At 39.0% G+C, this 144,179-nt stretch overlaps 2 protein-coding genes across 2 annotated transcripts; both read right to left on the reverse strand.

The window, feature by feature from the left end:
- Window positions 1-8,565: 8,565 nt before the first annotated feature.
- Window positions 8,566-108,870, reverse strand: SCAI (suppressor of cancer cell invasion; the record flags this gene model as incomplete). Its single annotated transcript, XM_080927020.1, has 18 exons — window positions 108,783-108,870; window positions 108,135-108,179; window positions 50,758-50,889; window positions 42,095-42,190; window positions 39,844-39,930; window positions 38,193-38,291; window positions 33,737-33,833; window positions 32,735-32,833; window positions 32,448-32,600; window positions 29,394-29,495; window positions 28,946-29,047; window positions 28,017-28,095; window positions 25,319-25,418; window positions 23,429-23,510; window positions 15,633-15,705; window positions 12,526-12,699; window positions 12,236-12,336; window positions 8,566-8,712 (listed from the first exon to the last, which is right to left on the reverse strand). Exons 1-18 carry the CDS (start codon window positions 108,833-108,835, stop codon window positions 8,566-8,568), a joined length of 1,821 nt encoding a protein of 606 aa, XP_080783146.1. The 5' UTR covers window positions 108,836-108,870.
- A 6,126-nt stretch (window positions 108,871-114,996) lies between these two features.
- Window positions 114,997-139,398, reverse strand: PPP6C (protein phosphatase 6 catalytic subunit). The gene is made up of 7 exons (XM_080927199.1): window positions 139,181-139,398; window positions 124,386-124,481; window positions 121,177-121,242; window positions 119,451-119,592; window positions 117,752-117,831; window positions 117,382-117,591; window positions 114,997-115,345 (listed from the first exon to the last, which is right to left on the reverse strand). Exons 1-7 carry the CDS (start codon window positions 139,253-139,255, stop codon window positions 115,097-115,099), a joined length of 918 nt encoding a protein of 305 aa, XP_080783325.1. The 5' UTR covers window positions 139,256-139,398; the 3' UTR covers window positions 114,997-115,096.
- Window positions 139,399-144,179: the final 4,781 nt, after the last annotated feature.

Raw genomic sequence — 144,179 nt, forward strand, 5'->3', positions numbered from 1 at the left:
TACAAGAGTTAAGTGATGAACTCAAGAAAATAAATGTTCAAGAATTTGACAATTTCTAAGGTATATAAAATGTTAACTGTAACAGAAAAAAGCAGAAAATGAGTGCTGGAAAAGAACAAAGCCAAATTAAAAAAAAATTCTTAAGAGAAGGTATGGTTTAAGCAATTTAGAAACACCACAGACAAGACTTTTACAATAAAAATGTTCAAGTCAAATGATAGAATAGAATTTTCCCCTTAGTCACTGTGGTAGTCTCTTCAAAATTGACCAGTAACACATAAAAATTGTGAATCTAAACAGTTTACTGCATAACAGAGCTGACCGACAGGTTTATTTTAAAGTATTAACTCACAAATACCCAAATTTTAATACAAATGAACAAGACTGTCTCAAGGATCATAGTGATCTGTGAACAACTAGATAGGCAATCGCTTTATTTGTATGACAGAGAGCACTTGGATAAGGATTGTTACATGAAAATTGTTGTGCTTCAATCTGTTGAGAGCTAATAAATATGACTCTATATCCCTACAGTGTTACAATTCTATAACATTTCAGTTACAGACAAGCACATTAAAAAAAAGTGTTTCACACTACTAGAAAGTCAAGTATAGTTTCTGCTATTTCAACAAGTGCATTTCTGCCTAACGTAGTGTAGACAACAGGTTCACCATTATTTTCAGGGTAAAAGAAGATCAACAGAACTTAACAACAAACAAAAACCTTGATTTAATTAACCTTTAGTGATACTTTGAATAAAGCTAACTGTCACTAAATCTTAAAATGGAAACTGCTTAGAAAATAACAAAGTTCTCTAGAATTAGTTACACTAATCTTTACAGCAAAGTAAAAATATATAACTTCTAACTACTTCATCTGATTCAGTGACAAATGCAACTACTACTACTTATATTGGTGCTATAAAATGAGGGTAACTTTTCTGGGGAAATTCCGTCTCTTGTAATCTCTATTAAGCATTTCTTACTATGTAAGACCTTCCTGCCTCAATTTTAAGAATCCCACAACATACATACACAGGACTCCAGTTGAAGAGCAAGGCTTATTTAAAACAAAATCTTGGAAAAGGAGTGATTATGGTCTATGTGGTAAAAAGAATGCTTCTATGAAACTACAAATGGCCTCATAAATCACGTTCTAAATTACTGTGCTGAACCATACAATGCAATTTAATGATGATATAATAATTCTTAAAAAAACAAACCCATTCCTCAGGAGACAGTGACAGAACTTATTATGTTACAACACTTTAAGTAATTTTTTTTCTCCCCTCCTGAAGACTTTAAAATGCACCACTGAATACTTTTAATTTTTGGGAAAAAAAAAAAAAAACCAGTAGCATGCAAGAGAGGATGGGAGTTAAGATTCTGTAAACACACAGTGCCATTTCTCTGTGATTTGGAAATGTTTATTAGGGAACAGAGTAACATTTGATATTTTATAATGGTTATTTTTGCTGGTTTCATGCTTGAAAATCCATGGTTCAAACTCTCACCACTTGAACTAGGGACCAATGGACATTCTCGACAGTTTTAAACAAGGAGTGGGAAGAACAGTGGAATATACAAAAGTATAAAAGTTTAGTTACCTTTCACTGCAGATTTATAAAAAGCTAGCCACAATTCCTCTCTTTAATTTGAAAGTGATGTAACTCAGTTCATTAATTTTCATAAGAATGAAAATTTAAAAAGTTAAATCTGAGAAAAGTAAAATCTGAAATTAGTGATATTGCCACAAACAATACTACATATAAAAAGAGGATTGTCTTAAAGTACAGACTAGAATTGTCCACTTAAAAGGAAAAATATTTGCAATTTGCAAATTGTTTTGTGACCAAATTTAGACTGAGTCTGTAAGCAAATCTGTCAAATGCAATGTAATGTATTTTAAACTGTTTTTAAAACTGAATCTACTGCCAAAATGATAAAACAACAATAATGATGACAAACCCCCAAACCACTGCTTTTAGTCTGCAAACTTAAAATTTGAAAACCACAAAAATAAAATATTACAAAATTATGGAATGGTGTTATAGTTATGAATAACAGTGTTGCGTAAAAATGAAAATCTAAACTGCTTTTCACTTAAGCATACAAAATTCCAACAAAAATATGGCATCAGAATAGTTATACTTAATGCATTTATCCTTACCTAATTTTATGTTCTACAACATTCATTTCCTGTAAGCAGATCCCATCTTCACAGAAATTATTCTCCATTAAATACAATGCATGTTGAAAATTACATTCTTGTGCTCAGAATTTAGTGAAGATGGGACTTAAGTATAGTTATATTTGGAAGGCCTAGTCTGAGGAAGACGAATCGTTCTACTTTTATTAAATTATGTGGTATCCAGTGTTCAGGAAAGGCTAAGAGTTGACTATGTGTGCCTAAGCATTCGGGAGAATATGGGAGAAAAGGCTTTGTTTTCCTAGTAATTCATATTTTACTGAACTGCAAAACGGCCAGCTTTGTTAGCTGTTTGGAACAGAAGTTACAGCACAGCATCAACTTTATCCTACTATATATATATTTTAAAAGAAAACAAACACTTAGGTGTATGAGTATTTTGTCTGCATATGTCTATGCCTCACATGCAGGTAGTGCATATGCATGTAGTGCCCAGAGGCCAGAAGAAGATATCAGATGCTCTGGAATTGAAGGTTGTGAGCAACTATGTGTGTGTTAGAAATTAAACCCAGGTCCCCTGGAAGAGTCCTCTTGTCCATGTGTGATGGTACATGACTTTAATCCCAGCACTCAGAAAGTAGAGGTAGGAGAATCTTTGTGAGTTCAAGATTATTAGACTGTTCTACACAGCAAGCTCCAGGATAGCCAAGGCTACAGAGAGACCCTGTCTCAAAAAAAGCAAAAACACAAAGCGCTGCTCTTATTAACTGCTTGCTCAGTTATTCTCTCCAGCCTGTTTTATAAATTTTAAACAATATATGATCTGCCACTTTCAAAAAGGTGTAGTTGTTAAAACCTTAGAGTATGTGAACATTTTTTGAAAGAATTTCTCAAAAAAAACTACATTAATGCATCTTAATGTATTTCAGTAAAACAGTAACTTTAAGAGTATAACTGAAAGTTATAAATAGCTGGCTGCTTTATTAACAATGGGGCAGGGCAAATGTAATAATTTTAGAAGTGGTAAAATAGACTCAAACTGATTTTTCTCTTTGAAACAAGTAGTAAGAGATTTGGTTTTTGGAAGAATACAGCAGAAAGTTGCCCTGGGGTTATATTTTACAATGCAGAAATAACTTATTCTTTTCAGTAAATGTATCAAAGTGTGTCTGAACATCCCTTACATTCATTCATGCAAATAAGCACATGAATTAAAAATATTGATATGCTGCAAAACCCCAGATATCCACAAATTGGCACCATATACATTTTCTGTAATTTTACTATCTCCAACACCATCATCCCAAGTGTGTTCCATGATTTTTGAGCCAGGGTTTCCTGTAGCCTATGCTGTTCCTGACCTTACTATGCACCTATGCACCAGAAGCTGGTTTCAAACTCTTGATTCTTCTACCTCCCCTTCATAAGAACTGGGATTACAGATACCTTCCCCGTCCCATACACTGTGCTCAGCTAGAAACCTCATAGCCTCTTAGGCATTTCATATTAAGAAATCTACTTTGTGTGTGAATGTATGGCTAAACTGTAGAGAAACTATTCTCAGAGGACTCAGCAATGAAAGTAAAGGCTCTGAATTTGCTGGAAGCATTTTTCAGATGAATGGACTTATGTTTGATATGTAACGCCATTAAGAAAAAGTTTACTTAACCAGGTTCCTGCTATAGACACACACATATCAACAACCCAGTTCCCCTCTATACACTGAGGTTCGGCCTTCTTTTGCTAATGTCCCTTCCTTTGCCTCACATATAGAATGACATACTGATGAAAAAAAATAACTCAGAAATTAAAATCAAGCATCAGATATTGTAATGATAGACATGGCTATTTCCTCAACTTAAAAGACATTTCCTATTTTCAAGTGAGAACAAGGTAATTTTTTTCAATAGCCCTCAAAGTCCTACTCAATACTAACACTCAAATATGGGCTAAGAAAAATAAAGAACTAATAGATTAAGACACTGCTGGTGTCTCAGTTTAACAAACATACTTTTTCAGGTTTCTAGCAAATATATCAATTTAAACGGAAGTTTGTAGATGACTTTAAAGCTGAGAATATGCAGCCTACTCTTAGCATCTTCATATCTTAATTTCAACTCCAAAGGAGCCCATTTCATCTCAGCACAAGCCCCTTAAAATTGAGGCTTGTGAAGGATATCCAGCCACAACCTAATTATAGTAGCATGAACAATGCCACTCTGATGTCCTCACAGAACTAAAATAAATCAGCCCATAATGGGTATGGGTATAATATACACATACTGCATCACTGCATACCAAGATATTTAAAAATATGTACACATATATACAAAAAGTTTACAGAGATTTCATATAGCATCACAAAAATATACACATGCCATTAAAAATAAGAATTTTAAATAAATAAGTTCTAAAAAGAGCCTTCAACCTAAACACTCTTTAAACTCTCCAAATAAACATGAGAACAGAAACACTCCCAAAATCTCTAGGAGACTCAAGGCATTCATAGTCATAGTAAGCCCTCCACTCACACAGAGTAGACAGGTGATTCTTTCTGGCAGTGGCCAGGTATGCAGACACTGGCACCTTAATGTCTCTCCAGTCCAGAACATTCTCTTCACGGATAACTGAGACTTTTCAACTAGGTTGAAACCCCTCAGACACAGACAAAGACTGAACTTGGAGAATGCTACAGAAGGATCTGTGTCTGATTCAGAAGTCTGATCTGGACTTCTTCCTTGACATTGATGAAATTCAATATCATTCCCTATTTAAGGGTATCCTATTGCATGATGGAGGAGAAAAAGCAAAACCAAACTCCAAACCCAGACTCTGAGTCAGGAAAACCTCAAATAACAAATTACACTTTAATTCCCAAACTGTGAAACATTTTAACTTTGTTAAAAAGTATAAAGGGCACAATAAATTCTGTGCTTTGAAAGTTTTAGAGAGCACCACTTCCTAGGAGGGAAACACATACAAAGAATGTATCCTGCCTAAAGTCAAAGAAAAAAAATCTGATTTTATAATTAATAAAAAATGCTAGTGGTGGCTGATTCACTGGCATGAATATTCATTCATAAACACAGAGCCTTGTAGATGTTAGGCAAGCACACCATGGCTGAGCCTTATCCTGACCGGTTTGAATATCCAAAAACAGAACAAAATCTTAATGTTAAGATTATACAGCTCTAAAAATTTCCCTCCTGTTTATTACAGAAAGAAGCCCGAGCAACTGGCTGGGCTGAGATCGTGTTTGTATGTGTATTACAAAATAACCAGCAGCTTCTGACATCTCAGCTTTCTTTCTATAAGACGGGAAAGGTGATGCATTAGTATCAGAAATACTAATCAGGATACAGAAGAAAATCCCATTGTGCTTCACTTTGCTTTGTGCATGATGAGTCTCTTACAGTCCGATCCTTCCTAGTCTGTTTATAATGATTCTTAAGCCACCCGAAACTTTACCAGAATCTAGAGACAAATTTGTGCAATTTGAGTATAAAAATGTTGCTCCCTTGGCTTTGATCTTTTTAGTTTCACTATTTAAGGTTTTAAAAATTCTAAGAGTAAATGGGACTTAAAATGGGCAAATCTATTTTTGTAAAAGGGCCTCATACTGTAGTGCATGCTGGTCTAGAGCTTATTCTATATACCTAAGGACGTCCTTGAACTCCCAATGCTCTTGCTGTACCTGTAAGTACCAGGAATAGAAACCAGGGCAGTATGCATGCTAGGGAAGGTGCTAATAGGAAGCTAGTCTTAATCCTCAAGGCAAGGACCTTTTAAGTCTCCTTTGCTTGCATTTCACATGCCATTTAAAAAATGCAGTACGTGTGACACACTTGTTTTTATTTTTAAAGGCATAGATTAAAAAAAAGTTTCAAATTTCCTAGTATAGTTTTGCTCTTAAAAATTTCAGATCTCTTAACAATTTTTTTTTTTGAGATGGACTTTTGCTATATAATCTAGGTTAGCTCTGACCTTGCAACCTTCCTTAGACTCCTATGCATTGGGATTAAAGGCATGTATCATCATGCCCAGCTCAAAATTGATCCTATTGTTTTTTCTTTAAAAATTTTTTTCCCCTAGTGATGGAGACCAAACACAGAATTTCTGAATACTAGTTAAATGATCTACCATGAAGCTACAGCCTCAGTTTTGGTCAATTTTATATCTTTAACCACTAGTTAGGAACTGCATTAGTTTAAGAACTATTGGTTCTTAACTATTATTAAATTATTAGTTTAAGAGCCCATGTTATAATCTAGTTTTACACTGGAATCTCTAACATACACATTTTTCTAACCATGGAAGGTCTAATTTCTCCAGGACAGTTATGTTAAGCAAGTCTCAAAACAGCTAAGTAGGACCTAGGGATTTTTTGTTTGTTTGTTTGTTTGTTTTGAACCATCTTAGTAAACATGATATAGAAAGGATGTTATGGTGCTACAACCACATAATTCAGCTAAAACCACATAATTCAGTTTTTCTGGAAGCAATGGGGAGGAAATCAAATTTTTGGAACCAAGGCTCCAAACTGTAGAATCACAGACAGGAAAAGGATCTTAGATGAGTTGCTCTATTTTATATGGAAGTGTACTAAAAAGCAGACCCATAAAGCTATTTGTCAAAGAACATCATGCTAGTTACTAGAGAAGCCAGGATTAGAACTCAGACTTCTTGCTTCTGAAACCAGTGGTCCTTATGCTTAGCAAAAAAGAATAAAACACAGGTCAGGGCCACGTTAGTTGTCAGGGAACAGGAAAGTGTATGTTGTTGGTCAGTACTTAAGGGAACTGGAACAGAGGCCAGACAGTTAATGACCGTTTACTGCTACATTCCAGGAGGATAGTTAAGAAAAGGAAAATCATGATTTGCAAACATATGGAAGTAGGTCTTTTAAAAAAAAGAAAACTCTCCGTCTTGAAGTGTTCTTTTCCAGATTAACCTTTTTCTAAGCTTTTCAAAATACTGTCTGAAAGAACACACAATTTTAAAAGCAAATGAACCTTCTTAAGTCCCTGACTGAACCATAACCTGGACTTCACAAAGCAAGTGCACTGGAGCAGATGTGGCCATAACTTACACCCCTGTGATGCTCTAGTGAGAGAAACCAGATTAAAATATCACATCAAAATTATTCTTAGGGACCCAGGAAAGAGATACTGAAAACAGCTACCTTATTTCTCCAGGAACTGTCAGGGGTAGACAGACCATGAACATAGGCAGAAGACCTTATAATTCACAGATTTCTAAGTTTAAATGCAATGTAACCCAAAGAGGCTGGGAAGGAAAAACCTTCACAGCTAGTACCTTTGAGATTATTGAGGAGATGGAGGGGAAGAATAAACAAAAATTTTTATATCACACAGAGTCCTATTTAAAATAAAAAAAAAACTTGTGATGAATGTATAAAATAACAAAGCACAGGGAGTTTTCATATCTTATTTCCAAACTGTCAAAGCAAAATTAACTCACAATTTACTTTCTTAACACCCAGTTATCCTCAGCTCACACAGTCTCTTTAACACCAGTGCCTGGGAAATTTGAATATAAAAGAAGGTAGAGACTGCAGTGAGCACACCAAGGAGTCGATGAAACAAACAGTTTAAAAACCATTAGTGAAGAGTCGGCACTGAAAGCCTACATCACAGGATTATGAAACCAATGACTTAATTTTTAGCTGAAATATTTAAAAGTATTTTCCTAAAAAAAAAAAAGTATTTTCCTTTGCATTTTTAGCATTCAAAGACCACAAAGAAAATAAATATACAAACAAATCTCATAATAGTACTCACACTCTAAATGATATCCGTCATCTTAAAGTTCCAACTTAAGATTCAATTTCTAGATGCAAACCAATTCTTAACAGGTTCTAAAAATTTAATCATTTAATAAAATTCAGAGATCAAGACGTCAGTTTGCACATCAGAAAGTAACTTATTTTTCTACCTATTAGGTGGAGTGAAAAGAAACTCCACAGAAGGGCTCTGCTCTTGATTTTCAACAGTCCATGTGGTCAGCTTCACCACTACGAACAATTAGGTATTTCCCAATCCAGACATTTAAAGGTTAAGTTTAAGTTATGGATTGTCCTCATTATGTAAAAATAAACAATATGTTCTTCTTAAGGTGGCAATAGTAACTATTTGAGTGTGGGGGTAGATGTTGGAGGTAAGTATCTAAGTCAAAACCAAAAAATAAAAATTTAAAGATTGAGACTTTAAAAGACTTGAAAGATTATATTTTAAAAGTTATCCTAAAAGTTTGAACTTTTTTTCAGTTTGCTTTTAAAATGGTGGTTCCTAAATCCAAAAATAAAAACTAAGTAACACACTATGTCTCTGTCACTACATTAAAAAACTGCACCATTTAAAATCTGTGGAAAATGATAAACTGTTAAACAAGAGGGTTTTAATAGTCATCCATAGAATTCTCAAAGAAGATGTTTCGAACATCCAGAATGGACGCCAATTCCAAAATGTGCTTCTGAAGGTGAGGATTCTCCACGGTTTCATCCCTTGGCAGTTGTGGATAGGATTCTGGGTAATTTCGAGTTTCCTGGTAAATAAGGAAAGTGATGTGTCATAGTCTGCTGGGAAGAAATTACTTGCTTAACAGTATTAAGGAGCAGCTAAATATTTGTTTTCTTCTCTTACCAGTTGTTTTTACTAGTGCATCTTTTTTTTTTTTTGATGACTTGGTAACATATTTTTTGACTTTTATGCAGGATCTTGTTATACCTCAAACATGTGGTAATGTTTCTTTGTCAGCCTCCCGAGAGCACAACCACATTTGGCTACTGTACTGAATTACTAACAAGTGACAAGTGACCTCTCAGTATAGCTTTATATGGACTAGCTTAATATATTAGCATACTGAATTATTTCACAAATATTTGCTAACCTCTATCTATATATAAATCCTCAGAGATCCACACATGAAACTAAACAACCCCCTTCAAAACTCATTGCATGAATGGAAAAAACTGTAATAGAAATCAAAATGAGTAAAATGACAAAATACAAAATAAAAACTTACAGAAGAAGAAAAAAAACCTTTGTAAACTTCAAATAGAAAAAATGTCTTAAGTACCCGAAGAAAACCAACCACAAAAGAAAACCTAATTAGTTGAATTTCTTCAACATTTAAAAACCTTAGTCTAAAAAAAATTAATTGTTAAGTGGAAAGATATTCACCAGCAATCCTGATGAGTGAAATGCAGATTGGATCCCATGCACCTGGATGGGATCAGACTGAATGTCTGACGGCAGCCAGGGCAGCCTGTACACACGCATCTTCATACCTTGCCAAGGGAGTGTGAATGACCTGTTCTGAAAAATGGTCTGGCAGCTTCCAGAAATGGAACATACAACTTTCTTCCAATAAAACTCAAAAAAGTGGGAAGGGGCGCATGGTCCTGATGGACAGTGGAAGACACACTCTACAAAGAGAACTCACACTGGATGTCAAACAATCACGAAAGAAAAGCAAACCAGTGATGAGGAAACACTGGGTCATGTCAGTGGAGAGAACAAGGAAGTAGGAACATAGGCAGAGCAGATGTCTGAGTTTCCTAATAATTATCTTCGAAGAGACTGAAAATAAAAAGATCTTGTGTTGCCATACAAATGAAAAAGTTAAAGTTTGTTGACCAAGCTGAAGCCTATCAGTGGAGGCATAAAAAAGCACATTTATTAAAGTCTTCTCTGTATGTGAGGAACATAACAAAAATTCAAAGTCAAAACTCAAAATATGTCTGCAAAGACTCACAGGAGGTCTTCTCCTTTGTATTGAAGCAGAGTTTGATTGACAGCTAATATTACAGCTGCCAGGTGATCAGTAACAACAGAACAATGGACTACTCAGAAACAGGATGGACTAAGTAGAGTTGGAGAGATAGCTTAGTGGACCAGAGCACTTGTTGCTCTTGCAGGGGATCTGGGCTTGGTTCCCAATACCCACATGGAGGCTCAAAACCACCCAAAACTCCAGTTCCAGGAGATCTGATGATATCTCCTTGCTATGTGGTACACATACGTATGCAAGCAAAACACACACACAAATAAATAAAAATGTCAAACAAGCTAGTGGTATATGAAACAAAAAATGCACTTAGTAACAGCTTTACACTAGATTTTATCCAATGTGATTCAGGTTCATGATATGACAGTGTAAAGACTATCATATGAGTGTGATCTATCATGTGATTCATAGACCCACCAGGAGGGTTAGAGAGGAAAATTCTGGAATGATGCTGTTACATGGTTTAGTAGAGGTTTGCATTCACAATAATACAATGTACACCAATGGTTCACTGTAAGCATACATACATATAGGGCATACCTATAATCCTGGTACTCAGGAGGCTGAGGCAGGTGGATAGAAAGTTCAAGGCCAGCCTGGACTACATGGTGAGACTGTATCAATTATACAAAGGCAAACTAGAAACAAGTTGGATGTGGCAAAATAATTTGAAACTACAAGTTATAAAACAAAAAAACAAAACCCCTAATGTTCTATACTGAAGTTAAAAAAAAAATCCAATGGGTAACATTAAAACCCATTAAAACTCTGAGTACCAACTTGGCCAGGTTGTGCATTCTCCCAAATCTTATCAGAGAAACTTATTGCAGTAGACAGTATAACATGAAGACCTGCAACTGGACAATGTGGAGAGAATGGGATTGTGCTGCATTCAATCCTTCATTACTCCATCTCACCAGATGTTGGGATGATCTTTCTTCACAATGTATGAAGGTGTTAATTCTTGGTAGAGAGTTAAATGCTGGCAGGATTTTGGTACTGTCATTTCTATGGCCCATTACCCAGTTTTTCATATGTAATGCTTGTCCTCACCTGCCCCAAAGATGAAGATCAGGCAACCCTCATTGCCTAAGGGCAACCCTAAGAGGCAGATCTGGAAACATCTTGCTGCTGAGTGGTTCAGACTGAAATATGGGTTTTGTGTAATAATAAGCTGGCATCTGGACCTGCAGTAGGGAGTATGATGGAAACAAGACTTCTGGAAGGAGGAGGGGGAGAGAAGAGGGAGAGGAGAAAAAAAGAGAAAATGAAGGGCAGGGGGAGGGAGATGAAGAGGGCAGACAGGGAAGAGAACGGAAAGGAGCAGGAAGGTAAAGAGCTAGCAGGGACATTTGTATGGAGGTTAAGTTAGAAGCTAGCCGAGAGTCTGCTCCAGTTAAAGAACAACAGCTTTAAGCAATATAAGAAGCTTCATGCTTAATTAAATAGAGAGCTGGTCCAAGAAAGCCCTGGGCTCAGGGACCTATGCAAAAGAAGAGGTGAAAAGACTTTCTAGACACATAGGGGTGATATACACATGAACTCACAAAGACTGATAGATGCAGAAGGACCAGCACAGATACAAACCAGACAAGATCCTAACTCCAACCAAGAAGCTATTTGTAATTGTTACCTTCTGGGAAAAGGAAAATGTGGTGTAGCACTAGGTTTATTAATCATATTCCAGAATAGGTCCCAGGCCCAAGAGTAGCTGGTCAACATAAAACACATGCCATGCATTTTGTGTACATTTTGTTTTGTTTATTATTATTCTTTGTCTTATTGGTCTTTTTATTTGTTGTTAGTTTTAAGATTTGTTTATTTATTTTATGTATGTGGTACACTGTAGCTGTCCTCAGACACACCAGAAGAGGGAATCAGATCCCATTACAGATGGTTGTGAGCCACCATGTTGCTGGAATTTGAATTTAGGACATCTGGAAGAGCAGTCAGTGCTCTTAACTGCTGAGCCATCTCTCCAGCCCATGAAAATGTTCCTAATGGGAATGTGTCACAGTGTTGCTAATCTTTTTCTACCTATTCATTTCAGCTTTTCTAGATATGCTTTTACTGTGAATTTCACACAGACCTTAAGTTCTGGGATTACAAGCATGCGCTACTATGCTTACTATACTATTCATATTAATGCTGCACATGCTTACTTCTAAATACTATTCCGGATTTAAGCTTTATTTAATGGAAGTAAAATATAATAAACAACAAACACTCAGTAACAAATTAAAATGATAAACTTGGTCTTTCATGGTTCTATGCCTACCCGAAAGGCCTTGTGCATCCTCATGGTGGCTGAACAGAAGACAAACCTTGTGAGAAGCAATCGAAGAAATTCATCTCCAAAAAACTGGAGAAAGGCCTGATCTGCAGAGAGGAAGGGACAGTGAAAGGAGGTGACATGAAAGTGACACTTCAATAGGAAACTAAGGAAAGGTTTCATGACTTTCCTGTCTGGGACAAGTACCTTTAAAAAACCTATACAATATATAGCAGTAAACCATTTAAGCCACTACAGTAAGTTCTGTTAAGTGTTCAGGTAGATTAGCAGGGTACCTATTGAACGTGAATGGGTCAGTAGCTGGGCAATATCACGGTTGATTTTTCGAAGATATTCTTGACACTTTTCCCACAGGCCTCTACGCATGCTTGACAATCCAGACACAAATAGGAAGGCCATTAGAGGATTGTTCAAAAAGAGCGTGAAGAGGCTACCTCGCTGAGACTGATCTGTAATAACAAACATGTTACATACAGACAAGAGTTTTACAAAGGGTTAGCAAACACATGAGGAAATTTTAATATATTGATAATGTGTAAAATTAAAGCTGGATCAGTAAATCACAATTCGACAAGCTAAATTCTTCATAAAGCGCATCCAGGGCATGTTGCCTTCTAAATAAACTAAAAATACCGAGTCTCCATTATGAATGATAAATAAACACATTTCTTATTATCTGAACAACTAGCCAACTTCATCTGAATGTGGCAAGTGTTGACCATGAATCATCTATGATTTAAGTATCTGATGAGCATCCAATCTGCCAACTTTCATCATTTGTTGTTCTTTCCCTGTAACCCAGGCACTTTTTGAGATAGGGTCTTACGGAGTCTAGGCTGGCCTTGAACTCATGAAGTAGCCAAGTATAACCTTGAACTCCTGATCCTCCTGTCTTTTTACCTCCCAAGTGTGGGGTGATAGGTATGTGCTACCATATCTGGCTCTCTAATGTTAACATTTTCTTTCTTTGGTCCTGCATACTGCCAGTGTCACCAACTCCTAAAAGATTAGTTGCTACACATGCTCACAGATGCCACATTTTCAAAGACTACAACTGAATTCTCTAGTTCTGGTTCTGTGCCATCTTGTGACCCAGTGCACACAAAGACTGCCTGCTCCAAACTAAGACTATTTATGAATGCATTCCAGATGTCAATGTCTTAGTACAAAAAGGCACACTGTTAATACTTGCTCTGTAACTCGTCCTACATTTCTACTGACTAGCACTGGGCTAACTGGGCTAGACTCAACTTCACTGTCAAAAAGGTCTTGAGTTTAACATATACTTCCCTACAGTTCTCTAGTGCAGGTTCTCATCAAGACTCAGGATTTCTACAATACCTGAGCCACAGACTCCTGTCTTCTTGCTGTCTCTCATCAAGTCCTACAGTATCTAAAGGCTCAATATTTAGTTCACTGTTGAGCTCCCAAGCACACCATCTGCTAATTCTCTCAGTGTTCCTCTAATTCATTCTCTATTGCATGATTTTTCATCTTTCCGTCAAATTTCTCCAGTTACATCACCAATCTTGAAAGGGCTTTTATCATTCAATCACACAGTACCTTCAGCCAGAGGTACGATTTTAACTTCTCTAAGTGTTTTTATGGGCTCTCATGACACATATAATTTCTTTGCTGGGACATTCCTGTCCAGTCATTTTTCATCCCCATCTACCATTCCCCCCCTTGCTTTACTCCTCTGTGTTAGTAACAGCTGCTTGTTTGTTTTCCCACGCTTCCTCCTCTTAGGTCATTTCTACTTTTTACTAGGCATTGGTTTTATAAGAAAGCAACTATATCATCAGGGGCAATGCTATTCCCCAGTGCCTAGTACAATGCCTGATAAATAAATCTTAAAAATGATTCTGAATGAATAAAGAATGTCTTGACTAATGATAAAACTACAAACATAAAAAATGTAGGAACCTTACCAAAAACATCTACAACTTTGTGGCTAGAGTACCCAAGCCCTTTTATAGATGTCAACAGTAACAATGTTATAAAAGAATATTCAATCTGTCTGGTGGCTGAATTTTACTTTTAAAAGTATTTGTAGTCTAAACTTTATAGTATAAAGATAGGATGCTAGGTAAAAGACCATTAAGGACATGAATTATTAACAGCATATACTGAATGCTTCTATATACCTAGCACTACGCTACAGGGTTAAGTACTATTATTATTTCCATTTGATAGATGAAGTAACTAAGGCACAAAATGGCTTAATAACATTTTAAAGTCACATGGCTAGTAAGAGGATAGGTTGGGACTCAAATTCATACTTAAGTATGTGTTTTCCTCCACCGTGCAATGAATGAATGTTCTAATTGAATTCTGGCATTAATACTTGACCATGTAGTTTTAAATAAAACTACATCAGAACAGGATGATGACAGCACTCTCTAGTAGTGGGAAGAGAAACAATAAGAAACAGGATGCAAAATCCTCAAAGCAGGAGAATTTTACCGTTGTTTGAAGGTAAGTTCTATCCCTTAGGATTTGTTTTTGGTTATGTGAACTTAGAACTGCTACGAGATTTTCCCTGTTAAATAGCAGAACTTACCTTAAAACAACGGTGTAAGTCTCCAGCTTCTCTCAGGCATTCAAGTGCTGACCATCACTTCCTGTGTCAAACTATGTCAGCAGACAGGACTTCGGGCTGGGAAGTAGCAGTGAAATGCCATCTCCCACAGAGAGACATCGGCACTATTCACAGTCAGGGAGACAGTGAAACAGTTCAAGTACTGCTAAGACAGTGTGAAGGTTCACTTAGCATTTGACCTAGGAAATGACTGGGAGTTAGAATTAGATCTTATGTGTAACCTGTTGAGGACAAAATGCTAAGGGCAAAAGGCTTCCCTTTGTAGCCATTGGCAAAATGGTCCAAACAAACTTGTTCTGGTGAATTCTGAAGAAATTTTTTTATTTTCAAAGTATAAGATAAAAATTCACAGAAAACAAAACAAGAAAAAAGCCTTTGAAGTTGTGCCAATTCAAGTATTGTAACTCTTACACATAGCCTGAGAAGTTTCCTAGGCCAGCATATGGACTTTGAAGATGCCTAAGGTATGTAATCAAAGATGTAGGAAAGTCATGCTATATGGGTATGACAAGAAAATCAGAACCAATCTTTAAGTCTAAAAAAACCAGGAGGTCTCCAATACCAAGGGATCAAACGACTTCTTTTTCAGATATGAATTATCTCAAGGCCTAATCATACGTAGCACATTAGGGAACCCTTGTCTGCAAGGATTCCAGGTATATTTCTGATTAACACTTGCTACAAGTACCACACATCCATGTCTAATCATGATGGGAGGTCATAATAAATACAGTCTTGATTCATTAAGACCTATTGGTGTAATAGGCACCAGGAACTTACCTTGCAAAGCTTTTGGATAAGCTGTGGGAGAAAGAAGGCAGACGAGTGGCTGTCCAAACAAATTTGTAAAATTCTGCAATATATAAAAATTAAAGACTTTTATTAAAGACTTGACAAGTTGTAGTTACCTAGTAATTTTTCAGTGTAACATCACTAGTGTATAAGTTTTTAAAGTTATAAGCAGATGTGGGAACAGCAGCAGTTGCAGACACACCGTTCATCATGTCTCAATACCAACTTGCTTTAGGGATTGCCACCAAACTGAAGTTTGCTACACAGACTACTTATTTTTAAAATAATAGTGGATAGTAACGCAGCTTTGCAGGTACAAGTCATCCGGGTCTCTAGAAAGTATTCTCACTGGATACACCAGGGTGAATTTTCAAGATGATATAGCTTTCTGCGTCAAAGGTACTTTTCTTCCTGAGACTCATGGCAACACCTCATACAGGATAATGCCAAGGTGCTTATTTAAGAAAGAACAAAGTGAATATTCAGATTGCAAGCAGGCTCTGCATAATTTAGAATATCATTTCTCTTAAGGCAGACCTATTATAACAAACAAAATTTTAATAACAAATCATTTGGTGAAGCAATAAAAAGATATATATATATATAAATATATATATATATATAAATTCCTAGGATGAAACTGAACAAGCCAGAGTTAGAAATTCTTAAGGGTAAAAACAAAGACAAATGAAAAGCTACACTACGAATGGCAGGTAAACACTCTACCAACTGATCTGCAACCTGAACCCTGCAATAAGCATCCCTGAAAGAAAGTACTTAGTCCACATAGTTGAAATTTGTTTCTTGGGAATGAAGTGAATCCTGTGTTACTACTGGGCCAGCACCCGGAAGTTCAGAACTGGTTTTCTCCAGGCTCCCCTGCATTTCTTATCCATTGCTGATTTTGCTGTTATCATCTTACTGTACTAAGTCTTCACATAATTATATGCTGAGTGCTGAGTCCTCTTTCAAATTATGTGCATTTGAGAATTATTGTAGGGTCCTCTGATAGACTGGGTTGTATATATTCTTTATTCACTTAGATACAGGATCTGGTGATATTGCTTAGGCTGGATTTGAATTCATAGGATCAAGTGAACCTCCTACCTCAACCTCCCAAGTATTTGAAATTATAGGCACAGGTGATCTTGTCTGACATAACTTATATTTAAATTTTAGGACTTGGTTGGTAAAATACTTGCCAAATAAGCATAAGAACCTGAGTTCAATGTCTAACAAATATGGAAAAAGAAAAATGCAATAACATGATTATAATGCTATCATTGGAAAGACAGCTGAACTTGGGGACTCATGGGCCAACTAACCTAGAGTGATAGCCAAATTCTAGGTTCTAGTGAAAGATTCTATCTAAAATAACAAGATATAGCTGGTAAAATGGCTCATCAGGTAAAGTTGCTTTCAGCCATCTCTGACAACTTGTTTGATCCCTAGAAACCAAATGGTAGAAGGAGAGAACTGACTTCAAGTTGTCCTGAACTCCACAATGCACAACCCACGCCGCAATGTGTGTGTATGTGTGCATGTGTTTAGGAGATAGAGAAATAGCTCAGCAGTTAAGAGTACCCCCAACTCTTCAGAGGACCCAAGTTTGGTTCCAGCCCTGATATGTCAGGCAGTTAACAAGTGCCTGTAACTCTAGCTCCAGGGGATATACAATACTCTTCTTCTGGTCTCTGGACAACCATACTTATCCCCCCACCCACACTCACTCACTTTCCTCTAAGTTAAAACTGAATGGAACTGCAAGGCCTGGTGGTTCATGTCTATTACTTGAGACTGGAGGATCTCAAGTTCAAGACCAAACTGAGCTATGAAACAGAACAGCAACGTCAGTAATAACTTACATCAATAGATAGTGTCCTTTAACAAGGTCCATTTTCAGTAAACATTTACTCATTGAGGAGATGGAGCAGACACCGTCTCAGGTGTTAGAGATAGGACAGTAAACAAAACAGAAAAAAAATCCCTGTTTCCCTGAAGATGACAATGTGGTCAGGGATGCAAGTGGCAGATCAGACAGGCCTCCAGTAAACAGGATGTGTAAGTTATATAAAGCCCTCAGAGATAATAAGAAGTTCAGATACAGAACATGAAATTCAAACAATTACATTAATAGCACAGGCTTATCTCATTATTTATTAATTTAGCTTTAAAATCTGACCAAATGTAATGTTTTAAAGTTTTATTTTTGTTTTTCAGATGATTTATTTTTATTTAATGTGTACTGATATTTGGCTCACATGTATGTATGTTTGTGTGAGTGTGTCAGATCCCTGAACTGAAGTTACAATTATGAGCAGACATGTGGGTGCTGGGAATTGAACCTGTGTCCTCTGGAAGAGCAGCCAATGCTCTGAGCCATCTCCCCACCCCCCTAGTACAGGTTTTACTATCAGACTGTTTGAACCCAGCTATGTTATCACTTAATTGGGTGTGTGACCTTGGATAAAAACCCTTCAACTCGGGCTGGAGAAATGGCTTCATGGTCAACAGTACTGGCTTTCCTTGCAGAAGACCTGGGTTTAATTCCTAGTACCTACACAGTGGCTTGTAATCTTCTATAAGTTAGGTTCCAAGGAATCTAGCACCCTCTTCTGGCCTCCATGAGCACTATATGCAGGTGGTATATAAACATGCATGTAGGCAAATATTAATACACATAACATAACAATAAAATATTTGCAAACTGCCCAAACTTTCTGTGTCTTGGTTTTCTTATAAGTCAAATGTAGATAATAAAAGTGGTAATGGTGGGCCCCAAGGTACAGTCTAGTAGTTTCTTAGGAGAAAGATTACTAGTTCAAGGCTGGTGTGAGCTATAAAGTAAGCTCAAAGCCAGAATAAGCAACTTAAGTGAGACACCACAATCTCCAAATAGAACAGGAAAAGGGGGCTGGGGATGAAGTGCAGTGGCATAGTGTTTACCTAGTATATGTGAGACTCTACATTCAACTTTAGTACAAAAATAAGTGACAAAGAGCTGTGTGAGAAGTAAATGTGCACAAATACAACACATATTTAGGAGAATATAGTACTAGTTGTCATAATACAACCATAAAGAACAATACTATGGTTATGAAGAACAATAAAGTCACAAGATGAAGAAGGCATGTATCTGAAACATGGCAATTAGTGAGGACACATGCAACTTCATTTGTTCAAACACCTGAAAAATATGAGGTACCTTTGAAAGCGCATTTAAGATAGAAAGAAGAGAATGTAAAGAGCCAGAGAAGAAGATTGCCTGGAATATTAAAAACTAGGTTAGAAATCAGTTTAGCTGAAGAGACTGGCAAGAAAGAAGGTCAAAGATGCCCGTGTGATCTGTCTTCTGAGTGAGATAAGAAGTCATAGGAGAGTTTGAGCAGAGAAGGAACATCCTGACACACAGGCACATGTGCAGAAGGAAGAGCAGGTAAGCCTCGATGGGAAGTTACTGCGACAGCTCAGGTAAGCAAGAACAGTAACACGAGCTGGGGGTGACAGTGAAATCCAGGAGATTTTGGACATTTAATTAGATCTTAACAGTTTTCATAATATAAGAGAGAAGGAGACTAACATCAAGAATAAAGGCGGCAAATATAAAAAGCAAAATAGGAACCAACCAAGATAGATAGACGTGATCTAGAAATGTCTTTGGTATAATTGTTTCTTTTAGTTTGCAATGGCCTAAAAATTTCACCTGGATATACAGAGTAGGTAGATATAATATTATATAGAGAGCTGTAGAGAGAGAGGTCTGATCTGGAGGTATCACAGTTGGAAGAAGACAGTAGGAAAACAGTAATGAAGTCATGAAACTAAGTATGAGAATAACGGGGTCAGCTATGGCTGAAAACTAAGAGGGATAGGATGAAACCCAGGGACACTCCAGAGATGGTTTCAGATAAGAAGAAAATCCACTAGAAGAGACTGGGAAAATAAGCTAAGGCTTGACCTTGGCTAACTTGAGGCAAACTAGTAACTTGAATTAAGTATGAATGCCACACCTAGAAAAGGACAGAAATGGCACGGGATTCATATGTGCCCACATTAGAGAAAAATCCTACAGGGAAATTCCATTAAATTAAGAAATGAAGTAAAATCAACACTCACATGTTCTCCCATTAGTATCATTTCTCACAGACCAGTAGGGTAATGTGTCCTGGTACTGAGTTTAAGACACACTATTCCCCTAAACTAGTTCGCGCAGGTCAGCTCTCCTACAAATCTTCAGCCCAAGTATCTACTGCCCAGGTAATCCCCTCAAAAGGGTCCTAAGCTGGTGGATCTTCTAGATGTTTTGTATAAACAAACACAAACCTCCTGCAACTGAAGGCCCCATCAAGTTCCTCCAATTTTAACGATATTAAGCGCTTGCATGTGCACAGGAGCACACACACACACACACACACACACACACACACACACACACACAAAATAAAAATTTAAACTTCAAAAATAACCAAACATGCACAAACACAAATACTGAAAAAGCCATCTTAAATAGCTAAGGCAGACTCAAGTATAGGCATTATGTGATAGACAGACCAATAATTGCTCATTGAGCTCAAAGAAGTAAAAGACTAAAAATAGTAAACTATAATGAGCCATGTAATATATAAAATGGATTAATTATGTGTTAGATACTTCTAAAGAGACAAAGAGAATTAAAGCAGTCTGGGGCCGGGGGAGAATACAGAATCCCCAACAGAGAAACATAATAATGGAAAATACTAAAGAGGCTATGAAATTTGGGAAGCCTGCAAAGGTCCCAGGAGAAGAAAAGACGGAGGCTCAAGAGTCAGTAAGTAAAAAGGTAATGGCTGATGACTGTCATTATCATGAATGAAAATTGTTAGGTTAAATAATTCAAATCATCCAACAGACCTTGACATGTTCAACCAAAATATTTACTCACAGAGTAAGTCCAGATTACTAGAAGCTAAGAGAAGTAATATTAAAGGAGAAAGGAAAAAAAAAAAGAAAGAAAAAAGAATTCTGGAATTTGAGGGGGGCTGGCAGGACACTAGGTGTAACCGACTATGTGGTTAAAAAGTCATACCAGAGTAAAGCAATATGCACACAGGAAACTCATTAGTCCCAGGTTGTTTTGGGATAACCTGATTTTGACAGCACTGGCAGAGACCCAGCACTTAAAAATTTCAATGGTCACAATGAATCATTTTTCCTCTCAAAGGAAAGAAAGTAGAACTAAAAAGAACTTTCTAAAGTTACTGGGAACTTTAAAAAATTTTTTTCCAGGTAATGCTACATTACCACAGAGAAAGCCAATCAGCACGTCCACTTTAACCCTAATGAAAACATGCTAGGCGAACTGTGGGTCGTAGCTATCACACAGAAATTGATGTATCGATCACTTCCTTCTGCCAGGAAGCTCATAGTAACATGCCAAGCTCCTTTTCTTTCAAGAGTGGAATAAACAGAAATTTGGAATGAGAAAGAAGAATTATACAGAGCACTTAATCTTTAGTATAAAAATTCCATATGGAGAAAGATACAGTATCATCATCTCACCATTCAACATGTATTTATTAAGAATCTTAAATGTGGGGGCAGGAGAGGTGGCTCAGCGGTTAAGAGCACTGACTGCTCTTTCAGAGGTCCTGAGTTCAATTCCCAGCAACCATGTGGTGGCTCACAACCATCTGTAATGGATCTGACACCCTCTTCTGGTGTGTCTGAAGACAATGACAGTGTGTACTCATATTAAAAAAAAAAGAATCTTGAATGTGAATCAGGGGAAGGACATCTAGGAAAGCATACATATGCTAATAGTTAGAACACAAAGGAAGACCTAAAGACCTGATGTAGAGTCATCCAACTAAAGGACACATCTCAATTAGGACAAGTCCTATCTACTCATTCAGTTTCTTGCCTCCATTCTAAAACAGAATCAGAAAAGTGAGGGCTATGATACTCTGAATGAATTTTCACATAAAAGAGGCAAAAAGAAACAGAGATAGCTCAGAACATAGGAAAGCAGAGAATATAAGATGGATTTCTGTGACTGATGTGTAGCTAGGTAAAGCACTCACCTAGCATGATGTAAGCCCTGGCTTACATCACACACACAATAAAATAACAATACACACAATAATCACTTATGTTCCTAAGGTTATGAGAAGACATTTCAATATGAGAAAAAGGCAATTATATATGTCTATTGTATGTGCATATATATATGTACATACACATTTATTTCTCTAGTTGTATCTTTATTAAAGGAAAGAGACAGGGCCTTGATCTGGGTGTATTTTCAACTTCTTGGTAAATTCTTTCAGTATGGAAAATGGCCATTTTCTTGATTTTTCTGTTTTCTGTACTACTCTTAAAGAACTTTTGTGAATATGTAATTTGTGTATTTATATGCTAGACCTTCTTGTCTAGTTTTTAGTTTGGGGGGGGGGCTCTCACTCTATAGCCCCAGATGCCCTGAACTCTCACCAATCCTGTTCTGACCTTTCTTTAGGGCCTTCCCACTCCTTCTTATATCCAGCAGATACATATGCAAACAAACTTAGAAAGTACAGATTAAGTTTCTTAAAAATCAAAAATTTTAACACTGAACTTAACAAAATAGGTACTAAGAAACATGCTAAAAAAATTAGGGTGGGTTAGATGTTCTTAGAATCTAGGCTATTTCATTCATTCATTCATTTTTTCAAGACCGGGTTTCTTTGTGTAAAGGCTCTTAGAATTCAGGCTTGTTTCTTTCTTTCTTTAATTAATTCATTTTTCTTTTTCTTCTTTCCTTCCTTCCTTCCTTCCTTTCTTTCTTAGACAGGGTTTTTCTGTGTAACAGCCTTGGCTGTTCTGGAACTTATTTGAAGATCAGGCTGGCCTTGAACTCACAGAGATCTGCTTTGGCATTGCCTCCTGAATACTGGGACTAAAGGTGTGAACCATCACACATCATGGGTGTGTGGTTTCATTTTTAAAATGGAAGTAAACATGAGGAGAAAACAAAAAACATGCATGTGGGATCGCCATCCTAGCTACTCTGTCATTTCCACTGCCATGCTAGAATCAAGTGAGTAATGTCTGCCTCTCCATTCATGTTGAAACCCACAGCAGAAGAAACTTTCAGGAGCAGAAAAAGCACCCAGTCCAAGGTGGACATGTTTCCCCCTAATTTACCTGTTTTGCTTTACTATAAATCATTACAGCCTGAATTCTGACGACTTCAAATGCTTTGCTGCTGCTGCTTTTGGAATCACTTAGGATTTGTTTCAAAAGCAAACATGGCAAAAGTACTTCGAGATCAAACCACATTCGGGCTCAATCGTGGACAAACAAAGAATATGTAAAACTGTTAATATTTAAGATCATTACTATATAACATGAGATGGGAGTTTCATTTAAACTATGTGTGCATTAAATTAGATGTGCAGAAAGGAAAAGTGTTTAAAAATTAGAAAATAAGCCACCCACATTATCTTTAGTTCTGTAAAGAAAAACAGTCTGGGTTATATAACAAAAATAAACCTCCCACCAGAGATCTTGGAAATCTTGAAAATTTTTTTCCTGCAGGAGGATTTATTATTTTCCACTGAGAGTCCATTCATGCGTTTCTTCTTGTTTCTATTCATAGCATCAGATCCTGACTAGCATGCACAACCTCAAAAGAAAAGAAACACTAAATACAAACTGTAAAATTAAAGAAGTAAAACAAAGCAAAATAAAAGGGCATATGTTAGAAGTGGGGACCCTGAGGTCACTGCTGTATACCCAGAGTGTACAGTAGCTCTCTAGGGACTCACCTTGTAGGCAACACTATTGGAGGAGTCCACGATGATGAACAGGGGTTTCCTTGTGAATGGATATAGATCTCCAGGATGAAGGCTGCAGAAAAAAAGTGAGGAATTATGTAACTTTATGGCCAACTCTCAGAAACAGCGTTCTAGTTTAGTTTTCTCAATATAGAATTACAAGGAAAACAAAAATTAAGGAGCAAACACACAGAGAAATAGATGTGTATTTACTGGGACATGTTGATTCTACCTGAAAAAAAAGTTCAAAGACAATTATGATTCAAGACTAAATAAATGGTGAAGTGGTGTGTTACCTACAGCTCCTGCATGTAGGAGACTTGAGTCCTGAAATTCAAGAGCAGTATGAGCAATATCAGTGAGACAAATGAATAAACCTGTCAGCTAAAAGGGACCCATATATAAACATGACTAACCTCAGAAGTAGGTTTCACACACACAACTGCTTTGTATTATTTAAAAGCTCTTTCCAAGAATGTGGTCTGAAATTAAGATAGACTAGTATAACTAACTGTAACCATATTTCATGGCTCTTAAAATGCATCAAATACTTTAAAGATGTTTTCTAATAGCTTTTAAGGGTTTATTTCTCACGTATGAGTACTTTGCCTGCAGGCATGTGCATCATGTGCACGCCTGGCCTCCTTAGACATCAAAAGAGGTGATCATATCCCCTGAAACTGAAATTAAGGATGGCTGTTAACCACTATGTGGGAGCCAAAACCCACACCCAGGACCACCATAAAAATATCAAGTGCTCCTATTGATCCAGCTCTCCATATCCTCAAACATTAAAAAAAAAAAATCAAGCTACTATAGTTTTTGACTTTATTTGAAGTAGGAAAATCATGTATATACTGTATAGTGATTATCACTCTAAATTAAGGAAATATCTGCTCCATATTAGGCTTTAAGTAGTTCTTATCAAATTTCAAAGAAACAACACTGTGATGGCTATCTTGATTGTCATTTTGACTATACATCTGGAATGAACTAAAACCCAAATGGCTAGGCACACCTGTGATAAATTATTTTCTCAATTAAATAACTCGAAGTGGAAGGACTCACTTCTAATCTCATCTTTGAGGTAGGAAGATCCACTTTTAATCTGGGCTATACCTTCTGCTAGGAGCCTACATAAGGACATAGAATAAGGAAGTTCTTTTTCTTTGCCTGCTTGTTCTTGCTAGCAAGTCCATTCCTTTACTGGCATTAGAGCCCACTTCTTTGCTAATCTGGTATATACTGATGACCAGCTGAGACATCCAGCTTTGTGGACTGAATCACTACTCAAGTCTCTACAGAGACTGCCTCACTTGGAGAACCACCCCATATACAGCCACCAAACCCAAGCACTACTGCTGACACCAAGAAGTGTTTATTGGCAGGAACCAGACATGGATGTCTCCCCAGAGGCTCTTCCAGAGTCGTATAGATACAGATGTGGATGCTTGCAGCTAAACATCAGACTGAACTTGGGGATCCCAATGAAAGAGCTAGAGAAAGGACTGAAATAGCTGAAAGATCTGCACCCTCATGGAAAGAACAACATCATCAACAGTCAAGGCACTGGGGTGGAGAGGGTGATTGGGAGAGGGAGCACCTTCATGGAAGCAAGTTGAGGGGGAGGATGGAGGGGACTGGGGGGAAGGGTATAACGTTTGAAATGTTAATACAGAGAATATCCAATAAAATTGAAAACAAAAAACAAACAAAAAAAAAAAAAAAAAAAGAAAAAGTTTTCACATAAAACACAAATACTTGCTATCAATAGTACTCTAAAGGAACCTACCTATGCAGCAGGAAATAAGGTTCCTATTTCTCCTAATATTTTAAGAGAATTTTGACCCCTAGAATGAAAACAGACAGTAGAACACATACCAGTGCATTTCCTTGTGAGACTGATTTCGTTTGTGGATCGCATCTCCATTGATAATGTCCCGGTTACTATTAGTAAGTACACCTCCAAAGTCATAAGGACCTAAGAGAACAAAGGGAAGAAACCTAGAATTCAACTGGAAGGTAACACCAAGTGATCTGATGCTCAGGTATAAAAGTATCAGTGAATCTCCCTTTGATAAGATCACAAAGCTTTTATTTTTAAATTTAACATTTTACTACAATGCAATAATTACATGACTTCAGCACGATGCCTAACTGAATGGTTTAAAAACCCACTAAATTATTTACTAGCTTTTCTTTTTTTAAAAATATTTGTTTATTTATTTTATGTATGTGAGTACACTGTAGCCGTCTTCAGACACACCAGAAGAGGGCACTGGATCCCATTACAGATGGTTGTGAGCCACCATGTGGTTGCTGGGAATTGACTACTGAATTAACCAGTGCTCTTAACCACTGAACCATCTCTCCAGCACATTTACTAGCTTCTCAAATATAATATAATAAGAAAGAGTAAGAATCTACAGCCAGGCATGGTGGCACACACCTCTAATTCCAGCACTCAGGAGGCAGAGGCAGGTGGATCTCTGTGAGTCAGAGGCCAGCCTGGTCTACAGTTAACTCCAGGATAGCTAGGGTTACATAGAAAGACTCTGTCTCAAAATTTTCCCCCAAACAAAAAACAGGAAACAAGCAAAACCTCCAGCAACAACAAAACCAAGCATCTACAGCATCCCATTAATTTGGGTTGTAAAAAGAGATGGAGACCTGGGATGTTTGAAATAACATTTACAGGATTATCTGAGAGGAGTTGTGGTGAGGACCCTGTATTGATGATCATGTATCCAGAAGCCAGAGGCCTCAAAACAGACCAAGGACTCATTGCAATGAACATTTACAAGTAAAGCTGCATGGACAAAGCGTACACTGTGTGCACTGACACACCACAGCTTCTAGAACAAAATTTTGTTTTGTTTTGGGGGAGAGGGTGCAAGGCTGGAGGGTAGATATGGACGGGGATATGAATGAGACTGGAGTACATGATGTGAAATTCATAAAGAATCAATATGTTAAACTAAACTAATGTTTAACCTTGCAAATAAGATTCCAACCTCTAGTTTAATATAAACATTTTATAAAGAAAGCTGATAACTGCAAACTGAAATCTCTATTTAAACATACACATTCAGTATATGGTATAGATATATCTTTCCCTATCTTCTCTCTCTCTCTCTCTCTCTCTCTCTCTCTCTCTCTCTCTCCTTCCCTCCCTTCCCACTCCCCCTTCCAGGTCTTATCATGTTGCTCAGGCTGGCCTTAAGTGATCCTTCTGCTTGAGCACTCTGAGTAGCTGGCACTATAGGGATACACTATAGTAACCGATCCAGTAAAGATCTAGTAAAGACATTAAATTAACTACTAAGTGAAAAATTTGAAGAAAAATCAGAATTAACTTGATTTGAATTCTGATGAACAAAACTTCATTTTATGAAACATTTTAGTACATAAAAATTCATTATTCTTCTACTATGTAAACCTTTAAAATTCTGATTTACATGTTGGCTTTTCCCAATTGGTCATAAGAGTTAGCTAACTCTTGTTTAAGTTGAACAGTGATTGTGGGATGATCAGATAATCTCTGAGAAAAGACCATTCAGTTTATTACCTATACTGATTACAAAAAGGAAAATAAGCCAAAAGTCTAATGTGAAAACCCCAAATAGTTGCCTTAATAACATGTTTTCACATAAGAAATACTTAAATATCAGTAAAGTCTCAGGCAGTTACTCACGTTGTCTTCTCCCTCCCTGTACATGCCTGTAAGTGCTCCACTACACCCCACCCCATCACGTCACAGACCTTAAAAACACACTGCAATGTAAAGTCTATAGCGATTTGCTTTGTTTTATTTTAACTGTAACATTTTACTACTTTGTAGGTCATGCAAGGAAGATGGTAGGTCATGCATTTTATAAAGGAATGCCAATTGCCACAGACAAATGAGGAGGAAAATGTTGAGAATGTTAAACTATTTTTCTCCAAAAATTTAAGCCCTTCATTTACATCTGAGTTGCTCATCTAGTCTGAACAATCTCTGGGCTTGTATATTCTAATAGCTAAAGGTTTTATTCTGAAGCAGCATCCCAATATTGCATGGACTAAATCTGTATTAACAAAATAAGAAGGATTGTAAATAAAATTGTAACAAGGACTTGAACTTTCATAGATAGAAAAGTACACTGATTTCTACAAAGACTTTCAGCCATAATGCTGCCTCTGACCAGATCCCCCAAAGTGTTAAAAGCTTACAGAGTGACTCAATGATGTTAAGTAAATACACTGGCAGATTCCATCATCTTTTGCAGTGTCAAACATCAAACTGCATATGTATAAATCTACAGATGATACATCTGACACATCTGATAGTGAAGTATGCATTTGACATAAGTATTGTGTCAAGATTTTTGGACTTCAAGGAAAAATAGATGAGCACAGAGAATTAACCAGGTTCTCTATAATAGTATTACTCAAAAAAAAAAAAAAAAAACAGACCAGGTTTTAAATTTAGATGCTTTTTAAGAAAGCTTGAGGTAGTCTTAGGGCTGTGGGCCATTGTCTTGTAGAAAACAGAGAGAATTCAAGCCCTGCTCACAGTGGGAGCATTCCTTTATTGTACCTTCACCATCAGAACGACCTGTGGGGAAAACGCCAGTGGCTGACAGGTAAATCAGAAGCACACTATTGGCAGGCAGCTCCTGAAATGAAAGAAAACCACGCACACAAAACCAGACAGGAAAAACAAGAGTTTTATTTAATGTTCAGCACAATTTAAGGCTGTGGGGAAAAACAATGCTTTTAACACACTGCTGTTATCATGTTTCCACTTGTTCCAACTTAAAATCACATGACAAAGATTCACTATAGTCTACACTGCAGAACTGTCCCCAAAGCTGTGAACACATTTTCTACTTACAACTCCCCATCTGTTAGAGAATGTTTTCTGGAAATATAAAATGGAGAGAAAAAGATCTCTATTGGTAATAAAGAAGGAAAACTCCTTCCACGTCTTCCTCTATGTACTCTATGGGAAGATAACCACCAAATTCTCATTAGTCCTTTCTTTTTTTCTCTGAGGCTGTATAAAGCTCACACTGGCCTCCACCTTGCTGTGTACTTAGATACCCAGGTTGTTGTTGAACTCCCTACTATGTGGCCCAAGAGGTCCTCTAACTCCTGTTCAAAGGCAGGATTATAGGCATTTATCATATCCTTCTATCAGGTAGTCACAATGTTTCAGAGCTGCCTGAGCACATGAATACTATATATCCTGTTCATTTTTCAGTTTTTCATTGAGTATTAAGCCCAAAGCTGTCTAATAAAAATCTAAAAAGAAAATAATTAACCAACAGCCTCTGAATGATATTAAATACAAATTATTCATATTGTAAGCAGCTACAATTACCAAAACTTCAAGGGTCAGAATGACTAGTAGAACAGCAATTGTATATGTTCATACATAAACGCTTTAAGTCAGGTATCTGAAGAATGACCAAGTCAGTCCACTCTGAGACCACTCTTCCCACTATAGCAAGAGGTCATACAAACCTTAAAAGATGCTGCTAAGAATGTATACAGTTGACTGAAGGTTGGTTTGTAGAGGAGATACTTGTGGGGGTTTTCTCGTCTGGTAGGTTTGTCAGCTGGCTCCTATGGTAACACACCAAAAATGACACATAAAATGACACATAAATGGTATATGACAGCCGAGAGTCCACATTTCCAACTCTTTCTATCAGATATCCTAATTTTCTTCAGTATCTGTGGTGACCGTGCTTATCAACTGTGTCTTATCAAGAGTTCTCTTTGTTTTGTTACAGGAATCGGTCATGTAGCTCAGGTAGGCCTCTACCTTTCAATAATTCTACAGCTTGGCTATCTAGTATGCCTTAAATGTGTGAAACACCCATGGTTGGGTTGAGAGAATTCTTTATTTACTCTGGTGCCCCTATAAGAAGCAGAAGTAGTAAAAGTTACCAGTCAGGCAAATGGTCACCTGTATTCCTGGCTTATTCATCTGGGAAGCTAAATTCATTGGCTCCCTCTCCAAGGCTTGCAACATCCGGAACATGTCAACAGTTAATTCACTGAATTTGACCTGAAAGAAAATAATACCTGGTCATTTATGGAATAAGGTCTTTGATCACATTATTACTCTTGACTTTCAGTTATATTTAATAGCAGCTGATTTTTAAATACACACACACACACACACACACACACACACACACACACACACACACACACACACTTTTAAAATAGAAGTTACATTTTTCCCTTTTCCCTTTCCTCCCTCCAAATCCTTCCCATGTACTACCTGCCTTGATTCATCTTGAAATCATGGCTCTTTTTTCTTTAGTTGATATTGGGATGTGTGTGAGTGTGAGTGAGTGGTGTTTGTGTGTGTACCTAAATGTATAAATACAACCTGTTCATTCCATTTAGTGTTACTTACTTCAAAGTATGACCTGGTATTGGATAACCAATTAGGGGGCACATCCCTGAGAAAGATTATTTCTCCCACTGTCAGCTTTCCTGAATTGCCTATAGTTCTTTGTCTATGGGTGGTTTGGATTTTTGTTTGTTTGTTTGTTTGTTTGTCTGAGACAGGTTCTTATGTGTCTTTTGCTGACCTAGAATTGCCATATAGACTACAATGGCCTTGAACTCGAGAGATCTTCTTGCCTCTGATTTCCAAGTGCTGGGATTAAAAGCCACCCTACCCAGAGACAGCTCATATTTTAATATTTATTACAAGACTTTCAAAAGGCAAATGTGGCAAAAGAATTGTGCAGTGAACTCCTATGCTCACTCTCTACTTTGTGTAATTAACAGTGCGTAGGTTTCTCCATCATAATGCACTAATTTCCTCAAGTACTTTTAAAAAAAGCATCAGAAGTTACAAAGCACAGCCCTATAAATCATGGTAACATTTGCTTATGCTGAGCTATGAATGAATTCATACTTTACAATCTCCTCAGTATTCTGGCACCACACAGTATTTAAGAGTGCATCCTTCTCTATTTTCAGTAATACTTTTACTAAAGACCTAGGCACATATGATGACAGAATAGAGAAGAGGTTTAAAAAATAAAACAGAAATGCTTTCAGTTAAGGTAGTTGTTTAGAAAGATTATTGCCCAAAGTTCCAAAATTGGACCTTCGACTGGGCATGGTGACTTACATCTTTAATCCCAACACTTGGGTGGCAAAGGCAGGTGGATCTCTTTGAATTTGAAGTCATCCTGGGCTACAAAAAGAGTTCCAGGATAGCTAGGGCTACATAGAGACCCTGTCTCAAAAATCAAAATGAAAATGTACCTCATTCATACATACATAATACATTGCTAGGGATCAGGCCTACAGACCACACGCATGCTAGGCAAGTAAGTGCTCTACCACTGAGCCACCATAATCCCAAAGAACATCTCTCTTAGCAGATCAGCAAAACTCAAATTTTCCTCATATAAAAATTCCACAAAAAGAAATTAAAAAAAATGTATAAAACAAATCAATACAGGTATTTCTGAACATATTTAACATTTCAATACAGCACTGAATTTCCAAAAGTGTTATAAAATTGGACCACAGTCCCAGATATTCACCACCCATCATCTCTACACAAGAGAAAATGAAATAAGTTCCTCTAGATCAGTGCGAGGAGACAATGCCTGGCTGTTTGTCAAAGAGGAGGTAACTGAAAGCTCGTGATCCAGGACAGAACCAATGTAGTAGTTTCATGCATTCCTCTACCTGTTTGTTTGGAAAGGGCTTTATGTAGCCCAGGATGGCCTCAACACCTACTCTGCCTTCCAAAAGCTGTGACCATGGCGTGTGCTACCACACCTGGCTCTTTTTGACCTCTAAGGAATTAGCTTTACAGACACTGGAATTGGAGATTGTCATTTTCCTGTTTTTGAATTTGCTATTTTTAGTTGTTTTGTTTTTAAAAACGGGGTACTGCTGGGCATGGTGGCAATACTTAGGAGGCAGATATAGGCAGATCTCAGTGAATTCAAGGCTAGCCTGGATATATAGTGAGATCCAGGGCAGGCAGAACTACTTAGTGAGATACTGTATATGTATATATGCAAGAGTCATAATGAAACCACTTACTTTGTATGAGAACTAAAAAATAATTTTAAAAAATTATAAAAAGTGACCTTCTCATAATGCAGCCGTCACCAGCTCTACTCCTTACTCTGCCCCTTTGCTAGTTTCCTGTGCACTTAGGAAGAGATCACCTTCCTGACTTTTTCTTGTGTTTCTTGTTCCTCCATCCCACGCTATGCATCATTCTACAAGTGCCTCATCCTCCCAGATAGCCAGGCCTGCAGACTATCATGCAACTGTTACTTTGGCTTGGCCTGCTTACTCTCAGACAACCTCCTACTTTAGTTTTTGTTATTGTTGTTTTCCAAGATAGGGTTTTCTGTATAGCCCTGGCTATCCTGGGACTTGCTCTGTAGACCAAGCTGGTCTCAAACTCACAGAGACCCATTTGCCTCTGTCTCCTGAGTAGTGGGATTAAAGGTGTGTACCACAACTGGATTCTACTGTAGTTCTTAACTGCATGTTTTCAGAAAAACATCCCATCATCTCTCAGAATAGCTCAAATCCCTTGATGCCAAACATCAGGAAAATACACCTCTCCTCTGCTATATTTGTTGAAGTGATATTATCTAAATAGTTATCTTGTTAATAATTCTTTTTATAGGTAAATGGAAGCTCCATTACTGAAGACACTTCGTCTTTTTTTTCTATATAAACACACACAAACACCCTGAAGACATGACTGATAATTCATAAATACTGATTGGGCTGGGGATGTAGATTTAGTTCAGTGGCAAATTAATACACTAATAAGCATCTTTCCATGTCACTAAAAATTGTTTCTAAATAATCATATGCATATATGAACGTAGCATAATTGATTTGACTATTCCCCATAGATGTAAGGAACTTTGTAAGAAGAAAAAGAAACTCATGGATAAACAAAACAAACTTTTTAAAAGTAAATTTTAAGCATACATCTTTCACAGTTCTTTACCTGATTATTACAATTACCAATAATGAGTGCATCAGCTAGAGACAACTGTCCCACAATCATGCCTTGCTCCAACAATGGGGCTCCTGTCTCAGCAAGGCGATTGGATGTAATGACAATGGTGTTGTCATCATTTAACACCATCACAGGGTCTGCCTGAAGAAAAAGCACATTAATGGTAACACAGAATATCATCTATTGTTCTTCTCAAAGTCACATACAAACCATAAATATACAGCATAGTCATTTGCCTACCTATGACTATGACAAGCTTTCTTTTAAGGAATTACCTCAATGAATGCTGCTACCTCTTGAAGCACCAGGTTCCACTCCACTTGATCTTCAGTATTAAAGCGATGAGTATAATCTTCAATTTCATCAGATAATTCCTGGTATTAAAAATGCCACAAAGAAAAGAGGGTATTAATAACATCCATAAAAAGGCTAGTGAGATAGCTCAGCAGGTAAATGTATCTGTCATCTAGCCTGACAACCTAAATTCAATCTACAAAACCAATCCCTACATGTTATCTTCTGACCTGTCACCTGTGCATGAATCATATACACATATACATGAAATAAATAAATGAGTGTAAAAATGATAATCTCCATAAAAACCAGCTGTATTGTAATATTTCTGACAAAGAGTAATGGAATAATGTTTGATCAGTATCAATAGCCAATCCAAATTATAACAAAAAATGGAGAATGAAAAACCACAGATTTGCTTCAAAACAGAAAAGTTTAGAATGATACACATCAAATAAAAACCTTATAAAGGTCTATTACCTACTTGGTGTTATATCAGCAATGAACTTACTAACAGAATTGCCTGAGAAACAAATTCATAAATGTTAACACACAAAAACACTCCCTTTATATCATACTGTGTTTTGGAAATAGTCTAATTAGTAGCTGAGGATAGAAGATCACAGCAGAATATGTATCTCCTTCCAATGGGCTTGTGAAAATTAGGACATATTTGAGTTAAATGTATCAAAAAGTATACCATCATGCTAGGTATGGTGGCTCATATCTGAAAGTACTGAAGATTGAGGCAAGAGGATTTCAAGACTTTACAGATTGCCTGGGTTGGAGACCTACCTGTCTCTGCCTCCCAAGAGCTGGGATTAAAAGTACAAAGTGTCGCGTCTTTTCATGCAGTGTCAGTTATCTTAAAGTGCATTTATAATTTCAGCATAGGAGAGACTGATTCATGGGGATTACAAATCCAAGATCAGCCTGGGTTATATAACAAGAGCCTACTTAAAACAAAACAAAACACTATTTACCTTTACCAGGTCTTTCACAACGTCCATTTTGTTAAGAAGAAGACAAACTACTATAAATCTTGCATAGTATCGAAGTTTCTTAACAACCAACTCAGGCCTGCAGTGGACAAAAAAGAACTCAGTCATAATATTACAAAGGAAAACACGCTGTGAAAGTACTCTAGCCAGCTCAAGCAAGGCAAACATGACTCTAGAAGGCCTTGCCCTTCTTCCCCATTCTCTCTGCCCTCCTAAAAACCGTTAGATTGCATTCCTAAAGCTAGCCGCCAAGACCTAGTCCCTTATTTGGCCATGTCCTCCTCCTAAGGACGACCTCCAAGGTCCAGCTAACAAAGTATTAAAGTCCAATAATCAAAATCCCCCTCTGGCTCATTACAATGAAACACCTCATCCTAACCGGTGTTATTTTCTATGGGCCATGTCTGTCTCCTCTCTATCCAGAGGCAGTTCTTTGTCCCCCTCTAGGACAAATACCCCTGATTCCTCCCTTATTCTCTTCCTCTTTTTCCCACACCCTCTATCTATCTCTTGTGTTCGTCTCTTACTCCTTGCCCTTTGTCCCTCTGGAACAAATAAATATCCTTTTATGCTGAGATCTTGGTCTTGGGGTCCTGAGCAATACTGATCCTTCCATGATATCCTGACTTTTTCTACTTTTTTAAAATGATATTTAAAAAACATCATCATTATTAGAACACTGATGAAAATTTTCACATTAAGCCATACAGCCTTTGCTTGGCAGGGTAGCATGCCTGTGACTCCATAACAGCAGGATCAGGAGGATAAGCGATTCAAGTAATGAGTTCAAGGGCAGCCTGGAATACAACAGACTGTCTCAAAAAATCAAAACCAGATAGCCTTTTAAACATTTTTACACACTGATTAAATCATCATTCTATATGCATTTACTCATTCATTCACTTAACAATCACCTTTTATTAACATCTCAATTAACAGCTGAGAATCTAAGACATGAGAATCTATGCCCTGATTGGGACTGGATAGATGGTTCAGCAATTAAGAGAACTTGGTTCTCTTACAGCACCTATACTACGTTCACAATAATCTGTAACTTCAGTTCTAGGGGATCTACCATCTTCTGATCTCCTTGGGCACAAGACAACCATGTGTCACACATATACTCATATACATAAAATAAAAATTTTAAATCTAAAAACTAAGAAACAGTGCCATGATACTAACATAAAAATGATAAAAAAAAAAAAGCCTTCTTCACAGACCTTACAAATGTAATAGTAATGTAAATTCAGACAAGTAATAGACAAAACAGTGGAATAAATATAACTGAGAAAATAAGAGATGAGTCCTACTCTGATTTGAATAATAAATAATAATAAAGTCCCCAGTGTTTCGTTTCATGGGGCTCAGGGGAGCTGAGTGAGTGGTAGATGGCATTCTGCAGGATAGCCACAGGGGCTGGATGGCCTGAGAAATGCAAAGGCAGCTCCAAGCCTTTCAGGTTAAACTGGTTAGCTTAGCAAGCTAGCCTCAGGAACCAGGGCAAGATGGCCAGGCCCACAGAGCTAGCTATGGGGTGGGGTGGGTGAAACTGGATCTAACATGGGCTTTTCTTTCTTTCTTTCTTTTTTAAAATTACATGCTACAGTAAAAGCTTAACTGCTGTTTTTAAGACTGTTTCCTAGAGCCTGCCCTGCCCCAACCAATGACCCTGACTTGTTTTTGAACACCCTGACCCTCTGATCTTCCTTAACCCTCCCTAATCACATGGTGTTTTCTTTCTTTCTTTTTTTTGAGATTTTTCTTTATTTCCTTATTGTCCAGTCTTCTCTCTTCTGTAAACCTGCTTTGCAACTACTTGAGTTTTACTCCTTAAAAGGGGGTCGGAAAAATAGTCTCTTTAGCTTGACTCAGGAGGTAGTGGTTGGCCTGCTCTTGGGTCCTCACCTTCCCTCCAAAAGTCAACCTTGCTTCAAATCTGGCTCACAATTGTAGGAGTCCATGGACTGGTAGGATTTACATTTTCTGGAACCCCAGTGAGATTCAGACCACTCACCCATATTCTAAAGTTGGACCTTCACTTTGGGACTTTAAGGTTGAGGGGCCTCATCTTGGGAGGTATACACCTTGACAAGTACCAAAGTTCCAAAGGAGGGCTTTCAGTTTTAAGACTTGGACTATATGTGAACTACCATGATGTCAAGAGCCACACGTATCTAGAGGCCTCCCTGAAGTCAGTCTGGTCTGCAGAGATCCTGATCTAGGACATGGTGGAATGTGATGGAACTCAAATATGCTCCTATCTAGGGTCTGGCTTTAATGTTCCATTTGTCTTGTCTTCAGATGTTTTGTCTTTGTAAGTCTTGTCTCTTGTTTCATTGTTACTGTTTCCATTTTGTCTTTTGTACTTTCTGTGTTGATTGGTTTATCTTGGACTTGGGATACTGAATTGATAAACAGTATGGGTAATAAGATTAGCAAGCCTGACAGCCCTCTATTTTGTATTCTAAAGAATTTCTGACAAACTTAGCTGGGTCTTTAATCCCAGCACTTGGAGGGAGACGCAGACGGATCTCTGTGGGTTTGGGGCCAGCCTGGTCTATAAAGTGAATCCAGGACAGCAAGGGTTACACAGAAAAACCCTGTTTTAAAAAATCAAAACCAAAGGCAGAAGAAGAAGAAAAAAATTCAACAAGTTTAGCCCCTACAGTCACAAAGAATTGTGATTATCCTATCACCAAGAGTCACCTCTCTGTAAACTGAATGGCCCACATTTAGGGTTGACTGGCCCTCCCAGGGCACTTTTGATTTTCAGATAGCCTGCACAATGGTATGTGTCACCCTTGGCAAGTCTGGTGACCCAGAATAGAATGGATACATCTTGTCTAAAGCAACTTTCAACACGCCACCCTGGATAAAGATCTGTCTGATCTGATATGGGCAAGGTGTCAAGCCCTGAAAGGCAGGTGGGCCTTTCAAGAAAGAGCCTGTAGCAGAGACTCAAGAGCCCCTTCTAAAAACTGTTCTGCAGAACTCACAGGAAAAAGAATTCTTCCTTCCATTATAGACTCATCTTTAACCCCTGCTCCTTCCCCACCTCAACCTCTACCTCACCAAGGATTCCCTCTGCCTCTACCCTTACCTCCTAGCTCTTCCCTATTTCCCCTATCTTCTCTCTACCTTCCAGCTCTTTCCCTACCTCCCCATATTTTCCCCTCCCCACACCCATCAGAGGGTCCCTATTGCCCTCTTGACCACTCTTCCAATTCTGGTGCTGGGGTGGCACCTCCTTTGAGCCTTGCTCCCCTACAGCCATTTCTTGACAATCTCTACCTGTATGTCCCTTTCTCCACTACAGATCTCATCAACTGGAAGAACAAGAATCCCCCTTTCAGCACTAACCTAGATTCCTTAATTTCTCTGATACTTTTTCAATCATGTCCTCACATGGGGTGACTGTCAACAGACTATCCATGCCCTCTTTACTACAAAAGAAACAAATACTTATGAAAGCAACTAAAAGTACTTCCTGGAATAACTTCAGTGGCTGATGACCAGAGGGCAAAGGCAATTGACTGTGCACTGCTAAGACAGAAACTCCAGCTACTTTCAACTCTGCCCATACACCCCATGATTAAAAGAGGAGACATTTATAAAAGGACCAACGCTCCTACTGCAATGAAATAGGTCACTGAAAAAAAAAGAATGTCCGTTGTAGAAATAGGCAGCCTCCAGGAAACCCGGGCCAATCATAGCTTTGGAGGAAAGGAGAGGGGCTCCAGGAGCCTATGGTAACCTTCACCATCAGAGCCAACCCATACATTTTCTGGTAAACACAGGGGCTACCTATTTGGTATTACAGGAATCCCTAGGACCCCTTGCCACCCAAATAATGGAAGTACAGAGGGCAACACGACTACTAAGCTAGGACAAGAAACTGTGTCTGACTTATTTTTTTATTGTTATTTCTGCATATCCTTCCCTTAGGAGGAGGACATCCTAAATAAGCTCTAGGAAACAAACATCATCCTCAGGAGACACTCTCCTAGGTTGTTGGAACCAAGAGTGTCTGCCACCACACCTTGTAGTAGTAAACTTAAAACAGAAAATTCAAAGAATGCTAGTAGTTTTTTCTCTCACAACGACACGGTCTAGAGATGACAGACATTAGTTAAGCCCAGTTGTAGAGCCTTTCTTCACCACGAAACCCATGTAACCTACATCATAAAGAAATAACCCTCTATGACAAGATGGCTCAGTGGGTAAAGGCACTTGCTTGATAGCCTGAGCAGAATTCTCAGAACCTGTGTGGTTGAAGTAGAGAATGACCTTCCCTTGCACACGGTGACATCTGTTACATGGAAGTGCACATACACACACAAATAAAAGGAAATGTATGCTTTTTGCACCATTTCCACATGAACTAAAATGCTGAATGTCTTGTTGTCATCTTTCTGAAAGCAAAGCTGACACGTACCTGTCTTCTTTATTGACTTGAGAGTAGTATGATCTCTGTCTGATTGCAGAGTAGAAGGAGAAAGCCTCATTTAGATAACTGGTCTCAGAAGTCCGTAAACTATAAGAAAAAAAATTTTAAGTATGACACAAACTGGGTGTAATCCTCATGAACAACACTTGTTCTAGACTGTCCTACTCTACACAGGTGGATGGGAATGACTGCAGTAACTTTGAGTCAGCAGGGTTATCGATCATGTTACCTTTCAATTGCCCGATAATAACAGCAACAATACATACAGTTCCTTCCCTGCTGTTCCAACCAAAGTATACCACTCTCATTCTACAAGGCACAACCTTCTACTCCAGTCTACCAGCTCCTAGGACTCGACTCATCTACTGTCATTTGATCTTTGGTCCATTTCTTTAGTTTCTTCCCCCTCCTTACTAAACTATACTACTCTTTGGGGGATGTTAATGAGCTATGGTGTTAATAAGAAACTTTAAAAAATAATTTAACTTCAAAATGTTTATCTTGTTTCTTCCTGTTCCTTCCCCAGATTTATGTCTCATTTAGTTTAACCAGGCCATTTATGCAGCCATTGGATTGGACTATCTATGGAGCTGAGAGGTCAACAGTGGGTACATAACTGCAGAGCACAACCTTTCTGAGTTTATGAGTAGAGCCACTCTGACTCCTCTTCCATCAAGGCCTGGATGTTAATGATCCTTTTTTAGTAGAGACCCAATGCAGACATCTGTAGTTGCTGAAGGTTCATGATTACAATGGCTGTCTTGCCCAGAAAATGGTACTTCTCAGCCCTTCTCTCTATCTGCTCTTCCATAATTACTATTCTCTGAGCTTGAGAGGGATGGTGTACATGTCTTCTCTAGGGATGAGTACTCCAAAAATCACTTATTCTCAGCACTGTAACAAAGGATTTTTAAGACCCTGTTCTAGCAAAAAGGAATTACAGTAATGGGCATTCTAAGAGGCATGTCCACACTGGAAAGATGATAACGATTCTTACCTTATGTTTGGTTTGTTTTGGTTTTTTGAGACAGGACTTCTTTGTGTGGACCTAACTATCCTGGAACTCACTTTGTATATAGATGAGGTTGGCCTTGAACTCACAGAGATTCCCTCTGCCTTCTGAGTGGACTGTGCCACAATCAAGGGCTTTGTTGGTTTTTCTTTTCTTACCTTTTAAATTACAAAAGGCTAAAGATTTTGTTATTGATGTTACTTTGTGCTGAGATTTAGCTTTGTAAAAGGAGATAGATCTTTCCTCACTGAAAGGTAGGACTACAAAGATGTTACTATTTTAAAGATACAAACAACTGCCAATTTACCTCACTAAACCTTTCAAACATAGCCAACTAGGATGAGTGTCTACAGAGTACTATGAGCATCATATATGCTATATGTCTCTACATACCATCAAGACTTGAAAAGTCCTAAGAACGGTAAATCTATTTAGTACTCATTGCTTAAAAAACAAAATCAAATTCCTCAGGTCTGATCAAACAAAGCTGCTGAAGAGAACAGCGGACATAAATAAATTATATATGGCCATTTCATGGTGCCATCTTGATCCATCTGGCCTCTCCCTCCAACATGCTCTGTTTTAACCAAAGAAATGCTTTTTTCCTTGCATATGTAATTCACTTACTAATAGTGGTAATACAGCTGCCCGATCTTGGAAGCGATTTCCCCTATTTGCCAGCGCTTCAAGCCATACCGATTATCCAAGACTTGTCTGTTTACATGGGAGACAAAAGTAGAAATAACAAAATATGAATTTCAAAAAGAATAAAATCTATAAATTCAATGATAAAATATCATCTCATTAGCAAAGATCGTGAATTATAAGATTTCATTACAACCATTCAACTACATTAAAAATATTTCTCTATTGACTGATTTGTTGTGTACTATGTATATATATATGTACATGACCTACGAGAGTGTGCATGAGCATGTGATTATGTGAGTGCAGGTATGTATGTGAGTGTGCATGAGCATGTGATTATGTGAGTGCAGGTATGTATGTGAGTGTGCATGAGCATGTGATTATGTGAGTGCAGGTATGTATGTGAGTGTGCATGAGCATGTGATTATGTGAGTGCAGGTATGTATGTGAGTGTGCATGAGCATGTGACAGTATGGAGGTCAGATGAGAGCCTTGGGTCAGTCATTGCCTCTCACAGTCGTGGTTATCACTGTGAGTGCAGGTTAGCCGAGGGTTCTTCTGTTTTGCTTCCTGTCGCCTTACAGGGTTAGATGTGACTATAGTCTCACACTTAAATGACAAACACTTCACTTACTGACTCATCTCAGCCTCAGTTGTTTTTTAGGGACAGGATTTCTTGTAGCCAAGACTGACCTTGAAAAACTATCAACATAGCTGAAATAACCACGAATTCTTGATCCTATTTCTACCTCCTATGCACGAGAATTATAAATGTGTACCATCACACCCAGCTAAAACATTACTTATCAAATGCCCACTGAAGCCAGGTGTGGTGGCACATGTCTTTTTAAAAATTTATTTTTACTAGATACTCCATATTTATATTTGAGATGTTATCTCTTTCTTTACCCCGCCCCACTCCCCTCCCTTTTCCCCCTCCATTTGCCTTCACAAAGATGCTCTCCCTCCTGATCCCCCTCTCCACCCCATTGCCTTGGCATTCCCCTACATTGGGAAAACAGTGGTATATACCTTTAATCCTAGCATTTGGGAAGCAAAGGTAGTTGAATCTTTGTAGTTCAATGTAAGTTCCAGAATAGCTAGGGCCTTTGTTGAAAAACCAAAAACCAAAAATGGTGTAACACTTCCTCCCCAAACAGCATGGACAATTAACTACCCTCACTTCAGAATGAAACCACATATCTCCCATGTGAAAAAGGGAGTAGACCATTCCATAAAAAACATTCATTAAAAATCAGAAGTATACATGAAAAATCTTAAAACAGAAAACAAAACAAACACCCCCCAAACAAAATCCACCAAAACCCTGTTTTTATCTGCATCATGAAGATATAATACTTGATATTTGATCTTAGCTAAAAGGTCAAGAAGCACTGCAACAGGTTATTTTAAAAGCAACAAGACTGAGCCACCAAGATGACTAAATCTCTAGAACCTACATGGTGGAAGCAAGATCTGATTCAGCCAGTAAGTTGTGACCTAATACAACGAGTGTGTGTGTGTGTGCGCGCGCACACACACACACACACACATGCATATACATGCACATGTGGACCCAAACTGTTGCATAAAACTTTTATTTTGAATAGGGGTCAAATGAAGTTTAAGTTCCCAGGGTCTCCCTGGTTAACTGACATCCTGCCTGGCAGAGACATATAGGTGGATAACTGACATCCTGGTTGGCAAGTTGAGACATGAATGCCACAAATGAATACCTCAACCAATGGGAACAGAGTAAGTGTACCACAGAGTTCCTAAGGAAGTCCCTGTCCCTAACTCCCGATTGGTGGGAAAATATAACTGTTACTTGGCATAGATGTTTGTGGCTTTCAAGATGAAAAGGTTCTGCACCATTCTAGCCCTGGGTATGGGTGGAGATTAGGGGGTGGAGGTGTGCTGCATTGCAGTTCAGCTCCTGAGTCTATTCTGTCCCTAATCAATCAGTAACAGCTTGAGTACAAGAAACTTGTCATCTATATTGACTTGGTGTGTTGGAGCTAAGCAGACCCCACAATAATACCCCACAAAACTTATACCACACACACACACACACACACACACACACACACACACACACACACACACGACTAATATATAAACAAAAATTAAAGAACAAGACAAAACAGTAAATGTGTTCACAGGCAGAACTCCAGTTGGCATATAATTATACAATGCCCCTTTACTGCCCTTTAGCTATGAAACTCCTTACCGATGCTGCTGCTGGAATTTCCAGAGTTTTGTGTAAACATCAAAAGTTCTTCCAAAGTAGGACTGCCACTGCTTCTGTCCATACTGAGGCAAATCTCTGTAAAAGTAAAGTGGGTGGTGACTTTAAATTTTCAGAAATTTTGGCTTGTGATGATATAAATCATATTAATTAAAGTACTTATATTCAGGATTTCTCTGTTAAAACGCTTAATTTTTAAAGGAAAAATAATTCTAAAGATCAGAACATATTTTCCCAGCCTCGTACTAAGTTACAGTTAATCTTAGTGTCCTCTGAATATGCCTCTCCCAACAGGACAAATCATTTCTTCACTGGCAGGTGGTATACTCACTTAGGTATTGCTAGTTTCCAATATTTATCTCCAGCTAAGACAACAGCAATCTGGAAATACTGCGTTAGGGAACACAGCCATAACTAGAAGTGAGTGTGTGACTGAAATACATGCCATCTCCTAAAACACAGGATTTGGCTCCACCTCCCTTCCTGGTACCCCTTTAATACTCGAACTATATATTTTATATTTCCCGTTCTAAGATTGCTACACTTCTTCAAAATGCTGTTCATGAGACTTAATCAGAGAACAAAGTCTCTGCTGGGCTTTTCTGAAACTTGTTTTGTTAATTCAATTAATATATCTCTTTACCTTAACCTCAGGTCGAGTCTTCAGACAAGGGTATAAAAGCAGCAACATTCTTCAACAAAATGCCATGAAAACAGTCTCTATGCCACATACTGAAGTCTTTCTTGGATACTTCTTGGGCCTGATCTGCACACTTCAAATTACTCTCAGCAACAAAGTCTTTCATATTCCCACTACGATAACCAATTAAGACCCATTTAAAGCATCCCGTGGCTTTTCAAATCCAAAGTCCCCAAATTCACATTCTTCCAAAGAAAAGCGTTGTCAGGACTATTATAGCAGTACCCCAGTCCCTGGTACTAACTCATGTCTTAGTTCGGGTTTTACTGCTGTGAACAGTCACCATGACCAAGGCAACTCTTAAAAAAAGGACAATAATTAATTGGGGTTGGCTTACAGGTTCAGTCCATTATCATCATTATCATCTAGGCAAGAACATGGCGGCACTGGGCATCCAGGCAGACATGATTCAGGAAGAGCTAAGAGTTCTACATCTTATTCTGAAGGTTGCTAGTGGAAGACTTACTCTATTAATTTCTTCAAAAGAATTCAGAACATTTATCATTCCAATCTTCGAATCAGCTACTCTGCAGCTGGCAAGATGGATTAGCAGGTAAATGAGCCTGTAGCCAAGGCTGACGACTTGTGTTTGAGCTACAAGCTCCACAAGGTAGAAGAAGAGAACAAATTCCCAAAAGTTGTTCTTTGACCTTCTCATAAATGACATGGCTGGTGTGCACTACCCCTTCCCCATAAACAGAAAAAAAAAATCAACTATAAAACTGTATCTTTTGCAAAACAAGGTTACATTTTTTTATATATCACCTTTTCCTAATAACATATATCCTAGAGCTAACATTCAAATCACTATAAATGCTTAGAATCTAAAATTACATAATGTATTTGATAGTGAGTTTTAGACAAGTTCTTTTAATATTCAAAGCTTGACTCTGGTTCATCTGATTATTACTGCTGTCAACAGAGATAGGAAATTAGTAACTCATGGAATCAAATTAAATGCAACTCTGTGAATTATCCCCTAAGTTATATGACCTTGCATTTCATTTTGCAAAGGCACTGATGCTGTAAGCTAGCTGCTCATTCTTTCTCTGATGTTTTAGAGGAATGTACTGGTGTGATAGCAAGCTTTCTTTAAACCCTCAGTGCTATTAGCAGGTATCTATCAGGAAGAGGCTGGGAAGAAACAGATTAAATTACTAACCTAAACCTCGCAGGTGTAGTCAGTGTGAAGCTAAGGTGTCAAAACTCTGCAAGTTTCAAGTTTCTATATGAGGTGGTTTAAATATGCTTGGCCCATGAAGTGGCACTATTAAAAGGTGTGGCCTTGTTGGAGGAAGTGTGTCACTGTAGGGGTGGGCAATGAGACCCTCTTCCTAATCATGTGAAAGCCAGTCTTCTCCTAGCAGCATTCAGATGAAGATGTAGAACTCTCAGCTCCTCCTGCACCATGCCTGCCTGGATGCTGCTAGTCTCCTACCTTGATGATTAACTTGATAATGAATCCCTGAACCTGTAAGCCTGCCCCAATTAAATGTTGACTTTTTTTTAAAGAGTTGCCTTGGTCATGGTGTCTGTTCACAGCAATGGAAATCTAACCAAGACAATGTAAATTTGCCTTCTCCATTTACTTGAATGAGCTATGATCACTAATGCCTACTCTTCAGCCCTCCTCATACTACTCCTGTGTAGTATGACACTGTTCCTTAATTCCTGACAACTCTTCTCTTTTTACAATGTCTTTCACCGGCTTCTCATTTACTTTAAATGTTTACTGTCTCTATTGTGTGTGTCTGTGAGTGTGCAAAGTTGCTTGGGAATTGTGACCAGTACACTAGTACTCAAATTCAACCTTCTAGCTCCTAATTCAATATTCTCTTTCTCTTTCTCTTTTTTAAGCATTTAAAATAACAATCTAGATTTCTTTTATTCCCTTAGTACTAAGATTAAATGCAGGCATTACACATACTAGGCAAATAGTCTACCACCAATCTATATCCACAACCCTAGATTTTCTTACATTAATAAGAATCATAGCAGTTTGTTCTTGAAGCAGAGGGAGCTTTAAGAAGGTATTTTAAATCAGGCAGTAGTGGTGAACACTAATTCCAGCACTTGGGAGCCAGAGGCCAGTGGTTCTGAGTTCAAGTCCAGCCTGGTTTCCAGAGGGAGTTCCAGGGCAGCCAGGGCCACACAGAGCAACTTTGTCTTGAAAAACAGAACAAAACAAAACAGAAGCCCTTGCTCTGTACTCAGCTGGACACGTAAAGATATATAAAGATCTGTCTTATCGACCTTTGAGGGTTAAAATAACTGATGAGAACAGACCAATCTGCTTTATTGTTTCGTATAATATTTAAGTTGCTAGATTTTGCAGAAGCTTTGAATTTACTCAGAATCTTCCCCAAATGTAAGGAATAACAAGACAACAAATTAAAAAAAACCCACAGAAAACATTTTTCATCAATACTAACTTTGGGGTCCCAAAACAGTAGATTTGTGTCCTGAGATCTGAGCATACAAAAAAGCCCAGCTCACATAATGGTGCGTTATGAGGACACACAAGAGAGAACACAGTCCTCAGAGGAAATCAAACCAGCCCATGCCCCGAGCTTGAGCTTCGGCCTGTAGACTCAGGAGATTATACATATCCGCCGCTTAAGCATCCAGCCTACTGTACTTTGTTCTGGCAGCCCTCAAAAAAGAATATGACAAGTGATAAAAACAAACAAACAAACAAACAAACAAACCTGCATTTCCAAAACACAGGTGGTTGGTGACCAACTGCCAACAGCCATATGCTTGTGTGCTGTCAGTATCTATAGAGGGATTTGATAAATCAAAAGAAGACACGTGATGGACCATCAAAGACATGGACCATCAACAAAGACAAAGATGTGGACCAGGACAGCCAATACTGATTAATGAGCAAGCAGCGTGGGCCACTATGAGAACAGAAGCTTAAATTGGGTACAGTTTGGCCTGAGACATGAGCCACAAAGCCACACAGAAAGAGTCCTAGAAATGAGAATTTCTTGTCTAATCTGAATTGAGATGCACCCAAGGACTTGATATGAAAAGGGATACAGAACTCTTGGTAAATTCTACACGGATAATCAGATAACTATGCTAAAAAAGAACTACTGATACACTGAATTAAATAACATTTATTAATGTTTCTTTTTACTTTAAAAAGGTAGTTGGAATATACAATTATATTTGAAGCTCACATTTTCTTTATTAGCTCCATTACTACTAACTACTACTACTACTAGTACCACTACTACTACCACCACCACTACCACCACCACCACTACCACTACCCACTACTACCACTACCACCACTACCACTACCCCCTACTACCATTACCACTACTACCACTACCACTACTACCACTACCACCACCACCACCACCACCACCACCACCACTACTACTACTACTACTACTACTACTACCACCACTACTACTTCTTCTTTCTGCCAATCTTATTGTGTGGCCCTGGCTAGCCTGGGATTTGTGGTGATCGCTCCTGCTTGTGCCTCCCAGGTGCTGAGATTACATCTTTGCCAGCTCATATTAAATTTCTTTGTCAATGCTTTTCTAGACCATGAACCCAAGACACCCAAAGTGGTGCCTGTCTATGCCAAATGCATACTTGCCTCGGTTAAGTGGTAAGCCACATGAAGTGAAAGTACGGAGCACAAGCATATATAGATAGTGTTATTTCTGTAATAACTATTAGTTTGCAGAACTGGCCTCTGGAAGAATATTAAGAAAGAGGAGCTTGGCGTTGGTGGCCCACATCTTTAATCCCAGTATTGGGGAAGCAGAGGCAGGTGGATCTCTGAGTTCAAGGCCAGCCTGGTCTACAGAGTGAGTTCCAAGACAACCAGGACTATACAGAAAAACCCTATCTTGAAAAGAAAATAGGAAAAGAAGGAAAGAAGGAAGGAAAGAAGAGGATAAGAGAAAAGGGAGAATGAGGGACAACTGGAACAAACTGAATTTCTCAGTTCTCATTCTCTCTCTCCCCCGTCTGTCTGTCTGTCTGTCTGTCTGTCTGTCATAACAAGGGTACCACAAAGACAAGCCTACAGTGAAAGCAGTACAGAAAATTCCTCCCTTTGCAAGCATTAGGAGTACATTTATTTAATTTCTGCAATTACGTTCACTTTAGCAGGTATCCACAGCCCCATCCTACTCCAAGGCTTGTTTCAGCTTCCTGTGTTTACTGCTCTAGGTGAAACAGCTAGGGAAGCAGAGGCCTCCACTTTTCCAAGACAGCACTATCACTCGGAGACACAGCTGCTTCTCAAATCTAGGTCTGAAACTGCTGCCTGGAATAATCCCACCAAGTATTACACTCTACCTTCAGCTTTAGTTGCCATGGCAACCAGAACCCGGAAAGCACTTGAGGCTTTGATCATTTTTCTGAACACATTCAAACCTTTTTAAAAACATCATTCTCACTTCATGACTACTGTAACTACACACAAGCGTTATCATAAGCAAATCACCATTCACTTTACCAATTTTACTCTGGAGTGTTTTTTAGCACAGGATGGAAAGAAGAGCTGATTACTATGCATATATTCCAAACAGGAAATTTCTATCCAGAAAAACATTCTGTTAAGATAATTACAGCTGGAGAAACAAAAGGCTCTGATAACTCAAATGAACATCCCAATATATGACGGAAAGACAGAACTTAAGACTTACCATACAGGCCTCAAATGAAATGATACACAGAAAACCTCTAAGCCTTTCATGCACTGACAGGCACTCTGTTTCTAAAGGATCAAAACCTCTCATAGCAGAGAGCACTATGAAGTTTCTGAGACTCTCTACATTCTGTATCTTTATTCTGAGTTCAGGTCATATGAATATTTTTGTTTTGCTTTTAAAGAAAAATATACTTGGGCTGGAAAGATGGCTTAGCATTTAAGTGCTCTTGTAGAGGACCTGACTTCATTTCCTAGCACCCATACTGGGTAGCCCACACCTGCCTATAACTCCAGTTCCAGGGAAATCCTACATTTCTGGCCTCCTAGGACATCTGAACTTGCATTCACACCCCTCCCCCACATATATATAATTTAAAATATTAAGAAATCTCTAATTTGAACCTAAAACCACACTGCAGCTGGGGTTATGGTTCAGTGATACAGCAAAAACCCCACTAAGCATGGAGGACTGGGTTGTATTTCCAGCACTGTGCCAGCCTCACACCCCTCCCCTCAGAGAAACGTGAAAAGCTCTCTTCACCAACTGAAGAAAACACAAAGAAGCCTAGCAAAGATGAACGACACGAGTGAAAGGAACATCTCGGGAAGGCCAGCTCCATCAGGAGTTGATGCCGCTGGCCTCTGCCCCTAGCTGGCTACTGGTCCAGACCACCAGTGAACTTCATATGCTCTGTAAGCTCTGTGATTTTGTTTTCCATTTAAACCAACACAAATATAAAAGAAAGGAGACAATCAAAAAACTTCCTAAAGACAGCAAGATGCCTCAGTGGATAAAAGTGCTTGTCATACAAACCTGGCAATCTGAGTTTGACCCCAGAACTCACATAAAGGTGGTGGAAGAGAACAATGAAAAACAATTTTCTCTTGGTTACCTCCAAAGGAATCTTATACATTATAAAAGAATGATTAAAACCAAACCAAGCCAAAACAAAAACATCAACATTTGAAAGGTTTTACTTTAGTAATTGAAAAAAGCCAAAGTGAATAGAAAAAAGCCAAAGTGAATAGAGAATGTACATGCCTCCCCTGCCACCTTGTGAACCCCAAGGAAGACACTGAACTCATACAATTCTAAATATCTAAGACTTTTCCAATTAAGATCTATATTGAATAATGAATAGTTTTAATAAACACAGAAAGCACACACAAACACACAGGCCACACTATTTTAGGTAATATAAAAATTTAAAAAAATTTTTTAAAGGGAGCCTTAACTGCTATCCAAGCTAGTTTAGACTGGGCTCAAGAGATTATCCAACCTCTGCCTTCTGAGCAGCCATAGTATAGGCACTGTCCCAGTCTGTTTCCTATTACTGTGAGGAAACATCATAACCTAAAGCAACCTGGAGACGCAAGGGTTTATTTGGCTTACACTTTGCAATCACAGTCCATTATGATGGGAAGTCAGGGTAGGAACTCAACACTGAAACCTGGAGGCAGGAACTAAAGCAAAGGCCATGGAGTGCTGTTCACTGTCATGCTCCTCACGGCCTACAGCTACTTTCTTACACAGTTCTGGCTCAACTGCTCAGGATGGCCAGGCCCTGGTGGGCTGGGCTCTCCCACATTATTTATTAAACTAATGAAACACTCAACAGACTAGCCTACAGGCAATCTGATGGAGACCCTTTTCAATTGAAATTCCCTCTTCTCAGATGATACTAAATTGAGTCAAGTTGCCAAAAGAAATGAGCACAGTTGATATACCACCATTCCTATCTAAAAGTATTCATTTAACACATTTTTTAAAAAATAAAAACAAAACAAAACAAACATGTGGGGACTGAAGAGATGGCTCATTTGGTAAGAGAACACTTGCTGCTGTTGCAGAGAATTCAGGTTCAGTTCCTAGTACCCACATAGTGGTTGGTGTTCAACCTCCCAGTTCCAGAGGATCTGCCATTCTTTCCGATGGCATTGTACACAACATAGTATACTCACAAACATACAAACAAAACATTAATAGATTAAAAAACTGAAATCTTTTAGAAAAGGTCATGTGGGGCTAGAGAGATGGCAGTTAAAAGGCACTACTCTCAAAGAGGTCCTAGCACTCCACTGTAGCACTCCCACCAGATGGCTCATAACCGTAACTCTATCTCCTTGGGATCCATCCAACTGTCTGAAACTCTAGCTTATGACCATCCAGCTTCTTATAGACCCTGAGAACACACAGAGAATTTAAAAAATATTTTCTAATAATAAATCTTTTACAATTTCCTTTTTCTGTGACTTAATTACAACTAATGGACAATCGTTCATTGATATCTCTCCTATGTGAGCCTGTGTGTGCTCGCATGAGTGCATATTCGGCTAGGTCAGCCTTCGATACTGTTACTCAGGAGCTATCCACATTGCTTGTTACGACAGGATCTCATTAACCTCAACTTTCACCAAGTTGGTCAAACTGGATAACTATAAAGTCCCAGGGATCTCCCAATCTCCACCTCTTCAAGCAAGGGTAACAAGTGCGTACTACCACACTCAGGGTTCTACTCCTGGACTTTCAGCTTCTAAGGCAAGTGCTTTACAAACTAAACTATCTTCTTAGCCCATCTATTAAAATCTTTTACAAATTCCATGTTTAAAAGAGAATATCTAGGGGCTGGAGGGATGGCTGAGTGGTTGATGTTCTATTAGAGGACCCAAGATCAATTGCCAGCTTACAGGGCAGCTCACAACTTTTTGTCACTTTAGTTCCAGAGTAGAGATGCCCTCTTGTGGTGGCACCAGACATGCAAGTGGTGCATAGACAAACATGCAGACAATGGACCCATACATATTAAAATAATGATGATATGAAAAAGACAGTTTCTATGTATAGGTATGGAATAATAAACAACCATTAAATAATAAAACTATTCTGTCAAAGGAAAAGTCTACAATTACTTCTTTCTGTTTGTTCTTTGTCTTGTTTTTGAGGTAGGGTCTTACTTTAGCCCAGGGTGACCTGCCATGACTTAGAAGTGATTCTCATACTTTAGCTTCCCTAGTACTGAGATTACAGGTATGAGTTCACCCAAGAACAATTATTTCTAATCCATTTATCCATCTATTCATCCATCCATCCATCTATCCATCCATCCACGCACCGACACCCATCTCTATTTATACATATATACACACACATATGTATATGTATAAAATATTTGTTATATATGATTCTAAGTATAACTTTCAGAAGCCTACCAAAAATCATCCAGGGCAAATACAGAACTAGAGAAGAGTTTAACTACTAACCTTAAGCCATTAAACAGCTGCTTGGATTTATCCAAAAGATAACAGAAATCTGTAACTGTCTTTCTCTCTCCCTGTGGGATGTCATCTTCAGCACCTCCAGAGGACATGGTTTCTTTAAGAGTAAATTCAGTCCTGTAAAAAAAACAAACAAACAAACAAACAAAAAACCATATACTTATTTACTCAGTTGATGATTAGACGGTTGAAGCAGATCTTAGTTACTGGTATGTTTTCCCCAAGGCAAATACAGAATTCTTTGATTACTCAAATAATCAAAATGTGTAAGATGGTGTGATGGTTTGCATATGCTTGGGCACTATTAGAAGGTGTGGCCTTGTTGGAGGAAGTGTGTCACTCTGGGGGTGGGTTTGGAGACACTCGTCCTAGCTGCCTGAGGATGCTTAGTCTGTCTGTTCATGGCTTCCTTTGGATGAAGATGTGGAACTCTCAGCTCCTCCTGCACCATGACTGCCTGGATGCTGCCACGCTCTCTCCTTGATGATAACATTCTGAACCTTTGAACCTGTAAGCCAGCCCCAATTAAATATTGTCATTTATAAGAGTTGCCTTGGTCATGGTGTCTGTTCACAGCGATAAAACCCTAACTAAGACAGAAGCTGGTACCACGGATTGGGGTATTGCTGTGATAGGCCTGACCATGCTTTTGTTTGGAAGAATGTGAATTTGGGGACTTTGGATTTGAAAAGCTGTGGAAGGCTTTAAATGGGACTTAATGGACTATCCTAGTAAGAACATGGAAGACTTTGTTACTGAGAAAGATTTGAAATGTGCTGACTTGGATCAAGCAGTTTCAGTGGAGAATTTCAGTTGGTGGCCAAGAGACTGTTTTTGTAGTATTTTGGTGAAGAACATGGCTGCTTTTTGTCCTTGTCCAAAGAGTTTGCCTGAGTTTAAGATGAAGAGATTTAGATTCATTGCTCTGAAAAAGGAAGTCTCAAAACAGCCTGGTGTAAATTCCGTTGTGTGGTTACTAAAGTTCACCCTTATGAAGAACATTTTAATAAAAAGGAGCAAGTTGAGAAAGGAAAAATACAAAATATATGGTTCTGGTATTAAAGGGACAACAGGAAGTGAAATGGAGCTAAATCCTGTGTTCAAGAATTTTAAATTGAATTAAGGAAGTAAAGACATTGGGGCAAGACCCCACCCAGCTGAATTAGCTCCAGGTGACTTAGTCCCTTTAGACATCTAACCCCAGGAGTCAAAGACTAATATGGAAAGATAATGGAAAGAATTGATGGAAACATATCCAAAGCCATTTTAAACATCCCTTCATTTATTAACTATAATTTGAATTCCTATTCTATTGCAGGCATTTGGTCTGAGTAATAATCTAAATATTGACCTTTTTACCTATTTGCCTATTTTGATTCTATAAATTCATCCTAAAAAACAATCCTCATCTTCTCCATATTTTATTATTATAACAATTAAAACTTAAAAACAATCTAATGAGTCCAAATGGTAAGCCAAGGAAGTAGTTCACAGATGCAAATCCCTGCATTGGTCCTACGGCTGACTTGCATTTCCACTTAAGGTGAAGGTACAGACTGAGGCGACATCCCAGCAGGTATATCTGGGATATCACCTGCCAGAACAGCATGAGGACCTGAGCATGATCCCAGCACACACACACAAGGCTGGGTATGGTGGCATATATTTATAATCCCAGAGATGAGGAGTAAGAGACAGGCAGACCCCTAGGGATGACTGGCCAGTCAATATGGCTGAGTTAGCAAGCTCTAAGTTCCAGTGAGTAACCCTATTTAAAAAATCAAGGTGGACAACAACTGACAAACGTCACTCATCAACTCATCACACAATATGTTCTAGCACAAAATGAACACACACACACACACACACACACACACACACACATATGAGCATGTGTATACACCACACCCTAAAAAAGGTAAGGTAAAAAGACACACAAAAAATTCTCACACAGAGGCATATACTAAAACTATAGAGACAGAGAGCTATTGAAGTAAACTTAAGGAGTAGAGACATGGCTTCTCTTTCCTAGATACATCAGTCTACAGCCACTAGGTGCACGTTCAGGCCTGCATGCATGTGCAATGTAAAGAGGGGCAGTTTGTAGGGGATGTGGAGCAGAGCATGCACGAGGGAGAACAACTGTGAGGGAGGGGGAAAGCCTGAGCTCCTTGGAGAGCTGCAACTGGCTAATTAAAGCAATGAGACCTAGAAAGTACGCATGATGGTCTGGAAAATCTTATGCAAAGATGCTCAAAAAGTGTAAACACACCTAGAGGACAGCTATCCAGCCTGAAGAAAAAACATTATTGGAAAAATGGGATAATTTCAGCATCAAAACCAGGATAATAACAGATTCTAACACAAATGAAATATAAAACTGTTGCTGGTCCTGGAGGTGCATGCCATTGGTCCCAGCACTTGGGAAAGAGAGGCAAAGGTGGATCTCTGAATTTGAGGTCAACCTGGTCTACAGAGTGAATACCAGGACATCCAGGACTACATAGAGAAACCCTGTTTGGAAAAACCATAGAAGAGAAAGAAATGTGAAGCTGTGAAGCAACACTTAAGATTGTATGGAAGACTCATAGTGAGCTGGCTTCATCATAAAACACACATTAATTTCAAGGGGAAAGTAACCCCATAGTAGTGAAATCTGGAGAGAAATTTAATGATGAAATCTATGAAGCAGGACATAATAATAAAAACTGCTATATGAGAAAGGAGGGTGGATCTTTATGAGTTTGAGGATAGCTCAGTCTATAAAGTGAGTTCCAGAACAGGATTCTATAGTAAGAGCCTGTCTATAGTGACAGTTTTGATATTTTGATTAAAAAAAAAAACAAAGAAAACAACCCACAGATATAAGAATATGTTTTCATTGTAATCCCAGATGTAGAATATGAGGCTGCTTAAGACTGTCCATAGCAGCTGATTATGATTTGCCTCATGCTCTAGTAGAGGTATGATTATGTCAGCTGCAGATAGTTTTTGATATTGTGTGACATTTGGAATTCTGGGAACTTTTAAAAAAGTATAGAAATGCTAGGGTCTCAGGGGTGAGTTGGTTGAGGTATGTTAAGAAGTCATGCACAGGGGCTGGAGAGATGGCTCATTGGTTAAGAGCACCGACTGCTCTTCCAAAGGTCCTGAGTTCGATTCCCAGCAACTACATGGTGACTCACAACCATCTATAATGGGATTTGATGCCCTCTTCTGGTCTGTCTAAAAACAGCTACAGTATACTTGTATGAAATAAATAAACCTTTAAAAAAATAAAAAAAAAACTTTTATTGATTCTTTGTGAATTTCACATCATACATCCCAATCTCACTCCTCTCCCCATCCCTCTATATCTGCCTTCCACCCTTGCAACTTCCCCCTACTGAAATAAACCAAAAAATAAAATAACTTAAAAATATTAAAAAAAAAAAAAAACCCACAACCAACCAACCAACCAACCAACCAACCAACCAACCAACCAACCAGCCAGCCAACCAACCATAAAAGCCAACTTGCTGTGGAAACTGTGGTGTGTCACACAGTACCCTTTTGACCAAACAGCTTTACATGTAAATGCTCATTGCAATAAATCCTTGGTTTGGTTCCAGGCCTCTGGTTTTGCCACATTATCAGTACTGGATCCTCACCAGAGCTCATTTCAGATACCCTGTTGTTGCCCTGTGTCATGGAGATCCCATAGCTTTGGATCTGCAGTCTGGCCCTTTACACTCCAGCAGTTCTTAGATGAGGTAGATGTTAGAATGAACAACTCAGAGGCCTGAATCTGGGCTTGGGTGAAATCTGAACTAAATGTTCAGCCCACCAACTTTCCTGCATTGCCCAGGTGAGGACCAGGCAAAGTGTGGCTTGCTTTCCTGAGTGCTGCCGCGGCCAAGGAGTGGAGCTGGCTTTCCCACTCTCAAGCCCTAGGAGCCAGCTCATAGGACTGCCTCAGGGGAGAATGGGTTATTACTTTTTGAAATTAAAGTATAGTTACATCATTTCCCTTCTCCCCTTTCCTCCCTCCAGCCTGCCTAAAAAGAGAAAGGTGGGGCATGGCAGCATTTGTCTGGAGCTCAGCATTACGGGGTATGCAGAGACAGGGTGCTCACTTGAAAGTCAGTCTAGGTGAAACAGTAAAGTTCCAGATTCAGTGAAACCGGTCTCAAAAAGTAAGCTGGAGAAGGCTGGACAAATAGCTCAGTGACTTAAAGCACATACAGTTTTTGCAGAGGACCTGAATTAAGTTCCCAGTACCTATGTCAAGGTGACTCACAACCTCTTGAAACACCAGCTCCAGAGAGTTAATACCGCTGGTCTTTGATGGCTCACATGCACGTCTCCTGGTCAGCACAAGTACCTACACATAATTTAAAAATAAAGTAAGTGTTTTTGTTTTGAGACAGGATCTTTTTATGTAGCTCTCTGGGTGTCCTAAAACTTACTATGTAGAGCAGGCTGGCCTTGATCTCACAGAGATTCACCTGCCTCTGGTTCCCGAGTGCTGGGATTAAAGATGTGTGTCACTGAGATGCCAAATATTTTAAGTTCATACTCCATTTTAGAGAACCTGATCTAAGTTTGAATTCAGGTAAACTAACAGACTAGTGACTAGCATTAGTTTTCAAATTGCCCCCCAACAAAACCCGGGCCTAGCTTCAGTCTCTAGGCTAATCCCCAGCACGACCAGTGTCTCCAGGTTATTCTCCCAACAAACCTGTATCCCCAGGTTAAAAGCCCACCCCTTGCCTAACGACCACCAATGCAAAGAGGAGCAGAAATTAAGTTTATGATCTGACTCCCAGCACCAGCCAATTATGTTAAAGGCCACAGCCGCTTTCCAATTAGAAGCTTTCAAACTTATCCCAGATTGCTGCTTACTATAAAGTCTTTCCCTGATAGATATTTGGGGTTCCCCCATCACCAAAACCATCTTGTATGGGGAAATGTTCATCGAAGTGACTCAACCTCTGAATTCTGAGCTATGACCCTGACCGATTAGTTTTAGGATGTGAGTTCAATAAACCATACCTGACTGAATGAGATGAATGTTCATGTGGTTTTTCAGGTGACTGTTGGACCCCAATAAAATAGACATCACGAAGAAGGTGGAGAGGCCCAGCATGGTGCACATAATTTTAACCCCCGCATGTAGGAGGTAGAGAAAAACAGATCTGAGTTCCAGGCCAGTCATAGCTACATAATGAAGACCTTGTCTCAAGTTTAAAAAAAAAAAAAAAAAAAAAAAAAAAGCAATAAAGTAAAAAGGCAAGCAATCAAGAAAATGAAGATTTTGTTATATGTGTATTTGACAAAGAACATGTAAGTAAAATAAGTGAAAACCATGTAAAATTAGTTAAGAGTCTATAAAAGAATCAAAAAAAATTTTTTTTTCTCACAAAGATCTCTTAGGGAGTGATGTTAGCAACATTATGCTGTTCTTTTACATTTTAATTCAAGGACATGTGTGCATGTATGGATATATCTGAGTGTTATGCCATGTGTGTACAGTGCCTGGAACTAGAGTTATGGGTGGTTCTAAGTGCTAGACAGGGGTGCTAGGAACTAAATAGGAACTCTGGAAGAGGAAGTGCTCTTTATTGCCGAGTTATCTCTAGAGCCCAATAGTGTACCTCTTGAGCTGGCATTGTCTCTGTCAAAGTTTGTGAAGTTATAGAGTTACTATTTGTCTCCTTTCGTTGACTAGTGTTTTTGTTGTTGTCTTTTGAGAAACCAGTTCACTATGTATCTCTGGCTGGTCTCCAAATCCCTCTGTAGACCAGGCTGGCCTCTAATTGAGAGATCTGCCTGCTTCCTGGGTGCTGGAATTAAAGGTATGTGCCATCCCTCCACCCCCCAGCTTTCAGTCTTTAATTTCTTTAAATTATGTTTAAAAAGGTGGGCAGCAGTGACAAAGGCCTTGATCCCAGCACTCAGGAGGCAGAAGAAGGCGGATCTCTTAAGTTTGAGCCAACCTGGTCTACAGAGCAAGTTCTAGGACAGCCAGGGCTACACAGAGAAAACCTGTCTCAAAAAATAAATAACAACAACAACAACAAAAAAAAAACCCCAAAAAAACCCAAAAAACCTGATGTTAAGAAAATAGTTAAGAGAATGGATAAAGCAGGTTCCTTAGTTAGGATGGGAAGTACGTGGGTACCCATATCACATGGGTAGAAGGGAAAACAGAGAGCTCAAAAGACATTAACTGTTGTGGGCTAAAGTTTATCTCACAAAAAGATATGTTTAACTCCTAAACTCTGGTCCCTATGAATGTAAATGTAAAGAATACTAGAATACAGTGGGGTCTTCATCCAATGTGACTGCGGTCCTCATAAGAGACAGCCATATGAAGACATGGGGAAGACAGCCATGTGAACAGAGGCATAGACTGGAATTACGCAATTGCTCATCAGGGAATGCCAAGACACTAGCACCTGCCAGAATTTAGGGAGAGTCAGGACAGCTTCTCCTTCAGAGGTCTTTAAAGCAACCAGTTCTAGAACTATTTCATTTTGGAATTTGACTCAACTCTGAAAGCATAAATTTCTCTGGTTTTAACCTTCTCAGCCTGTCTTTTCTCATCTTCCCTCTAATTCCTATTTCCCTGACAAGTAATAATGTTCACTGATCTCTTTTGTTACAGCAAGCCTAACAGATACACAGAGTCCTCACATGACCTGTGATGAGGGAGAGCAAGCAGAACTGCAGCCAGCAGGACAACTGTTCCGAGCCTCAGCCCACTACACACAGGAAAACTGGCAGATTATTGACCTACACTGTTTACACTTTCTTTTCATAAGAAGTCTTTCAATAAAGCAACAAGAAAACTGCTACTCTTGGGACTGGAGAATGAGCTCAGTAGCTAGTGGTGAACATTATTTTTCCAAAAGACTTATGTTTGATTCCTAGCACCAATGCTAAGTGGCCCTCAATCACATGTAACTCCATCTCTAAGGAGATGGAAAGCCTTGCCAGGCATCTGCATTCATACGCACATGGCCCCACACAGAGACACATACACACATAGTAAAATAAATCTTCTAAAATTGGAAAGAAAAGTTGCTATTCTGGATTGAATCTGAGTAAGGGGCTGCTAACGTGGAAGTATGAAAAGAATCTGGAAAAATTGAGGTGTCTTGTAGAGCATGCCCAGAACACAGCAAGGTAGAGCAGCAGTGGATGGCTTGGACTGGACAGAAGCAGTGATGTGATGAAGCCAAAATAATCAGCTGCCACTTTCAGTCAATCACAAACAAGCAATTTCTTCCTGCCCTGCAACCTCAGAAGACTGAGGGAGAGACCAGGCAGGGAAGGAGGCTTGAAAGGCCACAGAACAGATATCATGACCATTGCTACACTGCAGTTAGCAACACTTCAAAACAAGGCTGTTCCCTCGATTAGACTCAAAAGGAAACAGCCTGACAAAAATATGTAACCATACACTCAATGAAATATAAACACGAAAAAGGGGACTATAATCATAATCATGTTTTACCAACTAAGAATGTGAATGGGTGATTCCCCTTGGTGAAGGCCATGTCCATGTTCTAGGTGTGTCTCCTTGAGCTCCTTTCTGTTTCCTAATCCTAGTGATTAAAATCACACCACATCTCTGAATCAGCTCTAATTCTGCTTTGAAAAAGAAATTTAATATTAGTTGTATTTCATGATACTATTAGACAATAATATGGATGAACAGATATACAATTTGTCCTGTAAACTATATTTTAAAATTGTTAGTTATGAAACTGTCTTTTGCTGTAACCACATTGTGACCATGAGAGAAAACCATAAGAATGACAGAAAGCTTGGATATGTCTGAGCTTCTTTCATGACTGTAGGAATTGCCAAAATTTCTCTTGATATGGGAATAAAGCAAAACCTTGTTTAAAACAGTTTTAATCTATTATGACAACTTAATAAAATCATTTTTATTTAAATAAAAAAGAAATGTCTTAGTTTACTTACAAAATAGAACACAAATTGAAAAATATACATACAAAATACCTCCACCAAGTTTAAGTATATTGTGTCTCTGGGAGCTGTGCTGATTCATTTGCCGTGTAGAGCATGAAAGGAACAGAAAGCTGTGCTCGGTGCAGATGGTGTTCTTATTATATGGACAAATGGAAGATCTCCAGAAGTAGCTTCTTAACATAGTGTGAAGTGTCTTCATGCACCAAAAAACCCCATAAAATTACCATGTATATGTATAAAGTATTTTCTAAAAGAAGTATATTTATGCTTATTCCCGAATGTTATTAAAGTTAAACTAAGCTAAGCATGGTGAGCACACACCCATAATCAGCGGGCTCACAGGAGAGAGGCAAAGAACAAGAGTTTAAGGCTAGCCTCAGCTACATAATGAGTTTGGAGTGGGCCTAGGTCACATGAGACCCTGTCTCACAAAACCCAAACCAAGGACTAGAGAGACACTAAGTTAAGAGAACATACTGTTTTTTATTCCAGAAGCCTCAAAGGCAATTCCCAGCACCCATGTCAGATGGATTACAAATGCCTTCAACTTCAGTTCTAGGGGATCCATCTTCAGGTCTCTGTAGGCACCATGACACAACACAACACATACACACGGGGGGGTGGGGGGAGAGAAGAGAGCACATACACTCACATAGGCAAGCTAATATAAGTGAAAACCAACTACCCAACCAAAAAACAGAGAGCCAAGACAACCACAGTAATAAAGAAAAGTGAAATTTAAAGAAAAATGTATGGGTCTGATATTTATTATGTTGAGGTAGCCCAAACTCAAACACCATGTTTTCTTTCACAGTTAGATCTTAACCTATCATTTTTTTGTGTAATCATATATATGCATTATATATAATATATAGTATACACACACAGTTATAAAACTGGAAAGGGGACTGTAAGAAGAGAAAAAAGCTTTGAAGGAAGGGGTAAAGGTAACAAAATACTTGTGACATTAAGGCAAAAGGAGGTGCTAAGGAGATTGCTCAGTGATTAAAGTACTTTTCTCTTTCAGAGAACCTGTTGGGATCAATTCCCAGCACCTACACGGCAAATTGAAACCATCTATATATAACTCCAGTTCCAGAGGATCCCCACATCCTCTCTGGTTTCTGCAGGCACTAGCATGCAAGTGATGCACAGACACACACAGGCAAAATACCTGCCCATATTTTAAAAAAATGTTTTTAAATTGGGACTCTAAAGGGCTGGAGAGATGGCTCAGTGGCAAAGAGCACTGACTCGCTTTTTCAGAGGTCCTGAGTTCAATTCCCGGCACCCACATGGTGGCTCACAACCATCTGTAATGGATCTGATGCCCTCTTCTGGTGTGTCTGAAGATCGCAACAGTATACTCACATACATACAATAAATCTTGAAAATTAAAAAAAAATTGTGTATGGGATTTATGCTTGCATGTATGACTGTGTACCACATGTATCACTGGTGCTTGTGGAGGTCAGGAGGCAACTGTTGCATACTATTTGATCACACTGTGAATCCCAACATTATGTTATGATCTGGATCACCCTTAGTACATGCCTTTAATTACAAACAATGAAGGTAAAGTTAGTTTGTAGAAGGAAACACCCATGATTGAAAGTGCTGTCGAACTGAGTAGCAGACACAGTGATGAATCAGAGAAGGATCTGAGAGAATAGGATATGTCCAGAAGAGAGGAAAGGGCAGCTACTTAAGAGAGCAGCGCAGAGAGAGAAAAACAGAAAGGAGAGGAGGCAGTTTTACTGGTAGTTTTAAAGAGACAGGTTGAAGACAGAACAAGCCAGAGAATGAGGAGCCTGAAGATTAGAAAAGATTGCTTAAGTTATTATGAGGCCAAGCAGAGCAATTCAGAGAAAATGAAAGAAGCCAGATTGAATCCGTAAGCTTGGAGAGGTGTTTCAACCAGAACAGGTGAGTTGAACCAGCCGTAGGTGTCAGAGGCTGAAAACATTCAGTCCTAGGTTAGTAGATGGAGGCAGTAAGCCTTGGAGACAAATGCCATGAGGAGAATAAGTTACTTTTACAGGCATCTATCTGATCTCCTGGGACGACAGACACAGCTGTGAGCCATCAGCTGGAAACCTGAGCCTGGGTCCACTGCAAGAGCAGCCACTGTTCTTTTTTTGTCTTAAGTTGTATTGATTCTTTATCAATTTTCTATTCATGCACCCCAGTCTCATTCATCTTCCTGTCCCTTCATATCTGCCCTTGCAACATCCTCCAAAGAAAACAAAAAACCAAAACAAAAAACCAAAAAAAAAAAAAAAAAAAAAAACAAAACAAAACAAACAAAAAAAACCGAACAAACAAAAATCTCGCTGTGGAAGCTGCGGTGTGTCACACATATATCCTTTCACCCAAACAGCTTTACTTGCAAACGTTCATTACTACGAGTCATTGGTCTGGTTCCTTTATGGAGCAAGTCAAATGGCTGTGCACTCTGCAGACTTCTCTCCTTCAAAATGTTCTTATGTTCTTAACTCTCATACAATGCACTCTCATTTCCTCGTATTTTCAGGGTAAATGATTACTATGTCTCCCAGTAGAAAAAGATTGAGAGTATTCTAAAAATTCCAGCCCCCAAATCATGCTAAACCCTGTGTTCAAATTAAACACAAACTACAGCGTGCTCCATATGATAATTGAAACTAGAAAATGGAGTCCTAGTTAGAGTCATAAAAAAAGAATAAATGTATTCAGGAGATATGCACGGGCTATTTATGAAATAAATGGGTCAGAAAACACAAAAATACACAAATGGAAAAGTATAAAAACCTTGGGGGCTGAGGATATGGCTCAGTTGGTAAAATGCTTGTTATATAACATAAAGGGACTATTTCAATTCCTAACCCCCACTAAACAGTCAGGCATGGTGACACAAGACACTTAGTGCTAGGGAAACAAAGACAGGAGACTGACTCCCAGGAGCTCACTGGAGCACTGGCCTAGATCAATTGGTGAGTTCCAAAAGCTAGTTTTAGTGAGAAAAACCCTGTCTAAAAAAAGTTAGGTGGGCAAGACACCAAACCTTGATTTCTGACCTCCAAGTGCACCAAGAACATGTGCACTGCCGCAAGCACGCACAAGCATGCCCCAGCCCCCCCAGCCCTCCCCCCAGCCAAAGGTCACTGCACACAAAATAAAGACATGAAAGTTGTGGGGAATCACTCCATAACAACTGCATAAACTGCATACACCGAGAGAAGGATGTTGTATACATGGAAGTAACCAGGAAAAAAAAAAAAGCTAAAAATACTGTGAGCAACATGTGACAAATTTGCTTTTCTAAAATGCCAGGTTTTATCTGCAATAAGTTGGAAACAAAACAGTTAAGAAAAGAAAGAACAATTCCTGAAAACAGAAAGGCAAGTTGTTGCAGTTACATCTTTTTTACTTTTCACATTCCACTGGAGAGTATGAAACATACTGTTTTTTCATTAATATATTAATTCAGTTCTGTGACTAATATGAATAATGTTGCTAAGAACATTTGTGCATTAGTTTTTATAGATTTGTGTTCACTTCTCTTGTTTTCTTTTAAAAATAGATTGTCTTTTTATTATGGAATTATAGAAATTATTTACTCTATGTCAAAGTACTTTAGCAATACACTTTCTGTAGATTGTTTTAACTGACTGTTTTTCTCTCTACTTATTGATACACTATGTCTGTCTCTCTGTGGGGGGGGGGGGGTCAGAGACCAACCTTGAAGGAGTTGGTTCTCACCTTCTCACCTCACTATGTAGCTACGGATAATCTGAACTACCAATCCCTCTATGTTTACCTCCCGAGCACGAGAACTGCATGTGCTCACCACCTTGCCTACCAGGTAAGATACTTCCTTATGGATTATGTTTTATTGTTGTTTGTTTTATTTTTTTGAGACAAGGTCTCACTATGTAGTCTTTGCTGATCTCTATCCAACTTAGTATGTGGAACTGACTGGTCACCATCCATCTGAGATTAAAGGTGTGTCCAATTATACCCAGTTTTCTTCCTACTTTTAAGATAAGGGTCACACACTTATTTGAATTACTTCATATAACTAAGATATGACTTTATTTACTTAAAAAGGATTTAAAAGCCTCTAGAGAGTCTAGAGGTGGAAAAAAAAAGGGGGGGGGGTAAAGCCTAACTTAGGGCTGAAGAAGGTTCAGGAGGAAGAAAGGCTCCAGTCCATGTTAAGAAGAAGTAGGTAGATCATGCTGGGAAGGAACAGGAGGGAGTAACGACCAAAATGTAGGTACAAGAAGAAAGGTGGCTCCCAGAACTGCTGCCCAGAAGCATCTTGGAGACAGGGAATCAAAGATTAAAATATAGATTTAGGAAGTGTTAAGTCAGAAATGCTGGAAGGAAATGTTTGCTGGTTGTGGGGAATTTTAGAAGTGTCCAACCATTGAGCTGGTAAAGGGAGGTGGGAGGGAGTAGGTGGGTGGGTGAGCACTCTAAGAGACAGGGGGAGGAGGGATGGGATGTGGAATTCTGGAGGGGAAATTGGGAAAGGGGATAACATTTGAAATGTAAGTGAAAAATAAAGCTGGTGCATATGCATATGTGTCTTTCATGAATCCAGAGGGCTCTGGCAGGTGGCTGGAAGTGCCACCCACTGGGAGCATAGAGTGGATTAACTAAACCACTGCTCTACAACCCTCTACCTATTTTATGCTTGCGTCTGAACTTGTAAATATGGCCAATGAAGGGCAACAGCACGGCTGGGCTGACTGCTTCATAAGGGTACTCCCACTCCATCCAGGCATCTGCCACTCTACAACCTCACTAACTCATCCTTAAACACACAATTAAAATCAGAATTAGTCAAAATACTGAAATGAAAAGCAGCAGTCTATTGGACAGTGACACACATACCTGTAATCCCAGTACATAAGAGGTTGAGGCTGGAGGACTGAGAGAGTTCAAGACCAACTTGGCCCACATGGTAAGAATTCCTATCAAAACCAAAAGCAGTTCTCTGCTGGCTGATCCCTCTCCCACCATCTCTATCTTATCCTTCAACACAACTGTTTCCATCTCTGTGAGCTAAATGTTGGGTGTTACCTCATGATTCAACACAAGAAATTTTCTTCATTATTGCTTGACTCCTCTGTTGCTGATATTAGAGATTTTCATCAACAGCAACAAGATTCTGGTTCTTCTACAGTTCCCAGAAATCCTCTTTATACCAATAGTTAAATTATTATTTATGTAATTGTTTAAAGCTATATAAAATTATCTTTCAATAAAGTATCTTTTGGTTAAATATGTAACAAAAGGGGATTATTTATGTGTATAGGTGTATGCAGGAAGGAGTGTATGTATATGGGCCAAGTGTGTGAGAGCCCATAGAGCTCAGAAGAGGCATTAGGTAATTTAGAAATGGAGTTACAGGAAGTTGTGAGCTACATGTGGGCACTGGGAACCAAATTTAAGATAAAGAGGTTAGCCTGTTTACCTGCTGCTCAGTTGATTTGCTGCTCTTTAGTGCTGCTCAGAGTGTGGAAGCAATTCATGCTTTAGAGGTTTTAGAGATTTTCAGTGTGTGGCCTAGAGACTACACTTGAAGTATTTTTGCAAAGAATGTGGCTATTTTTGTCCTTTTCTGAAAAGTCTGCCTAGATGAAATTGAAGAGTTTTGGATTCATTCCATTGGCAGAAGAAATCTCACAACAGTTTAGTACTGACTGCTATGTTATCAGTGTTCATTCTTAAGAAGCTCTATAATGAAAAGGAGCAAGCTGAACAAGCAAAAATACAAAATTGAGGAGAAAGGGGTACCAGGAAGTGGAATGGAGCAGATTAAAGGAAAGCCTGGTGTTAAATAAAATAACGGGAGCAGTGACCTTAGGGCAAGACTCCACCAAGTTAAACTTCCATTTGTGAAAAAGAATTAAAGGAACAGCATGTGTCAAGTACATGCCTTTAATCCCTGCACTCAGGAAACAGAGGCATGCAGATCTTTGAGTTTAAGGCCAGCCTGTCTACAGAGCAAGTTCTAGGACAGCCAAGCTTAGGCAGTGAAGGAAACCATTGAAAACACAGCTGGTAAAGATGTAATTGATGAGGCCATGTTCCAGCCCCAGCAACCACCATTCTCGGCCTCTTGGCTGTTTTTTGAATTAAGGATATGTAATCGCTTAGCTGTTCTTTCTGCCCTGCCTTCACTGGCCATCATGAACTCTGAACTCTAACCCTCTGAAACTTTAAGCCTAATTTAATACTTTCTTTTATAAGTTTTCTTGCTCTTGGTGTTTATCATAGCAATAGAAAAGTCACCAAAACAATTATCAAAATGGTGTTGTTCTCAATTTATAAATGACAACTAATAAATGGTTATATAATGAGTGACCATATAGTGAGCTTATGGGTCAAGGGCAGGAGAAGGTAAGGAGAGAAAGAGAGAGAGAGAGAAAGAGAGAGGAGAGAGAAAGAGAAAGAGAGAGAGAGAGAGAGAAAGAGAGAGAAGGAGAGAGAAAGAGAGAGAGAGAGAGAGAGAGAGGGAGGGAGGGAGAGGGGGGGGGAGACCGGAGACGGACAGAGAAAGGGGGGAGAAAACGAGGAAGGATTAAATTATAACAACAGCAGGCAACATTTTTCATTTTTACTGAGGGAAAAAAAGATTAAGCTGGGTATGATGATACATCCCTATAATCCCAGCAGCAGGGAAGCTGATCTTGTACCTGTAGAGGTCAAATCAGCTACAAGGAGGCAATGCTGTTATAGAGAGAAGGCAGGGATACTGGTGAATTTCCTGCAAAGGATATGCTCTTGATATGCTCAAAGTAGAGAGGTGACACCATCCATACCTAACAACCTCTGCACTCTGTCTCTAATCCTTAGGTCAGCCTGCACAGTTAGTTCAGGTGCTACTGTTCTTTGAGTTCAGGTCATTAGAAGAAGAAAAGAAGGAGGAGGAGGAGAAGGAAGAGGTGGAGGAGGAAGGAGGAAGGAAGAAGAGAGAGCAGCAGCAGTAGCAATATTGCTGTTAGAGATCTAGTGATCCAACAAAAACACACTGCTTCTGGCATCTCATCATTTATCTGCTTAGAGAGCCTAAGACCAGGTGCTGAAGAGATGGTTCAGTGGTTAGGGACACTGACTACTCTTCTAGAATTCCTGTGTTCAATTCCCAGCAACCACACTGTAGCCTTATAACCATCTGTAATGGGATCTGAGGCCCTCTTCTGGTGTGTTTGAAGACAGCTACAGTGTACTCATATACATAAAATAAATAAATATTTAAACAAAAAAGAAAGAAAGAAAGCCTGAGACGAGATTGCAAGCTCCATACAACACAGTAGCCTTCAAATATATGGAGGAAGGCACAGAAGGGTCTTATAACCCAATGTTCTTAAAACTGTCATTCACCCTTTGGTCAAACTCAACAGCTCCCATAAAAGCCAGACAAGCACAGAGGTATCCGATCATTGTAAAGATTCTACTATCTCACTGAATGAGAAGACCCACTATAAATATTATCAAACAGAAATGTCAACCCACTATTCAGATAGAGAGCAAAGCTCTAAAGACACAGCTGTGGTTCCTGTACCTGGGTGTTGTTTTCTGATAGAAGGTCTCACTGTGGAGTCTAGGCTGGTCTCAAACTCATGGCTTGGATTACAGGCATGTGCTACCATATTCAGCTAAACCTAACTCTTTATTTCAGATAACTAATAAGAGATGAAAGCTAGATTATGGGTCAGGTAGCTGGGTATGTTTTTTAAGGGGTTTTAAGCTACTGCCTCAGCCTCCTGAGCAGCTGGAATCCAGGTAGAAACCACTGCACCCACTCCAGATGGCCATACTCCCCTGCTTCCTGCCTGATTCTTGGACAAGAGTCTTCAAACTTTTCATCAGCTGTGAATTCCTTCACAGCCCCCAAAGAATTCTTTTTCTGCTTACATTAGCTGGAATTAGACCCTATAATTTTCATCCAAAAACCTTGTTTGGAATAATGCCATGCAACTCTTTTTCTTTTTTAATGACTGTCATTTACTGCATTCAGCCTTCCAAACCAGATGTCATTAAAAGGCTAAAATTCTAAATATCATTCAAAGAACACGAACCTCTTGAAAAGAGCTTTCACAGTGAACAATGCACCTTATTATTATTTTGTAAATGTAACTGTCTACCTATTCTTGCAGCTGAGCAGTTAAATATGGCTGAAGAAGGCCAACACATACAATTGTGCTGACTAACCAGACTCTTCATCCATGACCTCACAAGGGCAATTCCACTTCACTCCCCAGTCCATTCTAAAAAGTCTTCAACTTCCCAGAACACCATTTCACTTCCTCACCTTTCCACAAACAGTCCATACTTTAGTTAAGGGCAAATGTCATTCGGTCAGTAAAGCCCTTCCACACATATACAAACATTTCAGTGCTACTTTATTTCCATTTTACTGACTGAGCTAAGCATGCTTCCTATTTATGCATCAACCCTCACATGGTTCACAGTTATCCAAGGATCTCCTTTTAATCCTGCAATGGTATCAACCGTCTTGTAGTGAACAACACTAAATGAGCTGCAGTTCCTCCCAACCAACGTCCCACCAATGCTGCTACAGCTTTTATGCCAGCCTTTCTGTTCTTCACAGTGAAACTCTGTATAAGGTCCACGGTGGCTCATTCCATTTAGTTTGTTTCAAAACAACTCTTTAAAAGATTTGTCATCCAGTTTGTCTTCCATGTTGTCCCCCTCATTACAGGAAGTACTACTAGTCAGTATTAATGATCCCTATACCAGCAATTGTTCCTTAGCAACATCAAGAACAGTCTCAGATAATCATATTCTTCTTAAAGCATCCCTTACTTATATCCTAAGATTCCATCTTCTCTCCTTCATGATTCAGCCTGCAAGCACTGGGATGTTCTGGACTCAGATCTCTGAGACCTCTTTATTTCTGTGGTGGTTTGAACAGGCACAGTCCATAGACTCTTGTATTTGAATGCTTGGCTCATAGGGATTGGCACTATTAGGATGTGAGTGCTCTTGTTGGAGAAAGTGTGTTACTGTGGAGGCGGGCTCTGAGGATTCCTTATATGCTAAGCCTGGCCAGTGTGATATAGTCTGCTGCTGCCTGTGTATCAAGATGTGAATGAAAGTCTTGGCTCCTCCAGCACTACGTCTGCCTTCATGCTGCCATGCTTCTCGTCATAATAATGGACTAAACCTCTGAAATGTAAGCTGTATTGTGCACTGTGTCATTCAAATGCTGATCTCTGTGCTCCCATATCTGATTGCAATCCTTACTCTGAGAATATCATGTCTCAATTGTGTGTAAACATTGCTCCCCAATTATTTTCTGATTGAACAGTAAAGCTAGCTGATCAGCCAGTGACTATTAACAATTTTGTTCATCTTTAAGGACTGCACATTTTCACACTGCTCAGGTACAGTGTGCTTCCTATACAACAGACAAAGTGATCTCTCAACACGACAGGTTTCGTCATTTTTTCCTGTGGTTTCATTCTCAGAAGGTCCTCTTTGCATGGATCTGAGCATCATCAGCCCTATGCCCTGTACTCTCCTTCCACTCTTCATTCTACCATCCTACCACTCTAGCTGACTCCAGCAACACAGCCTCCTTGCTGTTCTCAAGCACACCAACATACTACACACAGCTGTCTTGGCACTTAACTGAAATCTCAGTTTGGACTATTTTCCCCTAAAGACCTCCATGTCTTGTTCACAATTTCATTTAACATCCAATCAAACTACCTTGTTAGAGAAGAACCCTGACTACTTAATACATTAGGAGTTTACTTATTTACCATCTATCTCCAGATATAACAAAAACTCCAGGAGGAGAGAGACTTCGTTTTAAAATTTCTTCATTTCCAGTGTCAGACAGTAGTTGCTTAAGAAATCTAGGTGAAAAAAAATAAGTAAATTTAGCTTTTCAATTTATAAAATGAATAAATAAAATGTATTCATTACTTCTAAATACATCTGTGACAAACATAGAATGCGCCACTCCAATCTCCTTCAAGAAAGAGCAAATTCATTGTCATTGGAGGACACCCTAGCAAAGTTGCCTTGCTCACACAAGTCAGGTTGTCCCCATGGGAGCCTAAACCCAATGAGTGGCAGAAACAATGATGTTGGATCCTCCATTTTCTCCAGCTTCCTTTCTGGGTCCCAATCACAAATCAGACATTATTTGGAACACTCCCTTGTTAGAATTCCCTGGCAGCTGCTTCTGGGGCAACTACTGTAGCAAAGACAAAAACTGAAGGGTATGCACAACCAATCAAGCATTCCATTCCAGCCTGATGCAGAGCAACTGTGCGAGGAGAGCAGCTCCAGGGCTCCCCATGCAGGTACTCCCCAACAGTACCACAGCTCGGCTTCTCCTGTCAAACCCTACTTCATCCCACCACTTCTACAGTGGCTGGACCTATGTCACTCTTTAATATCTCCATATTATGTCTCAAAATCTGCTTCCTAGAGACCCAACTCGTGATATGATTAAAATATGTGCTTGTGAAAACTAAAAGCAAAATGAATATCCTTGTAAAATACAAAGTGAGGATGTCTACAGATGGTTCTGGATACATGTTCTTTCCTTCTATAGAAACAGTTGTATAACAATCTGTTTTAGCCAGGCATAAGACCAAGCAGAATAAAACTATTTTCCCTTCCAATCAGAGACAGCCATAAAAGTAAATCACAGTCAATGGGGCTTGAGCTGAAGTAATATATGTCATTTCTAGAACTGGTCCTTATCAGAATTAATGTGTTCTTTCTCTGCCTTTTCCCTCTTCTAGCAGGAATATGAACACCATTTTGAGTATTGTGGACTATGTAGATCTGGCAATACTACAACACCGAGACAGAATATTCTCAGAATAAGGATTACAACCTGAAATGGGAGCACAGCAATCAGCCTGAAGTTCTGTGGAATCACTATAATAGCTAGCTCTGGATGGCTTAAATTCAATTTGTATATCTGAAAAGAACAAAGTTTCTAGCTTCAAATCTTCAACACATTTAGTCTCAGCCCCAACTGCTGCCAGGGACCTGTCCATATCTCCCCCAACCCCAAGCACTTACTCCTACACCCAACACCTGCAGGTCTCTGTAAGGTGATTTCACGAAGAGTACAGGATTTCTTGACCTACCCTTCCCTGCATGGGAGGTCCCAAGCACACAAGAACCAGTCTCTACTTTATGGTCATCGACTTGGTTTAATTAACTCTTGCTGTCCACCTGGCTTTTCTTGATGTTATTCCTCTGCTTGGGGTTTAGCCTCAGCCTCCTCTCAGTCCTGCTGATGTAAAAAAAACCAGAGTTTTTAGGGGCTTCTGAGACTTTTTCAAAACACCCCATTCTTAGAATGTGAGACCCTAAAGACACAGAAATGGTTAAAGTCAGACTCAGAGACTTTCCAGTCACCCCAAGGCGATGAGATCCCCGCCTGTGCCTGACAAATAAAAACAATGGCCCAGAGTAATTCACAAAAACAAAAACAAAAAACAAAAAAAACCCAAAAACAACAACAAACAACCCACAGAATATACTAACTGCTAGCCACTAGGCCCTCTAGAAAGACCTAGATAGGGTCCTGACACATGTCATAGTTAACTCATGCTTTAATCACCCAATTCTGAGAAACAAAACAAGGACAAAACCCCTCAAAGTTTTAAAATATATAAACAAGTTTCTAAAAATGTAAAAACAAAGTTTTAGTGGACAGGTCAAGCTATACTGACCAAGCCGAGTTAAGACAAAACAAAAATGACTGATTTAGGAACAGCTCCCCTACCTCTCCCTATACTGAATTTCAAGGAGAATGCAAATTGTCAACAACATTACTGCCAAAGTTTCTTCCCCTTTCCTCCCCCCTTCCTCTCCTCTTTCTGAAAATTATACTGCCGACCAATGGTAAAATAGTAGTTCACCCCCCTCACAAAAAAAATATAAAAGATGTATGCTTTTTGAGTTTGGGGTTGACTCTCCCTGTGAGGATGAGCAACCCCATGTACACGGAATAAAAACCTCTTGCTATTACAGCGGTCTATCATCTAATTGTGTTCTGTGGGTCGTGCTCCTGAGCTAAGACTCCTCAGGGTTTTACAACACTGCTTTCTTGCTTTCTGAAGTTCTTTCTAGCAAGCCATTTTCCCCTGAATCTTTATCTCAAGATCTGATTCTGGTCAGCCTGAGGACAGTGGCTAGGGATCTTCATAATCAAGAACTGTATGACATTCCAGATCTTGTTCTTTGTGTATCAAGCATGGTATTTTCTTAAATGAAAATGAAATTGTACAAAATTATGCAACCTGTACTTGTCATTTAAAATATGTCTTGGGTCATATTTGATAACTTTTCTATGTGTATGTGTAGAGATACATAAATATTAAATGTAGATATAATGTATCATTCTTCTAGGTCTATAAATACTTGAAGGTTTAAAGGTTTGAAATATATTAATAGATGTATATATAATCATCATATTTGCATATTTAGGCATTTTAGACTGAGATATATATGATTTTTATCATAAAATTTCTTCCTTTGAATTATGTGAGTCAATGAGGAAGGAAGAAAAGAAGAATTGGTGTTGGACATAGCAGTACCCTATTTCTTAAAAAAGTGGAGGAAGAAGAGGAGGAGATGGAGGAGGAAGAGGAAGAAGAGGTAATCAAGCTGGTAAACTAGGTAATCAGAGGTGGCACATGCCTTTAATCCTAGTACTGAAATGGCAGAGGCAGGTGGATCTATGGGTTCAAGGCCAGCCTGGTCTATAGAGTTCCAGGACAGCCAGAGCTACAGAAAAACCCTGTCTCAGAAAAGAAAAAGAGATGTACTAAAATTCTTTCCCAAAGTATGTTTATAAGGAATTCCTTTTGTTTTTGCTTTAAAATACACCTATATTTTATTACAGAAGCTTATACATATGTTATGAATATCTAAGAATATAACATTTTTAATATTAATTATATAATTAATATAATTGACAATCCAACAACAGAAATTTCATGTGAGGTAGGGGCTTGTGACAGGGTCTTACACTAAGCACAAGCGGCCACAAGCCCAGTGTCCTTCTGACTCTGGTGGAATCACAGGCCTGTGCTATCAGCAGCAGAAATTTCATTACTCCCACATCAATTCTACAGATGTACAATCAGCACTGAGAATGTGACATAGTTCTAGATACTCAGAAGGCCAAGGCAAGAAAATGGCTTGAGCCTAAGAGATTGAGACCCATTTCAAAAACAGATTAGCAAACAAGAATACCATCATATTTAGAACATAATTTAAAGTATAATAAAAATGGTCTTTCATTGGAGGATCTTTTATCTTGTAGTAGGTAATGGGACTATTAATAAAGCAGTATAACATGTCTACATTGATGCAGAAAATTAACCAGACACCTTCAATCATTATTAGTGCCATGACTTCTTTATTCTCATTAGAAAAGTTCAATGTTATAAAGCAAACAGTTTGAAGGACCAATAACCTGGACCAGTATAATTTCTGGAATTCCTAAGATGAGGCATCGTGATACAGACACAAAGCTGGTAAACTGAGAAATAGGGTGAGATGCGGGGGAGAATTACTGTGGTAGTGTTTTTCCTATTAGTGCACTACCGAAGGAATGTCTCCAATCTAGTTATTAAATGTTCACTCTGCTTGTGGTAATTGCTATTATGCTGAAAGCAATTACTCAGTCTGGAACTAGAGATACAAAGGACTGGTTGTTGCTTTAGCAGAAACTAGATAATTCCTGGGTTTGTAGGGATGTGCCCTACTCCTTAATCAGAAAGTACATTTACAACATAAAAACTCTCCTCCTGCTTCTGTCCTAAACACACACACACACACACACACACACACACACACACACACACACACACACACACACGACTGGAGAGATGGCTCAGCAGTTAAGATCACTTGCTTGTACTGGCTAATTATTATGTCAACTTGACACAAACTAGAGTCATTTTGGAAAAAGAAACCTCAACTGAGAAAATGCTTCCATCAGATTAACCTGTGGGCAAGCCTGTGATATACTTTCTTAATTAATGACTGATGTTCAGGGGCTTAGCCATTGTAGGTGGTATCATTTCTGGGCTTGTGGTCCTGAATTCTATAAAAAAGCAAGTTGAGCAAGCCATGGGAACAAGCCAGTAAGCAGCGCTTCTCTACGGCCTCTGCATCAGTTTCTGCCCTGACTTCTCTTTGTTGATGGAGTGTGATGCAGAAGTGTTTAGATTAAATAAACCTTTTCATCATCAAGTTGCTTTTGGTCATGGAGTTTAATCACAGCAATAGAAACCCAAATGACCTGCGAAAGGCGTGAGTTTGTTTCCCAGGGCCCACTTGGCAGTTCACAACTGCCTTTAACTCTAGTCCTGGGGAATTCCATGTCCTTTGACCTTGGGCACTATACAAATACGTTGCATACACACACATATTGTAGGCAAAAACACTCAGTCATTAAAAAAAAATTAAGATGAAAAATAATACTGTTGGAACATGGTCCAAGAATGGGGTCCAGTAAGGAGATACCTGAGTGCTTGTGAGAAAATGCCAAGAACCAAGACAAGAATCTCGTGATCTCGGTTTCCTTAAAAACACGGACTTGTTCTTAGCTTATGATTTTGTGCTCCTGCAAGTATAGTGGATAGGAGTGTTTATTTCAGATTCATTACAGTTATTACAGTTGGCTATTGTTACTTTTTTATAGGCCTCTATGGAAAAACATGTTTTTGTCAGAGGTAGCTTGTTGTATGACTGCATGCTTTACTGATGTGATTCCTCTTACCCCTTGGAGAATAAATTGGCTGATACTCTGAATAATGTTGGCTATTGCATAAGACTTTAGTCTTCCTTGTTTACAGGCTCCATTCTTCTAGAGCTTCTTCTGGAAGCTCTTATCCACACCACCTCTAGAGCAGTGACAGATACACATTCCCATGTGGAAAGAACAGAGAAGACATATGCAAACAGTCCCCAAATCACAGTGAGCACAATGTGATCGCTACAGAATCTGGCTAAGAAAAGCTTTTGCTTCAACCAAAACAAACAGATAATAGCATTTGCTTCAATAAAATCTAAGTATTATCATTAGTCCCTTGGCGTAGGCTCTACCTCAATCTGAACACTCCAAACCTAGGTGTAAGTAATGAACAAGGAGTGTCAGATTCTTACTTTTTTTGCTATTTCTGAGAAAAGATTATATTTTGTAACCCAGGCTAGTATGAAGCTTAGAATCGTCCTTCTATATACTGGGACTGTCGGAATATATACACAATCTGGGACACTGAATTTTGCTAAGTTTGATTCATATAATACATGCCATTTTGTGCCTCACTTATTTTACTTAGCAAGATGTCTTTAAAGTTTACTCATTGCTACATGTGTCAGCATTTAGTTTCTTTTTACAACAGAGGAGTTCTGGTTACATGTGTACACTATTTGGTGTATAAATTCATTCACAAATGGGCATTTTGGTTGTTTCATCCTTTTGGCTGCTGTGACTAGTGCTGCTGTGTACACTGATGCATAATATATTTGAATATATATTGCTCTATTTTTTGGCCATGAGGGAAATCTGGTATTCTAGGGAAAGAAAACAGCAAGAGTACAGGCCGTGAGTCAACCTGCCTGGTGTGTCTTCGCAGTAGCAGTAAGGTCAGTTAAAGAGAAGCAGGACGCCTAGATGGTCAGGAGGAAGTAGGTGTAGGAAAACTAGTTTGCACCAGGTTTCCATGATTTGTATAGTAAGGGAATTGAGGAGCCATAAGGGAATTATATAAACAATGGGCTGATCTATATCTACACTCCTACTTTGTTGATCCCCAACCTTTCTACCACCTGATATAAATTACCTTTTGAACGAATTGAAAAAAGCATGAGATGGGTAATAAGCCCTGCAATGCTTAAAACCCAGGGCTTTCTCCTTCAAGTTCTTGTCCCTGCACAGATAGCTTTCTCTCAGGCTGTTTCCCCAATGCTTCTACAACTACTGAATGTAAATATCTTTTGGCAATGATTTTCAGCCCTCTTCCACATAATTTCCACATAAAAAACACCCTTAGATTTATTATTATAACCTAAAAAACAAATTACAATTTTATTTTTATATAAGCTGACAGGTTTTTTTTTCTTCAGAGTTTGTAGTTTCTTTTTTAAATTTTTTGTTATATTTTAGACAAGTCCTTAGAATATAGCTCAGCCTCATCTGGAGCTTACAGAGATCTACCTGTCTTTTGAGTGCTGTAATTAAACAAGGGTGTCACTATGCCAGGTAGGTAGAATTTTTTTAAATAAAAGGAACCAAAAGACATAACAGTATCAGCAATAATAACAACTATCACCATTTAAAAATGAGCCTATGTTCCAAGCACTGAAGTGCACTTCATTCATATTTAAATACTTGATTGTCTCCTTAATAATCCCAAAAAGTACACTTCACTAGTTCAGCAATGTAAGTGAAATTATACCCTCAGACAGGTTAAGTAACTTTTTTATAATGCAAGTAAGTCATAAAATCAGGCCTAGGACTGGCTTTTACAACAAAAACAACTGCTTCTATAACCAAGCAGTACTGTATCATTCTTCAATTACTCTCAAATCTCCATCTTCTCAAGTCTTCAGGTTCACAAACTTAGAAGACAATTCAAGGTCAACATTATTAACTGGAACTAACTCTTGGTCTCTGTGTTAAAGAACATATTATTTTTCTAAGAATCTAAAGGCTGGACTGAAGCCAGTTGGCTTTAAGGCTGCCAGCACATCTCTATAATCCAATCTAGACAGATGGGTATTTTCTATTTTTAATGAATCCCGGAAAGAAAATTCTTGCCTACTAAATTTAGATTGTGAGCCAAAGGAAGGAAGCATATCTAATTTTAATCTCAGTTATAGCTACACCTTCACATACATCCTGAACATTATTGTCACAATGAAAATTACTAACTACAACTAAAAATAAATTTGGTCACTAGAAAGGGGTTCCCTGGACTCTCCAACTGACAAGAAAACACAATAGTTCTAGTCCAAAGCTCAATGTAGCTGACATGAAACAACTGTTCCTGCTACCGAAAAACTCGCCTCTCCCTAATAAAAATGACAATGCCCAGTATAGTGTAACCAGACTTAAAAATTAATACTAACCCAGGCATATTATTTTTCTAATATGATGTAGATGTTTAATACCAGCACTAGGGAGGCAAGTGGATCTAAGTTCCAGGGCAGTCTAGTTTACATAGCCAGTTCCCAGGCTGGACAGAGCTATACAGTGAGACTCTACAGTCTTATTAGTCTTCTGTTGTGGTAAGACACCTTGGTAACAGCAGCTTGGAGAGGACAGGGTTTACTTTGCTAATACTTCCTTATTACAGTTCATCACTGAGGGAAGTCAGGGTTTGGAAGTCAAGGCAGAAGGTGATGCAGAAACTAGGGAGGAGTGCTTACTGCTTTGCCCCCCATGGCTTGTCTAGCCTGCTTTCTTTAGCTTGCAGGACCAACAGTCCAGGGGAGCACTTCGAGGTCCTCCCAAATCAACCACCAATCAAGATAATGTACCACAGGCTTGCCCACAGGCCAATGTGGTGGGGGCATTTTTCCAACTGAAGTGTTCCCTCTTCAAAAATGACTCTAGGCAGCTGGGTGGTAGTGATACATGCCTTTCATCTCATCATTCAGGAGGTGAAAGCAGGCTGATCTTTGAATTCGAGGCCAAATTCCCGACACATAATAGTCAAAACACCAAATGTTCAAAACAAAGAAAAAACACTAAAAGCAGTAAGGGAAAAGGGATAAGTAACATATTAAGGCAGACCAATCAGAATTACACCAGACTTTTCAACAGAGACTATAAAACCTAGAAGATCCTGGAGGAACATCATACAGACTCTAAGAGAACACAAATGCCAGCCCAGGTTACTATATCCAGCAAAACTCTCAATTACTATAGATGGAGAGACCAACCAATGGCCTATGCTCTAAGACCAAGAATCGACAAATGCGACTTCAGGCACAACCACTCTGAAAATCAGTCTGGTGGTTCCTTAGAAAATTGGACATAGTACTACCTGAAAACTCAGCTATTCCACTCCTGGGCATATATCCCAAAGATGCTCCAACATGTAATAAAAACACATGCTCCACCATGTTCATAGCAACCTTATTTATAATAGCCAGAAGCTGGAAAGAACCCAGATGTCCTTCAACAGAGGAATGGATACAGAAAGTGTGGTACATTTACACAATGGAGTAATACTCAGCTATTAGAAACAATGACTTCATGAAATTCCTAGGCAAATGGATGTATCTAGAGAATATCCTGAGTGAGGTAACCCAGTCACAAAAGAACACACATGATATTCGGTCACTGATAACTGGATACTAGCCCCAGAAAGCTCTGAATACCCAAGAAACAACTCACAGACCTTATCAAGCTCAAAAAGAAGGAAGACCAAAATGTGAAAGCTTCAGTCTTAGAAAAGAAAGAATAATTGTGTACTATTCATTATATATTATTACATAACACATTTTGCGAGCTATAATAGTATTTTATAAAATAAAAAATATATTAAAAATTCAATTAGCCTTGTTTTTTAAAGGTTTATTATATTTTTAAGAGAGAGAGAGAGAGAGAGAGAGAGAGAGAGAGGGAGGGAGAGAGAGAGAGAGAGAGAGAGAGAGAGCATGCTCATGCACGTGCACACACTCTCCCAAGGTAGCTCAAACAAATGTGTGATCTAGTCCCAGGTAATATGATGGCCTCTTCTGGCTTCCTTGGGCATCTGCCCTCATATGTATGTGTGCACTCCCCTCTCTGCCTCCACAAGCACATGTATTCATGCACACACACATGAAGTAAATAAAATCTTTTGAAAAATATTTAAGGCTCATAGTTTCAATTCACTAGTTTCATTTTATTTTTTAACCCCACCATCTCTTCCCATTAATAACAAGCCATTGCAAAAGAAGTAAATGAGAACTCAAAACTGAAAAGGGCCAGAGAGATGGCTCACCAGGTTAAGGAACTTGCTATACAAGCCTGAGGACCTGAATTCAAGCCTCAGAACCCACATCAAGAAGGAAGGATGGAGGTCAAGCTGCCCTCTGACCTTTAGCTGTGGCATTTAATTTTATCAGATAGTCTGTCCTCATAAGAAAGAACAAAAAGAATGAATTCTTTTTGTTGTTTTGCTTAAATTACTTTCTTGTACAGGCTGAGAGTATACAACTTAAATATGTACAGTATGGTGATAAGAACATGGCTACAGTATAGGACTGAAAGATAAGCTCATTACACAGTATGTGGCCATGTGTAGTCATTTGTCCTCACGGGAAAGCACACCAGATCAAAGCTGAAACAAAAGCAAATGGAAAGCTCAACAGTACTACAATTCTCCAAAATGAAAACTGTACATAGCTTAACCAAGCAATGTGCCTATCCATTCAAAGAAAAAGTCAGGACAAGCGTAGAAGCACATACTGAAATACCAGCTCTTTCCATATCTGGCTGAACTGAAAATGAACGAGACTGACTAAACTACAACTTCCAAGTGCTACAGTAACAACCAGACAACAGCAGTTTGTTTTAATATTAAGATTAAAACACAAGTTCCCACCTTACTGTTCTGCCAACACACCCAGGGCTGGTATAGGAAAGACTCCAGGTAAAGTCTTAAGATGTCCTGGGTTGAAAACCAGAAACTGAGTGTGAGGGAGCCCCATCGCTAGAGGGCAAGACTCCCACACACAATCTACAGTAAGTACATAAGCTCATCTACTGCTTTGGCACCATTTCTCCCTGCTGCCATGCTCCCTGTCATGATGGTTATGAACTCTAACCCTGGAACCATGAGCCTCAAATAAAACACTTTCTTTTATAACTTGCCTTGTCATGGTGTCTCATCATTGCAATAGAAAACACACTTCACAAGTATCTCAAACAAAAATTACATAAGGTAGCCTGAGAAATAAAGATGGGAAAAAGATGACAACCTAGAACTGACACTGGAATAGTTATTATACTGCCAGGAATGGTGGCACATACCTGAAACTTTAGCACCTGGGAGGCACGGGCAGGTGGAATTGGGAGTTTGAGGCCAGCCTGGGTTATAGAGCAAGAACATCTCAAGTGCCTCAAAGAGAGGAGGGGGAGGGAGCTCAGTGTTTGGTGAACATAACCCAACCTCTCCAGTGGGGAGCACACATTCTCCAATTGATAGGATGGAGTGGTACAAGATGAGGAATTCCACCCTGCAGGTTAAGTTGGAAAGACATCAGACAAGTACCATTGGAGAGACATTCTGCACAAACCAATACTCTTCAAGGTAACTGTGGTCATCAAAAATCAGAGTTCTATGCCTGGCATAGTGGTACATATTCAACATCTTCATCTGAAGGTTTCTAGCAGAATACTGGCTTCTAGGCAGCTAGGATGAGGGTCTTAAAGCCCACATCCCACAGTGATACTACTCCAACAGGGCTAAACCTTCTAATAGTGACACTCCCTGGGCTGAGCATATACAGACCATCACACTCAGTATAAAAAAAGCAGAAGTAAGTAACACTGATGGCAAGTGAGGCATAGTGGCATATGCCTATGTTCCTAGCACACGAAAGGCTGTGCAAACGCAATAACCTCAGAATGAAGGTATCTTTTCTTGTTCTTTCCTCCCATTTCAGTGTCTGCTAATAAAATGAAAAGTCTGAGATGACCTAAAATTTAACAAGGTCTAGCAGTTGGAGAGAAGAAAATAGGTAAACATTTATTGGTTAACAACTGTGGATTGAACCAATAGCTTAGTCCACATTCCTGACTTTAACAATATTCAAAATGTTATTGGTTGTTTACAGACAACTTTTTCCTGAAAAAAGTCCTCAGCAGTACTCTCTTATCAGCTTTCCCCATTTCATGTAATTCCTCTTAAAGTTTACTGTAAATAATTCAGGTTTTCCTTCTGGGTTAGTTTTGCTGTGCGTATTTGTAGAATTTGGCTCAGGACCATGGTTTGTTTTGTTTTCCAACTCAGACTCTGAATTGGCTCAAAAAGCCCTTTATTTCTAAAGCCTCAAGTTTAATACTGTTCTTCTTGATACTCAATCTAAACACTGAATAACTGAGAATAAAACACACAATGAATTTAAGATACATATACTTTAGTAAATGTAAAATATGTCTCAAAAAGCCAAAGGGATGGTCAAAAATAAACAAAGTACAAGCAAATAATATATCTGAGACATTACTTCTAATCTTTCAGCTTATTCTGACACTACCTCTCAATGAGTCCCAAAACTATCACAAATCCCTCAACCTAGTTCCAAAAATTTTCAGTACCTTTCTCCTAATACTTTTTCTTCCCCAAATAGTGTGATCTTTATTTTTCAGTAAATGTTTAAAGTCTTGAAAAAAAAGCTAAAGAATGTTTATTTATTAGCCCTTCCAGTCTTCTCTAACCTTGTGTCCCTAAACAAGTGCTACTTATTTTCCATTCTGGGTCACAACCTAGCAGCAACTATGACTGGACATCAGCACAAACCACTAACATCTCACAAATCTACTCTAACATACATTCTTGTTACAAAGCTGGAGAGATGGCAGACCAGCTCGGACACCTGTGGAACTTGCAAAGGATCCTGACATTCCGTTCCCAGCAATCACATGGTAGCTCACCACCACCATCCATGACTCCAGTTCCAAGGGATCCTACCCCTTCTTTCGAATTTCATGGGTACCATGCACACATGTAAAAACACATACAATAATAATAAAATCTAACATACCATTTTTATAGATAAATTGATCGGCTAAGTTGATGTATTTTCCCCCTAAGGTCATATATTCCAAGGTCTTTGCTTTGTCAAGACTGGAATCAGGAAAGTGGTGCTGGAGAGATGACTCAGCAGTTACCCTTCCAGAGGATTTATTTCCCAATATCCACATGGTAGCTCATAACAGCCTATAACTCCAATCTTATGGAATCTGATGCCCTCTTCTGGCTTCTGTGGACACCAGTCATACACATGGTGTACACATATACATGTAGACAAAACATTGATATACATACATAAAGTAAAAGATGTAGCAAAGAGTAGTGGTACGTGCCTATAAACCCAGCACTGAAGAAGCCAAGTGGAATATCATCTGTTCAAGGCTAGCCTGGGCTACACACATGCTACACAAAAAGAAGAAAACAAAACACATCAATTTTACTTTAGTTACTTTTCTATTGCTGAGGTAAGTCATCATGATAAAGGTAAAATAGGAAAGAACAATTTACTAGGACTTAGAGTTTCAGAGAGGTAGTTAGGAGTCCATGACCATTATGAAGAAGAACATGGCAGCAGGCAGGCAGGCATGGTGTTGGAGCAGTAGCTGAGAGCTCACACCTTATCCACAAGTAGAGGGCAGAGAGGGAAAACTAACCGGGAATGACTTGGGCTTTTGAAACCTTAAAACCTACCCCCAGTGACACACCTCCTCCAATAAGGCCACAACCTAATCCTTCCCAAACAGTTCTACCAATTGGATCCAAGAATTCAAATATATGAGACTATCTGGGCTTAGTCTTATCCAAACAACCACATTTGTCATGTAGAAGTACATGAAAACAGAGCTATCTTCATAGGAACATCATTAGCATTTATTTTCTTTATTTAGTAAAAGAAAAAAAGCCATACTATAATGAACAAATAAAACTGTAAGAGTCAGTAAGGGCAGAGAGCACACCCATCTTACTTCTCTGGGGAAATTAACAGTGCTTCTAAAGATACAGACAATTTTCCTTACAATCAAGGCAAGCCAATTCACAATATGATCTCTATCATAAATGGAAGCAAAATAAAACACTAAACTAACCATTTACTGCTGTATACCTTAAATGTTTTCCTGAGTTCATGAATTTACATTCTGGGTAAACTTAGCAAAGGTAACATCTCTGCTTTTCCTGGATGCAGGGCTTTGATTGGGATCTGGAAGATTAGGCTCTGCATTGTGCTAGACTTGCACATGGCTGGCAAGCTGATGCTGGATGTCTGCTGGAAACTCAGCTAGGGTTAGAACCAGAGAGTTTAGTTTCTCTTACACAAACCACTCATGACTGTGTGGCTCCTCATAGCACAGCAAGGTAACCAGGCTTCAAAAGGAATAGCCCGATCCCAAAATCCACTCAGTATTACATAGGCCACATTCTATTGGTGATGGCAGTCAAAAAGGAATGTTCTGATTAAAAGACAGGGTCACAGTCCAAGTGAAATATATAGGATAAAAGATATAACCTGTCCTAGCAACGAGACAGATATATCAGAAAATAACAAAACTGATTTTAGTACTGTTTATTGGTTGTTATTAAGCAAGTGTTTCCTATAACATACTTTTAATTCCTAGCACTCAGGCAGGTGGATCTCTATGAATTTGAGGCCAGTCTGTTCTACAAAGTGATCAGCCCTAGGCCAGCCAGGTCTGCATACGAAGACCCCGTCTCAAAAACAAAACAAAACAAAACATGAGCAGAGACAGAAGGCAATAAGTTCTTCCTCATAGCAACTAAAATGAATCCAATAGCCTACTAGTGACTATCTTCAGAATCCAATGAGTTAAAATTACAAAGAGAAGTAAGGATTAGGTGTTATCCATAATGGAGTCATTTTAGAAAATGAAAACCAGTGATCTTTCACTAAAAATTAAGCACACAAGATTGGGCAAGATTTTTGATACCAAATAAATCTACTGCCTTTATCTAGTAGATCTAAACAGGTGCTTTCCTTTATTGTTCAATGAAAGTCAGGTGTGATGGCTATTCTTGTTCTTTAAGTTGACTACATCTGGAATTAAATAAGATCCAAAAAATGGAGGGATTTTTGCTTAATTTCAAGTGTGAAGATCCACTTCTAATCCGGATCTTTGAGGTAAAAAGATACATTCTTAATCCAGATCTATCGAGCTGGAAAAAAAAAATATGCCCTTAATCCTGAATCTTGATGAAAAAGACACACCTGTAATTTGGGCTACACCTTCTGCTAGAAGCCTATATAGAGCTTGGGCAAAGGAAGCTTTTGATTGTTTTTCTTCTTTTTCAAGACAGGGTTTCTCTGTGTATCACTGGCTGTCTTGGAATTCACAAAGATCCACCTGTCTATGCCTCCTGAGTGCTAGGATTAAAGGTGTGTACCACCACTACCCAGCGGAAGCTGCCTGCTTGCTCTTACCTTGCTAGCAAGTGCATTCATTCCATCACTGGCATTAGAGTCTACTTCTTCAGGATTCTAGCATCTACTGAAGACCAGCTAATACATCCAGTCCCGTGGACTGAGAAACTTCTGGATTCTTGGACTTTCCATGCAGAGCCAGCCGTTGTTGGATTAGCTGGACCAAAGCCTGTAAATCATTATAATAAATCCCCTTTCTATATATACAGAAATTTATTTTATAAGTTCTGTTACTCTAGAGAATCCTGACTAATACATCAGGGGAGCTTCTTTTTTGTAAAATTCTACATTGAAAGAATTTCATTCATTCATCTTACCTGTTGTTACTAAAGTAAAAAAAAAAAAAAAAAAAAAAAAAACCGTCAAACAAAGTGAAGGAGAAACTGAGGCCACTGCAGCCTGCTTCAAAGACAGGTTTCCAGGCACAGAACAACATACTAAATAGCCAATGTTGAAAAAAAAAAATGAATGTGAAAATGAAAACCCTGGAGTGTGTAGAAAAGAAGTGACTCACAGCATGGCACAGGACTGGGAACCCACCAGCACAGGGGAGTAGATACACTCTTCTAATGGTCTATGAAGGTTGCCTTTCTGCAAACTAGAGCAAGAGGTGTCTGCAGAGATATTTATCCAGGCATTCCCAACAACTTGAAGGATAAGGAATTCTTCTCAAGAGTAAAAATTCTGTGGACTACCACGTGACAATGTGATTTTATCATCAGATCATTGAGAAAAACTCAGGAAGGACACAAGTACCATGAATCCATGAGAACATCTACCAAATTCTTTTGACCTTTTCTATAAAGGGAATTCATATAAAATAGAATGTTCAAAAAATACTTGATTAGAATACATTTCTTAGGATAGAACAAATACCTATCAATTATTGATAAACATCTGCATAAAATATACTTTAAAAAAACGAACAAACTAGTAGACTGGTATGAAGGTACATAGCAATAACCCTAGCACTCGGAGGCCGAGGAAGGAGGATGGCAGGTTTGAGGCTACCCTGGGCCACATAGCAAAACCCTGTCTCAAAAAATAAGAAAGAGAAGGGGAGGGCTGGGAAGATGGTAGTGGGCAAAGCACCTATAATTTACAATTACAAAATTTAATATATAATTATAATTACAAGATCTCAAGTTCTAATCCCTAAATCTATACAGTTGGGCACAGTGGCCTGTATTTGTAATCCCAGTGCTCCTACGATGAGATGGGAGGCAAAGAAAGGAACACGCTCAGCTCACAGCCAGTTTGCTTGCCAACAAAGCAGCCTACACATAGACCCCATCTCAGTCAAGGTGGAAGGCAAGGAGGCCGTCCTCTCACATACAAATGCACATGGCATTTACACACTTGTACTCATACAAACATGCAGATACATACATGTACACACATTATACACATACATATACACAGAAAGAATGAGAAAGAAAGCACCATGACAATTTTTTTCAGTTTCTAGATTTATCTTGTTATGTACATGTACTCATGCATAAGTACACAATACACAAGTGAACGTCACAGAGCATGTGTAGCTGTCAGGGGCAACTTACAGGAGAGTCAGCTGTCCTTCCACCTTTACCTGGGTTCTAGGGATCCAAATCAGATCATCAGGCTTGGTTGGCAGCCAGTACCTTGACCCACTCAACCATCTTGCCTGTCCTCTATTATTACCTTTTAAGATCTATTTATTATATATGAGTACACTGTAGCTGTCCTCAGACACACCAGAAGAGGGCATAGGGTCCTATTACAGATGGTTATGAGCCACCATGTGGTTGCTGGGAATTGAACTCAGGACCTCTGGAAGAGCAGTCAGTGCTCTTAACCACTGAGCCATCACTCCAGCCCCTATCCTCTATTCTTAAGGAGTTGTGTTTTCGGCATCTTACCTCAGGGTTTTTCTTACCACACACATGGATAAATATACTGAGTAAATAACTGTTTCTAAAACAGATTGTGTGGTTCTCTTATAAATTATTGTCATTTCCTCCATATATATATTTTTATATATATAAATAATATAAAAAACTGTTTTTGTTTTGTTTTGTTCTTTTTGGTTTTTGAATCAGGGTTTCTCTGTGTAGCCTGGCTATCCTGGTACTCTACAGACCAAGCTGGCTTAAAAAAAAAAAAAAAAAAAAAAAAATCAAATATCCTCCTGTCTCTGTTTCCTGAGTGCTGGAATTAAAGGTGTGTGCCACTAAGCCCAGAACATATTTTTATTAATAAAAATATAAGAATTCTCTAGATAGTTGATGACAAAGTTTTGGTCTTGGTTCTTTTAATTTATTAGCTTATTTTTAAAGACAGGTCTCTTTTTCTTGTGTATCTCTGGCTGGCCTAGAACTTACTACATAGACTAAGATGACCTTGAACTCCCAGGAGATCCTCCTGCCTCTGCTCACTGAGTGCTGGGACTAAAGGTATATACCACCACACCTGGCCCCAGACCCTAGTGAGTTCCAGGACAGCTAGAGCTACAAAGTGACACTCTGTATGGAAAAAAAAAAATTCAAATAGGGTCTGGTAGAAGACTTTTAGGTATGGGGACTGTGCGACCCCTCTTTCTCTTTGCCTTCATGCTTCCTGGCCATGAGGGTAAGCAGCTTTGCTATAATACATAATCACACCATATGTTTCGAGCCCTAAGCAATAGTGACAGCTGACCATAGACTGAAATAAACAAAACTGAGCAGGGAAACAAATACCCTTTGGTCTTTATAACCTAATTATCATCTCAGCTATTTGTCATAGTAACAGTGAGCCCACTAATGTACAGGCACATATGCTTTCAGGGCCTTGTGGAAAGTAGAAGAAATGAAGGGGAACAAGTGTGCCAAACAAGAACACAGAGGTACCTAGTGTTAGAGTGAAGTGTTTCCATGACAGCTGCCAATTTTATACAAATCTCTGGACCTCTCCTTTTGCTTAGCTTGTGGTGAACTTGACTGTTGTAAAGCTAACCACAGTAGAGGGAAACTCACGGCTAGCAACATAGAAGCTCTAATAGGTTGTAGATACTTCAGAAAACCTGGGATGTGTCAGAAAGCAGGCCAAGGTGACTGGGCTTATATACTTGCAGGGTTCTTAGAATAGACAAACACACTAGAAGGAATTCACTGATGTAACAGTGTCTGAGAAATCTGAGATCAGCAATCAGGAAACTAGAGACCTGAAAGAGTCAATGGTATGGCACTAATTCAATCTGAAGACAAAAAAAAAAAAAAAAAAAAAAAAAGAAATGCTTAAAACAGTCTTTCAGAGCCAAAGTGGCGGTCTTACCTGTGCTCTCAGATATGTCAGCACTTTTGGGAAACCAGCTCTCTCATAGTGGGGTCTGGATACAGAGAGCTGTGGCACACGGTCAGCTCTGGGTGCAGGTGGAAACCGGAAGTTGTTACCAGATTTTAAGGTTTATGTTTTTTATTTCTTTTCTCCCTATGTAGCTGCAGATGACTTTGAACTCCTGATGCTCCTGCCTTATCAAATGCTAGGATTACTGTTGTGAGCCATCATGCCCAGCTTTAGGTTTCAAAATCTTTTCAATGCCATTCTGGTTGTCTAGGGGAGTTATGATAATGAATTTTATGTATCAACCTGAGAAGACCACAAGTCCCAAGATGTGTGGTCCAACAGTCTCCGGTCTGTGTTTCTGGATAAGATTAAATTGTTTAATGTTGTTTGCTTGCTTGTTTTTTTGAGACAAGGTATTGTATATCCTAGGGAGCCTGGAATTTAGTATCAGTATTAGGCTGGCCTTTAACTTGTGGCAATCTTCCTGTCTCTTCCTCTCAAGGAATGGGAATACCAGAATGTGACATTATGCCTGTCTTTTGAAATGAGCATTTGCATGAGTAGATCAAGTAAAACTCATGTCCTCATTTAATTATTTGAAGACCTAAACAGAATAAACTCAGGTATAACTCCTTTCTGTACCCAGACCATGCTGGGAGAGAGCTGGTCCCCCAGTAGTGCTGACACACAGGCTTACAGGATTATCAGCCTACTGTCAGAATCAGCAGGACCAGCTAACATCAAAGTTAAGCAGATGACAAGAGGCAAGTCCAAGAACCTAAGCAACAGAAACCAAGGCCACTTGGTCATCAAAACCCAGATCCCCCAACCACAGCAAGTCCTGGATACCTCAACACACCTCAAAGGAAGATTCTGATTTAAAAATCACAACTCATGATGATGTTAGAGGACTTTAAGAAGAACATAAATAACTCCCTTAAAGAAATACAGGACAATACAGCTAAACAGGTAGAAGCCCTTTAAGAGGAAACATAAAAATCAAGCAAGCAGGTGAATGAATTGAACAAAAATATCCAGGATGTGAAGATGGAAATAGAAACAATAAAGAAATCACAAAAGGAGACAACCCTGGAGACAGAAAAACTAGGACAGAGATCAGAAATCATAGGCACAAGCATCACCAACAGAATACAAGAGATAGAAGAGAGAATCTCATGGGCTTAAGAAAACACTGACACAACAGTCAAAGAAAATGCAAAACGCAAAAAATGCTCTTAACCCAAAACATCAGGAAATCCAGGACAACGAGAAGGTCTAAGCTAAGGATAATAGGTATAGAAGAGAGCAAAAATTCCCAACTTGAAGGCCAGTAAATATCTTCAACAAAATTATAGAAGAAAACTTCCCCTAACCTAACAAAAGAGATGCCCATAAACATACAAGAAGCCTACATAACTCCAAATAGATTGGACCAGAAAAGAAGTTCCGCAAGTCACATAATAGTCAAAATACCAAATGAACAAAACAAAGAAAGAACTTTAAAAGCAGGAAAGAAAAAAGATCAAGTAACATATAAAAAAAAAAGTCCAGGTTACTATATCTAGCAAAACTCTCAATTATCATAGATGAGGAAACCAAGATATTCCATGATAAAACCAAATTTATATACAATATCTGTCCATAAATCCAGGCCTTTAAAGGGTAATAGTTGGAAAATTCCAACACAAGGAGAGAAACCATACCCTAGAAAAAGCAAGAAAGTAATCTTCTTTCAACTAACCCAAAATAAGACAGCCACACAAACATAATTCTACCTTTAACAACAAAAATAATAGAAAACAATAATCATTGGTCCCTAATATCTCTCAACATCAATTAACTCAATTCCCCAATAAAACGATATACACTAATGGACTGGATACTTAAACTCAACATTTTGCTGCATACGGGAAACACACCTCAGTGACAAAGGCAGACATTAATTCAGAGTAAAAGGCTGGGAAACAAATTTCCAAACAAATGGTCTCAAGAAATAAGCTGAAGTAGCTATCCTAACATTGAATAAAATGTACTTTCAAACAAAAATCAAAGAAGATAAGAAAGGACACTTCATACTACAAAGAGTATATGATAATAAACCCTTCCCTCCCCAACTTGCCCAACAATCATCTTGATGTTTGTACAGGAATAGAAACCCTGACTAAGACAAACTGATAACAGCATAGTGGGGTATTCGTGTAACAACATGGCCATGCTTTTGGGAGGGCTATGGAAGGACTTTAGAACTTGGGATTAGCCATTGGGATATTAAGAGTGCTGTGGGATGTTCTGTAGGAGCTTGAAAGATAATGTTGAGAACAGTACAGAAGATGGAAGCCTGGCTTGTGAAATTTCAGAGGAAAGACTCTTATCAGGGTTGTTGCTGTTTTGATTATGAAGATTCTGAAGTTTTGGTTAGCTGGGCTGAAGAATCAGCTGTGATTAACAAGATACCAGAACTTCTAAAGCAAAACCTTTGCATTACTGGGACTATTGATGCTGGTCAGGTGGAGCTAAAAAATTAGTGGTGATTAAGAAGCGACCAAAATAATTCAAGTGAAATCTTCTGGGAAGTGTTTTCTGAGAGCACAAAGAAGCTGTGTTTCAGAGATAGCCAAGGTTGTACCTCATGCTGTGGCTGGCTGGACTTGGTAAAGTGTAAAAGTCACCCAGGTGGTATTGGTTTTGAAGGAATGAAGGGGTCATGGAGAACAGCTGAGGCTTGACACTGTGAGAGGCCATGGAAGGTCATTGGAGAAGGTGCAGCCTCAGTTGCAATTAGTGCCCCAGGAGTGTCAGTAGTATTTTGGAGATGCCAGTGCCATGAGATGACCACCAGTATCTAAATTAACAAAATTAGAGATGAAAAGGGAGATACAACAACAGAAACTGAGGAAATTTGAGAAATCATCAGATCCTACTACAAAAGCCTATATTCAACAAATTGGAACATCTGGAGGAAATGGACAACTTTTTAGACAAATACCAGGTAAAAAAGTTAAATCAGGATCAGATAAACCATCTAAACAGTCCCATGATCCCTAATATAAATAAATAAATAAATAAATAAATATATAGGAGCAGTCATCAAAAGCCTCTCAACTAAAAAAAAAGCTCAGGACCAGGTGGGTTTAGTGCAGAACTCTATCAGACCTTCATAGAAGACCTAATAGCGGCAGAACAGGTGCTTGGACCATCTACCACCAAGAACAGAGGAGATCCAGAGACACAGGCCAGGAACAAGGGAAAGGTGAGAACCAATCACTGACAACAAGATGGCAAGAGGAAAGCGAAAGAACATACCCCAGGGAAACCAAGACAACCTACCTGGCAACACCAGAACCCAGCTCTCCCATCACAGCAAACAGTGGAATGCCAAACACTCCAGTAAAAGAAGACTCAGACACGAAATCCTACCTCATGATGATGACAGAGATCCTTAAACAAGAATGGGAGGAAAAGCATAAAGAATTAGAAGCTTTTAAAGAAGAAACAAGAAAAAGACTAAAAGAACTCAAAGAACTAGAGGGAAAAAGAACCAAAGAGGTAAAGAAATGAAAGAAGGAATTTAAAACCGAAATGGACACAATAAAGAAAACAATAAAAGAGACAACAATAGAAGTAGAAAACCTAAAAAAGAAATCAGAAGTCACAGATGCAAGCATTTCTAACAGACTACAAGAGATGGAAGAGAGAATCTTGGGGGCCGAAGACAACATTGAAAACATAGACAAAACAGAGAAGATGCAAAAACTAAAAAGCTCCTAACCCAAAACGTCCAGGAGACCCAGGACAGAATGAGAAGACCAAACCTAAGGATAATAGAAATAGAAGAAGAGGAAGAGGAAGAAGAAGAAGAAGAATATCAACTAAGAGGCACAGTAAATATCTTCAAAAAAAAATCGTAGAAGAAAACTTGCCTACCTTAAGAATGAGATGACCATGAGCATAAAAGAAGCCTACAGAACTCCAAATAGGTTGGACCAGAAAAGAAATTCCTCCAGACACATAATAGTCAAAACACCAAGTGCCCAAAGCAAAGAAGCAATACTAAAAGCAGTAAGGGAAAAAGGTCATGTAACATATAAAGGCAGACCAGTCAGAATCACACCCGATATCTCAACAGAGACTATGAAAGCTAGAAGAGCCTGGACAGACATCATGCAGATCTTAAGAGAGCACAAGTGCCAGCCCAAGCTGCTATACCCAGCAAAACTATCAATCACCATAGATGGAGAGACTAAGATATTCCAAGACAAAACTAAATTTACACAATATTTGACCAAAACCCAGCCTACAATGAATTACAGGTGGAAAACCCAATATAATGAGGGGAACTACATCCTAGTAAAAACAAGAAAACTCCTAAGCAAGAAATCCAAAAGAGAAAGACACACAGGCACAATTCAACCTACAAAAGCAATAGCAGGAAACAGCAACCACTATTCCTTGATATCTGTTAACATAAATGGACTAACCTCCCCAATAAAAAGATAAAGGCTATCAGACTGGATACATAAAAAAATCCAGAATTTTGCTGAATACAGGAAACTCATCTCAGAGACAAAGACAGACACTATCTCAGAGTAAAAGGGTGGGAAAAAACTTCCAAGAAAACGGCCCCAAGAAGCAGGCTGAAGTGGCCATTCTAATATTGAATAAAGTAAATTTTCAACCAAAAGTTATCAAAAAAGATAAGGAAGAACACTTTTTACTCATTACAGGGGAAATCTGTCAGGAGGAACTCTTAACCCTTAACATATATGATCCAAATACAAAAGCACCCATATTCATAAAAGAAACCCTACTAAAACTTAAAAATACGTTTCACCCCACACAATAATAGTGGGAGACCTTAATACCCGACTCTCACCAATGGACAGATCATGGAAACAGAAACTGAACAAGGACACTGTAAAACCAGCAAAGATTATGAACCAACTGAAATTAATAGATATCTACAGAACATATCATCCTAAAACAAAAGAATACACCTTCTTCTCAGCACCTCATGGCACCTTCTCGAAAACTGACTACATAATTGGTCACAAAACGAGCCTCAATCGATATAAGAAGATTGAAATGCTCCCATGCATTCTATCAGATCACCATGGTCTAAGGCTGGTCTTTAATAACAACAAAAACAACAAAAAGCCCATATACACATGGAAATTAAACAATGCTCTATTAAACGACAGCAAGGTCAAAGAAGAAATGAAGAAAGAAATTAAGGATTTTCTAAAATTCAATGAAAATGAAAACATGACATACCCAAACCTATTGGATGAAATGAAAGCAGTACTGAGAGGAAAACTCATAGCTCTGAGTGCTTCCAAAAAGAAACTGGAGAGAGCATACATCAGCAATGTGACAGCACAGCTGAAAGCTCTAGAACAAAAGGAAGCAGATACACCCAAGAGGAGTAGACGGATGGAAATGATCAAACTTAGAGCAGAAATAGAACAAATAGAAACAACAACAACAACAAAAAAAAAAAAAAAAAAAAAACATTCAAAGAATCAACAAAACCAAGAGCTGGTTCTTTGAGAAAATTAACAAGATTGATAAACCCTTAGCCAGACTAACTAGAGGGAAAAGAAGAGTATCCAAATTAACAAAATCAGAAATGAATGTGGAGACATAATTACTGAAACTGAGAAAATTCAAGAAGTCATCAGATCCTATTATAAAAGCCAATACTCAACAGGGCTGGAAAATCTGAAGGAAATGAATGAATTCCTAGACATATACCAGATACTAAAGTTAAACCAGGACAAGGAAAACCATCTAAATAATCCCATAACACCTAAAGAAATAAAGCAGTAATCAAAAGCCTCCCAACCAAAAAAAGCACAGGTCCAGATGGGTTCAGTGCAGAATTTTGTCAAACATTTATTGACGACCTAACACCAATACTCTCCAAACTATTCCACAAAATAGAATCAGATGGAACACTAACTCATTTTTTGAGGCTACAATAACCCTCGTTCCTAAAGTACACAAAGACCCTAGAAGGAAAGAGAACTTCAGACCAATATCACTTATGAACATTGTTGCAAAAATACTCAACAAAATCCTTGTAAAGCGAATCCAAGAACACATCAAAACGATCATTCACCATGATCAAGTAGGATTTATCCCTGGGATGCAGGGATGGTTTAATATAAGGAAATCCATCAATGTAATCCACCATATAAACAAACTCAAAGAAAAAAACCACATGATCATCTCACTAGATGCTGAGAAAGAATTTGACAAAATTCAATACACCTTCATGTTAAAAATCTTGGAAAGAACAGGAATCCAAGGAATCCATACCTAAACATAATAAAAGCAATATACAGCAAACCAACAGCCAACATCAAACTTAACGGTGGGAAACTTAAAGCAACCCCACTAAAATCAGGGACTTGACAAGGCTGCCCACTCTCCCCTTACCTATTAAACATAGTATTGTAAGCCCTGGCTGAAGCAATTAGAAAGCAAAAGGAATCCAAAGGAATACAAATTGGAAAGGAAGAAGTAAAAACATCACTATTTGCAGATGACATGATAGTGTACTTAAGTGACCCCACAAATTCCACCAGAGAACTCCTACAGCTGATAAACAAGTTCAGCAAAGTGGCTGGATATAAAATTAACTCAAACAAATCAGTAGCCTTCCTATACTCAAAGGACAAACATGTGGAGAAAGAAATTAGGGAAAAGATACCCTTCACAATAGTCACAAAAAATATGAAATACCTTGGTGTGACTCTAACTAAGCAAGTGAAGGACCTGTATGACAAGAACTTCAAACCTCGAAAGAAGGAAATCGAAGAAGATCTCAGAAAATGGAAAAATCTCCCATGCTCATGGATTGGAACGATCAACATTTTAAAAATGGCTATCTTATCAAAAGCAATCTACAGATTCAATGTAATCACCATCAAAATACCAACCCAATTCTTCATTGAGTTGAAAAGAGCAATGTGCAATTTCATCTGGAATAACCAAAGACCTAGAATAGTGAAATCCATCCTCAACAACAAGAAAACATCTGTGGGAATCACTATCCCTGACCTCAAACTATATTACAAGGTAATTGTGCTAAAAACTGCATGGTACTGGTACAGAGATAGGCACGTGGATCAATGGAATAGAATAGAAGATCCAGAAATGAGCCCTCATGTATATGGTCACCTGATTTTTGACAAAGGAGCTGTAAACATTCAATGGAAAAAGGACAGTGTATTCAACAAATGGTGTTGGTCCAACTTGCACTCAGCATGCAGAAGAATGAAAATAGACCCTTTCTTATCTCCTTGTACAAAGCTCAAGTGCAAGTGGATCAAAGATCTCCACATTAAACCAGGCACACTGAAACTATTAGATAAGAAAGTAGGGAAAACCTTAGAACACATAGGCACAGGAGAAAATTTCCTGAACAGAACACCAATGGCTCAAGCTCTAAGGTCAAAGATTAACAAACGGGACTTAATGAGATTGCAAAGTTTCTGTAAGGCTAAGGACACCATCAAGAAAACAAAACGGCAGTCAACAGAGTGGGAAAAGATCTTTACCAACCCCACATTAGATAGAGGCCTAATATCCAAGGTATACAAAGAAATCAAAAAACTAGACACCAGAGAATCAAACAACCCTATTAAATATGGGGTACAGAGCTAAACAAAAAGTTCTCAATTGAGGAATATCGAATGGCTGAGAAACATCTAAGTAAGTGCTCAACATCCTTAGCCATCAGAGAAATGCAAATGAAAACAACCCTGAGATTCCACCTCACACCAGTCAGATTGGCCAAGATCCAAAACTCAGATGACAACACATGCTGGTGAGGATGTGGAGAAAGAGGAACACTTCTCCACTGTTGGTGGGGTTGTAAGCTGGTACAACCACTCTGGAAATCAGTCTGGCGATTCCTCAGAAAATTGGACATAGTACTACCTGAAGATCCAGTTATTCCACTTCTGGGCATATACCCCAGAGACTCACCAATATACTACAAAGACACATGCACCACAATGTTCATAGCAGCTCTATTTATAATAGTCAGAAGCTGGAAAGAACCCAGATGTTCTTCAGTAGATGAATGGATACAAAAATTGTGGTACATATACACAATGGAGTACTACTCAGCTATCAGAAACAATGACTTAACAAAATTCTTAAGAATATGGATGCATCTAGAGATTATCATCCTGAGTGAGATAACCCAGTCACAAAAGAACAGACATAATATGCGGTCACTGATAGTGGGATGCTAACCCCAGAAAGCTTTGAACACCCCACAAACAACTCACAGACCGTGTGAAGTTCAAGAAAAAAAAAGAAAAAAGAAAAAGAAAAAACATTATGCTCAATCCTTACATACCAAGAAAACTTTGACTAATTACTGGTTACATCCTGTTTTACATGTACTTTATGCTCGTTGTAACCAGTAAGACCTTAATGCTCACTATCAAGCCTTTGGGGAGAAAAAAAAAAGCCAAGCACTGACAAAAATGTATTCGTATACTTTTATGCCAAAATGATTAAAATTTGTAATTTATCTTTGTTTTTTAAAATAAAGTTCAAAAAAAAAAATTAGAAAAAGAAAAAGAAAGAAAGAAAGAAAGAATATAAAGGTCGGATATCTTTTGTTCCCATTACTTGTCTAAGAATTTTTGCATGGATAACACTGGCCAGAAAGGCCATTCTTGTTACCATTTGAATCTCAGAGTTAATAATGAGCCTGGTTCCTACTCTGAAGTAGAGAGTGATCTACAACTATCTTATCATCACTTTTCTGACTGCTCTAATATTCTGCTAAAGAAGTTCATCTGAGTTACTCTCAGTGGGATCCAGAAGAACTGAGAATTGCCTTCTCTTCCCCAAGGCACATACACCACCAAAGAGAGACATTTTCTCATTCCCTAGCTATGAAATCAATGAAGTTTAAACTTCAAACTATTTTAAGCTTCCAGATGACAGATTTTGTTCTATAATAAAGTACCACCACTGCCTTAAAAAAAAAAAAAAAAAAAAGAAACTTAATATTCCTCCTGGTGAGCTCAGTTACAAACTATGAGTCTTGCGTTCAGTTTGACAGCACTGTAATCTCATTTTGGCACAGATTCTCCTACTATTTGACATCTCGTACTGAACTAAAACTCATCATGTCCCTTTGCATTATGTTTGTGTGCCTGTCAAATTATTGATCAGTCATAAATTTAAGTGTATATCTCTTGTCCGCAACTATTCATATACATGTCCTTTTGTTATTTCCACTCTGAAAAACAAATACCCTTCAAAATTTTGAAAGGAGTTCCACTGGATCTGTGAAACACATTGCAGAATATTTTTACTGTAATCCTAACTTTAAGAATTAACTATCTTTTCATATTTTTAATTGTAGGTGTAAATTGTAATAAATTTACTTTGTGTATTTTCTAACTTCTTTATCTTTATGTATTTTATATCCTGTATAGTATATATCTTGAAAACTTGTTAAGGAATACAAATATTTTAGTAAACTGTTATTTTCTGTGAATAAGTTTTAAAAAAAGAAGACCTAATAGCAATACTCTCCAAACTATTCCACAAAAAAGAAACAGAAGGAACACTTGCCATTTCCTTCCATGAAGCCACAATTACACTTATACTTAAACCACACAAAGACCCTACAAAGAAAGAAAAGTTCAGACCAATTTTCTTCATGAACATCGATGCAAAAATACTCAATAAAATTCTTGCAAACCAAATCCAAGAACACATCAAAATGATCATCCATCATGGTCAAGTAGGTAGGCTTCATCTCAGAGATGCAAGGAAAGTTTAATATATGGAAATCCACCAATGAAATCCACTACATAGACAAACTCAAAGGGAAAAAAAAAAAAAAAAAAAAAAAAAAAAAAAAAAAAAACATGATCATCTCATTAGATGATGAGAAAGCATTTGACAAAATTCAACACTCCTTCCTGTTAAAAGTCTTGGAAAGATCAGGATTCAAGGCCCATACCTGATCATAATAAAAGCAATATACAGCAAACCAGTAGCCAACGTCAAACTAAATGGAGAAAAACTTGAAGCAATCCCACTAAAATCAGGGACTGGACAATGTTGGCCACTCTCCCCCTACCTATTCAATATAGTACTTGAAGTCCTGGCCAGAGCAATTAGAAAACAAAAGGAGGTCAAAGGGATACAAACTGGACAGAAAGAAGTCAAAATATCACTATTTGCAGATATGATAGTATACTTAAGTGACCCCAAAAATTCCATCAGAGAACTCCTACACCTGATAAAGAACTTCAGCAAAGTGACTGGATATAAAATTAACTCAAACAGATCAGTAGCCTTCCTCTACTCAAAGGATAAACAGGCTGAGAAAGAAATTAGAGAAACAACATCCTTCACAATAATCACAAATACAAAATACCTTCATGTGACTCTAACCAAGCAAGTGAAAGATCAGTATGACAAGATTGTCAAGTCTTTAAAGAAAGAAATTGAAGACCTCAGAAGATGGAAAGATTTCCCATGCTCATGGACTGGCAGGATTAATATAGTAACAATGGTCGCCTTGCCAAAAGCAATCTACAGATTCAATGCAATCCCCATCAAAATTCCAGTTCAATTCTTCATAGACTTAGAAAGAGCAATTTGCAAATTCATTTGGAAAAATGAAACCCACGATAGCAGAAACTATTGTCAAGAATAAAAGAATTTCTGGGGGAATTAACACCCCTGACCTCAAGCTGTATTATAGAACGATAGTGATAAAGATAAAGTGTATTGGTACAGAGACAGAAAAACAGATCAGTGGAATAGAATTGAGGATCCAGAAATGAATCCACACATCTATGGTCACTTGATCTTTGAAAAAGGAGATAAAACCACCCGGTGCAAAAAAAGATAGCATTTTCAACAAATGGTGCTGGTCCAACTGGCGGTCAGCAAGTAGAATGCAAATCCACCATTCTTACCGTCCTGTACAAAGCTCAAGTCCTAGTGGATCAATAACTTCCACATAAAACCAGATACACTAAAACTAACAGAAGAGAAAGTAGGGAAGAGCCTTGAATACATGGGCACTGGAGAAAATTTCCTGAACACCAATAGTTTATACTCTAAGATCAAAAATTGACAAATGGGACCTCATAAAACTGCAAAGCTTCTGTAAGCCAAAGAACATTGTCATTAGGACAAAATGGCAACCAACAGATTGGGAAAAGATCTTTGCCAATCCTACATCCAATAGAGGGCTAATATCCAATATATACAAAGAACTCAAGAAGTTAGACTCCAGAGAATTAAATAACCCTATTAAAAAATGGGGGACAGAGCTAAAGAAAGAATTCTCAACTGAGGAATATGTTCATGGGGGCTGGAGAGACAGCTCAGAGGTTAGAGCACTGACTTCTTTCCAGAGGTCCTGAGTTCAATTCCCAGCAACCACATGGTGGCTCACAACCATCTGTAATGTGATCTGGTGTTCTCTTCTAGTGAGAATTACTATTATAAATAAAGAAATAATTCTAAAAAAAAAAAAAAAAAAAGGAAAGAAATGTTCAACATCTGTAGTAATCAGGGAAAAACAAATCAAAACAACCCTGAGATTCAACTTCACACCACCCAGAATGGCTAAGATTAAAAACTCAGGAGACTGCAGATGCTGGTGAGGATGTGGAAAAAGAGGAACACTCCTCCTCTTTTGTTGGTGGGGTTGTAAGGTGGTACATCCACTCAGGAAATCAGTTTGGAGGTTCCTCAGAAAACTCGACAAAGTACTACCTGGTGTCCCAGTTATACCACTTCTGGAAATATATGCAAAAGACGCTGCAACATCTAACAAGGACACATGTTCCACTATGTTCATAGCAGCCTTATTTATAATAGCCAGAAGCTGGAAAGAACCCAGATGTCCTTCAACAGAGGAATGGTTACAGAAAATGTGGTGGTACATTTACACAATGGAGTAGTACTCAGCTATTAAAAACAATGACTTCATGAAATTCTTAGGCAAATGGCTGGAACTACAAAACATCATCTTGAGTGAGGTAACCCATTCACAAAAAAGCACACATTATATGTACACTCACTGATACGTGGATATTAGCCCCAAAGCTCGGATTACCCAAGGTACAATTTACAGATCACTTGAAGCTCAAGAAAAAGGAAGAACAAAGTGCAAATACTTCAGTCCTTCTTAGAAGGGGGACCAAAAATATTGACAGGAGGAAACAGGGAGACAATGTTTGAAGTAGAAACTGAAGCAAAGGCCATCCAGAGACTGCCCCTCCTGGAGATCCAACTCATGGACAGCCACCAAATCCTATAATATTGCTGATGCCAAGAAGAGCACGCTGACAGGAGCCTGATAAAGCTGTCTTCTGAGATGCTCTGCCAGATCATGACAAATACAGAGGTAGATGCTCACAGCCAACTATCAAACTGAGAATGGGCTCCAATTAAATGTTTTCCTTTATAATAGTTGCCCCAGTCATGGTGTCTCTTCACAGCACTAAAACCTCAACTAAAACGGAGGGCTGGTAAGATGGCTCAGCAATTAAGAACACTGGCTGCTTTCACAAAGGACCTCAGTTCAGTTTCCACGTGGCAGCTCAATCATTTGTAACTTCAATTCCAGGCCTGACAAATGCTCTACACATAAAACAATTTTTTAAAAAGTCTATAAAACCACCAGAGAGACCTATAGAATCCAAGGAAAATAAAAGAAACTAAATTAGGCACAGTGGTACTCTTCTATAGTCCTAGCTACTCCAGAGGGTGAGGCAGAACCCAAGGAGAGGTTAAGTTTAAGACTGCAACAAAACAGTATCTTATCTCAAACAAAACCAAAACCAAATAAACAAACAACAATAACAACAAAAAACCAGATAAAGACATCAACAAGGGGAGGGGTTATAGAGATCCTTCAACAGTTAAAGAACACTAGCTGCTCTTCTCAAGGACCCAAGTTTGATTCCCAGGATCCACATAGTGGTTAACAAATGTCTGAACTCCAGTTCCAGGCGATTGAACAGTTTCCAGCTTCTCTGGGAACCATGTATACATGTAGGTGCAGATATCTATATCTATGTAGGCAAAAAAATATATACATACAAATAAAATAAAAATGTATGTAAAAATAGTAAGTAATAAGAAAAGACATTTTAACTTTATTCTCACCATATTTATCAATCTCCAAATCTCCTTTTCTTTCCTAAGAAAGGCTTATGTTTGCATCCTGATAATGTAAATCCCTTGAGAAAATTGTGCTTAGAGAAAGGGGGATTGCCAGGCTTGTTTGTGACAACTCTAATCCCTACACTAGGGATACAGGCCAGGCTGGGGTACGAGGTATAAGAAAAATAAAGGTTAAGTTAAGGAGATGAAGGGATTCCTTAGAGATGCCATAAAAAGAGTAGGTCTAAAACCACACTTCCCAGTAGTATTCTAGACAAATAGCACAATCTCAGAGGAAAATGAGCAAAGAAAGCTAAACCCAGACTCCAAAATTCCCTGGCTAGAATCCATAGAATCTTGTGTCTTGAGGCTGCCCATAACAATTAGAGACATTAAACTCCAAAGACCCATGTTAGTCAAGCATTCCATCGCTGTGACCAAAAAAGCACCCAAAATTTAATTTAAAAGAAGAGAACATTTACTTTGATCTATGATATGTGTGTGTCAGAGATGGGAAGAGAGAGAGAGTCAGAGAGAGAGGGAGAGGGAGAGGGGGAGGGAAAGGGAAAGGGGGAGAGGTATTCAGTCTATGGTCACATGGCTTTATTTACTTTGGGCTGTTGCAGCACAGAATATCATAACAGGAGTGCATATTCACCTCACAGGACCAAGAAGCAAAGAGACAGGAAGAGCTGTGGATCACAATGTCCCCTACAGGGTCATGTTCCTTCTACTAAGTTCCATTTTCTATAGGTTCCACCACTTATATAACAACCAAGTCTTCAACAAAGGACTTTGGAGATATACTCAAGATTCAAACTGTAGCTCTACACGGAAAAACTAAACTTCTACCTTTCCTTTGGTTGCTCATGGCTTCTCAAATTCTTACATAATCCTAACAAAAGATACTTAACACATCATTAATCACTGAGATTCAATTTCTCATCAATATGGTAGAATTGGGGCACAAGAAGGTAAGGACTTAATTTATATGAATTTATTATTTATTAGAATAAAATACTATTGATATATCTTGGTTACCTGGTTTTGTTAAGATTAATGCTTTCTATATGCTTAAATACTGCTCTAATCCACTTATGAATCCTGGTGGTTTCAAAGAAAGTTCCAAGTAAGCTGATCAACCAAACAGTAGTATTTTTCAGGGGCTGAAGAGATGGTTCAGCAGTAGGGAACACTTGCTGCTCTTGTAGAGGACCTAGGTTTAGATCCCAGCATCCACAATGGGTGGTTCATGCCCTCCTGAAATTACAGTTTTAGGGGATCTGACACCTTCTTCTGGCCCCAGAGGGCACTGTGTTTGAGCTGGGGGAAGGTGGAAATCCCAGGAGTAAAGAGTAGGCTCTCTTAAAGGAGCCAGTGTACTTCCAGATCAGCCCCAGCTCCCTGAATCCCCCTTTAGGACCAGTAAGTAAGCACTTATTCAAATTGTATGTTAAAACAAAGAAAGACTTAGCCCAAACGTCCAGAGTTCTAAGTAAAATCCAAAGAAAAAATGAAAAGCTGAACCTGTGTTAAAATTATACAAGACCAAATGATTTAACTATTTGACTGTAGAGCATTGGAGACTGGTTCTAATGATTTGATTCAATTGGGAATCTGTGTGTGCTAACACTAAAGGTCCTTGTTCCCAATTGGTTTCTGATCAATCGTAAAGATGCCAACAGTCAAAGGCTGGGCATGGGGCAAGGGTCAAGGGGAGAGAGGGAGAGGGGAAGAGAGAATTGAGAGGAGAGAGGAAAAAGAGGAGGGGAGGGAGTGGGGGAGAGGAGAGGACAGAGAGAGAGAAAGAGAGAGAGAGAGAGAGAGAGAGAGAGAGAGAGAGAGAGAGAGAGAGAGAGAGAGAGAGAGAACGAGAGAACATGAACACTCAAGAGAGCAGGAGAGAAAGCCAATGAATGAGCCATGTAAGAATTTTGGGTGGGTGGCCAGTGGCCACTTCCCCGACTGGGCCTGGGGTAGTAGGGGGAGGTTTAGGGGTGCCTAGACTTTGAGGTAGCCAAGGCATTTTAAAAATAAGCTAATGTGTCTTTCTTTTGTGGATCCAAAGATAGCTCCTGAGCCAGTGCGATCCATTGGGAGCCAAAGCGGTACAGCACAAACTCAGCACTACAGTAAAGACTATTACAGACCATCGAACTATCTATCCCTTTGAAAGTTATTCATATCCCACTCTTATGTCTGAATTAGTATCCGGTGACTATCAAAACCCCTTAAAATTTGTTCTTACATACTGTTTGCTTATATGAGTTCAAATTAAGAATGTCTTCAAATAATGTCTGAAACCTGTAACACAGTTTCCACAATCTTGCCAAAACCCATCTATAATAGACTCTTAAAAAATTTAAGTTGTGTGTGTTTTGCCTACGTGCATTTGTGTGTGTGCCTGGTGCCTGTGGAGGCCAGAAGAGGGACTGGAGATAGAGATGGAGACGATAAGGACCACCATATGGGTGCTAAGAACTGAACCTGAGTCTTCTGCACCATAAAAGTTCAGGCATGGTAGTATACATCTTTAACCCTAACATTCTGAAGACTGATGTAAGAAGGTCAAAATTTTAAGACCTGAGCTGGGTATGGTGGCACATGTCTTGAATCCCAGCACTCAGGAGGAAGGGCAAGCAGATTACTTGAAGTTCAAGGCCAACTTGGTCTACATGGTGAGTTCCAAGACAGCCAGGGCTACATAGAGAGCCCCTGTCTCAAAAACAAAACAACAAAAAGTTCAAGACTAACCTGGACTATCTAGCAAGATCCTATTAAAAAATAAATAAAGGAGGGAAAGAGAGAGCAAAATCAAAGGTTACTTTGTTCAAGTGCTCAAAGCTATTACTTAAAAGCACTAAAATTCAAATTTTAGTTCAGAATTTCTTAGTCTCAGCATTATTAACTTTGTAAAAATGTTTTATTGTTTATATATAGTGACTGTGGATATACAGCCAAGCTGGTCTTCAACCTCTGAGGCCTGGGATTACAGGCATGTAAACACTGCTGACATTTGAGCTAGGTGACTGAGGCAGCTGCTATGGCACTGCAGAATGTGTAGAAGCATTCCCCCACCCACTAGACACCCAAAGCTTACAACCAAATGCTACCAGACTCTGCCAAATGTTCTTTAAGGAACAAAAATCTCCTTCAGTTGACATGTTAGTGTTAGCTAGGGACAAGATATCACATCCTAAAGACCCATTCCCTTTAGCTAGTCCAAAACCATGCTAATTAGTTTATGAATGAATACACCAATGGATTAACCTAATGAGAAGTCAGAGTCCTCACAATCCAATCACTTACTCAAAGTCTTTCTTCCTCTTAACAGTGCTGCCCTGGGGACCAAGCCTTCAACACATGAAGCTCTAGGGGACATTTTAGATTCCAACCATTAACAGCTGAGAAGCATTGCTTTTTATCTAGGTTCATCTGTTATTCCAGCAGTCACACTACCACCAAAATTAGCTTTCCAGACCCTCAGGGCCTACAAATGTCTGCAATCTTCCCTCTTCATCAGTAACCAGAGTTACTTACAAGTCCTTTATATAAACAAAATCATCATATCGTCTCATACTACAGTGTGTTTTCCCCATTAATAAGAGTTTTCCTGTTATAGCCATATATCATGTATGTCTACATCTCCCAAACCAGAATTAAAAAGTACTCAATAGTATTCCAAAAGTATTCCAATTTGCATCTTAAACAAATTACATATACTAAAGGCTAGAGAGGTAGCTCAGCAGTCAGAGCACTTAACGCTCTTTCAGAGGACCTAAGTTATTCTCAGCTCACTTACTCTGCCTTTCCAGGGGATCCAATACCCTCTTCTAGTCTACATGGGTGCTAACCTGCATGTGGTTGTGTGTCTGTACATGCATACACAAATAAAATAAATTTTAAGAAAAAAGAAGACTCACAGGATATTCTAAATAATTCAAGTAACAGAGACATCTTTTGGGCCAGTGAAATGGTTGACTTGCTGCCAAGCCTGATGATTCTCCAGACATATGGGGTAGAAGAACCAACCACCTCAAGTTTTCCTGACTTCCTCTGACACTCATCATGCTATGCATAAACACACACACACACACACACACACACACACACACACACACACACACACACAACTAAATATAATTTTTAAAATTACATCATCAAAATGCCTGGTTTCCTTTGCTGTAAATAAATAATTTTTAAAAAGCCCTTAAAAACCACTCAGATACAGTTCTTATTGAGATTTCAGCACTGTAAATACAAGTTAGACTTTGTTCTAAATATAACCTGAAAGACTTCTCTATCTCATAACGAAAACATTACTAACAGATATGTTGAACCAGAGAGATCACTATTCCAAGTATGAATCTTTCAGTCTAATCTACCTGCTAGGGCATGCAGCACTATCACATGACTTTCCATTTTCAAGCCCCCAATCCACAGTAACTTATCTCACCAGCCACTTAGTTATTAGCTCACTAGTTTACTGTGCCATTTGTCTCTCTGTACAAAAGTAAAATATATTTGTACATAGTACTAGGTAGAAAGATGAGCTAAGGTGAGTTAATGAAAATTTCAAATTAAAGACAAAAGTAGATCAGCAGGTGCCTTTGAATAGGGTTCAGCTTAAACTAAGAAGCATTCTGAGGAATAATCCTTAAAAACTCTTTATGGGGGGCTGGAGACACAGTTCAGGTGGTGGAATGCAGGCCTAACATGCATAAAGCCTTGGGTTCAAGCCACTATACTATATAAACTGGCATGGTTAGACGATCATGTAATCCCAGCATTCAGAAGACGGAAGCAAATGGTCATCCTCAGCTACTACTGAGTTTGAATTCAGTCTAGAATACATAAATACATAAAACCCTTGCTGAAAAACCTCATTATGAGCTGTGAGTGTAGCTAAAAAAATACAGTGCTGACCTAGTATGCACAAGGCCCTGGGCTTGATCTCTAAAGCTATATTTTTAAGAAAATTATATCTGTTGACTCCTGCCACCACTCAATCCTCAAGACAAGCTAATGTCTCTCAGTATGTAAACCAGTGAGAGAAATCCACCTTAGGTCTTCCTGACAAAAGAAAAGGCCGTACTTCTCTTGAGCAATGTATGCTTAATGTTAGACATCATTGATTCTTTACTCCAGAAAATATACAGCTAACCCAGAGCTACAGGTTTAATTTTATTATTTTTCTCTCAAATAGTTTTTGGCTTAATTGATTTATAATTCTCTCAACTACACATGTCTTAAAAAGGAGTAGGGTGGGACTGCAGACATGACTCAATGGCTAAGAACACTTACTGCTCTTGCAGAGGACTAAAGTTCCATCCCAAGCACCCACATGGTGGCTCAGAACCACCTGCAACTCTGGTTTAAGAGATCCAATGACCTCTTCTGACCTCCTCTAGTACCAGGCACTCATGTGTACACATACATACACTCTGGAAAACAACCATACACATAAAAATAAACTAATTTTTGGAAAGCGAGAACTGCCCTGCTGTATCCAGAAACAGTTTCCTTGTGATCATCTATTATTTATGGCCCTTACTCTACTATTGTTTTGCTTCTTCTTTTGCCTTGGGTAGAGGACAGTTGCACTCCTAAATTCATATTGGGTAAGACAATATGCACAAGACCTGCATATGCTTGGGCCAGATAAAATTCCAGCACAGAAAACGTGGATAGACATAAAGTCATAAACCTGCCTAAGGAGCTCTTGGCAGTTGACAGCTGCTGAGGGGAATACATTTTCTTTAAGGCTACAGCTTTTGGTAAATAAACCACCCTCCAGTGAAGGCCACAGGTCCAAGAGTATACAGCAGCAGAAACTGCACTTGGGGGAAAATCAAAAACAAAACTGACAAAAACCAAAAACCAAGATGAAAACCAACCAGACAGGCATGTACATACAAAGCTGGGTGGTCTGGGAGAGAGAGGGCCGAGAAGGGTTGAATATAACTAAAATGCATTGTTTAAAATTCTGAAAGAGGTAATAAAAAAGGAGGAAAGGTGGGATGGGAAGATATGTAGTTAAGAGCATTGACTGCTCTTTCTAAGGACCCAGGTTCAATTCTCAGCACCCACTTGGCAGTTCACAACTGTCTGAACTTTACCAGATCCAAAGCCCTTTTCTGGACTCTACAGGCACCAAGAATGTACGTGGTGTACTAGATTTTATAAGTTCTTTTCACCTGGACTTAATGTGTACAGAAAACTTAATGTGCTAATCACTACAGTAGCGATTTTGTGACCATCAGCCTGTCGAATTAATTTTCTGGTTTGCTACCCTCCCCCCCTTTCCAGGCTCAGAAAGGATCCCCTTTCCACCTATACTGGTACTAAGGATTAAATTCAAGGCTTCCTGCATGCCAAGCAAGACAACACAGGGAAAGAATCTTTGTATGATACACAGCACTGTGCGGAGACAGACACAGGGGTGGACTAGGAAATATGTACAGAGTGAACATTTTCCTGCTTTTTCCAGCCATATAGTTTATGAGCTCACAACACGCAGGTGACAAGAGGCGGATTCACATTTAGCCAGAATCACTGCATGAAAATATGGGCACCAAAGAGGAGAGCACAGGGAAGGGGAAGAGAATGAGAAACCCTCACTGACGATGTGATGTATGTACTAAGTTTCAAAGAAAGGAGCAGAGTGAAAGTATTGAGAAAGAGTAATCATATATAAACATTAAAAAGAGACATTCACACATCCGGCAATTCAGTCATCTTGGTTCACCAGATGGCGGGCCCATCAAACAGAATTTCTATGACTACAGCACTAACCAGTGGTTAGAAAGGGAGGTAGAAAGGAAACAGTCCTCAGTTGCTATAGTTAGGCTAAAAAAATTTGAACTATGTTCAACAGCATGGGCTCCTACATGAGAAATGCATGATCATGGCAAAACACAGTAAATAAATGGAAGATTAGAGGCTAAAAAACCAGTCAGAAAGCTACTGTAAGAGTCTGGCACTGGTCTAATTGAGAAATAAACAACGGCCATCATAAAAAATAAATAATACAGCCTTGTAATATTTTTATTTTCTAATTACCACCACTAGAAAAATTAAAGTTTATGTTTGTGTGTGCATGTATGTATGTGCATATGTGTGAATGTAGTGAACAGAGACTAGGTGGGAGGGGAGGAATCCTAGTTTACTGGATATTCTACAAAGAAGCAATTGGCAAAGCAGTAACTAGTTCTGCCTGCTATGACAATAATTTTAGCAATAACAGAAGTTACTTAATTTGGGACCAGCAAAACAACTCAGTGGATAGACACTTGTCATGTCTGACAACCCGAGTTCAATCCCTGAGACCCACATAATGAAAACTGTCCCTGCCTTCCATGCTTACGCATGCATGCACATGCACACATACATGCATGAGCACACATGCATGCATACACACACACTAAACAGATGTAAAGATTTAAGCTTATTTACCTTGATATATCTTATTTTTGGGCTGATTGTATAAATTATTCTCTGACCTTCACATGCAATGTCCATACTCACATATACATGCAAAATGAGAAAACAAATGTAAAAAAAAATTAAAAATTACACTGAAAAATTGACAGTACTGAGGTAAAGACAGGAAGACAGATCCAGGATTTACTGGCTGACTAGCTAGCTTAGCCAAATGGTGAGCCTCAGGTCTCAGTGATAGAGTCGGCCTCCAGAAACAAAAATGGATGACTGCGCTTCACACGGACATGCATATATGTGCATTCACCTGCACACACACATTCTCCTGCCCACAAAAAAAAAACACATACCCATCTACAAAAATTCAGTTCCTCAGGTATTTGCTAGCCAACCTTGAGTCTGAGAGTGGACACTTCAGCCTAAAAAGTGACAAAGACATTTGGCTACTGCCCACTCCTACCACTGGCATTTGTGTCTATAGTTGAGGTTAATCTGTTTATTAATGGACAATATCCAAAGTATTAGTTATGAGAATGGTGTAAAATATAGGTAAACAATTTTCCAATATATGCAAAAAAGAAAACCTTCAAATAATTCAATAAAATTGTGCTGTTGTACCTAACAAATGACATAAAACATATTTGTGGGATGAATGAATACTCTTCTTCATTGCCTAAGGAAAAATTCAGTTGTCTGCGGCCTATGTAAGTTCCTCGTTCCTATTTTCCTATTAACCATTTCAGTTTATTAGATTTTATATACAATAAAGAAAAGAGAGTGAAAGCTGGGGGTGGGACTACTTTCAACTGTATATTAGAAGCATGACAGTAATAAAGAGCATAAACTTTGCAGTCTGACAGTCTGGATTCAAATCCTGGTTCTATCATTTATTAGATGTGTGATCTTTGCTAAGTATTGGCTACTCTATGATTCAGTTCCCTCTTTTGCAAAACTGTGTCACAGAAAATAATAAAGAGAATTTGTATACAATACTTGGCACACAGTAACTGTTCAATGACAATCTCCTTCAGAGATGCCAAAATTGAAATTATGGTTAAAGTCGAAAGTGAGGCTTTCTTAATGTTTCAGGTTTCTTAATCATATACCTCAAATGGAAATACCTTCCATGCTGTCGAATTTACTAAAAAACAAACAAAAAATAAAGACACCTAAATAAGAAACTTTTATCTACTCACCACGTAATTATGCAGCACAGGGGCAGCCAAGCAAACAGAAAAACACGAAGCTAGAGAGGAAGGAATTTGCCTTACCTGCTTTTCCGTTTTCGAGGTGGTTTCTCCACTGTGCCAGACAGTCTACAGACCAAACAAATGAGACCCATAACTAAGACAACACACCTTTAACCTCGCCTTGCCTGTGGGGCACTCCATGAGACCTTGTAACTAAGACAACACTCCCTTAACCTAGCCCTCGGGGGCCACAGGCTGACCACAGGTTGGCTCTGACTATCCGTGACCTTACAAACACCCCTCATGTAGGGCTTCCTTCCATCCCACGACCAAGCGACCCGGGACTCACTGGTCCCGAATGCTCTCAATTCCCTGCCCCAAATGTTCGGCTCCCCCAACCATCAGCCCCGTCGGCCTCATTGTCTGCCCAGAGCTGCAGCCCCCCCTTCCTCCCCAGCTCCCTACAGACGCGGCCCCGCCCCTCAGACCCGGTTCCCCGCATTCCTTGGCTCCCACCGTCCCCGGTGGGGCGCGCGCCCTCAGCTCTCGCCCAGCGCGCCCTCGTTCCCCGCCCCGATGAGCTGCTCTCCCTGGGCTCCCCCAACATGCGGCTTGCCTGTGCCCCCGCCCCTTCAAGGCTCAGCGCCTCGACACCACGGCCGCCACCCCCAGGCCCGCTCTCTCGGTCCCTCGCCCCGAGCTTCCGCCTCGTAACGCAGCCCACCCCACCTGGGGGCCAGGCGACTCCGCGGCTGCTGGGGTTGCCGGGCTCCTCTGACCATCCGGCTCCTGCTCCGCCGCTGGAGATGCTCCGGCGGCCGCAGGGCTCGCTCGGGAAGCCGAAGTGGCGGAGGCTGGAGTAGGCGGAGAGAAGGGAGGAGGGCCTCGCGCCTCGGCCAGGCTTGCCGCGGGGCCTGGGCCCGCCCCCTCTTCGCCTCTCCTCTGTTTCTATTGGCCACAACGGCAGGGTACCCGAAAGTCCGACCACTGATTGGGTGCTTGGATCCTCACGTCCCGAGCGGCCCACCCCGAGGTTTGGTTGAGACTGCAGGTGGCGGCAGAGATGCCTCAGAGACTGCTCGCAGAGCGGGAGGAGCCTAGAGCGCCTCCGTGTGCCTGAAAGGGGGACTTACGTCTCCGGCGCTAGACACCTGCCTGCAGGTTCTCTCTGGCTAGCATCCCGCATTCCAGACACCTCCCAGACAGCTGCTAATTCCTCCGCCTCCGCACCACTCCAGAAACAAAACCAAGCACTGCACTTTCTCCAGCCACATTCAGAAGTTCGAAGGCAAAGAAACTCTCTTTCATAGTCTTCTGAATCACCTCGAATGCAGTCCCTGCGGCTTAGTGTTACCCTTCAAAAAGGATTCGATCTCAAATTGTAAGGATCCAGCAGTTTGGCTGCCGGAAGATCCCAAGCTTGGGTGCAAGCATGTAAGAAAGCAGAATTTAAAAAATTACTACGAAAAAAGAAACAGCAATGCAAAATGAACCAATTACAATAGCCACAAGGAATGTATTCCATTTTGAAAAGCCTGAAAAGAACTGCTTTTTGTATAAGCTAGCCATTCTGTGCTGTTGCAGATGATTCAAAAAATCTAGCCAATTAATCATTAAAACATTTCACTGCATTTTTGACAGACCCAAGCACGCAAAACTACCATCAGGTAAGTACAATAAATACTAGTAACCTTTTCTATTCTGCTCTAACGAAGATATATCTTTGAAAATATAACAGATGTATATGTATTACACCTGAAGAATATTTAAGATCTATGCAAATCTGTCTGGCAGATTTGAAGTTCATTTCTTCAATTTGGGAAAAGGCATAAAACTTTCTCTTGAGCCATTTTCATTTTATTAGAACACATTTTGTTATAACACATACCAACAATGCAGTGGCAGATAATTGCTCAGTAGAGTAAAAGATGCTTGCTGTTCAAGCCTGACGCTGTGGCTAGTCCTTGAACCCACAGAGGAATGCTCTCAAAGACTCTGTGACCTCCACATGCACATGACACATACACCTGCACACACAACACACAATAGCAAATAAAAATGCATGAGAAGTATCTCACAAATCTCCACAAGTTGATAATATCCCAAATATGGAAATAACTTTTTCACAGAACCAAATTCAAGGGGTTCTCCTTTATTCCTAAATGATTCATCTTACATCTATCTTCAATGCTGGAATGGTCTTCCTTTTATGAAATAAAGGGAAGCTGCAAGTTGTAGTGGGATTTTATTTTTGCATTGCTAAGGAGCATAAAAGTGAAGAGGGGAGGAGGAAAAGAGTATGTATGAGTCATGTGAATGAATGCTAGGACATTTAGGTCAGAAGACAGCTTGTAGGGGCTCCTCTCCTTCCATCATGTGGGTCCTGGGGAATCAAAATCATGTTATTAGGCTTGGTGGCAAACACCGGCATCTGCTAAGCTACCTTGCTGACCTACTGCTCTCATATAGCCAGTATGCCACATGCATATCTGGATTCCTATGATTGGAGTTACAAGTTGTGACTTACAGGTTGTGGGTGTTGGGAAATGATCCCCAGGCTTCTCTGGAAGAGTAGTCTGTTTTCTTAACCACGTAGCCATCTCTCCAGCCCTGTTACAGGATTTCAAAAATAGCTTTGACTAGGGAAAATATAAAAAATCTGGTGTTCCCACCAAATGATGTAATCATGTCAGTTTTATCCATTCACCTTATCATCAATCCAGCAAGAAATTAAGGATTTTCAGGTGAGGAGGGGGGGCTGAGGTAATCTTGAAATACTACTAAAACCCTCCTACTATCCAGCATTTTCCATGATTGGCCAGTCTTCTCTGAAGCATTGACAATCTGTCAAGAGATCTGCCACTTCTAGTTGTTGAGCCTGTCTATACCGGATACTTCATGTTGTGTCCAAGTTCTATCATCTGTTTCTGGGCTCTTATATAAAACTGGTTGAGTCCTCAGTAAATAGCAGCTTTGGGCCAAGGACTGGCCATTTTGTGGGTGCTATTTTTAATACTATAATCAAATTTACTATATTCCATTTAGAACAGAAATAAAAGATCAGAGAATTCAATTTGTTCAGGGTCACACAGCTGCAAAACCCAACAGTGCTTAAAATAGAAGGCTTGAGCAGTCACTGTGGTGTGCCCTCAAGGTTCACATTCCAGTTCTCCTGTGTGACCTTGACAAGTTGTTCTCTCCAATCCTATTTCTTCATTTGTGTTGTGCAGTGGGGAAGCAATGTAGGCAGAGATCTATAGCAAGAGCACCACCACAAGACATAGGTTGGGAATGGTGGAGTATGCCTTAAATTCCAGCACTTGGAAGGCACAGTTTGGTCTACATCATCAGAACCTGTCTCAATTGACCCACCCAGTCCAAAAAAGAATAAAAAAAAAAAAAAAAAAAAAAAAAACCACCAAGGATCACAAAACAGGACAAGCCTGGGCTACGCTGGGAATGTAGTTCAGTGGAAGGGCACTTACCTAGCATGCCTAAGACCCTAAGGCCCTGGGTTCTTTCCTCAGCATTGCAAATGCTTGAGTATATATTTAAAAATATATTCCTCATTTATACACAAAAGGTGAGAGCCATTACTAAGTACTCACTGAGTGGCATATATTACACAATAAATGTTTTCATTGAAATACATAAAAGAAATTGTGTATAAACCTCATACATTGTTTAATTAAGGACCAGGTTAGTAATCTAAGCATAAACTTACTCTCATAAGGCACATATTCATGCGATGAAGGAGACTTGCATCATTCTAGGGACTTGTCAAATGTTTCTTATTGGTTTTAATGACCATACTTTCATTATCATTACCACACTCTAGATATGCAATTGAAAGAGTTGTGTTGACCTCATGAAGAAGCATGGTGCTGGCCAAGGAATCTAGGTTGGAACAATAAATAGTGCTTTTAAGACACTGGAATGCTTAGCCCATAGGTAAATGCAAGGGGGAAAAGGGTTGGTTAGGTTTACCAGGCAACCAAGTGAAAAAGCAAACATTTCTTTGAAAACATAACTTGTAAGAAATGCTACCTTCTTCTTAGGGAATTCTAAAGACTGCATTAGATAAAATTATTTTTCACAAACTTCCTATAATCTTTTTATTAATTGACACCGAGGGAATGTAGCACCTTTCATTCAAAGAACTGAAGGTGCTTTACAAACATTAGCATTTAAAAAACAGTGACATTTAAAAATTTGGATTCTTGTAGATAAATCTTATAGTTAAATCTCTTCAACTCTGTACATAATTTTCTGGAAGCTGACAAAAGTGATTCTACTTCTGACAACGGCAGGCTTTCACAGTACAGGCATTTTCCAACACCCGGAGCTGGGGTTACAGAGCAAACACACATAGATCTTAAATGCAATAAACATTTTGAACCTTATTTCAAAAGCAAAACTCAGCATTTAAGATGTCAAAATCTTCCAACAGTTCTAGACATCCAGATGGAATAGGAGCTGGTACAGGTTGCATATTAGATGTAGTCCAGGCTTTTTAGGATCACGCATGAATGAACACATTTAAAGAAATGAGATTCTTCAGGGAGAAGCACTGACCTATGGAAAGCTAGCCAAGAGTCTATCAGCCAAATGAAGAAGGGAAGTGATGGCAATTCAAAGTAAACAGTTCTCACTGGAGCCTAGAACACTTTATTAGAAACCAAGTATATCACAGGCAAATAAAAAATAGTTCTTAGCTCCATTGATACAAGATAAGGGATTTTACATTCGGCCTAGATACAGGGAGTATCAGATTCCCTCACCTACAGATCTCTGGCTTGCAAGTATCTCCCACCACAAGATTACTCTGTATAATACATAGCCCTTGTTTAGTAGAGGGATCCAAATATTCTTTTTTAGGCTTACAAAGTCCAGTACATTCACTCTCTCTTTCCTTCACAAGTCTAATACCGAAAACTACTTTTTCCATGCCCCAAAGCCATTATCAGTGGAAGAAAAGTCAGGCAAAACAGAGATGGCAGTTGAGGAATGGACAGAATATTATTGGCACATGCCCAGCTAGTGACAAACAAATGCAGTACACCATGACTTAAAAATAAGTCACATTACAAGGAGACTGAAAACAACTATATCAACTAAGCTAAGGAGTGTAAAGTGGACAGGGGATTGAAAGTTACTGGTTTTCCTGGTACAACTTAAAAGCAGTGGAGAGCAAGCACTTAAATACAATTTATGGTAACAAGAACAAGAGAATACTGCAGAGTTGTTCAAAAACCACACCAGGTTGTCTGCGTCATTAATTCCAGTGTTTCACAATTAGTAAAATACATAGCTACATATTCCTGTGAGATAAAAATACCTTTCCACCTGAATTACACTGGGGTTAGGACAGCAACACAAAGCTACTGATCCACTATTCAAGTGTGTGCATCAAATGTCTCAGCCACTTCTTTCATAGAACCACACAATTAAAAACTGTACAAGGAGCTGGATGGTTGGGGACAAATAAAATCAAAAGAATATTGTGCTCGTTCAGTAAAAGAAACCCTGACGAAACATTATTTGCCAAGAAGCTTAGACTATTAAGATCTTTATTGCATTTTTAGATAACCTGGAAGTTTTTATCCTGAAGGGGAAAAGTTGTTTTTAAAACTACCTGAACAGATGCTAAAGTGCTTTCATTAATCGGCTTCACATAGATTTCCTGGGATGACAAGAAATTATAAAGGGATACCAACAATTTCATAAGATGGTACATCCCCAAATCATCTATGACTACAGTCATAAGATAATGATATACTTGTCCTTATTAAGTGGACAATTATATATAAGAACTGATCATCACAACCCTTTAGATAGTCAAATTACAAGCACAAAGCTGAAACATGGTATGACAGACCTTCACAAGAGAACAGTCTGTTTCTTCTCATACTTTAATCTACTTCAGACTACAGTTGACAAACACAAGGGCTCTGATTGTTCAGCCTTTAAAATCGCAGTTAAAAACTGAATACTTTGTAAAAGTTAATGTCAAAGGTTACAGCGAGAGAATGCTTACTACTGAAAAGTACATGTGTTCACTTGATGATACTCACGACAGAGTGTAAACTGGACTGAGCACATTCTACTCAACTGGTATCAAATCAACACATCAATGCTACAAGTATTAAATGTTTTTTTCTAATACTATAGAAATAAAAACATTAATATGGCAGTCATGTTTTTTAGGCACAATTTAGTGATTTTTTAAAAAAATATTGACTTTCAATTGAAATTTTTAACTCAACCAAAGGGTCAAAAACTTGAGAAAGAAGAAAAGAAAAACATAAGAAAGAAAATGTAACTTTCAGCTAACAATGTAAATTGTTTAAAATTTCTAACACTGAACCTATCTGGGTTTTAAGATTATTTTATTAAAAAATACAAGATTTCTGAAAAAAGATCAGTACAATTATCTTAATGTACAAAGTCATAGCTGTAGCAGTTTTTAACTAAAATTTAAAAACACAACAAGAAGGGCAGCCCTTTAGACCAATTTATTTTATACCCTTTTAAAACATCAAATCATCATCCAACAAAGGACAGTGGAGTTTACAGCTGGGACAAGGGTACATGACTCAGGCATATGCAGTCCATCCTGCCCGCTGGACAACTTTGCTGCTGAAATTTCTTAAACCTACCAAACAAAAACAGAAGGCTGGCTGATACAAACGAGGAGGATTTCCACGTAATTGTCAATTGGCTATTTTAAAAAAGAAATGCTTCCTGTCTCCCCAGAACAGCAAAAAAGCAAGAGCTACATGCAGCAATGTGAGTATTAAGACATTTCTCAAGTCTTCTCAAACGAGTCCAAGGTGGGGATAGGATGAGTGACAAAACTGATAGAAAAACACTGCTATTGACACCATAACAAACAATAAATTTAGATAATTTAAAATTAAAAAAAAAAAGGCAAGAGGCAGCATTTCAGCAGCAAAGTGCTCAATAAAAAGTATATTGTAGAGGGTACAAGAAAGTTGGGGGTAAAAGAGGGCAAAAAGTGGGCCAGTGGGATGGCAGAGGCCTCAAAGGAAATACGGCGTTGTGGTTCTGGGAGGAATAACACGTTCTGAATCTGGAACTGCGCGGAATAACTTTGGTTCTCTCGTACTGACATCTTTGAAGACCATGATGGAAGCAATGTTCCCGCAGCGATAGCAGTAGTTAGGAGCAGACCACACTGTGACCAGCTTCTCGTCAAACATGAACTTATAGCCTTCGTGCACGAGCTGATGTGCTCTGCAGATGAGTTTTAAGTTGTTGATATGAACAAACTGAAATTTAGAAAAGCTTTGTAAGTATTCCATCCACATGCTTAATAACCATTCCAAGCAGCAGCAAGTACAGGAATACAGTTATCATGACTCTAAAACCCCACGTTGTAATCATCCTCAAAATTTCCAGTAACCTTGGCCCAAGTCTATATTAAGTACAAGGTCCACAATTACAAGTTTCTGAAGCAGGTACAGCAGTCACCCACCACTTGTACTCTATTACTTGGGAGGTTGAGTAGGAGGATCACTTGCACCTACAAGTTTGAAACCTACCTCTGCAACACAAGAGACAGCACAACTTTAAAAGTATTAGCAGCAGTTTAGTAGTAGTAGTCATAATAATGATGATGATGATGATGATGATGATGGATGGCTAGACTGGTAGACAGGTAAGTAAGTACCTGTCACCAAGCCTAAAAACCAGAATTTGACCCCAGGGTAGGAGAAAACTGACTACAAGTTGTCCTATAACTTCTTCACACCCTTCTAACACACATGTGTGTAAGTGTGCATGTACACACACACACACACACACACACACACACAGAGGCAAATAAACATTACAGAAAATGCTAGAATTGAGAGTTTGAGGCCAGCCTGAACCACCTACTAAGAACTGTATCAGGTAAAACAATAAATTTCTAGGGGAAAATAATTATATAACTAACATCAATTACAAAACAAAGATTTTGTATTTAATGACCTCATAATAACATTACTTTCAATCTTATTATATGAGGATTTACAGCACACCATGAAGAGATTATCCTTCTTTACAACCTAAAGAGAAAAAGGTCCAGTCTGGGTCAAGTCTTTCCATAATTGAGGACAAACCAATGGTCCCAGCACCTGGATCTATGACTCCATTATGTTGGAACATATCTTGACAGAACATCATCCCTGTGTCTGTGAATGCTATTTGCCAATACACTTGTACTCGGCTGTTTTTTTGTATGCATTGTTTTATACACACACACACACACACACACACACACACACACACACACACACACGACAAATAGGTTCACAATTTGCTAAGGCTGTAGTCAAAAAATAAATGTCAGAATTTCTATGTATAGCTTATTTGTAATTTATTTACCCTAAAGTTTAAACAAATAGTTTCTGAAATTTAAAATAGTTTTACCCATGGAGCTAGCACTGTAGATTAGAAATCAAAGCTTGTAATCCTAATGGTTCTTGTTTGCACCTAGTCATGAAGAATTCAGTACATACCTTGGAACAATATTGGATTCTCTTTGCTCATGTGTATTACTTTAAAATTTGAAATCAGGCTAGAGAGATGGTTTAATGGTTAAGAGCAATAGCTACTTTTCCAGAAGACAAGGGTTTGATTCCCAACCACCACACAGTAGCTCAAAACAACTTGTAAGTGCAGTCTTAAGAGACCTAGCACTCTCTTCTGGCCTGCTCAGGCACTTCATGCACATGATGCACAGACATAGATGCAGGCAAAGTATCTACACACATAAAATAAAACATAAAGATTATGCCATGCATAATGTTGCACACCTTTAATCCCAGCACTGAGGGTTGGGGGTGGGGTGGGGTAGAGGCAGGTAGATTTCTATGAGTTAAGAGGCCAGCCTGTTCTACATAGTGAGTTCAGAACAAGAGTTACATGGACCCTGTCTCAAAACAAACAAACAAACAAACAGCTTAAAAGTTGTTTTAAACAAAAAAATAAGTGAAATAAAATTTGAATTCAACCAGGATTAGACAGCCAGAATATATGTAAGTTTCAGGATATATCGACCAAACAAACTGTCTGTCTTGTTTTGGTGATCCTGTTACTTAACTATTATTTTAATAATATCAGCAGGTAATGTTGGGATAGGTACTTTCATTACATAATCTCACTGAACCATTCAGGAAGCATAAATCAACCAACTACAGTAGAAATCTGATGCTCAGTAACAACCATAATTTTAATAAATTAGGCTATGAGTTTATTATATGAGCTCACCATTATTCTTTTACCAATAAAAGAACTACTTTTCCAAAAATGTTATCTTTACCTCATTTGTGACTTTTGCTCCAAATAGCCAACCTGCTCCTCTGGGACTGATTGCCCAAGTGTCCACATCTTCAGGATCTGACCACACCAGGTCACAAAATGCTCCTTTGTGAGGAATTTCCTGATTTCGCTCAATAGTTCGGATTTGATCCAGTGTTTTGATATCAGGAGATAAACCACCATGAACACACAAAATCTGCTCATCTATTAACTAGAAACAAAAAAGAATAACAAAAGACAATAAACTCAAATTTAGTCATGTATAAATTCAACAACACTAAAACTAAGTGAATGGCCACAACTGATAAAAACATGTTACATTATTGGCAATAAAAATATTTGAAGCTCTAAAGAAATTCATATAAACTTACAGCTGCTACTGTAAGCATGTCAAAAACTTTGGTACAGTATCTCCAGGCATTAGCATTTCCGTATTTGGTTTGGCACTCATCTGTGAAGAAAACAGGAATATTCTCATTAATGAAAGCCACTATTAGATTAATGAGGTCTAGAAACTAAGACGGGCAGTGAGACTGCCATACAAGTTCAAGGCCAGCCTGCCAAGCAGAAAGCTCCAGCCCATCCAGACCTATGTAGCAAAATCCTATCTCAAATTCCAAAAAGAAAGAAAGAAAAAAGAAAAAAAAACAAAGGTTTGTGTTCCACAGCACTTCAGATTTTAGTTTAGGGCTTGAGGTGTAGCTTAGTGACAAAGGGCTTAGTTTGTATGCTCTGGGCATGTGCCCCCACATAAAACAAAAGTACCAGAAATCTGAAATTTCGAGTGCCAGATCCACAATCTGAAACTTTTGATTGTCACAGTGGTGCTCAAAGTTCCAGACTTTACAGATGATGATTTGGGGTTGTAAATTTTCAGATTAGAGGTACTCAATTTGTATTATAGAAAATTACTTTCAGACTATATATTATACAATGAATAAAAATTGTATATTATATTATATAAAAAACATAACTGTATTTAGATTTGTGTCTTATCCTCAAGAAATCTAATGTTTTCCAAATATTCCAAAATCTTAGCATTCAGGAAGCTGCCACAGAAGAAGCATGTCATCAAGGCCCTCAAGGATGACTTCTAGGTCACTTTGGGCCTCTATGGATCTCTATGGAGACATCCTGTCAAAATCAAACAAAACTGAAAGATTAAGGAAGGACTGGGTATAAAGCTCAGTTGCAGAGTACTGGCCTAGTATACATAGGTTCTGGGTTCAATCACCTACACTGACCAAAACAAAGAAAAGGAGAGGAAGAGGAGACGGGGTACAGAGGGGAGCCACATGCAGATAAAACCCCAGTGTTTAATGTGCATAGCATCCACCTTCAGTAGATTTTAGGGTCCTATACTGAGAGAATTTGATTACAATGTTTGAAATGAGATCCAGCAATCTACATTTTCTTAAAATTGGGGCTGGAAAGACAGCTCAGCAGTTAAGACTGAGCAGTAGTTTGGAGTCAATTCCCAGTACCCTATCAGACAACTTATAACTAACTCCAGCTCCAGAGGATCCAGTACCTCTGGACTCTAAGAACAACAGAACTCATGTGTTCTTAGAGTACATGCGCACACATACACAAATATAAACATTAAGTATAATATTTTTTAAAAATTATTATATTTATTCATTCTTTGTGTATATTGGAAGTTATGCTGTAGAACACACATGTGGAGGTCAGAGAATAACCTTCAGGAGTCAGTTCTCTCAGTCTACCATGTGGGCTCTAGTAAACAAACTAGGGTTATCAGGTTTAGCAGTGAGTGCCTTTACCCATGGGGCCACCTCATAGGCCCACAATATGCATTTTAAACAAGCAATCAGTAATTCCAAAGTGGGAAATTTAATGTTAGATTCTTTTTTTTTCTTACACTAATTTAAAAAGATGCATACCAAAGCCTTAGTAACAGCATTCAGCCTTTCACTATATGGCAACATTTTCAGTTAACTGGGGGAAGTGTGGAGTAAAGTAAAAAACAATACAAAGTATGTATATGACTTATACAACTCTCCCTCCCCCAAAGTAAAATCACACTCAGAATCAAAGAAAGAGTCTTACCATAAAATCCATACACCTGTGTTATCTGTCTACTCTCATGATTTCCTCTTAAAAGTGTAATGCGGTCAGGCCACTTAGCCTTTAGTGCAAGAAGATAAGTGAAGGTCTCCAAACTATAGTAACCTCTGTCTACAAAATCACCCTGTAAAGTAAAAGTTTATAGTTACAAACTGTACAATGTGATAGCCCAAAAGAACAACAAACAGCTGCACATTGCTTTTAAAAAGCAATTCTTAAGACATTATTTAGAAATAGGAGTTATTTCTCTATAAGCATGAGTCCCTAATATGGATATTAAAAAAATGGCTGCACATGCCTATGACCCAAACACTGGGGACTGAGAAGGAGAAGCCTCTGGCCACCTGAGTAGCCTAAAGAAATCCAGAGTTTCTGGCTCAGTAAGAGATTCTGTTCTCAGACAATAAATCAGAGAGTAAGCCTGGTCGACTTAAGAGAGATTCAGGTCAGCCAGGACAACATAGTAAGACCCCTTACAAAAGAAACAAACAGAAAAAAAAAAAAAAAAAAAAAAAAAAAACCCTACATATAAAATACTATTTACACTAATGTCTGACTTAGACCAATACCAATATTTAGAAAATAGCTTCTTTAAAAAATAGTAATAGGGTTTGAGAGGTGGCTTAGTGGTTAAGAACAATGATTGCTTTCCCAGAGGACCCAAGTTCTATTGCAGCATCCACACAGTAGCTAACAACATCTGCAACTCCAGTGCCAGGGGATCTGACACTCTCTTCTGGCCTCCATTTGCACCAACCATGCATATGGCAAATAGACAAGCATGCAGACAAAATACCCATAAACATAAAAAAAACACATTTTAAAAACTTAAAATATTATTAATAATTAGGAGAACTTTGCAACAGCACGTGTTCTTGCAAAAGGCCTGAGCTTAATTCTCTGCATCCACATGTGGTTCACAACCATCTGTAATTCGATTACCAGAGGATCCAATACTCTCTGTTGACCTCCACAGGCATAAGCCATACATGTGGTACAGACAAATATGTAAGCAAAGCACTCATACACATTTTTTAATTAATGGGCTGGAAAGGTAGCTAAGTGGGTTAAGTACTTACTTTGTAGGTATGAGGCTATACTTAAGCTCAATCCCCAGAACCCACACAGAACCAGCAAGGCATGGTGCCATGTTCTAATAATCCAGTACTGGGGAGACAGGCAGAGCCTTGGGACTTGCTTTGAGCCGGCTTAGCCTACTTAGGGAGTTCCAGGGTAATGAGAGACTTTATCTCAAGAACAGGTGGATGGAACCCAAGGAACAATGTCTAAGGTTATCAATGGCCTCCCTGTGTGCATACACAACACGCAAGATTCAGGGGAAAAAAAAAACAAAAACAAAAAACAAAAAACAAAAAAAAAAAAAAACAACATTATATTAAAAAAGGAAAGTTAAAAAAAATCCACTATAATAGCAAGTGTGTATTAGGGAAAAGTATGAAATAAACTATACCTGCATTTAGATTAGGGGTTCTATGTGGTCCTCCTGCCATCACTGCAGGGACAACCAGTTCTATTTATATAGTGATTTACAAATATAGTAATCACATGCAACTAGAAAACATGAAAAAATATAGCAAAGTACAGACTCACCTTTTCATACATTTAAATAGCAATTATAGAATTTGTATGTAATAAGTCAAGACCTTTTATTTTAAATAAGCACTTGGCATTACCAGTGTTTACATACCATAAATATGTAGTTTGTATCAGGAACCTGACCTCCAGTTCTGAACAGTTCACAAAGATCATAAAACTGTAAGAGAAAAGCAATATAGGCTAATTATAAATTCCTGTAAATCAGTAAAATAAATTGAAAATAAGATATGTAAAGAAACAGTTTAACAGACTTCAAATATTTACATTTGAAAGACGAAATAAAGTATATGCAAAACTGACAAGAATCTAAGTCCCAAACCTAAAAAGCACTTAGAAGTCTCCAAAAATTTTAGTTCATGAAGGTAAAAATGAGTTGGTAGAAACTGGAGAGATAGCTCACAGGTTAAAAGCACTGGCAGCTTTTCCAGAGAACTTGGCCCAGCTTAGCCTTGAAATTCGCAATTCCTGCCTGTTTCACCAGAGGAGCAGTGTTTATTAGCATTCTCATATAACAGTGTATATTCTACTTTTAATGCTGTCAAAGTCCAACAAGAAAACAAAGATTAATTCACAATATAAGATCTAAAGTTACATTAGAATGAATGTAACACCATACTGCAATATGGTCAGACCACTGCCACCTGCTTTAGTAAATGATATACTTGTCATCAGGAGTATGAAATGATACTTCTTTATATGTCATTAAAATATTTACTGACATCATCACTTATCAGAAAAATCTTTAATACTTCTTTAATCTCAGCACTTGAGAGGCAAAGGTGGGTGGAGTTTTAAGCCAGCCCAGTTTACAGAGTGAGTTAAAAGCTGGAGCTATACAGTGAGACCCCATACCCTAATAAAAGTTAGGTCCGTGATTAAACTGAAACTTACCCAAATCCAAATTTTTATTAGTAAAACTCAGATACTGTCACTAGCAACAAATAATGTCAATTGTTTCCTTTAAAATTACTAGTTTATGTCCTTTATCTTTATAAGTCTAAGAAACCAGTTTGTTACTTTCTCTCAAATAATAAGCAGCAGTTTTTAAAAAAGCAGCTTTAAACATTTTATCTATCTATCTATCTATCTATTTATCTATCTATCTATCTATCTATCTATCTATCTATCTAATTCATTTTGCATCCTGCTCACTGCCTCCCCCCCCTTTCTGGTCACCCCCTCCCACAATTCTTTCTCTGCATATCCCCCCCTTCTCTGAGCAGGTGGGGGACCCCTAGGTATCCTCTAAAATCAGCTTTTTTCAATTCATGATTCAAAGTAGCCATGAACACTTTCCCTTGAGAAAAACATCTCTGGGATGTTTGCACAGTTCCTAGCACATCCCACAGAACAGTGCAAAACTGCAAATCCGAGAGCACCAAGAGTTCCTAATAATATTTGCTGCTTGAGTGATGACAATCTTAAGCAAAACCAAAGTCACTCCCCTTAGTCACAGTAAGACACTAGACGTTTTGTTGTTTCTTTTGTATTTGGTTCTTTGAGACAGGGTCTCTCTATACTGCCATTAGCTGTCCTGGAATTTACTATGTAGATCAGGCAGACCCAGAACTCAGAATGCCAGGATTAAAGCTGTGCACTATCATATCCTGTGCACTAGAAGTTTTACACACACACACACACACACACACACACCACTGCTTTTACCACTTTCAAGATCCCACTTAGAGAATCTGTTTGCAAGTTCAAGTAACTTAAGTAGCTAGTATTTAGCCAAATCCCCATTTTTTTGAGCCCTGAAGTCTATAATCTTTTTCCTAGAGCATAATGCCAATATGTTCATTTAGACTCATATCTTGATCCTGAAATCTATGCAATCTCATTGATTTGGTTTTTACGTATTAAAAAGTCTTGGTCATAGGGTATGGTGGCACAAACTAAGGCAGAAGGATCCCAAGTTTCAGGCCTCAAAAAACCAAGAGGGCCTGGAGAGATGATTCGGCAGTTAAGAGCACTGGTTGCTTTTTCAGAAGACCTGGCTTTAGTTCCCAGCACCTATACTGCAGCTAACAACCATCTGTAATGCCAGACTCCAGTTCTAAGAAATCCAATGCCTCCATAGACACTAGACATGCAAAACAAAACAACCCCCCCAAAGACCATACACATAAAAACAAACAAACAAACAAAACCAAAATACAAACAGAAGAAGCCCCTACTTATGATCCTAGTACTTAGGCAGCTGAGGCAGAAGGATGCCACTGTCTAGGAAAGTGCTTGAAAAAGCAAAAAGAAACTAGCTTTGCAGGTAGCTAGACTGTTTTTATTTATGAAGTAGCCTCTATCCAGGGACACATTTTCTCCCTTTACACCATCACATTAGGAAAGGAACTTGCAGACTGTCAGTTGAGTGGTAGAGTGACTGTTTGTAACATATTTCAGGTCCTATAGTCTCAATTACAATGTATGTACACAGTAGGGTATGCATAAGCTCTTCAGCCTTTAGTTCCCAGTGATGAACTACAAAATCAGGTAATGGTAGAACAGAGATGGGACACTAACAGTAGAATCTAATGTCAAAGTGTAATCTCCAGCCAGTGCTTTGGAATTCTTATAAACAAAGCCAACTTGGTGGCTGAAGAGATGGCTCAGTGGTTAATAGAGTGCACTGCTTTGAGGACCAGTGCTTAATTACTGGCACCCGTATCAGGTGGCTCACTACATCTATAATTCCTACTGCTCCAACTCCCCTGGCCTCAAAGGGCACCTGCGCACACATGCACATTACATTACACAACATACACAATTCAAAATAATAAAATTTAAAGTTAAAAAACTAAAATGAAAAAAAAAAAAAAAGCAGGTATTCCAGGTCCTACAGTCCCAATGGAAAAAAATGAACTAAGACTTTTTCCATCTTGTTCTACTAATGACTTGCTATAAAATTATGCAATATTTCTCTTCTGAACCTTTGCTATTCTCATTCTCACTGAAGAAATTATCAGATTTTATTAAGACATAATTGAATGAACCTGAAAAAGTACTTAAAATCAAACCATCTCATGTTAACTGTAATTACTATGAGCATCTATATTTATATTTTCTACCTTCACAGAACACCCCACACTGTTCCACAGGACACAGCAATCTATATACTTCACAAGTGGAATTCAAAAAAGCTCATGAAATATTGGACCACTACTTTTATTTTCCAGTACAGTAGCCCAGAAACTAACACCACCTAATCACCGGCTGGGTCTTGTTTTGTTTATTCTGCAGCACAAGCTAAAACCGAATGGATCACTGACAGTACAAACACTAAAATGTCCTCACGAAATTTACCTGTCCATGTATGTCCCCGCACACTGTTACTGGCGTTGACACTGGTTGAACATTCGACTCTTCCAAGAGCAGATCACAAACATAGTCACATAGCCGCTGAAAGGAGAAAGGAAAGAAGATGCCAAGTTTTACAATAAGTTTTAAAACTAAAGATATAAAACAAACCAAACACTAATAAAAAAAAAAAACAAATTTCCTTTAAAAATATTTTATTGCATGGGTATTTTGCCTGTATGTACCATCTGCCTGCCTGGTGCCTGCAGATCCCCTGTAGTTAATACTATGAGGTAGTAGATCTAAACCCAGGTGATCTGCAAGGCCAACAAGTGCTCTTAATCACTGAGCTAATTCTTCCCCAACCTCAAGTCCTTCCTTTTTGATGGGAAGAAAATAAAACTTATTTACACATTTAATAAAAAATTTAAAAAATTAACCATATGACCTAAGAATTGCACTAAGTTCACATTAAAATTATGACCTATCTGTATAACACAGAATACAAATCAAAAATGAACTATTGATATACAAAAACCTGAGTAAATTTCAAGAAACTTCACTTTCAGAAAAAGTATCCCAAGCATACATGATTTCACTTACATACAATTCTTTTACTGCTATTGTTTGAGACATGTACCTTAGACTTGCCTTAATCACCTATGTACTGAACCCATCCTTTGCCTTCATTTTGCAGACTACACAGTGTACCACCACACCCAGCTATATAAAATTCCTTTAAAACTTATTACTGTATTTTACATGCATAAGTGTTTTGTTTGCATGTATGTCTATGCACCACATGCACACCTGGCGTCTGTGGAGACCAGAAGAGAGCATCAGATCCCTTGGAACTGGAGTTACACATGGTAGTGAAATTACCATGTAGGTAGCTGGGGATTAAACCTAGGTACTCTGGAAGAGCAATCCATATTCTTAACAACTGAACCATCTCTCCAGCCCCATAAAATTCTTTAATGATAAAATTATATCAGGTCATAGAGTCAGTTCAGCAGCAGGTTGGAGCACTTACCACCAAGCTTGACAATCTGAGTTTTATTCATGTGATCCATATAGTAGAAAGAAAGAACCAACTCCCATAAGATGTCCTCTGACTTCCACATACATGCTATGGTGCATGCACCTTCCCCACATACACACACACATAAACACATAATAAATAACTAAAAATATTAAAAAAATAAGAATCAGGTGTGGTAGTAAATATCTTTAATTCCAGCATTCCATGGGCAGAGGCAGAAGGATCCCTGTGATTTCTAGAACAGCTTTGTCTACACAGAGAGTTCCAGGCCAGCCAGGGTTATTTATGACCCCTGTCTCCAAAACCTAAAATGAAAAAAAACAAGCAAATAAGGAGCTGGGCTCCCAGTGCTGACCAGTATTCAGTTGACTGGTTTGCAGGGTCCACTGTGAAGTCACAGCAGATGCTGGAGGCAGAGTCAGATTGCAGAAAATCCTTATTCAAGAGTATGGCCTCACAGTGTTGACAGGATAGTAAAAAATGAGAAGTTTAGAGCAGAAAAGCCATCAAAACAGAAAACAGATCTACAGTCATTGCTAATTTGTGCATACATGGATCAGACAGTTGTGCCTGTTTTATTACAGGGAGCTGCTGTGCCTGCAAAGGAAAGACCACGGAATTTCATCAGCTTCCACTGTTTGGTTGCTACTGTAGATGTACATAATCACAGGGCAGCTTTAATTGCCATTGAATCTCCCCCCTTCTCTAGAAGTCAAAGAACCAGCAGGACAGCAGAACTCATTTCTGGAGCTGCAGAAGAGAGCATAGACCCCTACCAATGTCTAGTTTAACCATTACATTTTTTAATGAGTATGCTTATTTAATGAATATCATCTGTTCAATTTTCTCAGATTGCCTACTGTTTCTGAAAAACAATTTTCAAAATAAATGGTTAAAACACCTGGTCTGGAGTTACGTGCGTGGCAGCTCACAATCTATAATCATCTGCAATTCCAGTCCAGGGCCTCCAGGGGCACCAGGCATGTATGTGGTACATATACATAAATGAAGACAAAACTTCCATACACATGGAATAAGAAAAACTGAAAAGACAGTGAAAGGGAGTGCTCTTGTGTAAGGAGGTACTCTTGGCACTGTCTTGGGATTCAGTTCCCTCACCATGGAAGGAAGCAAGTGAACCTGGCTGGCCTCTGTGAGAGCAGCACAGTGCTATAGCAGGGCGCCCCCTCCAGAAGCTAGGCTACAGACTGTGAAATACTTCGGAATTTGACATCTTTGTGATGGAAGGAGAAACAGGAAATGGTTGTACACAAAATGCTGTCACAGAAGGTTTCTAAGATGATTAGAAATGGCTTTACTGGGGATAGAAAAAATAGCTCAGTGGGTTAAGGGCACTTGCTACCAACACTAAAGAGCTGAGCTTGATCCTCTGAGCCCACAGGGTGGAAGGAAGAGAACTGACTACCTGCAACTCCTGCAAGTTGTCCTCTGCACCATGATACATGCATACATCCATTAAAAATAAATTACCTAGCCAGGGGTGGGGGGAGGCAAGGAGCACACATATCTTTAAATTCCAGCATCTGGGAAGACAGAAGCTAGCCTGGTCTACATACTAAGTTGTAGGCCAGTCATGGGTACACAATAAGACAATGTATCAAAACATTAAGTAAATAAAATAATTAAAAGAAAGAGATGGCCTTCCTGCTTCTCAGCTTTTGTGCTGTTCCTGGGTAGGAGCACAGCTCTGCAGCACCATCTTAGGCACCTTGCTCCCAAAGCAGCAGGAATGAGGCGAGTCTGAAAAATATGGCCTTTCCCTCAGGGTTCTCCAACATGTTTTCTTTCTTTCTTTTTTTTTTTTTCATCCTCTTTAAATGTATCTGAGATCACCCAGAATTAGTTTTGGTTTAAATTTAATATAACCTGATTTATAACTGTAACTATGGATTCTATTCTAACTGCAGTAAGGGCTGCCTCTTAGTGGAGGAAAGCATTAGTTAGGTATAGAGTAGTTCTCTTATTTAAAACATGTATGTGCCTCTAGTCTATACGTGGAGTCTGTTTGGCTAGCAGTTCTTTCATGTCTATTAAAGAGACAAAAAACTGATTTAGAACAGAGATTACTGACGAGGAATGAATTGTGTTCAGATCTTGGTCTCATTGCTGAATTAACTCTGTGACCTCTCACAAGTATCTTAATCTTACAGTTAGCCTCAAGCTTTTCAGGGAAAATGAAGGGCAATAAAAACAGTCTCCATAAGTAAACATTTGCGCCAGGCAGCAAGAATAAGCACATTGCAGAAAATAAAATAAAATGCAGAAGAGGAAGAGCCTGAGTGGCAATGCTTTCTAGGTGGGCAGTCCTCAGTCTCAACCACCTCCTAGGCATAAGGAATGGGGGGAGGTGGTAATCACATTTCAGAAGAAATGTGCAAAGTAAACTGTTTGCTGAATGAATGCTGCTTAATACATTAGGCTGAAAATCCTTCTTATCATTAACATGGAATCCTAGCATAATTTTATCTAACATAGTGATTTCCTTGGCAGGATTGGATGGCAGGACAACTTAAAAACTACTAACTTTATCTGGAGAAAAAAAGAAACTCAAAAATTTACTAGACTAATTTTGGGAAACAATACTGATATTAAGGTTATTGACATATCAGTTATTAAAGCATATTCTAAGGCTACTATAATTAAAGTAGTTTGATAGAATAAAGTGATGAGCACAATGTAAGATTTAAAAATAAATGCAAATTCAAAAAGTTTAGGATGTAGTTAAGGGAGAGCTAAGGATGTAGTTTATTCAGCAGTGTCTGTGGAATGTAGAGGAAATCTCTTGTGTACTATATGGATGCAGCACCTGTCAATTAAAGCTGATTGGCCTGTAGCTGAGGCAGAAAATAGGAGGTAGGAGTCCTGATAGGAAGTAAGGATTCAGAGAGAGTGAGGTGGGAGAGGATTAGCCTGGGAACATGGAGGACAGAAACATAGGAACTGAGCAGAGGTAACCAACCACTTGGAAGAACTTAGAGTAGATGAGTAATTTATGAGCTACGCTTATGGCCAAGAGTTTGTATACTTTGAGTTTCAGAGTCATTATTCTAGGAGCTAGGGACAGATGAAACACCCCCCTCTCCAATTTTACAGCTGAATATTTGCAAAGCCCTGTGTTTGATCCTTAATACCGTATAAACTGGACACAAAGGTACACCCTTATGATCCTAGCACTTTGAAAGTAGAAGAAGATGAAGAATTCAAGGACACCTGCCTGCAACTATATAGTTGGAGATCAACCTGGGCTATGAGAGACCTTGTCTGGAGAGATGGCTCAGCAGTTAAGAGCACTGACTGCTCTTCCAGAGGTCCCGAGTTCAATTCCCAGCAACCACATGGTGGCTCACAACCATCTGTAATGAAATCCAATGTTCTCTTCTAGTGTGTCTGAAGACAGCTACAGTGTACTCATATACATAAAATAAGTAGATATGTCTTTTTAAAAAAACCCAAAAATTAAATAGCAAAAATTGCGGCTTAAGTGGCTGACTTTAGTTTCAATTTCCCCCCTTCTCCTGTTTTTTGTTTTTGTTTTTTTGAGACAGGGTGGGTGGGCTGCTCCCCACCCAACTCCCATCCTGGCTTTCCGCAACTCCCTATGTAGACCAGGCTGACCTTCAACTCACCTTCCAAGGGCTAAGATCAAAGCATATACCACCATGCCTAGCCTTACTTTCATTTCTTAAAAATCACTAAGTTAACTTTGGTTTGGGATTAAAACAAAATCAGAATTTCCAACAATTTTCAAACAGTTCTGTAAGTTTGTACTATGTATTTAAATAAAGTGGCATTCCTATTATTATAACATCAGAATATCCATCAACACTGGAAAAGCTGAACTGTCTTACGGTATCAAATATTCTCTCTAGACTTAGAAACAAGCACATTCATTTTATTAGTATGCAAATTTGCTTCCACTTTAATAAGTGATAAAATTACATGTACACCAAGAATGGCAACTACTACTATCCTACTATTTCTCCCCCTCTTCTTCCTTTCTTCTCCCTCTTTCCTTCCCTCCCTCCTCTTTCTCTTTTTCTTCTGATGACAGCTTTTTGAGACAGGGTTTTCATGTGTAACCCTGGCTGTCCTAGAACTCACTTTGTAGACCAGGCTAGCCTCAAACTCAGGGATCTGCCAGCCTCTGACTCCTAAGTGCTGGGTGTGTGTGTGTTACCACGCTTGGCTTCCAAGGACTTGTTTTAAAGTAATTTTAAAAGTAATTTTTATAAGTATGAATAAAAATATCTAACATATATACCTGTATACCAGGGGTTTCATAGAACTCTTGGATGAAAAGGGATTGTGAGTAAAAGTTTAAGATGCTCTATCTAGAGAGGCCTGTCTTCACTCAAACTGTACTCTTTCTTTTCTCTGTAGTAGTATGTTTTCATTATTGAATAAAGCCTCCAGGGAGTGTCTTACTGTATGCACTATAAACATGACACACAAGAGGCTGTGACCAAACCTTTAGGAAAGACCTAAGGAGAAATGCTTCTGTTCCCTCTATCAGGGACATGCTTTCCTTGAGTAGCTCCTGGCTTATATTGTCTTAAAAAAAAAAAAAAAAAACAAAAAAAAAAAACTCATGTTCTAAAATTAGCCAGGCAGCTTCTAGAATACTTAAGTGTCTAATTTTTAGAAAGTGACCGGGTTATTGCCGCATTTATTTTATATAATATGTTTTCACTGCTGGTTCCAACTAAACATTTTCTGACTTGTTTTTCCTTATTTATTCTTTTTACTACTCTATTGAACACATCTTTGGAAAATACCCATTATCCTTTCTATAACAAAAGAAGTTATCACTCAATAAATGTTTTAAAATGAATCATAATCCTAATGGAATCCTTAAAGGCTCCAGTTTCCACATTCCAATATGCTAGAATTTGTACCCAACTGAAATTGGATCTCATAGTCCATAATGACTCCTGAACTGCAAGTTCAGTCTGGTAACTGGCCCACATTCCATCCCATACCATAAACTAAAGAACATCACCCAGAAGCCTTGTCAACCTCAAAGGCTGAGTACCTGGAGAAGACATGTCAACTGCTTAGACAGGATTCTTTACCCTTCATCTAACCCAGGTATGCTAACTAGATTAAGAGTATAACTGCTTCTTATAAATGCTAGTTCTATAGATCCTGAATGAGGATTTAGACAGCAATGTCTCTGATTCCCCAAGAGCTTATAGCTAGGAATATGGCCGAGTGGCAGAGAACCTAACAGTCACAGGGTACTGGCTCAACCTCTAGTATTACAAAGCTGAACAAACAGCAGAAGTAGCACGTAAGTTCCTATCTAGTACCCACAAAATAAATGTCTGAAACTTCAGCAAATATCCTCTGTAAGTCAGAACTCTACTGCAGTAGCCTCATAAAACCTAGGCATACAATGGTAAGACCTGGGCTCTCCTTCCCCAAACGCTTCAGAGCTTTGTTTATTGCTTGGTTTGTGGAAAACTTGGCTTCTCTTACCATTCTAAATAGTCACAATCTAAAAAATCTTATCTCACATTCAGGGCAAATTAATTCCTCTCCCTATCATATTCCGTTAATTCTTTTGTTAGGAGTAAAATTTGACTGACATAGAAAGATATCAATTATTAACAATGTAAATAAAAGCAGTATATAAAACTACATACAACATGGCCGAATTTTAGTGAATAGACATACATGTATGTACACGTACACACACAAACCTCGGAAAAAAACTGATGCTTAATTTTTTTGGTGATCTATTTCCTAAATTTCTATAGTTCGTAACACTGCTCTAAAAATAAAAGGTGGTGGGGCTGGAGAGATGCTTCAGTCCATAAAATTCATCATATAATCATAAAGACCTGAGTTCAGATTCCTAGCATCCATCTGAGAAGTTCATAGCACACATTGTAATCTCATCAATGAAGTGTAGATGGGCAAGTCCCTTGAGCTCACTGGGCAGAAGGCCTAGACAAACCAGTAAATTCCAGTTTCACTGTGACCTTATCTCAAAAAGTAAGTTGGAAGCTGGGCATGGTCTTTTAATTATAGTATTCAGAAAGGGGAGGCAGATCTCTGTGGGTTTAAGGCCAGTCTGGCCAACACAGCAAATTCCAGACGAGGTAGAACAATAAGGTAAGACCATATCACCAGCTGACAGTCCTCAATCAGGCCCTGTACCAGGTAGTATCAGGCTTCACCTAGTACCCTGAGTTCTCTGGTACACTCAGGCAGTGGCTCCGACCAGGTAGTTGAGGATTGTACCAAAGTCATTCCACTCAGTCCATCAGCACCTGCAGTGTCTGTGAGCACCTCCACATGACCGCTCAACATGGCCTTAAGCATGGTGTCCTGCCCTGTGAGGCTGTGCAGAATGGTAGAGTGCAGATTCTCCCCTCCCCTTCAGCTTCACAAACTTGCTGTTCCGGGTCAGGGGCTTCAGATTTTAAAAGGGAAAGCCAGGCAACACGACTGAGGACCGCAGGCCTTGGCTGACATGCCAGTGAGTAGATGTGGAAGGCTGTCTCTGTGCCTCAGACCAGTTCCCAGAGACCTATGACCTCAGTGTAGGCACTCAACCATGCTCGGCGCACACGCCCACTCGCTGCTATCCCGTGAGAGACGTCTACCCTCTGACCAATCTTGGGTGTTCCCTCCACACAGAAGATGGTGCACAATGACATTTAATTAATTCTTAATCCTCAGACAATAACAGTTTCATGGCCTTACTCTTAGGAAATTTTCTTCTTCTGTATATCTTCTTCAAAATATACATTAATGGTCTTCCATTCTATTGTTTGCCTCAGACTCCCTGTTCCCTCAAAATTGTAAATATATGCTTGCTGTTGTTTTGAGATAGGGTCTTATGTAGCTCAGGTTCTCTACACAACTGAAAAAGACCTTGAACTTGTGACCTTCATGTCTCTACCTCCGGCAAGTTCCAGGACAGGCAGAGGTGTTACCTAGAGAAACTTTTGTCTTGAAAAACCAAAACAAATCAACCAACTAAACAAACAAACAAACAAACACCACCACCACCAAAAACGGTATCTCTATAGCCAGGCATAGAGCTCAGACCTTTAATCACAGCACTTGGGAGGCAGAGGCCAGTAGACCTCTTGAGCTTGAAACTAGTCTAGGCTACCTAGCAAGTTCCAGGCCAGCCGAGGCTACATAGTGAGACCCTGTTCCAAAGACAAAGGATGTATCTCTCTAATAGTTGTCTCTAAATTGACCTTTCCTTTTAGTCATATACTAGCAATATCTCAAAATTACATATTTTCTAGTATCTACAAACATGGGTGTGTGTGTAGATGTAACTCAGGTGCATACGTGTTATTCCAGCACCAGAGAAGCAGAAGCAGGAAGACAACTGTAAACAAGGCTAGCTGTTAAGTGAGACCTTGTCTTAAAAACAGAAACAAACTCACATTCAAGGCTCTGACTTTAGCCTTCTATAGGAGCACCTGCTACACTGTATAAGGACCATCTCCAAAGGGAAAGATGCATCTACTTCTATCCTTGGCACTCATCTGACTTATTACTTGACACAAGAGGCTACTTAAGAAAATAGTTAGGTGTGGCGTTCCATACCTGTAATCCTAGCACTTGTTTAGCTACATCATGTTTAAGTAAGTCTGCAAAGCTGTCGGGTCACACATGCACATGAGAGAGAGACAGACTTGGTAGTCAGGTTTTGTGTAGTATGTATAAAGACCTGGTTTCTATGTCTCTCTGACATACACACTTCACAATGAAACTGGTATAAATATTCATTTTACCTGCTTTAAAAAAAAGATTTATTTTTATTTTAAATTATGTGTATGATGTGGGTCTGTGCAGGTGCCCAAAAATGCCGCAGGCATTGAGTCCTTCTAGAGCTGGTGAATCACGGCTGTGGATAAGCACTGGGAACCTAGCTCAGGTCCTTTGCCAAGAGCATCAAGCTCTCTGAACTGAAGAGCTACCTCCACGGTTCCAAGATATATTTTATTCTACTTTATTGTTTGGTTGTATTTGAAACAAGGTTGTGTTGCTGGCTTTGAACTCAAGAGATCTGCCTCTGCTTCCATGTTTTGCTTTATTTTTCATCATGTACACATGAGGGCAATGGTATGCGCCCATAAGTGCATATTCCTGAAGAGGCCAGAGTGAGTGTTGGACCCTCCCCGTAGGTGGAATCACAGGTGCTTGTGACCAGTACAACCTGGACTCTGGGACCCAAACTTGGGTCCTCTCGGTGAATACTACAAATTTAAGGACAGCTTGCTCCCCAGCCCCTTTTATTTATTTTTATATGTTACAGAAAACGTAGCTACTAGAAAATTGAAGGCATTGTGTTTCTACTAGGCAGCACTGCTACACAGTATTTTAAGATGATACAGGAGAAGATGACTGAAGCTAAACAGTCAAAACAGGCTGCCAGGCACTATCAAAAACGGTTTAGAAAATACCCTTTTAACACTAAATAAAAAGCATAGTATAGCCTGGCATGGTGGCCAGACAAGCTGATGCACACTTGTAATCCCAGAACAAGGAAGGCCAATGAAGATAACTGCTGTGAGTTCAAGGCCAGCTAGGGCTATATAGCAAGACCCTGACTCAGAGACAGAGAGGGAGAGAGGGAGGGCGGGGACAATCTCAAATTTATAGCTTTCTCAGTCTTTATTTTCTGAGACAGGATCTCATGTAACACAGACTAGTCTCAAATTTATCATATAAAGATGACCCTGAAATTCTGAGCTTCCTGCCTCTGCTTCCAAGTCTGGTTTTATTCATTACTGGGGATCAAGTCAAGTGATCAATTTATTCTAAGCACTCTACCACCTGAGGTACTCTACATCCTCCCAAAATGCTTTTTTTTTTTTTTTTTTTAAATCGTATTCTTTATTTTATGTGTGTTTTGCTTGAATGTATGTCTGGGCACTTATGGGCATGAAGACATTTGTTCAGTGCCTAAAGAGGTCAGAAGATGTCATCAGATCTTCTAAGATTGGAATTACAGATGGTTGTGAGTTGCCATATAGGTGCTGGGGTTGAACATAGGCACTTTTAATCTCTGAGCTATCCCTCCAGAATTAGGCCTCTTTCCAAAAGTAAGGTTAGGAATTTACAGGATTCAGGTTATAGTTCAGTGATAGTTTTTACCTACCAAGCACAAGGTGTTACATTTGATTCCCCAACCCAACAGATGAAACAACTTAATTAGTACATGATTGTAATTTCAGATTCCTTAGGGTGGCCAGCCAGCCTACCAGAATCTATGAGCACTAGATCTAGTAAAAGACTCTGTCTCAAAAAAACAAACTTAAGAAACACTTAACAAACAAACCCAAATCAAACTAAAAAACCCAAGGAGGATAATGACTGAGGAAGGCACCTGAGGTTGACCTCTGGCCTCAGCACATATGTGTGTATACATATGCATTAGAATGTACTCGCCCCCCACAACTTAAACATTTGTACTTTTTGTTATATTCTGTGGAGTCTTTCTTATAGATATAAGCTCTTTAAGATGTTACAGCAATGTCTGCTTACCTTCATTCCTTTACTACTCCTAGTGATCTAACCAATTCCAATTCAGCCAGAGTGTTACAAATTTAGAAATATAAAAAAATTTTAATGCCTCCAACTTATAATTAACTCAAAAAATACAAGTATGGGGCTAGAGATATAGCTGCACAGTTAATAGTACTTGTAGCTCTTGCAGAGAACCCAGGTTCAGCTCCTAGAACCCACATGGCAGCTTACAATTGTCTGTAACTGCAATTCCATAGTATCTGATGCTTTCTAGTTTTCACGAGCACTGCACGCATGTGGCACTCATACATACAACAGAAGCAAAACTCTCATAAACATAAAATAAAACTATATCCTTTTTTAAAAAATGCATACTACTCTAGCAGAGAGTCCAAATTAAATTTCCAGATACATCAGATAGTTCACAATGACATATAACCCCTGCTCCTTGGGATCCAATCTCTGGTCTCCTCCCACACATGCACATACCCATACATGTATATATATAATTAAAATTAATATTTAAAACATTAATAAACTTGTCTTTTAGAAAAAAATCATTCCGTAATATTTATTAAATGTCTCTAATTATTTCTCTCCTTCCTCTGGTAGAATCTTTTATTTTGGCATTAAGACCTCTAAACAGATAGTGCTAGGGGCTGGAGAGATGGTTCAGTAGTTAAGAATACTAGCTGTTCTTCCAGAGGATATGTTTTTAATTCCTAGCATCTACATAGTGGCTCACAACCATTTGTAACTTCATCCCCAAGAAAGCCAATGCCCTCTTATTCCCTGCATACATGTGGTACACAGATATATACATACAAGTAAAATATCCACACACATAAAATAAAATCATACAAAATCTTTTTTTTTTTGAAGACCCAGGGCTAGAGAGATGGCTCAGCAGTTAAGAGCACTTCTTGTTCTGCAGAGGACTCATGTTCAGTTCCCAGCCCCCACATAGAGCTTACAGCCTTCCAGAAACTCTAATTTCAGGAGATCTGAAGACCTCTTCTGACTCTCTCAGACACCAGTCAAGCACAGGGTACAGATAATATATGCAGACAAAACATTCATATACATAAAATAAATAATAAAGTTTCCTAGAATACTTCATTGGCCTACCTATTTTTAGTTTGTACTTTATTTATGCCAGGCAACACAAATAAAAATTTCTCTTTTTCTCTTCCGAACTCATTATGTAGAACCGGAGGATCATTAAAAAAAAACCTGAATTTTCTTCTCTTTTCCTTCCTTCCTCCCTCCCTTCCTATTTGAGGTAGAATTTTACTATACAGCCTTGACTGGGCTGGAACTCGCTATGTAGACCAGGCTGGTGTCAAACCTCTAATATCCACTTGCCTCTTCCTTCTGAGTTCTGGACTAAATGCATTTGCCACCAAGACTAGCTAAAACTGAACTTCATAAACACTAGATAGTCAGGAATGCTGACTCATTTTTGTAATTCCAACACTCAGGAGACAAGGGGCAGGAAGACTGCAATTGCAGTTAGCTCAAGGCTAGGCTAGGCTGGGCAACATAGCTGAGTTCCAGGGAAGACTGGACTTCAGGGAAAAACCATGTTGTAGCAAATATTTGGGGGTTTCTACCCACCTTAGATCATTTAGTTTCCTTATAAAAGACACCAACTCTTATATTCATAAGAAGCCTTAAAGCATTAGAGCCGGGCAGTTATCACCCCTCTGTGCTAGTTTCTCTACTTCCCTGTCAGTAACCCTGAGGTATCACTTGCCATGTCCCTCTGGGCTGCTCCCACTCACTCCAACTGGCCTACCTCAGACCTCAAGCCTGGAAACTGAAGCTCCACCGACCTCTCTTCTGCCCAGCTACAGACAGTAAGCATCGTTTTCTTTACTTAACCAATAGTTTTAAATTAAGAAGCAGGGTTTGCACAAAAAAAGAGAATTCACTATCTTGAGGTGACTAGACCTTAGGATACAGAATTACAACACATAGCAACAGACCAAATCTCAACAAATAAGCAACCAAGCAAACAGAAACCATATCAGAGACTGGCCGCACAAGCAAATTAATCTGATAAAACTGTTTCCAGGATAGGAAACACTTTTTGAAGGATATACAGAAAATTTAGATTTTCTTCCCAGTAGTTAGTCAAGAAATCAAAGGAGTGGGGAAGTCTAGTAAGAAACAGATACATGTGGGGCTGGAGACATGACAGAGCAGTTAAGAGCACATACTATTTTTTTGCAGTGGATCTGCATTCTATTCCCAGCACCCACATAAGGTAGCTCATCCCACCTATAAATCCAACTCCAGGGGATAGGATGCCCTCTGCCTCTGCCAGTACCAGCATATACACGGTGCACATAAATTCACAGGTACACATACATATACATAAGTAAAAACCAACAAATATATATTTAAAAAATTTCAGTTCAACCCTCACACCACAATAAAATAAAATAAACCACTACTAAGGTAGAAGCAGGAGAACTGGGGCTGAAAGGTAGGCTTGGGTCACATGATACTCTTATCAAAATATCTATATCTAAGATCTAGAGAAATGGCTCTGCAGTTAAGATTGTACAGAAGTCCTGAGTTCAGTTTCCATCACCCTCATCTTTTGGCTCACAACTGCCTGTGATCTCCTACCTCTAGCCTACAAAGGCGACCCCCCCACCCCCTCCAAGTAATCAAAAATAAATCTTATTTTTAAAAAATAAGGACTGGAAAGAAAAAGCATAACACAGCCAGAATGTTGGTTAGGGTGCAGCATTTGGGAAGCAGAAGCAAGGGATCAGGAGTTCAAGGTCATCCTCAGGTACTTTTAAGATTTATTTTTATTTTAAGTGTAAGACTGTTTTGCTTGCACACATGTGTTTCACAGACACGAGTGCCTATAAAGGCCAGAAGAGGGCAACAGATCCTTTGGAACTGGAGTTACAGGATGTTAGAAACTATCATGTCCTTGCTGGGAACAGAACTTCTAGGCCCTCTGGAAGAGCAGCCAGTGCTCTTAACCACTGAGCCATCTCTCCAGCCTCAGCAAGAACTATCTTAAGATTTTATCTCAGAAAACAAAAACTACCAAGCAGAAAGGCAAATGACTGGTTCAGGTGGCTGAAGATGAATACCAATCATGTCACACATACAGTCAGTATCTAAGATACAACAAGGTATATACCTTCACACAACCAACACATGAGGTCTGAAACATTTTGCAGACTTGTTGGTTGATTTTAATATAAATTTCATGTACCAGACGAGACAGGAAAACAGACATAGAGCAAAATCTTCACAAGAGAAATATAGTTCATTATAAAAAGGCATTTTTTTTTCTTAAAAAATAAACTATTTTAAGCCCATGGCTTTAAAATATTATAAAAACAGCCTGAAAAATTTTAAATGATCTAGAGTGACTTATTTACTACATAGTAAATCAAAGTTAACGGAATAAAATAGACATTGGCAACCATCGGGTAAACATCTATGTGGTCCTAAGCACTAGTTTTTGCAGAAACAAAATACGTTTGAAAACAGCGGTATACCAACGGCTTTCTTCCTTTACTTCATTCACTTAACCTGAACTCAGTAAGACCTCCTTTGGAAAACCAAGCAAATGACACCTTGAGTTACAGGTGAATAGCTCAGAGGTCATAAAAACATTTGAACTTCTTGATAAGCAAGTGCTTATTCACTTAAATAGCTCATCGACATGCTAAGAAATGGGGTTCATATCGAAATTATCAGAAGAAAACTACTCCTAAGAAGCAATTTAGGGGAGTGGTGAAGCAGAGGCGACTTGTCATTCTCTTCCATTATGGTCGCATCGATCCCGCCCACCGGCTTCCCACCTCTCAGGGACTTAAACACACTGTGGCCGCGTCCCAGGAGCAGACAGCAGCTCCTGTTACCTCGGCTGGAAGGACCCCCCTCCGCCGGGCTCCGTCTCCGGGAGACCGAGCGAGTTAGAGTGAGTCTTAAGCTTGGAGTCCCGTGGGGGCCAGGGGATGGTGACATCCCCCGGGATCTCCCCTCATAGAACCGGACAGCATTCGGGGAATTCGGGCTCCCCTGGTTCTCCGCGTCACGCCGCGTCGGACCAGGTCATCTCTCACCGCCGAGCGCCCTCCGCCGCGCCAGGATCCGGCGCCCGGTAGGGATCCCGCCGTGGGAGAAGGGAGGGCCGGCGGGAGCCCCACAGCCGGAAGGGGCTCGCCTCGCAAGCTGGACGGCCTCCGGCCCGGCTCACCTTCAGGTCGTTCTCCGGAAGGTACTTGCACTGCCGCGCTATCTCCACATACTTGTCCAGATCTAGCGGCGCCATTTTAGGAAGAACAAGCCGCGGCAACAGCAGCGGCGGCGGCTGTAGTAGCGGAGGCAGCGGCGGAGGCCGAAGCCGGAACCCTCCTTACGTCACGTCCGATCCGTGAGTGGCGTCTGCGAAACGACGTAAAAACCTGACCCGCTTCTCTTCCGCTCACTCTCATACGGAATTCCGGGCCGCAGATCTCCAAGAGAACCCGGCGGTCTTTCTGATAAAGCCTACTGGGACCGGTAGCTGTATGCTGCGGGGAGTGCTGGGATTTGTAGTTTTAGTGAAATGCTCTCTCTCTCTTCTACCCTTGCAACAGACTTCACCTCTGAAAAAGCAGATGAGGCTTTTTCTAAGGGAAGACCACGAAGTGGTTAACTAAGAATTTCCTAGCTCTCACTCCTACTCTGTAAATTATCTTCAGTTAAAGTTAGGATTACTGGCAACGTCTTTCCAGGGTTAGTGAAGATCTGATCTAGACGTTTGAAACAAACTAAATACCCCCAATTCTCCGGCTTGGAAAAAAGAAAGAAACAAACATTAAAGCATTTCTTATGGCAAATTCTGTACATACTGACACTTTTTTTCCTGTTCAATTCTTGCAAGACTGATAGGAATGCAAAGCTTGCATGTGTTACTTTCCCCAAATCTCAAAGGAAACAGATAAGATAGACTGGAAAACAGACTTAAACGCATGAGTTCCAGGAGTGGGCAGGAAAGGTTTTTTGTTTGTTTGTTTGTTTTTGTCGTATCCCAGTGCGAAGAACAGTTCTTGACACCTACTGTAGCTTTAACACTGTCCATTTGACAACTGTAAACCGAATAGCAACAAAGTACAGATACACATTTGCAGGCAGTTAGAATAACCAATGGCTGCAATAGACCAAAATCCCTGTCCTTGGGGTTGGAAAGATTGCTCAGTGATTAAGAGCACTAGCTGTTCTTCCAGAGGATCCAAGGTCTATTACCAGCACCTACATGGCTGCTCACAAGTCCAGTTCCAGGGAATCAGCCACCTTATTCTGGGCACTGTGTGCATGTAGTATTAATGTATTAAAAACTCTGTCCTCAACTTTTAATTTACTTCTGCTAGATATAAACAATAAATATAATTAATTACTCAGAGCCCATTAGAAAGTGATAATTGCTAAGGAGAACATCCCAGCATAGTAAGGATGATGGGTTGACACAGGCTTAAGAATCAATCAGCTGACTATAGTGTACCCCATATTTTACTGTAGCACTAATGGGGCAGATGGATGGCTGTGAATTCTAGGATAGCCTAGTCTGTGTATCATGTTTCAGGCCAACCAGGAGAGCCTGTCTCCAAAATGAAACAAAACATAGTTGGGAAGATGGGAAGTTGTATGGAAGTTATCTGATGCATTCCTAAGCTTATCTAGAACTTTTGTGGAAGAGACACACCATGGTGGCTGGAGATCAGAGGAAAAGAGGAATACATAGATTTATTTTTCTTTTGATGCAATGGACAACTATTGTAGGATTTTAAACAAATGCAACATGAACAAACTTATTTAGATTTTTAAATTTTGTTTTCTTTGGTTGGTTTTGTTTGAGACATCTCTTTAGCCCCCTGACTCCCATTTTAAAAACAGAATTCAAACATTCCTACAGGAATTCAGGAATATGATTTCTAGACTAAAAGGGTTGGTTCCAACCATGTAAACCATCTAATATTCCACTTTTTCTGGTTAATATACCTGTCCAGCATGGCTTCTTGAGGCAACCCAAACCAAAAGACCCAGGGCACAGCAAAGCATTCTGGAGCTCTGAGAAGCATAAAGACATGTTGGGCACATGGCAGAGCCAACCTGGCCCTGGTTTTCCTTCCAGAAGGAAAGCAGAGCGCATGCATACTCTAAATTCTTTGGCAGTCAGTGGGAGCTTTCTGCTAATTACAGGCGGTCACAAAGACTCGGTGTTGGAAACAAAATGGCAGAGTAGTGAAGAGAGCTGCAGCCCCCAAGTCCACTTTGTCCATGATTTTTGGTTATATTTTCAAGTTGATGACTTTCTAAATTGGAGTGGGAGCATTATGGCTGCTCTCTGTAAATCCTGGCACTTGTGTGGTAGAGGCAGAGGCAGGAGGATGAGCATGTGCCCAGCCTGGGCTACAAGAGACCTTATCTTAAAATTAAAATCCAAGTTTTCCTTTTACTTGCACTAGTAAATCCTCTCAGCAAGTGTGTTCTGGTATTACTATTCCCATTCTACACAAAAGTAAACTAGGGTTCAGAGAGGGAAACAGACTTGTCAGACATCCCAGTTTAGTGTGGAGCTTGTTTGAAGTCGGGTTTATCTGCCCTTTCCCACTACTTCTGCTGTTTCTAGTCTGTTATGAGTTCTACCCTCAGCATAAGAGTATGGTACTCTGATCACATAGGCACAAAGGTGAGTTTTAGGAAAGTCATGGAGCATCAAATGCTAGGGCATAGATCAGAGAGGATGCAGAAGAAGTTCCAACAGAAGTAGTTTGTTTATAGATAAAAAACAATTGCAGCATTTACAGAGGACTAACTCCGGGTCTCCATAGATATCACAAGTCCTACGAAATTGTTGTCGCTCTTTTTCTTGTACCAGACCTTAGGGTTGAAGTTACTGCTGCTCAATGGATTAATTAAATGGGGTTTATTGGTTCCCCAAGGCAGAGGTCAGGTGCAGTACTGAATTGCCAAAGGGGAAGTGATTGTAGTTTGTAGTGGTCAGCATTAACAAAGCAATGATTATATCGGCCTAATCCATAATGGTCAGCATAAACAAAGTGAATTTTATGGTGGTGTGAGCCATATAAACCTTTGGTACTGGCTTATCAGTCATTGTGTTTCCAGGGAAAAAAATAGGTTAAGACACTTATTGAATTTTTGTTTGATCTGTATAAGTGGAAAAAAATTCTCAAACAAATGAAAGAAAGGCTACATTGGATTGGCAGTCTCGGCTAGTGAGTCAGTTTCCAGACTTGAGACAGTTTGCAGACCCAGACTTCTTACTGGACTATCTCAACCTTCCAGCCACCCAAGTAATAATACAGAAGCTTTCTGTTTATTTATGGAAGCTTGGCTTTAGCTTACTTGTGCTTAGCTAGTTTGTGTAACTCATATTAATCTGTTTATACTAATCTACGTTCTGTTATGTGGCTCATTACCTTCCTTCAGTTTCAGCATCCGTCTCTTCATCCATGACTGGCTGGCAAATCTCCCAGGATTGATTCTTTCTCAGAGTTCCTATCTCTGTCCCAAAGTCTCATCTATCCTCTCTGCTTTGCTATAGGATGTTCAGCTCTTTACTAAGCCAATCAGAATGTGATGGAGAAGATGTTTATAAAACACTGAAACGTGACACTTCTTAAAAATAACAAAACCAAAGTCAGGCCTGTACAAAAAGACAAAGACAGTTTTTACACAGGGCACAAGAATATTATCCCCTTTTAGTCACATAGAAGGTTCTTTCTTTAGTATCAACAAACTATATACAATAAGAATAATTACGACAACTATCAGGTAAAAATTGCATTCCCAATGTCAGTCCATTCATATTTGGCAGCTTTGGAGAAAGTACTCTATTATCTGCCTGCTCTTGGCCAGTTAAAGTTCTGTACCTAAATCACTTTCTATCATAACTTGCAACTATCAACCTGAAAATACCTTTTTGACCTTAAATCAATTCCTTGAATTCTAAACAACTTAAGCTTATATGTGAGACTATAACTATCTAGTCTTCAATCCTATCAGAGATCCAAGAAGGATAAACACTACCTGAGTAAACAGGAAGTGCAGAAGTAAACAGGTTCCAAAACTATAGAAATGACAGAGACTTTTGGCTACTTCAACAGTCACCCAAGATTCCTCTGTAATGTTGGAGCATTCATCTTTGGCCTTCAGGCCCAGAATATTTGACTTGTTTTTGCTTGTTCATTTTTTGTGAAGTGGGAATTATGAAGGACTGGCCTACTTCATCTTAGCAAAGCATATTCAAACCACCCCAGGAAATTTCTAGGAAAGCTAGTTGGATCGTTTGCTGTCCAGTTTCTGTGTGATGAGAAAGTGCAGGGCTGAAGTCCTGACTGGAACATTTGTCAAGCTGGACCGTCTTAGCTCGCCATTTGGAAGTTATTATGGATACAGATGTTTGAGGAAAAAGTCACTGAGGCCGTCTATGAAGCTAAATTTGTTGGGCTACTTGTCTTTATTGAATGTCTGGTCCTTTTGCTCTGAAAACATACATTGCTCTGAAAACATAACAAAAAATGTTAGCATACATTTTTGCATTAACCCATGTATGGAATGTGCAGTGTGCACAAATCAGCTAAGGATGATCCTCTGCTGTTTGTTTGAGCAGGTGAAAGGCATCAGACTTCTTAAGTATGCTTGGACTGTACAGCCAAACAATAATATAAATCTCTATCCATGCCATATGAAAAGATGGCATGTAATAATAGATTCTGAAGATTCTGTAGCCTACAATATTTACTGACCACACAATGAGTGTCTTACCTATGGTTGAGATTTGGCTTACTGTTATGTATTCTAATGCTAAATACTGGCTTCCAAGATTTGGTTGTCGCTGATGAGGAAATTCTCCCATATACCAAATGATGCTATGTAACCTTTCTCCTTAATTAAAAACTAATGGTTAAATAAAGATTTATATAGCATGTAGCTGGGAAAAAGATAAGTGGGTGGGGTTTCGGTTGCTGGGCTTGGGGTCTGAAGCAGAGACCACAAAGAGAGGAAAGCAAGAGAAGAAGGAAGAAGCTTGTAGGTAGATGTGAGAACATGGTTGACCAGTTGGAGTAGGAGCAGCCCAGGTGGAACATGGCTAGTTATAACTTGGTGTTATTGACAGAGGAATAGACAAAATAGCATGGAAGGTTGATTTCTACCCAGCTCTGGTGCTTTTAAGGCTTATTATAAATATA

Source organism: Micromys minutus, assembly GCF_963924665.1.
Source record: "Micromys minutus genome assembly, chromosome: 13".
In the NCBI taxonomy this organism is placed as follows: Eukaryota; Metazoa; Chordata; class Mammalia; order Rodentia; family Muridae; genus Micromys; species Micromys minutus.

Excerpts from the sequence above, each read along its gene's own strand:
- PPP6C (XM_080927199.1), bottom strand. The coding sequence starts at position 139,255 with ATGGCGCCGCTAGATCTGGACAAGTATGTGGAGATAGCGCGGCAGTGC. Across the intron at positions 124,482-139,180 it reads TTCCGGAGAACGACCTGAAG|CGGCTATGTGACTATGTTTG; the intron begins GTGAGCCGGGCC and ends TTCTCCTTTCAG. Across the intron at positions 117,832-119,450 it reads ACAGGTGTATGGATTTTATG|ATGAGTGCCAAACCAAATAC; the intron begins GTAAGACTCTTT and ends TTTTCTTCACAG.